The sequence below is a fragment of the Anguilla rostrata genome, chromosome 2 (assembly GCF_018555375.3).
Source record: "Anguilla rostrata isolate EN2019 chromosome 2, ASM1855537v3, whole genome shotgun sequence".
NCBI classification, from domain to species: domain Eukaryota; kingdom Metazoa; phylum Chordata; class Actinopteri; order Anguilliformes; family Anguillidae; genus Anguilla; species Anguilla rostrata.
In genome coordinates this window covers 61,800,917-61,921,237 of record NC_057934.1, presented here as the reverse complement: position 1 = coordinate 61,921,237, position 120,321 = coordinate 61,800,917, and the positions used below count along the sequence as shown (strand labels likewise).

The following is a 120,321-nucleotide window of genomic DNA, read 5'->3' as shown; positions in this document are numbered from 1 at the left end:
AAAAATTTGGAAATCAGGAACCCAAGATGGTGTTTTAAACCACCTAGTGCACATGTAGTGTCCTTTTGGGGCAACATTTGGCATTTTAAATGGTGTTCAATATTTATTAAATAAATTAATTTTACTTGTCTATGTGTTTGACTTATTAAGCTAGTTCAGTGTTTTGTGTTACATGTGTTCCGCTAATTAACTTGCTGTGTTGGCATAGCCTTGTGTTCTGGATACTCCAAGTGACTGATAGAAAAGAAACAGCCACCATGGTCACAGGCATTTCTAATAAGCACAGACCAGATTGGTCCATTTCGTTTGCTATTTAGATTAAGAAACAAACAAAAGCAGCTTCCCTCATTGATTGGGATGTTGCCACAACTCACTTCACAGTAACTCACAAATTTGCTTGTGCGTCAATGTTCATGCATAGTCTTATTTTAATGAATAAAGCCCCATGCTTCATAATCTGAGGATGCGGCTGGTCTCATGTTACCATGAAAATGTATCTCCTTGATTAACAGTACTGTGAGCCACAAAAACATGCGTACGCGCATTATCAAACATCTTCATTTACTGTTACAATTATTCAGCACATCTATTACAATTATGCAACATCGGACTGCGCGTACCTTGATTATAATTGTTATGTTATGAATCTTATTAAAATGGTTATTGACTACTGACATTAAATTTCAGTAGTCAATGACAAATTTCATAGTGCTTGGCTAAATATTTTCTGAATAAATGGGCAAAATCCAAAAACTGTTACAAACATTCCTCTACTTTTTCAGTGTTCCTGGTTCAAACTTTAGTCATTGCCTGACTGGACTATTGAAACTTCCTCTTGGCCTGTAAATTGTGAGTGTTTACTGCTGTGATGCCACTTTTATTTTTAGTACATATTACCATTGACAATTGTTACATGGAATACTGGAACTGGAATAAAAATGCTAACTATGTTAACATTCATTCTGAATTTACTCCATTAGTATTGTTTATGATCTTAACTCCATAGCAAAGCTGGTGGTAACAGTGTTCTGTTTCATACAGCTCCTGGAGGGGGCAGCAGTGCTCCTCATAATGGATATTCTGCCCTTCTGAATTTATCTTATTTTCCTCCTTCCACCAACCTCGAGAGATTTAAACAAATTCAGTGCACAGAATTTCCTATAAATGCCACTGAGAATTCTCCTCCCAACACAGGAGCATCACCTGTAAGACAGAGAGGGAGATCTGTGTGTCACAATGGGAGCTATTGTAGCATTAGCAGTGTTTCTGGGGACTTTATATTGTAAGTGAACAGGCCGAATTCATATTTTAAATTTAACAAACATGATTATGTAACCTTTTCCAAATGTTTTCATTTTAAATTACAACAAAAAGTTTTTTTTTGTTTTGTTTCCATAATTACATTGCTTTTTGATGCATGCAACAATATCTTTTTTTTCTGTCTCCACAGATGGTCACTGTGTTGAACTCACACAACCAGCCTTTATGGTTGTAAAACCAGGACAGTCTCTGACCATCTCCTGTAAAGTCTCTGGGTATTCCCTGACTGATAGCAGCTATGCTACAGTCTGGATCAGACAGCCTGCAGGGAAAGCTCTGGAGTGGGTGGGAGGTTTAGGGGGGGATGGAAGCACTGCTTATAAAGATTCACTAAAGAGCAAGTTCATCATCACCAGAGACACCTCCAGCAGCACAGTGACTTTGCAGGGGAGCAGCCTGCAGACTGGAGACACAGCTGTGTATTACTGTGCCTCAGTGAGAGAGAGTGAGGGGAGAGCTGCACAAAAACCTCTTCCACTTTATCACACAGAGCTACAGCACAGAGCCCTGGAATGAACTCTGCTGCATGAAGTGAAAGTCAGGCTTCCTGTTTTAAATATCTCAGAAATGTTCTGTTCTTTAGGTCTCATTTAGACTATCAGATGGTTAGTAATTCTTGATAATCTTTCAAATACCCTTTTGAGTCACCAGCAAACCAGCAGCCTGTAACCCGCATTTGTGTGCACAATATTCCATATGGATTCTAGTTAGTTAGTTTGTTAATTAGTTAGTTTTGTTTAACAAGTGGATGAATACAAAGTCTTGCATTGTCAAAGATAACACAATAAAGTTAAAAACATATTTACATAGTGGTCCTTTAATGTAAGCAGTAGCAGTGAAGGCAAGATGACTTTACAATTAAATACAGTTAAAAGTTGGATAGCTGCACAACAAACTCATTACACAACAATACTAACAAAATCATATTTACAGTCTATAAACAACTACAAAATAATATAATAAAACAATTAAATTCATTACATTTTTCCAAACCAATTACACTTGCACTTCTCATCAGAAACATGTTTAAAACCCTTTTTTGAAATACATAATGGACAAATATGTTACAAACTTACAAAAGCTTGCCTCAAAGTTAAAGTGAGCTTGTGTGTTTATCATGTAAAGGCTGATTGATTCTGATTTGACACATCACATTATGAAGCTCCATAATAAAAGATCTCTGTGGAACCAATGTGTAGCATTACTGTAAAACTTAATATGAAAACATATCAAATAGACAGTGCCTTGTTGGGTAGTGTGACAAAAATGGAAATGTTTTGCATTGATTATATGAAACTCATGTCATGCTCATGTCTGTTCTGGCATAAAGTTTTTAAAAAGGACAATGATAAATTGCCACATCCATTCAGTCTCATTGCAGTAAATCCTAATATTAATGTCTGCAAAGCAGACTGTAAATTGTTAGGTGGGGTTATATAAATAAAAGTGTTCTGCATTGAATGTAAGAAACCCAGTTTTTCTCTGCAGCTCCTGTGAGTTTCCTGTCCTGTTGCTTCTACACTGTTGTGAGTGTGATCAGCAGTGCCCCTCACTCTGCCTTCCCCTAGAGGAGGGTCCAGTGCACACCTCCCACTGCTTTAAATGGAGCCAGTGTCAGTGTGAGAACCTGTGCAGCAGTCAGTGGGACTCAGTCTGTGCTTTAACTCAGTGCTCTTCCTTCTCTCCTGCAGTCATGAAGCTCCTACCAGCCCTGCTAGTGTTCAGGGTGAGATTGTCCTGACAGAATCTGAAGCAGTGCTAAAGAGACCAGGAGACTCCCACAAACTGACCTGTACAGCCTCTGGGTTCACATTCAGCAGCTACTGGATGGGCTGGATCAGACAGGCTCATGGGAAGGGACTGGAGTGGGTGGCCTGCATCAGTTGTGGTAGTAGCTACATATATCATGCCAAACTCTGTTAAAGGAAGGTTCACCATCTCCAGAGACAACAGCAAGAACCAGCTGTATTTACAGATGAGCAGTCTGACAGCTGAAGACACTGCTGTGTATTACTGTGCCAGACAACCACAGTGAGAGAAGTCAAGCCTGAGCCCTGACAATAACTCTCTACATGAAACTGTCACCACAGCAGACTTCTGGGAATTCATGTTTTTATGACATTCATGACATTATTCATTTCGACATATAATGTACATTTCATTTAATAATTTGTTTTGAACTGAACATCTACTCTATAGAAAATGCACATTCTTCACTGGTTGAAAGAAATTAACACCACAGTGATAACCAGTTCAAGAAAGGACTGGAACAGTGTATGATGTTGTTACATGAGAGAGGTTCCCCAACAGGTCCAATCTAACGTTTCTAGGTGCAACACACTATATTTGTATTTACTCCGAACTAATAACAGCCAAAGAGTTGTCATATGTTTAATCTGTAGTAGCTTAATGAATACCAAATACTTCAGCCCTCAGTCTCCTCATCTTGTGAGCTGAATTATCACGAAAACCCTGAGAATACAAGACTGTGACTGATTTCATAGCTTTGATGAAATTTCCTGTGTAATTTGTGACTGCAATATACATTAAAATATATTAAGGTGTTGTGTTCCTTCTAAAGGTGCAATTAATATTAATTCAGTTATGCATAATAAAACTGTGATCCATTTTTATTATACCTTATTGGTAAATTTTAGAGACATGTAAAGTTAGTTATTTTCATTGAGGTAAAGGAGTACAGTAAGAGTACAGATTTTGTATAGAATACAGTTTAGTACCATTTCTCTTCATGTAAATTAGCACCTTGCTTAGTCCATCCCATTAGCATTATAAATTAGTTTACGCAAACAGCAGTTCCAGATACAATGCTACCTGTTCTTGTCATACCTATAATTCATTAATAAAAAAACACCATATAAACCAATATATTGAGATATACTCCTCGTTTTTCATTGGAGCACAAACATATACAAAGATCTGCTGTCATTTGTTTTCTTTATGGTTACTGTTTGTCACCCAGAAAATAAGACAATACAGCACTCCTGTGTGTTTATATCAATCGAGTTGGAATGTTTTACATTGTGGAGCTATTCAAATCAAAACGTATTGAATATTAATTTGAAATGAACCCATAAGCATTGTTACTGATCTTAAAATCTGGAGCAATGCTGGTGGAAGCAGTCTGCTGTTTTTAATTATCCTCCAGGAGGGGGCAGCAGTGCTCTTTATAAAGAATACTCTGACCCTCTGAATTAATACTCTGACCCTCCAATCCCCAGGGACTTGAACTAATTCAGCGCACAGTATTTCCTATAAAAGCAACTGAGACTCCTTCCAGCACAAGAGCATCACCTGTTAGACAGAGAGAGAGAGACCTGTGTGTGACAATGGGAGTTCTTATAGCATTAGTAGTGTTGCTGGGAACATTATCATGTAAGTGAGCATACTGTATTCATATTTTTATTTTAAATTAAAAATGTACTGTGGTGTTTCCCAAAATGTGGCTTTTGAATAAGATTACATTATCTTTTTTGTTCGTGTTTGCTGCTTGTTTCAATAACTGTACTACCTATTGGTATATCTGACCATCGTTTTTATTTTTCTCTACTCAGATGGTCGCTGTGATGAACTCATACAGCCAGGCTCTATGGTAGTAAAACCAGGAGAGACTTTATCTGTCTCCTGTAAAGTGTCATATTCACTGAGCAGCTATTATACTCACTGGATCCGACAGCCTGCCGGGAAAGCTCTGGAGTGGATTGGAGCTATATGGACGAGTGGCGGCACTGCTTATAAAGATTCACTAAAGAGCAAGTTCACCATCTCCAGAGACACCTCCAGCAGCACAGTGTTTTTGAAAGGGAGCAGCCTGCAGACTGGAGACACAGCTGTGTATTACTGTGCCAGAGACCCACAGTGCAGCAAAGCAACGGCGGACCTGTACAAAAACACATCACACTGAGTGTCAGCACTGAACACACACACACTCTACCTGCATGTAGCACTCACTGCCCTCATATTCACCCTTATATAATTATAGAATTGCTATATAGATATTATAGATAAATAAATTAGTTTTTCTTCTTATGTTCTAAATATTCTTTCTTTTAAAAGAATTAAAAGAGACTTTGATCTGAGGCCTGGATTCCATCACATTTGTCTTTCATTTTGGCTTAAATGTGTGTGTTGTTTATTCTTCTCGTAATGTGTTTGGGTATATTTAGGCAATTGCGGAATGCTACTCACATAGGTCGAAGTTAAGCACAGATGTTTATTGAATCCAGTCCTGGGTCTGATCCAGCAGTTAAAAACCTGGAGATTCTGGATGTGTCAATCCTTCATCATATTGTGACGAGCAATTCACACAATAGTTTGTGAACTGTGCTTTCAGCTCAAAAGTTGTAGCTTCAATTCCCAGCTGGACAAGTCACATTATGGCCTTGAACATGATACTTATTCTTCTTTAACTTAAAGTACAGCTGCATCTTTGGGTTCTATGGAAAACTGTAATTCACACTTACAGTTTTTCTTTAATGGTGCCATTACTCAATAGGTAATAAATCCATTATGTACCTTCTAAAGGTGATGTCTATGCATTATGGTACATAAAGTAAAGTGTGACTCACTTTGTAACACTTTATTTGAAAACTTCAGAGCCATGTAATTAGTTACAGTATTGTCACTGAGAACTTTTTCTCTGTATAATTTCTGAAAATTTAAATGAGTGCATTATCACTGTGCACAAACTAAAGAATATCTAGACACGGCAAACATCCTGAGATCACCTGATATTTTTACCCATGGAAGGCCAAGCATACACAAAAAACTGATGTCATTTAAAATTCCTGAAGTTAATTATTTTACTCATGAGACAATTTACTGAAAATAAGACAACAGTTGATTTTTTTATGCAGCATAGGTGGAATGCATCACGTTGCATGATTCAAATCCCAACTACGTCAATATTAATTCTGAGTTCACGTCATGAGCAATGTTACTGTTCTAAATTCCAGAGGAAACAGTCTTTTTATAATTATAATTATAATTTATAATTTACCTCCAGGCGAGGGCAGCAGAGCTTCGATAATGGATATGCTGACCGTTAGAATTTATTTAGCTTTTCATCCTACCTCCAACCCCTAGAGACTCAAACAAATTCAGTTCACAGTATTTCCCAGTACGGATAATTCTGCTCCCAACACAGGAGCATCACCTGTAAGACAGAGAGGGAGATCTGTGTGTGACAATGGGAGCTATTGCAGCATTAGCAGTGTTGCTGGGAATTGTATGTTGTAAGTGAGCTGCTGTATTTGGTTGGATGAGGGAGAGTGAGGAGAGAGCTGCGCAGAACTCTCCTCCCCTTTATCACACAGAGCTACTGCAGATATTCTTGGATTGAATGAGTGAGTGGGTGAATGGTGGAATGAATTAGTGACTATTAACTAGTAACTGTTTTATAGACAATTCATCCTGATAAAAGCGTATATTCATGGAATAATGCCAGCATCAGTCTTGTGCCTGAAAACTTCTGCCTAATGGGGTTTATGCGATCACGCCCAGAGGGTGGGGGGGATTTGGGGGGTGGTGTTGGCACCCCTCCAGACTGATGGCTCTCGTGGCAACCACATGGTGGTGCCTCTGCCTAGAACTGAGCCTGTGTACACCTGTCTGCAGGTACAACCAGAGTCACCATTTTAGTGTTTGAGCCTTTCATATGCAATCATCCTTTTCCGTGCCTCAGAAAATCAATATACATCTACTCCTCACAGTTCTCAGCTTTCTTCATTTTTGATTGAGCATTTTTTATTTAAAACAATTTTTTATTTTCTGCTACACAGAGTCTGTCCAACAGCTACTGTACCTGTATATACGTAATACTGCAAAGGAGAAAAACAGTGAATTTCTTCAATTTGGCAATGTAAAAAGATAATTATATAATTGTAAAAGATAACAGTATTTGATTTGTTTCTGAGGAAACTGACAATTAAAAATATTTCATCAGGTAAAACCTGAAAATTTCTTGATAAAATATCCAGGAGGGATCAACATATTTCTTAATATTCTACACCTGTGATACCAACGTTCTTCTTGTAGATCCATGGCAGTATCTTTTTTATTTTTTAAGCAACCATGTAACAAAAAAAAATCTAATGTTATAATCCTTTCACAACTATTTTTCAACCAAGTTCTTGTAACCTGTAATTATTTATATTAAGTGTATATTTCTGTAATTATATAAAATATTTGTCTGGCATTATGATACATTTTGTGTGGTTTTTAGATGATGAGGGACTATTCATCTGATCAAATCCCTCAGGTTAAAAGGGTAGTTACTGCACAAAGCTCCTCCCCTTTCAGAAACTTCTGTTTCTCCAGCTTTTAAATCCCCTCTGTCAGCAGTAAGACTCCCAGATACCGAGCTGTCTGCATTCAAACCCTGTCTCACTGTGGTCTGGTCAAGCTCTCCACCATGTGGTCTGTCCTTGCTCTCTTCATACACGCAGCTTTTGTCTGTGAGTACCTGTGGTAGTTCTTCTGAAACAGTAGCCATATTTAAATGAGAAATGTGTGATCGACTCTTTCTCTGCCCTCAACAGGTGTCCAAGGAGACATTGTGCTGAGCCAGCCTGGACAGGAGGTGAAGAGGCCAGGAGAGTCAGTGAAGCTGACCTGCACAGTCTCTGGCTTTAGTCTAGGCGGCTACTGGACTGCTTGGCTCATATCAAGTATTCATGGTCCCTTCAATAATAAGTCGTCCAGGTTCTGAGGCAACAAAGCATCCCCACATCATCACACTACCACAACCACATTTGACTGTTAGAATGATGTTTTAAATTGAACAACTATTGTGACAACTGCTGTAAGATATGCTATAAAAAAAAATGTGATTGATTGATAGTGTAAGGAAAAAAGGACGTCTCTCGAACATGATGAAAAATGTACAAAGTTTATTTCCAATACCAGCAGTGACAAAGCGCACGAATGACACCTTGGATTCAGCAGAGTCCGACTGAACCATGAACCTTTCCAGAGGCTGCTTCTTATTTGTTTTCAAAGCTTTGATCAGGAGTGTTGAATACACATACTAAGACGGATGTAGTCAGTTTTGTAACACCTATCAATTAGGCTGTCCTGTTGTGATTGAATTAGCATGTCTGTTGACTTGGATGGTTCCCAATCTCTCACTCCCGGTCGCTATTTGGAGGACGGAGTGTGACACAGTGGGTAAGGAACTGCGCTTGTAACCAAAAGGTCGCAGGTTCGAATCCCGGGTAAGGACACTGCCGTTGTACCCTTGAGCAAGGTACTTAACCTGCATTGCTTCGGCATATATCCAGCTGTATAAATGGATACAATGTAAAGTGCTAAGTAAAAAAGTTGTGTAAGTCTGCTAAATGCCTGTAATGTAATGCAATGCTATTCTACCATTGTACCAACTGTATTGTGATAATGATAAGATCAAGGGAATGTGTGGCCAGCAGACATATTGGCATCAGAGACAAGTTTCTTACAATAGACTGACTTGTGATGCACTGTGTACTGGGGAGCTCCTGACTCCACTCTCCCACCCTCACCTGCCAGGAAACTCCCTGCATTCACTATGAATAATAATGCAACAATCAGCCATGGAAGAGAGACACACGGCTGTAATGATGGACAATACTTATAACTGCTATATGATCTGAACCCCATCTACAGCTCTGTCTGCTCTATTTAAACAGCATGTGATCTGCCCACCCAGTGAGGAGGAGTTCATGCAAACTCTGAGCTCTTCCTTCTACATTTACCTCTCTGCACTGAGGGAGGAGGGACTGCTGTTGGAGACTGACTGAAGGGCTAGCATATCAACTGTAGAAGTCTCACCATGACTATTATAACCAGCCTGCTTCTGATTACAGTAATCTTTACCAGTATGTTTAAATTTCTTATTCTTATAGTTCTTACTAAAATGTTGATTTGTGAGGTTGTGGATTGTGAGTTCTAAGTCTCTTAATTTCACAAATGTTAAAAGTCAGACACTGACTGTGTCACGGATGGTAGCTAGGACCCAGGCGCAGAGTGGGAAAAAACACGAAACTCAAAAAAGTTGATACAAATAAGACTTTACTAAGAAAAAACAGAACGAACAAAGAGCCATGAGGGGCATATAACAAAAACTAAAAGAATACAAAAAAACAGAACTTCACAAGCACAGAAAACAAGTGGCAGAAGCACAAGCAGGTCAAAAACACAGGCAGGTACGTACTGTCAAAAACAAGCACAAGTCGGAAACAAACACAAGGAACCAGCACCTGAGTCAAGGGAACAAAGAACTTAAATAGACAGGGGGTAACAAGACACAGGTGAACTCAAAAAACAATCAAACCAGAAAAGGAGGGAATAACAAGACACAGGTGGGAACAATGATAGAATAACGAGACAACAATAATACAATTAACAGGGGGAGCAGGACACAAAACAGAAGTGCCGCCACCTGGCGGCCCAACAAGGGAAACACAGACAGGAAAACACAGAACCATGACAGACTGAGTCTGAACCAGCAGTTAAAAAGCCTAGAGAATCCCACACACTGACCTGTACAGCCTCTGGGTTCACATTCAGCAGCTACTGGATGGCCTGGATCAGACAGGCTCCTGGGAAGGGACTGGAGTGGTTGGGATATCGGTATGACAGCTCTAGCGTGCACTACGCCCAGTCTATTCAGGGAAGATTCACCATCTCCAGAGACAACAGCAAGAACCAGCTGTATTTACAGATGAACGGCCTGACAGCTGAAGACACTGCAGTGTATTACTGTGCCTGATACACACAGTGAGAGAGAGTGAGGGGAGAGCCACACAAAAACCTCTTCCCCTTTATCACGCAGTGCTAATGTAAATAACTGGATTTACTGGCCGAATTAAAAAACAATATGTTTTTTAAATGAAAAATAAATATGAAATAATGTTAGTGTTCATAATTTATTGGATACACATGTCTATATCAGAAGGAAAAGAAGCATGTTCCCATAAGCTTTTCATATTGATCATATAACAATGCAATTTTGGTGCAACAAAAGCTGAAAGACCTCCTCCACTCAAAAACGTGTTTTCTTAATGTCAACTCCTTTTGGAAGCATGCCTTTTACTATACTGATAGATTTTTGAGCAGAACTTGTCACCAGATCGCCCTTTTCACATTTTTCCACTGGAGATTTTCATGGGAGCACAAACATTTACAAATATCTGCTGTCATTGTTTTCCCTGAAGTTACCAAGAAAATGAGAAGGGCAGCACTTTTTTGTGTTTTTATCAATCTAGTTGGAATGTTATATATTGTGCAGATATTTAAATCATAATATATTGAACATCCATTCGGTATTAACCCATAAGAAATGTAACAGATCAAAAGTCCGGAGCAATGTTGGTGGAAGCAGTCTTCTGTTTTATTATTCTACTCCAGGAGGGGGCAGCAGTGCTCCTCATAATGAATATTTGTACAGTCTGAATTTATTTTGTTTTTCTTCTTCCTCCAGCTCCTAAAGATTTAAACAAATTGAGTCCACTGTATTTCCTATAAAAGCCACTGAGAATTCTGCTCCCAACACAGGAGCATCACCTGTAAGGCAGAGAGGGAGATCTGTGTGTGACAATGGGAGCTATTGTAGCATTAGCTGTGTTGCTGGGAGCTTTATCATGTAAGTGAACATGCTATATTGCTATTTTAATTGTAATTAAGATTTTTCTGTTAAATCCTGCAAAGATTTACTTCTAGATAAAATAAAATGAGTTGTTTTTGCAGTTAATTGTGTAGTTATTTTGCTTATTGATGTACTCACAAATACCTTTTATTTCCATCTCCACAGATAGTCATTGTGTTGAACTCACACAGCCTGGTTCTATGGTTTTAAAACCAGGAGAGACTTTATCTGTGTCCTGTAAAGTCTCATATTCAGTTACTGATTATCACACACACTGGATCCGACAGCCTGCAGGAAAAACTCTGGAGTGGATTGGAATTATGTGGACGGGTGGTAGCACCGCTTATAAAGATTCACTAAAGAGCAAATTCACCATCACCAGAGATACCTCCAGTAACACAGTGTTTTTACAAGGGAGCAGCCTGCAGACTGGAGACACAGCTGTGTATTACTGTGCGCGAGAGTCACAGTGAGAGAAAATCATGTGGGAGTAATACAAAAACTGCTTCACACTTCAGTTCACGCAGTCAGCAACAGAAACAATATTTTTTACATATGAATTCACTGTATCCAGAAGTTTTAAACTAATATCAACAATTGAAATAAGCAAATTTAGATTCCTGAGAATTGAATATATTTTTTCCACAACAAATATCAATGACATTTTTATAAAGAATACCTGAATGTAGAATAAGCTGAAAAGTGGTCAGAAACTGAACATGAAGAAGGAGAAGTAAAACACCATGGGAAAACATTTCAAAAGAGACAAAACTGGAGAATAAAATACTCCTGGTGAAAATCGCATTTGAGCAGGCATTTAGATGCACATTCATGGGTTATTGGTTGTACCTGAATATGGTTTACATATTGCATAACATTGCAACCGTTTCCTCTGGTAAAATACATTTGGAGTTGTTCCTGTTGGATGTGCTTAGTTCTGGGACATATAAGTTGGAATTGCTGTTATTGGGTCTTCTCTCTGTACCAATCACAATAATCAAAACCTGAGCACAATCACAGGGACACTGTACTGAAGAAGATTCAGTTGTTCTGACAAGATTTTTAATTGACATCGTTGTCACTGTTGTCATTAGTCATTAAACATTCCATGACACCCATCACCATAAGAGTTGGGGGGGGGGGGGAATCAGTTCTTAAGAGAATATGCGTTGACAATAAAAATACTTCTGTTCATCTAAAAAAAAAAAAAAAAATTCTATGGGCCTGAATACTTTCTTAAGGCAGTATATATCTGGAGATCAGGATATTATATGAGCCACTCTTACACACTGAGACAACATTCATTTGTTTAAAGTGTCCTCTGAACAGCATTACAGTAAAGATCACACTGCTGTAGACAAGATGCTTTGGAGCAGCAGGAATGGAGCAGAGCTGCATGGCTACTGAACATAGAACATGGCTCTTTAAATAGTGTAATTTCCCTCTTGACTGTAATGTATATTATGTGGGAAACCATAAACTACAACCTTACAATCTAGCAGTTTTCATATTGTATTTGCAGTCTACAGCTCTGACTGTTCTATTTAAACAGTGTGTGATCTGCCCGCCCAGTGAGGAGGAGTTCATGCAAACTCTGAGCTCTTCCGTCTACATTTACCTCTCTGCACTGAGGGAGGAGGGACTGTTGTTGGAGACTGACTGTAGGACCATCATCACAGACTGCACCCAAAGACTTCCACCATGACTGTTATAACCAGCCTGCTTCTGATTACAGTGTTCTTAAAAAGTATGTTTTAATTTTCCATTTATTGTGTTTTTACTGAAATGTTGATTTTGAGGTTATGGATTTTGTGTTCTAAGTCTTCCTTAATTTCACAGGTATTAAATGTCAGACACTGACTGAGTCTGAACCAGCAGTTAAAAAGCCTGGAGGATCCCACAAACTGACCTGTACAGCCTCTGGGTTCACATTCAGCAGCTACTATATGAGCTGGATCAGACAGGCTCCTGGGAAGGGACTGGAGTGGGTGGCCCGAATTGATAATGGTGGTAGCAGCACATGGTATGCCAACTCTGTTAAGGGAAGATTCACCATCTCTAGAGACAACAGCAAGAACCAGCTGTATTTACAGATGAACGGCCTGACAGCAGAAGACACTGCTGTGTATTACTGTGCCAGAGACCCACAGTGAGAGAGAGTGAGGGGAGAGCCGCACAAAAACCTCTTCCCCTTTATCACACAGAGCTGCAGCACAGAGCCCTGGAATGAACTCTGCTGTGTGAAGTGAAACTCAGGGTTTCTATTTTAAATATCTCTGAAGTGTTCTGTTCTTTATGTCTCATTTATACTATCATATGATTAGTAATTCTTGGTCATTTTTCAAATGCCCTTTTGAGTCACCTGTAATTCAGCAGGCTGTAACCGTGTTCTTTTCTCAGTGTAATTTCAAGGACCTTTACGAGGACATTTAAAACTTCTCGTGAATCCTGCATGAATGTATTATGTACATACATTAATATTACCCCAATGTGAAATTAATACTGATAATTTTATTACGTATAAGCAAATTTCTTTGATCTTATATGTGATAAATTTCTCACATCATATTCTGAAGTCCTGTAATAAAATCGCCCTGTGGAATAAATGTGTAGCTTCATTACACCCTCCCATGTTCAAAAACAAGCGATTCAAAGTGATTTATTTCATGGAGTTTAGACCCAAACCGACTCATGCAAGCACACTGCAGTCCTTTCACTGAACACAAAATGTCCATCTCACAATTATTACTAAAGGATTGACCATGCACAGTATAAATGTCTAATAAGCATAAAATCATGTAAAAGTATCTCTAAAAGCCCCAAAGGTGTTTGTAAAATATACAAAATGCATTCCTTCATTTGCTGGAATTCAACGACCAGTTCACTTAATTTCTGACATTGTGGGTAGAAATTTCGATAAATTATGTTTTTTACTGTTCATTCATTTTTGCTTGTGTCTGTTCCTGCATGGGTTTTTTTTTTTTTTTAATTACGAACCTCTAAGAGGGGCTTTAGAGTACAATCATCAATTGCCACATCCATTCAGTCTCATTGCTGTAAATCCTAGTCTTAATGAAACAGGCAAATTAGACTGTAGATTGTTGAGTAGGGTTATAGACATAAAAGTGTTTTGTATTGAACATAAGAAACACAGTTTTTTTCTGCAGCACCTGTGAGTTTCCTGTCCTGTTGCTTCTACACTGTTGTGAGTGTGATCAGCAGTGCCACTCACTCTGCCCTCCCCTAGAGGAGGGTCCAGTGTAAATCTCCCACTGCTTTAAATGGAGCCAGTGTCAGTGTGAGAACCAGAGCAGCAGTCAGTAGAACTCAGTCTGTGCTTTACCTCAGTGCTTCTCCTTCTCTCCTGCAGTCATGAAGCTCCTACCAGCCCTGCTGCTCACAGCATTCACTCTCTCAGGTCTCTCTCTCTTATTCTCTCTCTCCTCTCTTTCTTTCTATGTGCTTCTTCCATGTATCACATCTGAAATCTGCCTTTTATTTTAATTACAGGTGTTCAGGGTGAGATTGTCCTGACAGAGTCTGAAGCAGTGGTAAAGAGACCAGGAGACTCTCACAAACTGACCTGTACAGCCTCTGGGTTCACATTCAGCAACTACTGGATGGGCTGGATCAGACAGGCTCCTGGGAAGGGACTGGAGTGGATCTCAATCATTGAAAATGACAGTGATAGGAAATTCTACTCTAAGTCTGTTCAGGGAAGATTTACAAATACCAGAGACAACAGCAAGAACCAGCTGTATTTACAGATGAATGGCCTGACAGCTGAAGACATTGCTGTGTATTACTGTGCCAGAAGAGACCCACAGTGGGAGAAGTCAAGCCTGAGCCCTGACAATAACTCTCTGCATGAAACTGTCACCACAGCAGACTACAGGGAATTAATTCTGTTTTTGTTGCTCCTAAAGCTCATTGCAGAGAGTAAAAAATGCCTGAAATTGACAAAGGTGTTGTGTTCCTTCAAAAGGTGAATATAATAATTATTCAGTTATACAAAATATAAAATGTGACACATTTTTCAAATGCTTTATTGAAAAACTTTAGATACGTAAAGTGCTTAGTACAATTTCTGTAAATGTAAACGAGCACACCATCACTGGACACAATTGAAGATTGCAGTTTCAAATGTGCATTTTCCTGGTATGTCTGTAATCTACAAATGGAAGGTTTACCTAAATAGATGTAGTGAGATCACCTCCATCTTACAAGACTTCAAACAAAGGGCTTTATTCCTGTGGGGTAACAGTCCTAGCCCACTACATCACCATGCTGCCCTTATAATGGCGATAACACAGTCAAATCAATGAAGACAGCACTGTAGTGAACTTTAGTGTATTCTTAGCAATCTAGATGGCATGTCTTAAATTGCACAGACATTCAAATCATGACTTCTTGAACATTCATTCAGAATATAATCTGTAAGCGTTCCTACTCATCCACAATTCCAGAGTAATGCTGGCGGAAGCAGCCAGCTGTTTTAATTCCCCTCCAGGAGGGGGCAGCAGTGCTCCTCATGGATATTCAGACTCTCTAAATCTTCCTCCAATCCCTGGAGATTTAAACAAATTCAGCCCACATAATTTACTATAAAACCCACTGACACTTCTCCTCCCAGCACAGGAGCATCACCTGTAAGACAGAGAGGAAGATCTGTGTGTCACAATGAGAGCTCTTATAGCATTAGCAGTGTTGCTGGGAACTTTATCTTGTAACTGAACATGCCGTATGCTGCATAAAAACCTCTTCTTCTTTATCACACAGAGCTACAGCACAGAGCCCTGGAATGAACTCTGCTGTATGAAGTGAAACTCAGGGTTTCTACTGTAAATATCTCTGAAGTGTTCTCTTCTTTAGGTCTCATTTATACTATCATATGATGAATAATTCTTGGTCATCTTTCAAATACCCTTTTGAGTCACCTTTAAACCAGCAGCCTGTAACCGTGTTCTGGCATTCCAATATTCAATATGAATTCTGATCAAGGTGACAACAGAAAAAATGGGCTTTTCTCAGTATCATTTCAAGGACCTTTACAAGGACCTTTAAAACTTCCCGTGAATCCTGCATGAATGTATTATGTACATACATTAATATTTCCCCAATGTGAAATTAATACTGATAATTTTATCACATATAAGCAAATTTCTTTGATCTTATACGTGATAAATTTCTCACATCATATTCTGAAGTCCTGTAATAAAATCGCCCTGTGGAATAAATGTGTAGCTTCATTACATCCTCCCATGTTCTAATCCAAGCGATTCAAAGTGATTTATTTCATGGAGTTTAGACCCAAACCGACTCATGCAAGCACACTGCAGCCCACCCAGTGAGGAGGAGTTCATGCAAACTATGGGCAATTTAGAGTATCCAATCGGCCAACCTGAATGACTTTGGACTGTGGGAGGTACCCGGAGGACACGGGGAGAACATGCAAACTCCACACAGGAAGGCCTAAGCCGAGATTCGAATCCATAACCTCCATGCTGTAAGGCGACGGTGCTACCCACTGCACCACCGTGCCGCCCAGCACTGCTCATAATATGAAAATATTGGTTAAATAAGACTAGCGTTACAAATACAGGGTCCAGCGTTTAACAGTGGATATCAAGCTGCTTTCTGTAGTGTGGTCAGATGCTGTCTGTCTTGGATACTCTCATTAGACCAGAGGAGGATGGGTTTCCCCCTTGAGCCTGGTTCCTTCCAAGTTTTCTTCCCATTTGCCACAGGGAGATTTTCCTTGCTACTGTTGCCTTAGGCTTGCTCCTGTGGGGGTTTAGGCCAGGGTTGTCTGTAAAGCGTATTGTGACAACTGCTGTAAGATATGCTATAAAAAAATGTTTTGATTGATTGATAGACTGACTTGTGATGCACTGCGTACTGGGGAGCTCCTGACTCCACTCTCCCATCCTAACCTGCCAGGAAACTTCACTATCATTCACTATGAATAATAATGCAACAATCAGCCATGGAAGAGAGACACACGGCTGTAATGATGGATAATACTTATAACTGCTATATGATCTGCACCCCATCTACAGCTCTGACTGCTCTATTTAAACAGTGTGTGATCTGCCCACCCAGTGAGGAGGAGTTCATGCAAACTCTGAGCTCTTCATTCTATATTTACCTCTCTGCACTGAGGGAGAAGGGACTGCTGTTGGAGACTGACTGAAGGGCTAGCATATCAACTGTAGAAGTCTTTCACCATGAGTATTATAACCAGCCTGCTTCTGATTACAGTAATCTCTACCAGTATGTTTACATTTCTTATTCTTTTAGTTCTTTCTAAAATGTTTATTTGTGCGGTAGTGGATTGTGAGTTCTAAGTCTTTCTTAATTTCACAGGTGTTAAAAGTCAGACACTGACTGAGTCTGAACCAGCAGTTAAAAAGCCTGGAGAATCCCACACACTGACCTGTACAGCCTCTGGGCTCACATTCAGCGGCTCCTGGATGGCCTGGATCAGGCAGGCTCCTGAGAAGGGACTGGAGTGGTTGGGATATCGGTATGACAGCTCTAGCGTGTACTACGCCCAGTCTATTAAGGGAAGATTCACCATCTCCAGAGACAACAGCAAGAACCAGCTGTATTTACAGATGAATGGCCTGACAGCTGAAGACACTGCAGTGTATTACTGTGTCCGATACACGCAGTGAGAGAGAGTGAGGGGAGAGCTGCACAAAAACCTCTTCCCCATTATCACACAGAGCAATCATATAGAACTGGATTTACTGGCTTATTTAAATTTTTTTTTTAGAACACATTAAAAGAAATATCAAACAATTTTTTGTTTATTGTATGCACATTTATACATCAGTGAGAAATAAATGAAGCATGTACCTGGAATCTTTCCATATTGAACAAATTGCAATGCAATATTGGTTAAAGAAAAACTAAAACTTTCTTTCACTAACATTTTCAATTATGATGTCATTAATTTACATGCAGTCGTGATACGCATCCCCCAGTGGTGTTTTTTATGATTCATAATGACCTGATTTGGTGATACATAATAGAAATTGTGACCCATTTTGTTATGACTTTATGCATATTTCGTATTGGTGTGGGTACCTTTAGGAGAAGAGCAGTCTCTAGTGGAAGAATGGAAGACCTGGCAATCCAAATTACATCATTATGTATTCAATGAGAATATTAAAATATAACCAGATGGCTTTACTGTTACTTTTTAAAACCAGAATAATGTACCCCAAACAGGACAAATAAGCAAGTACTCTTGTTAAATTCAGTTTATTTCTTGTGATCAAAATGGAATGTATTCCAATGCATATAAATCTGTATGGTAACTTCATAAGCCTTATTTCTGAAACAATATAATGCCACCAAAATAAATCACTGATCTAAATTCTCAAGTTATGCTAGTGGAAGCAGTCTGCTGTTTTTGATTTTACAACAGGAGGGGGCAGCAGTGCTCCTCATAATGGACATTCTGTTCTGTTTCTCTCCTTCCTCCAACCCCCGGTACTTTAAACAAATTCAGTCCACAGTATAAAGCCCACTGAGAATTCTCCTCCCAACACAGGAGCATCACCTGTAAGACAGAGAGGGAGATCTGTGCGTCACAATGAGAGTTATTATAGCATTAGCTGTGTTGCTGGGGACTTTATCTCGTAAGAAGGCTATTTTCATAATCTTAATTTATAGAACAATGATTCTGTGACTTTTTCAAATGATTTACTTTCAAATAAGAGAAAATAGGTCAATTATATTGTGTATGTTTCCATAATTATGTTGCTTTTTGATGAATGCAGCAATACCTTTTTATTTCTGTCTCCACAGATGGTCACTGTGTTGAACTCACACAGCCAAGCTCTATGACTGTAAAACCAGGGCAGCCTTTATCTATCTCCTGTAAAGTCTCTGGGTATTCCCTGACTGATAGCAGCTACTGTACGTCCTGGATCCGGCAGCCTGCAGGGAAAGCTCTGGAGTGGATTGGATACATTTGCCCTGATGGAAACACATATTACAAGGATTCATTGAAGGGCAAATTCACCATCTCCAGAGATACCTCCAGCAGTACAGTGAGTTTACAAGCAAACAGCCTGCAGACTGGAGACACAGCTGTGTATTACTGTGCCCGATACACACAGTGCAGCAAAGCTACAGCAGACCTGTACAAAAACATACCCTGATGAGTGTAATGGTAGAGCACAAACATTTAAGAGCTCTCTGAAGTTTGCACCCCACATCAGAATGTGAATTAAAATATTTTCCTCCATTTGTGCTGCAGTGTGCCGATAAAATGTAAATCCCATAATGATTTAGGACCTGTGTTTGTACCTCAAAAGTTGTCGTTTAAATTCCCAGCTGGACAGTATGTATTGTAGCCTTAAATGTGCTTTTCCTATATCGTTTGACTAAAAACCCAGCTGCATCAATGGGCTGTATGTAAATTTATAATTCACATTTACTGTTTCTATTATGAAACCGTGAATGAATAAGTCATGAATTCATTTTGAACATCCAAAATGTGATCTTTTTTTTTGCTTTAGGAAAACCTTATTTTATTATACACAAAATACAAAATTTTAGAGGCATGTAGTTTGTTATTGCCACAGATGTAAAGAAAATCTGCTCCTCAGTACAATTTATGTACATGCAAATGAGCAGATCATCACTGTACTCAACTAAAAGGTCCAGATAAAAACCTTACTGTTCTTGGTATATCTACAGAATATCTGTAGACAACAATATACTGGAATCACAGGATATTAGTCCCCAGAGAAACACAAAGATGCACAAAATGCTCCTCATTGTAGACTCAGTCCTTAGAGAATTTTCTATTAAAATTAATTTACAACGTGAGCTTCACCTTGAAGACAGAGAGGGAGCATCTCACACTGCAGACCTACTAAAAGACAAACTCCGCCCCCTTTTCTGTTTAAATATGAGCACAGCCTCTAAGCCCTGGAGAGGTGAGAAGAGCAGCTCACTGCAGCTCATCTGCAACACAAACCGTGTTCCCTGCATCTCTGCTGAAGGTCCTGGCAGCTGCATCCTGTGAGTTTCTGTTTCTGACCAACTGTGTAAAACCAGAGGAACGCCCAACCAAAAAATAAATTAAAATAACAATAATTATGATTCTGGCTTCTGCCTACTGCCACACAGCCTTGCAATTTTTATATTTTCGGTTGAAATGTCATGAAATTCATTTTTTCTTCTGTCTCAAAGTATCCATTTCAAAATGTTGCTAGATTTCCAACAATTTTATAAGAAACATTCATTTATCAGCAATCAAATAAAATGTATTCTTTCACATTATTTTGTGTGCTATTAAGTAACATTCTCACACATCTCCTGGAATGTTCTGAGATTTTAACAGCATCTGGAGAGTTAGAGCATTTTAATGACAGGAAAATAGATATCAAAACTTGATTTAGATGTGTTGCGTTAGAATTTTAAATGCCTATATTTTACAATATTGCTAATATTTGCACAGGAATGGAACATTTTCTGTAATGAAACATTCAATAAGTAATATTTGTGGAACATTCAGACCAACTAAGCGTTTATATACACACTGTACACTTTATGTAAATAGGAATTCCCATGAGAGGCGGTTATGTAAATCCCATGAGCTCCATGTTCTTTAAAACACAGAAATTACAGTACATATTCAGTGAGGAGCAGCACTGTTCACTTCTTGTCTTTTGTTGCTGTAAATGAAATAAAATGGAGGCCTTAGTATTCATCATAGCTTTGCTGTTTGTGTTTAAATGTAAGGACACAGCTGATTTCATTCCCTCTTTTCTCCTGTCTCACAACACTTGATTGAGTGGTGCTACAGCACTGGCTATAGAACTGTTGTAAAACTGTGTTTTTGTCCCCTTCTGCAGATGCTCATTGTGACATCACACTGACAGAGTCTGCTCCACAGATGAAGAAGCCTGGAGATTCCGTGAGGATCTCCTGCAAAATTACTGGATTCTCACTCAGCAGCTACAATGTGCACTGGGTTCGACAGGCTCCAAACAAAGGGCTGCAATGGGTTGGATACCACAGTGGTTCTTTTGACGATCGTTTCAAAGTTACAGGAGATTCATCCAACAGCATTGCTTACTTAGACATCACCGATCTCCAGTCCTCAGACACAGCTGTGTATTACTGTGCCCGAGAGACACAATGAAAGAGTTTAAGGCCCTGCTGCACAAAAACCCTCCACAGATGATTTAGCAGGCAGTGTGTGACTGGCTGTGCTGTGTGGCCTATAGACATTTTCCGTTATTGTTTTTCTCCTGGATTTCCACCATAAGGCTTCATCACACATTTTTAAACAAAGTTGAAATTAATTTAAGAAAATAAAAAATACATTTAATCCAACTTAATTATATGTGCTCAAGTATTCCTCTATATTAAGTTCCCAGTGGATTCAAAGTGAGCAATAGCTTGAGTAACAAGTGAAAGTTTGTAAAACACAAAGACTGCAGACTTTGGCAAGATTACACAATGGGGATGTAGACGCAGGAGCATGTTTTCTTTGTAATATTTTATGAGATACATGATTTACAAAACAAGCTCCTGAATCAAAACCCTTGAACATAATGCATATACACTTCAACGATATGGCAATAAACAACACAAACTTTTAATTTGTCCTTTATTATTTTCATTTTATAAATGGTAATAACATAATCATTCATTCCACTGAGATTTCTTAAACACATAATCATCCTAATTTGCATAAGCTGGGTTGCAATGTTGGTGCACAGACATGCATATTTAACTAGACAGGCAAGCACACCTTCAGCTAACCTAATCTTGTGAAGCCACAGAAGTAAGCCAGTACTGCACATGTTGAGTGCAAAACACTGGGGCTCCCATTGAAGTGAATGAGGAATGTCAGACTTTTGAAGGCAAAATAAAACTTTCCAGATGATATTTTGAAACTCCATTAATGATCATTACATTTCATATGTAAAGCAGATTTTTTTCAAAAAGCCAATATGTAATAAAACATTTTTCTGGATTTACCAACCATTATTTTCAAACATAATGAAATGTATGATCACAAGAGATTGACTGAAAAGATTACCTTTGGTTGTTATATCACCTTAGTTTTCTACGTTGAATTCAATTCGGCAAGTGAATTGTCATTATTTCCTAGGCTTCACTGCTTGAACCCTCCTAGACTCCAACCCTCACCCGTTCCTATGTACACTCTATGCATTGGTGGAAGCAGTCTGCTTTTTAACATTCTCCTCCAGAAGGGGACAGCAGCACTGATGCTGTCATCCCATCCATTATTAATACAGCTCATCCTGAGCAAGGTCACGGGGGGTGCTGGCTGGTGCCTATCCCAGCATGCATTGGGCAAGAGGCAGGAATACACCCAGGACAGGCTGCCAATCTATCGCAGGGCACACACACACACACCATTCACTCACACACTCATACCTATGGGCAATTTAGAGTGTCCAATCGGCCTACCTGCATGTCTTTGGACTGTGGGAGGAAACCGGAATACCTCGAGGAAACCCACGCGGACACAGGGAGAACATGCAAACTCCACACAGAAAGGCCTAAGCCGAGATTCAAACCCATAACCTTCTTGCTGTAAGGCGACGGTGCTACCCACTGCCCCACCGTGCCACCCAGCACTGCTCATAATATGAAAATTTTGGTTAAATAAGACTAGTGTTACAAATACAGGGTCCAGCGTTTAACAGTGGATATCAAGCTGCTTTCTGTACTGTGGTCAGATGCTGTCTGTCTTGAACACTCTCATTAGACTGACTTGTGTAATGTTGTGGAATGTAATGAAACAAACAAGGAACACAATGACAGGGCATTTACCCGCAGACAGGTGCACACAATGCACTTTGACCACAGTCTTCTTCAGTGGTGCCTGCATGGGCCCAGTGTGGTCTGGGGCATCAGCTCACACAGGTGAACAGGAGAAGGGGGTGACTAGTGCAGATGACTGGATTCAGCAGTGGTGGCCTGTTGCTTGTATCCAGCTGATGGTAAATACAGCAGCATCAGCATTCTGAATGAGCAGGAGGGGCCTGATAGTACCAGCAGGGAGACCCAAGGAGAGAGCAGCATCATCCATTCAGTACAGCACAAGGGCCTGAATAATGAGCTAGGCAGCATATGCAGGAAGCAAAGAACCGATTTTATAGATGTTGGAGATAAAAAAATCAGCAGATCCAAGTGACAGAGTGATATTCTCAGTGAAATACTGAGTTATCTAAGATAATTGGCAGGTTGGAATATATACGCCATTGTGTTACTCCCAGTTTAAGATTTTATTGTTTTTCTTTCTGACTTTATCAACCTTACCTCAATATTCACAGCCATTTTACTCATACAAATATCAAAACACAGATAGACTGATCCACACCATATTTTGGGGGAAGACAAAAGAAGAATCAAATTGTTTTACTAAAGGTGACGGACATATTGTTCATGGGTGGTTTATCTACTGGTTTATCTATAGAATATCTAAATACTACACATATACTGAGATATTTATATATACTTGATATTATTTCTCCTGGAAGCACAAACATACACAAAAATCTGTGATGTACATTTGTTTTTCCTATGATTACTTGTGTAACAAGCATAATGTACTGAAAATAAGACAAGACAGCTCTCAAGTGAATGTTTTTAGCAATCCATATGAATGCATCAAATTGTACAAATATTCAAATCATAACAATGTGAACATTTATTCTGAATTTAATCCTTTAGCATTGTTACTGGTGTAAATTCCAGAGTGATGCCGGTGAAAGAGGCCTGCTGTTTTAAATTCTCCTCCAGGAGGGGGCAGCAGTGGTCCTCATAATGGATATTCTGACTCTGAATTTGTCCTGTTTTTCTCCTTCCTCCAAGATTTAAACAAATTCAGTCCACAGAATTAACTATAAAAACCACTGAGAATACTCCTCCCAACACAAGAGCATCACCTGTTAGACAGAGAGGGAGATCTGTGTGTCACAATGGGAGCAATTATAGCTTTTGCAGTGTTACTGGGAACTTTATTTTGTAAGTATACTGTACATGCTGTATTCATATTTTCAATTCAAAGAAAAATTATTTTTGTTTTCATAATTGTATTACTTTGGATGTTTGTTCAAATATCTTTTCTGTCTCCACAGATGGTCACTGTGTTGAACTCAAACAGCCAGGCTCTATACTTGTAAAACCAGGACAGCCAGTATCTGTCTCCTGTAAAGTCTCTGGGTATTCCCTGACTGATAGCGGCTATGGTATAGCCTGGATTCGACAGCCTGAAGGGGAAGCACTGGAGTGGATTGGAACCATATGGTGGGATGAAGACATACATTTTAAAGATTCTTTGAAGAGCAAGTTCACCATCACCAGAGACACCTCCAGCAGCACAGTGACTTTGCAGGGGAGCAGCCTGCAGACTGGAGACACAGCTGTGTATTACTGTGCCCGATACACACAGTGCAGCAAGCAACACTAGAGCTGTACAAAAACACATCACACTGAGTGTCACCACTGAACACACACACTCTACCTGCATGCATTCAGCAAGTTTTGGTAAGTTTCAAATGTAACTTACCAAACACATTACAGTATGTGAAGAATAAACAAACGCTGGCATTTAAATTGAAAAGAAAGACAAATGTTGATTGAACCCCAAATGCTGATTGAATTGAATGTTTCCCTCTTTGTGCTGATGAAAGAAAGGACATATAAAAGTTGATATCAAAAATAATTTATTTAACGTCTAATTTTATAAATATGTAATGGTGAATATGAGGCCAGTGAGCGCTGCTGCTCACGAGTCAAAGTTAAGCTGTTTATTGAATAAAGGCCTGTGTCTGAACCAGCAGTTAAAACCCTGCAGATTCTGAATCTGTCAGTCACACACTAAAGGCCCTGAACAAAGCTCCTGCTAGGGCTGGTCACCTGCTGCCCCCCCCCCCCCCCCCCACCTCAGTGAAGGCCATATGGTGAAGGAACTGCTTTTTAATTTAAAGAAAATTCAGCTGCAATGGTGGTGGAAGCAGCCTGCTGTTTATAATTCTGCTCCAGGAGGGGGCAACATATTATCAAAATATTGGCACAAAACATGTATTGCAAATACAGGGTCAAGGATTTAACACTGGATATCAGGATGCTTTCCATATTGTGTGATCAAATGCTGTCTGTCTTGGACACTCTCATTAGACTTACTTGTGATGTACTGAGTACTGGAGAGCTACTGAATCCACTCATCCACCCTCACCTACCAGGAAACTCCCTGCATTCACTATGAATAATAATGCAACCATGGAAGAGAGACACACGGCTGTGGATAACACTTATATGTGCTATATGATCTGCACCCCATCTACAGCTCTGACTGCTCTATTTAAACAGCGTGTGATCTACCCACCCAGTGAGGAGGAGTTCATGCAAACTCTGAGCTCTTCCTTCTACCTCTCTGCACTGGAGGGACTGTTGTAGGAGTCTGACTGAAGGGCTATCATCTCAGACTGCAGTCAACAATTTTCATCATGACTGTAATAAACAGCCTGCTTCTGCTTTCAGTATTCTTGACCAGTACATTTCTCATTCACTTAGTTTTTACTGAAAAGTTATGTTGTGAGGTTGTGGTTATGTTGTGCTACAGCACAGAGCCCCGGAATGAAGTCTGATGTATGAAGTGAAACTCAGGGTTACTGTTTTAAATATCACTGAAGTGGTCTGTTCTTTAGGTCTCATTTATACTATCAGATGATTAGTAATTCTTGGTCATTTTTCAAATACCCTTTTGAGTCACCTGCAATTCAGCAGGCTATTACTATGTTCTGTCATTCCAATATTCAATATGAATTCTGTTCAAGGTGACAACAGAGAAAATTGATTTTTCTCAGTGTCATTTCAAGGACCTTTACGAGGACATAAAAAATCTTGCATGAATACGTTATGTACATACACTAATATTACCCCAATGTGAATTAAAGGGACACCTTTTTCACATGGATGCAGATTTATTCTGATTTCTCACATCATATTCTGAATTCCCATAATAAAATCACCCTGTGGAATAAATGTGTTGCTTCATTACATCCTCCATTGTTGGAAAACAAGAAATTCAAAGTGATTTATTTCATGGAGTTTAGACCCAAACCAGCTCATGCAAGCACACTGCAGTCCTTTCACTGAACACAAAATGTCCATCTCACAATTATTACTAAAGGATTGACCATGCATAGTATAAATGACAAATAAGCATTTTTCATAAAATCGTGTAAAAAAAGTCTCTGAATGCACCAAATATATTTGTAAAATACACCAAATGCAGTCCTTCATTTGCTGGAATTCAACCCGCATATCGCTTAATTTCTGACATTGTGGTTTAAAATTTCAATAAATTATACTTTTTACTGTTTATTCATTTATTCTCATGTCTGTTAATGCACAGGATTTTCTTTTTAACTGACAAACCTTGTAGACTGGCTTCACTGTACAATTAGCAATTTCCACATCCATTCAGTCTCATTGCTGTAAATCCTAATGTTAATGACACAGGCAAAGTAGACTGTAAATTGTTGGGTGGGGTTATAGAAATAACAGTGTTCTGCATTGAATGTAAGAAACACAGTTTTTCTCTACAGCACCTGTGAGTTTCCTGTCCTGTTGCTTCTACACTGTTGTGAGTGTGATCAGCAGTGCCCCTCACTCTGCCCTCCCCTAGAGGAGGTCCCAGTGCAAACCTCCCACTGCTTTAAATGGAGCCAGTGTCAGTGTGAGAACCAGAGCATCAGTCAGTGGGCTTTTACTCAGTGCTCCTCCTTCTTTCCTGCAGCCATGAAGCTCCTACCAGCCCTGCTGCTGCTCACAGCACTCACTCTCTCAGGTCTCTCTCTCTTATTGTCTCTCTCCTCTCTTTCTTTCTCTGTGCTTCTTCCGTGTATCATATCTGAAATCTGACTTTTATTTTAATTACAGGTGTTCAGGGTGAGATTGTCCTGACAGAATCTGAAGCAGTGGTAAAGAGACCAGGAGACTCTCACAAACTGACCTGTACAGCTTCTGGGTTCACATTCAGCAGCTATCCAATGACTTGGATCAGACAGGCTCCTGGGAAGGGACTGGAGTGGGTGACCAGCATCAGTAGTGGTGGTGGCAGCAGCACATGGTATGCCACGTCTGTTAAGGGAAGATTCACCATCTCCAGAGACAACAGCAAGAACCAGCTGTATTTACAGATGAACAGCCTGACAGCTGAAGACACTGCTGTGTATTACTGTGCCAGAGACCCACAGTGAGAGAGAGTGAGGGGAGAGCTGCACAAAAACCTATTCCCCTTTATCACACAGAGAAACCATATAGAACTGGATTCACTGGCTGATTTAAATAATACTTTTTTTTTCAAAAACCTTTAAATAAATTTTAATCAATTTTGGTTTATTTTGTACACATTTCTACATCAGCAACTATAAGCTTTTTGTGCTGAACAAATTGTAATGCAATATTGGTTAAACAAAAGCTTAAACTTTCTTTCATTAACAGTTTCAGTTATGATTTAATTAATTAACATGCAGTCATGACCACCCCAGTGGTGTTGGGAAGTCACAGTGAGAGAAGTCAAGCCTGAGCCCTGACAATAACTCTCTACATGAAACTGTCACCACAGAAGACTACAGGGAATTCATTCTGTTTTTGTTACTCCTAAAGCTCATTGCAGAGAGTAAAAAATGCCTGAAAGTTCACGAAGGTGTTGTGTTCCTTCAAAAGGTCAATATAATAATTATTCAGTTATACAAAATATAAAATGTGACACATTTTTCGAATGCTTTATTGAAAAACTTTAGATACGTAAAGTGCTTAGTGCAATTTCTGTAAATGTACATGAGCACACTATCACTGGACACAAATAAAGATTCCAGTTTCAAACGTGCCTTTTCCTGTTATGTCTGTAATCCACAAATGGAATGTTTACCTAAATAGATGTAGTGAGATCACCTCCATTTTACAAGACTTCAAACAAAGAACCTTCTTCCTGTAGGGCAGCAGTCCTAGCCCACTACATCACCATGCTGCCCTTATAATGGCGATAACACAGTCAAATCAATGAAGACAGCACTGTAGTGAACTTTAGTGTATTCTTAGGAATCTAGATGGCATGTCTTAAATTGCACGGACATTCAAATCATGACTTCTTGAACATTCATTCAGAATATAATCTGTAAGCGTGCCTACTCATCCACAATTCCAGAGTAATGCTGGCGGAAGCAGACGGCTGTTTTACTTCCCCTCCAGGAGGGGGCAGCAGTGCTCCTCACAATGAATATTCTGACTCTCTGAATCTTCCTCCAACCCACCGGAGATTTAAACAAATTCAGCCCACATTATTTACTATAAAACCCACTGAGACTTCTGCTCCCAAACCCAGGAGCATCACCTGTAAGGCAAAGAGGGAGATCTGTGTGTCACAATGAGAGCTCTTATAGCATTAGCTGTGTTGCTGGGAGCTTTATCATGTAAGTGAGCATGCTATATTCCTATTTGACTTGTAATTAAGATTTTTCTGTGAAATCCTCCAAAGATTTACTTTTAGATAAAATAAAATGAGTTGTCTATTGGTTTTTGCAGTTAATCGTGTAGTTATTTTGCTTATTGATGTACTCACAAATACCTTTTATTTCCATCTCCACAGATAGTAATTGTGTTGAACTCACACAGCCTGGTTCTATGGTTTTAAAACCAGGAGAGACTTTATCTGTGCCCTGTAAAGTCTCATATTCAGTTACTGGCGATAGCACAGCCTGGATCCGGCATCCTGCAGGGAAAGCTCTGGAGTGGATTAGAGTTATGTGGTATGATGGAATCACTGCTTATAAAGATTCACTAAAGAACAAGTTCACCATCACCAGAGACACCTCCAGTAGCGCAGTGACTTTGCAGGGGAGCAGCCTGCAGATTGGAGACACAGCTGTGTATTACTGTGCCCGGGACCCACAGTGCAACACTAGAGCTGTACAAAAACTGTACATATTCACCATTATCTGAAAAAAGAAAGAAAAATAATAAAAAATGGGAAAAATCTCAGACCTGCAGCAACTGAAGTTTTATTGTTTTTTTAAAGCAAAAAAATGATGTTTGCATATGAAAAGCTCAAATGTAATGAAACAAACACAGAAGTCAATAACTGGGCGTATACCCTATAGACATGTACACACAATGCACTTTGACCCCGGTCTTCTTCAGTGGTGCCTGCATGGGCCCAGTGTGGTCTGGGACATCAGCTCACACAGGTGAACAGGAGGAGGGGGTGACTAGTGTGGATGACTAGATTCAGCAGTGGTGGCCTGTTGCCTGTATGCAGCTGGACGTGTAGAGTGCTGTACTTTACAGTCTGAAGTGTGTTCTATAGCCAGAGGGGGGAGTAGGGGAGAGATGTGACGCTTGTGTGTTTTGGCTGATGGTAAATGCAGCAGGAGCAGCATTCTGAATGAGCAGGAGGGGCCTGATGGTACCTGCAGGGAGACCCAAGGAGGGAGCAGCATCATCCATTCAGTACAGCACAAGGGCCTGAATAATGAGCTGGGCAGCATATGCAGGAAGGAAAGAACCGATTTTACAGATGTTGGAGATAAAAAAATCAGCAGATCCAAGTGACAGAGTGATATTCTCAGTGAGAAACTGTGTTAACCTGGATCATTGGCAGGTTGGAATATATATATATATACGCCATTGTGTTACTCCCAGTTTAAGATTCTATTGTGTTTTTTCTGACTTTATCAACCTTACCTCAATATCCATAGAAATGTTATACTAACAGATAAAATATCAAAACGCAGATAGACTGATCCACACCATATTTAGGGGAAATAAAAAAGAAGAAAAAAATTGTTTTGCTAAAGGTGACAGACATAAGCTCATGGGTGGTTTATCTTCTGAAACATCTATAGAATATCTATATACTACAAATATACTGAGATATTTATATTTGCTTGATTTTATTCCTGATGGAAGCACAGCATATGCAAAAATCTGTCATTTACATTTATTTTCCTGTGGTTACATTTGTAACAGGCATAATGTTTTCCTCCAGGAGGGAGCAGCAGTGCTCGTTATAATGGATATTCTGACCCTCTGAATTTATCTTGTTTTCCTCCTCCCTCCATCCCCCAGAGATTTAAACAAATTCTGTCCACAGTATTTCTTATAAAAGCCTCAGAGAATTATCCTCCCAACACAGGAGCATCACCCGTAAGACAGAGAGGGAGATCTGTGTTTGACAATGGGAGCTATTGTGGCATTTGCTGTGTTGTTGGGTACTTTACCATGTAAGGATGCTGTATTGATATTTTCATTTCACATTGAAGTTATTCTATGCTTTTCCCAAAGTTTGTCTTTTAAATAAGATTGAATCAGTTTCAATATTTATACTGAATATATTTCATTTAAAAAAGGTTAAGTCAACTGTTTATGGTTTCTTTCAATTAATATATTACTTATTGATATACTCACAAAAATCTTTTTTTCTGTCTCCACAGATGGTCACTGTGTTGAACTCACACAGCCAGGATCCATGGTTTTAACACCAGGACAGTCTCTGACCATCTCCTGTAAAGTCTCTGGGTATTCTGTGACTGATAACAGCTATGCTACAGGCTGGATTAGACAGCCTGCAGGGAAAGCTCTGGAGTTCATTGGAGATATACGGGGAGGAGGGGGTTTATATTACAAGGATTCATTAAAGAGCAAGTTCACCATCTCCAGAGACACCTCCAGCAGCACAGTGACTTTGGAGGGGAGCAGCCTGCAGACTGCAGACACAGCTGTGTATTACTGTACCCGATACCCACAGTGCAGCAAAGCAACGCTAGAGCTGTACAAAAACACATCATACTGAGTGTCACCACTAAACACACACACTCTACCTGCATGTAGCCCTCACTGTCCCAATATTTAACATTATATATATATATATATAAAAGACAAATTATCAAAAATGGGCAAAATCCTGTTGCAGCAAAAGGTACAAAGGGTACAAAAACCCACCCTGTTGATTATCACTGCTGACTATGCATTGAGCTCATGAGTGGATAATAACATTAAGATCATTTCTACATAAAGTCAGCAGGAATCTCTGAGTGTACCCTGCTCCTGCTGAATGGCTGAGACTAAGCAGGCTAACCTCCCGGGGTTGATCCTATGACATTTATCTGAAAGAGTAGGGGCTTCCCCAGAGTCCTGGCAACATTCACAAACTGGCTTTCTCGTTGTGGTTGTGTAATTATTCACCAGAACTACACACTGCTGATGTCTACTCCTTCTTAATTAGGTGATTTGAGATCATAACCATGAACGGCACTATAAAAATGCAATCCATAATTCTTATGGTTTTTAATAATAATTAGTGCATATCTACATAGATTTGTACCACTAGTTGGAGAAATCTAGTAAGTTACTGAAAGGTGCAATAATCCCCACAGATCCAATTCAGACTGTACTCCACAGTCTACCTGGTTACATCACCTTGTCTTGATTACACACCTACACCTGAAATCTACTTGTGTGAGCATGTGTATGGGTGTGTGGTTTAAGCGGGGAACAGAACTTGGAAGAAACACAAAGCAGTTCCTCAGAGAATGACGATAGAGTGAGATCTTCTTCTCTGGACTATGTTCTCACAGGAAGAGCTCCTGCACAGGTTCTGGTTGTTTATAAACAGCATGTGATCTGCCCACCCAGTGAGGAGGAGTTCATGCAAACTCTGAGCTCTTCCTTCTACATTTACCTCTCTGCACTGAGGGAGGAAGGACTATTGTTGGAAGCTGACTGAAGGATTGTCATCACAGACTGCAGTGAAAGACATTTACCATGATGACTACAACCAGCCTACTTTTTATTACTGTGTTCTCTACAAGTATGCCTTAATCTGACATCAATTTAATTTGTACTGAAATTGCATTTGTGAGGCTTTGGATGCGAGTTTCAAATTCTTCTTAATTTCACAGGTATTAAGTGTCAGACACTGACTGAGTCTGAACCAGCAGTAAAAAAGCCTGGAGAATCCCACAAACTGCCTGTACAGCCTCTGGGTTCACATTTAGCAGCTACTATAGGCACTGGATCAGACAGGCCCCTGGGAAGGGACTGGAGTGGGTTGCCTACATTGGTACATCTAGTTCACCCATCTACTATTCCAAATCAGTTGAGGGAAGATTTGTTATATCCAGAGATGACTCCAACAGTAAGTTGTAGTAAAACTGTCACCACAGCAGACTTCAGTGAATTAATTCTGTTTGTATTGGCTCTACACCAAAGTAAAGAGAATCTAAGCATTGAAAGTAAACTTTTTGTGTTTTTCTTTGTAAGAAAGAGATGTTATTTATTTTGATAGATAGTGTACATTTCATTCTATCTTTAAAAAAAATAAATAAACATATACTCTATGGATTATGCACATTCTTCACTGGCTTAAGAAATAAACAGCAGTTAAAACTATAGGATAGACATGAGAAAATGTGTCAGAGCACAATAGAAATCAGTGTATAGAAGGGGGGGAGGAGGTGCAGTATTACCTGAACAGATGGGTCTTCAGGTTATGTCTGAAGGTAGAGAGGGACTCTGCTGTCCTGGCTGAGGTGGGCAGGCTGTTCCACCATTGGGGAGGCAGTAGGAAGAAGAGTCAAGGCTGGGAGGAGTGATGACCAGGTCACTGCAGGGAGGGGAGAGCTAGGCGCCCAGAGGCAGCAGAGCATAGAGCACAGGTTGGGGTGCAGGACTTCACCAGGGTCTGAATGTATGGGGTGCAGCTCATTTAGCAGCCTTGCAGCCACCAGGAGCCAGTGAAGGGACTTCAGGTGGGGAGAGGGGGTATGGTAAATTTGGGGAGGTTGAAAACCAGGGGGGTTGTGGTGTTCTGGATGAGCTGAAGGGGCTGGAGAGAGTGCTGTGTAAGCCCAGCCAGGAGGGAGCTGCAGTAGTCCAGTCAGGAGATGACTAGAGCTTGAAGCAGGAGCTGGGCAGCATCTCTGGTGAGGAAGGGTCTGATTCTGCAGTGTTGTAAAGTGCAAACCTGCAGGAGCATGTTATGGCCGTGATGTGGGCTGTATCAGACAGACGACCATCTCAAGTCACACCGAGATTCCTAGCAGTCTGGACAGGAAACACTGAAGTGTTGTTGATGGAGAAGGAGAGGTCCTGAAAAAGGACAGGACTACCTCGGAAAAAAGAGCAGCTTTGTCTGATCAAGGTTTAGATTGAGCTGGTGGGAAGAAAAGCAAAGTAAGCTGCCTTGTTCCTTCTGAAGGTGAGATTACTTATTGCATATGCATTTTCAGTGATATAAGGGAGGACCGTTTAGTACAATTTATTTAAATGTAAATGAGCACATTTACAGTGCGATACAAACAATAGATATTTACAATCGATACAAACATCTTGTAATGTCTGTATTTCATGAATAAAATATAAACAAGTATACTGAGATGAAATGTTTTTTCATGGAAGTGCAATAATACGTAAAACGTCTTTAAAATTTTGCTTTTCCCAGTGCATACATTTATTACAAGGTTAATAACACATTCAAATCCAAGAACTAAAACAGCACTTCAATGAACTTTATTGCATTCTTAGCAATCTCAATGAAATGTATCACTTTGCACAGATATTCAAATCATAACTACGTGAACGTTCATTATGAATTTAATCCATTAGCTTTGTTACTGATATAAATTCCTGAGTAACGCTGCTGGGAGCAGTCTGCTGTTTTAAATTCTCCTCCAGGAGGGGGCAGCAGTGTTCCTCGTAATAGAAATTCTTACACTCTGAATTTATTTTGTTTTTCTCTGTCCTCCATCCCCCTGAGATTTAAACAAATTCAGTCCACAGTATTTCCTATAAAAGTCAGTGAGAATTCTCCTCCCAATTCAGGAGGATCACCTTTCTGACAGAGAAGGAGACCTGTGTGTGACAATGGAAACAATTGTAGCATTAGCAGTGTTGCTGGGAACATTATCATGTAAGTGAGCATACTGTATTCATATTTTTATTTTAAATTAAAAATGTACTGTGGTGCTTCCCAAAATGTGACTTTTGAATAAGATTAAATTTTCTTTTTTGTTCGTGTTTGCTGGTTGTTTCAATAACTATACTACCTATTGGTATATCTGACCATCGTTTTTATTTTTCTCACTCCAGATGGTCACTGTGATGAACTCATAAGCCAGGCTCTATGGTTGTAAACCAGGAGAGTTTATCTGTCTCCTGTAAAGTCTCATATTCACTGAGCAGCTATAGTATCAATGATCCGACAGCCTGCAGGGAAAGCTCTGGAGGGATTGAGCTAATAGGACGGTTGAAGCCTGATTCAAGATTCACTAAAGAGCAAGTTCACCATCTCCAGAGACACCTCCAGCAGCACAGTGACTTTACAAGCAAGCAGCCTGCAGACTGGAGACACAGCTGTGTATTACTGTGCCCGATACCCACAGTGCAGCAAAGCAACGGCGGACCTGTACAAAAACACATCACACTGAGTGTCAGCACTGAACGCACACACTGCATGTAGCACACACTGCCCTCATATCACCCTTAATATAATTATAGAATTGCTATATAGATATACTATAGATAAATACATTAGTTTTTCTTCTTATGTTCTAAATATCCTTTCTTTTAAAATAATTAAAAGAGACTTTGATCTGAGGCCTGGATTCCATCACATTTGTCCTTCATTTTGGCTTAAATGTGTGTGTTGTTTATTCTTCTCGTAATGTGTTTGGGTATATTTAGGTGATTGCGGAATGCTACTCATATAGGTCGAAGTTAAGCAAATGGAAGGCCAAGCATACACAAAAAACTGATGTCATTTAAAGTAAATAAACAAGAACAGTACATTTTGAGAAATTAACTTGATAACCAAGTATAAACATATCCATTCGGGAGTGTAAGTGTTTTTGAGGGTGAAGTTTTTGGTTTCATCCCCTCTGTCTCATTATGGGCCCAAGTGATGCTGTGGTGAACACCTAAATGAAACACAACATATATGCAGTGTTATCAGTGAAAAAAGGAAAACACAGGCACACTGTTAAGACTCATGCAATGCTCATAAAAATGATATATACAGTACTTCACAATGAAAAATTGATCAAAGTAAGTACTGTTTCAATATTCCAGAATGAGTAAAAATGTACTTTACATTTACTGTTTTATTAATACTACTATCAATGGACAGGTAATACATGTATTATGTGCCTCCTGAAGGTAGTGTATTTGCTTTAAAATATATTTATCTACATAAACATAATTTGAAGTGTGACCCATTTTTTGTTATATTTCATGGGAACATTTTAGAGATATTAAAGTTGTTTATTGTCACTGAGGTCATGGAGGACCACTCAGTGTAATTGAGCACATTGTCACTGCACACTAACAAAAGGTCCAGATACAAACCCAGCTGTTCTTGGTATATCTACAGGATATCTATATGTGACAAATATACTGGGATCACCTAATACTTTCTCCAAAGGAATCACAATCACACAAGAAATATGCTATCATTTACGTTTGTTAACAGAATGAGTCACTTAAAATTAGATGACAGCTTTCGAGTATATTTTTAGGAAACTAGATGGAATGTATTACGTTGCACAGATATTCAAAGCGTAACTCCTTCATACAATACCTACATGTATGCATTCAATCAGAATATGGCAAAGCTACAACATCATCTGCCTATTTCAGTTTTTAAAAACTCCACTGATAAAATCTAATTTATATTCTCCCCATTTTCACTGTGGAGCTCATAACCTAGTAATGGACAGTATAAAAAACCATCCATCTGGCATCGATAACTTTACAAATACCAGAATCATAATCTTTGTGGAGTAAGATTAGAATACATTTGGAAGCATCTTGAGGAACTGCTTACCCATAGCTGGTTGTGTGGACAGTTGGTCAGCCATATTGCAATTTGGCACAAAGACATGAATGGGATAGAAGAATGACCAGTCTCTTTGTACACTTTGTATGAAGATAAAAACTAAAAGAGTTAACTGTCACATTGTATATAACCCTTACTCATGTGAAATAATGAGATAACCCATAAGTCCTGCAAAGATACTGTAATTTGCCTAAATTATTAATACATCGTATACCGGTTAAAATGATCAGGAGGTGATGGACAAACAGGCAACCCTTTGTCAAAAGGGGGAGGGGGGGCAGAGAGAGCATGGTATGGACTGGGATGTAAATTAGCTAATTTTACAATTTGTAAATGGACAGGGGTGTAATATGTCTTTAAACAGTAGGTATATAACAGAATTACACCTGCGATTCTGTACCCTGAGTGCTGAAAGAGAACACCAATCATCCATCCATCATTTACCTCCTCCATATTTCACCGGACCTGAAGACCAGGTGAGTAAAACTTTTTCACAATTTAAGTGTTCAGGTGTTAAAATAAATACGTGCTAAAATAAGTGCTGCTGAATGTTTGCCATTTGAATTCTTCATTTTTATTGGCTGAAAGGGCATACTTAAGGGTTTAAAATTGTACCCTGTATCTGTATTGTCAAATAAAATCACCTACATGACACGAATAGTACTTACTGTGTTGGTTTCCTGACTGCTGGTGCAACCCCCAAGTAGTAATGTTTTTTTCTCTTAAGTAGCCAGAAAGCAATCATCTGAAGCACTCTTTAACTTACAGCTGCTACTAGGACAATGGAATTTGTTTATAAGCCACAGATATAGAGGGGAAATAGCACTAACAATATGGACAAAAATGCTACAGTACATCCATCCATTGGTTAGAATTAAGGGAAAAGAATCATTCAGAGGATCGTGAGATTTTCTCCTGCTGTCTTTATAATTTACATTGAATATCTCAGAAATCCTGCAAGTACGGTACTATGACACTCACGAATCAGTGCACTTTCTGTTAAATTGTTTTTTGTGAAATTAAATTGAAAAAAATTCAAATTGTTTTTACAAGATGAAAGCAATCCAATTATGTTCAGTACAACAAATTCTGAACAAATGCAATACGTATTTTAATCAAATAATTTTCTACACGGATGTGCATCAGTGATTTCAGGACTTTGAAGACCATGGAGAAAAGACTTGTTTTGTTCCTCTTCATCAGGTAAGTATCATAATACACATTGTAAGGTTTAAAAAGGACCAAGTTTAAAAGCTGCACATTAGCTCATTCTGCATGAATTAACTTCTAATGAACATTCCAAATTTACAGTTTATATGGCCGTTACAATAGGTGAGCCCCTTTTTGCTGATGTTTGATGTTTGTTTGATGTTCAAACTCTAAATTCCAATGGTAAAACTGATTGCAGTCTTCTTGAGTCCCACCACAGTGCTGAATGAACATGCTAGGGCTACTTTGCACAAATCTGGTGTTTCTCATCTTTTTTAAATTAGACAGGCTTAATGCAAAAGTATCCACAATATGGACAGATGATTCAACAGGCAATAAAGGTTGATCTTAGTTTACCTTTAGTTTCAGAGTTTAGGCCAGCCTAGGCTTCCAATTGGTCAAAATTGCTGTGTACCCTTATTTTGTCAGTCAGATTTTTAGCATGATTAAAATTCTATATCTATTTGTTACTGAAATTGTTCATTCCTTCTAGAAGAACAAATAATTGTGAATATGAACTTAATTTTGGAGACATAGATTCATTCTTTTTTATTTGATTACTTCATAGAGACCAATGAAATGCACTTATCGCAGTTTAACAGAGAAAAGATAACGAGCTGCTCAAATGTTTGAGCTTTTAATGTTTTGTCTTTTATCTGCAGGGATGTGAAGTTTTATGCAAACACACAGTTGTGGGTAAGATTATACACTTTTATCATACCAGTTTTATGAAGGGGAGAGGGACATTGGATAATATTCATAGACTCGTGCATATTGTTAATTTGGCAGACACATTACCTGATGACTGCGCTGTGTTGTCCCTCGATGCTGAGAAGGCGGTTAGAATGGAATTGGATTTGGGCCCAACTTTATCTCAATGATAAAAGCCTTTTATGGTTGTCCCACAGCTGCACGTTTTACTGGAAACTGGCCGTCTTTTCAGTTACTAAGGGGGACTAGACAGGGTTGTCTGGCCTCTCCTCTTTGCTCTGTCCTTGGATCCCTTGGCACCGGCCATTAAGGAAAGTGGCCCAATCTCTCCAGAACATTATATGCAAACGATTGCCTTAAAAAAAAAAAAATTATATATATATATATATACATATAGAAGTCAGCATAGTACCAGATCCCTGTGTAATACCAGGTCCCTGCCTTTGTCTGCTGTCTGCTCAGTGATGATTCAGTCGTGTCCTTAACTTTGAACCAATGTAGAGTTCTCTTCACTGGTTTCACAGCAGCAAAAAAAAAGCCTTCGCGCTTTGGTTCGAGAGTGATCTTCCTATATATACATATATATACATGATCATTATTTATTTCAAAAGAGGGAAAGGAAGGAATTTTTTTGTTAAGATAGTGTTTCAGAGTCTGTTATTGTGTTTAGTACTTTTAATTATGTGTTTACAGAAGTAATTTCAATTGGTATTATGGGGAACTTGGGTATTATTTAGGCTGAACTAGTACATGGAATCATTGTTACTTAAGAAAAAGTTTTGTTGCTTAATGGGATCAAATACACCTATCCTACTCCCCCTCATTTATACATGTAAAATACCTAGACCGACTTAAAAACTGTGTTCTTTCTTTGTTACTCGTCTCTTCTATATGATCTTCCTATAGAATTTTTCCTGTACAGCAGTGTTAATTGTGTTGCGCCAAAGAATTAGTGTGCATATGTGTTCTAATAAAGAATGTTGATCGTAAAAAAACAAACAAAAAAACAAAAACAAAAAGAGAACATAGCCCTCACACATAGCCCTCACACATAGCCTCCCATTGTTAATTATCAAGCCAAACGATAATGCTCTATAAAGCAATGTTTCCCAGGAAAATGAAACAGTACAGTAGAAAACAACAGTGATCTGTAGAACTGAAGCATGCACAATATGTTGGACTACACATCCACAACACTTGTGCCCAGGATACAGTACAGCAGCTCACTTTGTTTCACTCTTTGATTAATAATGGGTGATATTTGCTTTCTTTTTCAGAGTCTTCACACTTCAATGCCATGCACAGAATGAGCTTTCATTTAATGAGCTGGCAGAACTTTATCCAGAATGGAAGAATCCTGATTGGATGAGGCAAGCTAATGAGGACATTTTGCTTTCGGAAGTCACTATCCCTGGTGCCCATGATGCAACAGCTTTACGCGGTGGAAGGTTTGCAGAATGTCAGGCGTGGAGTTTAGAAGACCAGCTTTCAGCAGGGCTGAGATACTTTGATCTCAGAGTAGATGGCTCACTGCAACTGGTTCATGGACCTATAAAAATGAATATGAAGTTGGCTGAGGTGCTTGGCACCATAGTAAAATTTCTGAAGGAGCACAATAAAGAAACTGTTTTACTTAGAGTGAAGCCAGAAAATAAAAAGGTTACTGTATTTGACAAGACTATGGAATTATTAAATCAAAACAGCATAAAGCCATTTGTATACATGTTAGATGGAAGCAGTGACAACAATCCAAAACTTAAAACTGTCCGAGGAAAGATTGTTTTGCTAAAGCTTCCAGGTAAATTTAATTTTGGGATATCCTATTTTTCTACACATAAAAAAATGAACATGTCGTCAGAAATATTAATAAGAAGCTGGCAATAATAGTTGAACATTTGACTACTGCCACTGAACAATGCAAAGAGACTGTAACTTTGACGTACACCAGCGGGACAGGCCTAAGCTTTCTAACTGCAATACCTGCTCTAATCTATAAACGTACTCCAAAAAATGTGGCCAAGCAGATCAACCCTGAGATAGTGATGGATTTAAAGAATTATTTTAGAGACAACTGCCTTGGCATAATCGCTATGGACTTTCCTGGACCCGAACTGATTGCTACAATCATACAATATAACTTCCTTGATGAGAATAATAATAATAATAATAATAATAATAATAATAATAATGATAATAATAATAACAACAACAACAACAACAATAAGAATAATAATAATAATAAAAAACTCAAACAGTAATGATGGAATTCCTGTGACCATGTTCATATAGCAACAACATACTATTTGCACCAGTCATCTTCTACACAGTTCAGCCATTTTAATACCTGGTTCAAACAGTCACTCTGGCAGAGCAAACATAAGAAATCCTGAGTAATACTGTGCTGACATCAATTTTGAAATAATAAAATCCCAAAAGGCTGGATAGACCCACTCTGAATGATTTCCTTTATATTTTTTGTTTAGAGGCAATGGTGTATGGGAGTTGTTGCATATGTATTGTTATAACAAGAAATTAATAAAATGAGTCCACAAAAATAATGAGTCTCTCACTCATTCATCATTTCAGCCGTCACGAGAGAGTGTTTGCGACACAAGTATAAGATAAGATATATATATATTTTTTTTATTATTGAACCCCGTGAGGTAATTGGTCCTCTCCATTTGACCCATCCTAGTTACTTAGGAGCAGCGGGCAGCCACAGTGCAGCGCCCGGGGCCCAACTCCAGTTCTGAGGCCAGTGCCTTGGTCAAGGGCAACTGCAGGAGCGCACCTAACATGCATGTCTTTGAGTGTGGGAGGAAACCGGAGTACCTGGAGTAAACCCACGTGAACACGAGGAGAACATGCAAACTCCACACAGAGACGAACCTCCTTTTTGTGAGGCAACAGTGCTAACCACTAACAGCTAACAGTACTTCAACTCTCAGTCTCCTCATCTTGTGAGCTGAACTCTCTCTGATCTAAATTCCAGAGTGATGCTGGTGGAAGCGGTCTGCAGTTTTTTTCATTCAGCTCCAGGAGGGGGCAGCAGTGCTCCTCATAATGGACATTCTGACTTTCTGAATTTCTTTTGTTTTTCTCCTTCCTCCAACCCCCAGAGATTTAAACAAATTCAGTTGATAGTGTTTACCATAAAAGCCACTGAGAATTCTCCTCCCAACACAGGAGCATCACCTGTTAGACAGAGAGGAAGATCTGTGTGTGACAATGGGAGCTTTTATAGCATTAGCAGTGTTGCTGGGGTCTTTATCTTGTAAGTGAACATGCCATATTCATATTTTTAATTTAAATAAAAATTATTATGTAACATTTTAAAAATGTTTTAATTTTAAATAATGTAAAAAAAGGTCATTTTTTTGTGTGTTTCCATAATTTTATTGCTTTTAGATGTGTGCAGCAATACCTTTTCTATTTATGTCTCCACAGATGGTCACTGTGTTGAACTCACACAGCCAGGCCCTATGGCTGTAAAACCAGGGCAGCCTTTATCTATCTCCTGTAAAGTCTCTGGGTATTCCCTGACTGATATCAGCTATGCTACACACTGGATCAGACAGCCTGCAGGGAAAGCTCTGGAGTGGGTGGGAGGCATATGGTCGGATGGAAGCACTGAAGCACAAGATTCACTAAAGAACAAGTTCACCATCACCAGAGACACCTCCAGCAGCACAGTGACTTTGCAGGGGAGCAGCCTGCAGACTGGAGACACAGCTGTGTATTACTGTGCCCGACAGTCACAGTGAGAGAAAGTAATGTGGGAGTGATACAAAAACTGCTTCAGACTTCAATTCACACAGTCAGCAACAGAAACAGTATTTCTTATATATGAATTCCCTGTATCCAGAAGTTTTAACCTAATATCAACAATTGAAATAAGCAAATTTAGATTCCTAAGAATATATTTTTTTCACAACAAATATCAATGACGTTTTTATAAAGAATACCTGAATGTAGAGTAAGCTGAAAATATGTCAGAAACTGAACATGAAGAAGGAGAAGTAAAACACCATGGGAAAACATTTCAAAAGGGTCAAAACTGGAGAATAAATTACTCCAGGTGAAAATCGCATTTGAGCAGGCATTTAGATGCACATTCATGGGTTATTGGTTGTAGCTGAATATGGTTTACATATCGAATAACATTGCAACAGTTTCCTATGGTAAAATACACTTGGAGATGATTCTGTTGAATGTGCTTAGTTCTGGGAAATATAAGTTGGAATTATTGTTATTGGGTCTTCTCTCTGCACCAATCACAAAAATCTAAACCTGAGCACAATCACAGGGACACTGTACTGAAGAAGATTCAGCTGTTCGGATAGGATTTTAAATTGACATCCTGACTCACTGCTGTCATTAAATATTCCATGACACCCATCACCATAAGAGTTGTTGGGGGGGGCAGGGAGGCTGATCAGAATATACCTGGTGATCAGTATATTATTTGAGCTGCTCTTACACGCTCAGATTACTTTCCTCTGGTTTAAATGGTTCTCTGCGAGCAGCATATTTCAGTTTTTACATTTCCTTTAAAGTATCTGCTGACAAATAACTCATTTTAGACTGAAAATCAGTACTTCTGTTCATCTAAAAAAATATAGTTTCTATGGGACTGAATACCTTCTTTAGGCAGTATATATCTGGATATCAGGATATTATATGAGCCACTCTTACACACTGAGACAACATTCATTTGTTTAAGGTGTCCTCTGAACAGCACTACAGTGAAGATCACACTGCTGCAGACAAGATGCTTTGGAGCAGCAGGAATTAAGCAGAGCTGCATGGCTACTGAACATGGAACATGGCTCTTTAAATAATGCCATTTCCCTCTTGACTGTAATGCATATTATATGGGAAAACATGAACTACAACCTTACAATCTAGCAGTTTTCATATTATATTTGCAGTCTACAGCTCTGACTGCTCTATTTAAACAGTGTGTGATCTGCCCACCCAGTGAGGAGGAGTTCATGCAAACTCTGAGCTCTTCCTTCTACATTTACCTCTCTGCACTGAGGGAGGAGGGACTGTGGTAGGAGACTGACTGTAGGACTATAATCACAGACTGCATTCAAAGACTTTCACGATGACTGTCATAACCAGCCTGCTCCTGATTTCAGTATTCTTTACAAGTATATTTAAATATCTCATTCCCATAGTTTTTACTGAAAGATTATATTGTGAGGTTGTGGATTGTGAGTTCTGAATCTCTCTTAATTTCACAGGTGTTAAAAGTCAGACACTGACTGAGTCTGAACCAGCAGTTAAAAAGCCTGGAGAATCCCACAAACTGACCTGGTTGGGTTGGGATATCAGTATGACAGCTCTAACGTGCACCACGCCCAGTCTATTCAGGGAAGATTCACCATCTCCAGAGACAACAGCAAGAACCAGCTGTATTTACAGATGAACAGGCTGACAGCTGAAGACACTGCTTTGTATTACTGTGCCAGAGACACACAGTGAGAGAGAGTGAGCGGAGAGCCACACAAAAACCTCTTCCCCTTTATCACACAGTGCTAATGTAAATAACTGGATTTACTGGCCGAATTAAAAAACAATACATTTTTTAAATGAAAAATAAATATCAAATAATGTTGGTGTCCATAATTTATTGGATACACATGTCTACATCAGAAGGAAAATAAGCATGTTCCCATAAGCTTTTCATATTGATCAGATAATGATGCAATTTTGGTGCAACAAAAGCTGAAAGACCTCCTCCACTCAAAAACGTGTTTTCTTACTGTCAACTCCTTTTGGAAGCATACCTTTCACTATGCAGATTGATTTTTGAGCAGAACTTGTCACCAGAGCATCTGTTTCACGTTCTTCCATGGAAGGCGAAGAGCATCTACTTACTTCCCTGTAAATTGTGCTGATAGGATTTAAAACTGACATCCCAACTCACTGCTGTCATTAAATATTCCCTGACGCCCATTGCCATAAGTGTAGGTGAGAATCAGGGATGCTGATCAGATTATATGTTTGTTATATGAAGCGCACAATAAAGCCTGTGTGCATCTCAGAATTGCAGACTGTGTGGTTTGTAGGGAGAGGAACATTAAAACCAATCACATTGTTGTTGAGGCAAAAGTGTACAGTAAGATTACAGATTTGTACAGAGTACCATTCAGTAGTATTTCTCTTTATGTAAATTAGCACATCACTTAGTACATCACATTTGCATTTTCAAATAGTTTACGCCAACACTAGTTCCTGATACAATGCTACCGGTTTTAGTCATATCTGTTATTTACTAATAAAAACACAATATAAACAGATATATTGAGATATACACCTGCTTTTTCATGTGAGCACAAACATTTACAAATATCTGCTGTCATTTGTTTTCCCTGAAGTTACCAAGAAAATGAGAAGGGCAGCACTCTTTTGTGTTTTCATCAATCTAGTTGGAATGTTGTACATTGCGCAGATAATCAAATCATAATATCCTGAACATTCACTCGGTATTAACCCATAAGAAATGTTACAGATCAAAAGTCCAGAGCAATGGTGGTGGAAGCAGTCTTCTGTTTTTTTAATCCTATTCCAGGAGGGGGCAGCAGTCCTCCTCATAATGGATATTCATACCCTCTGAATTTATTTTGTTTTTCTTCTTCCTCCAACTCCTAGAGATTTAAACAAATTCAGTCCACTGTATTTCCTATAAAAGCCACTGAGAATTCTCCTCCTAACGCAGTAGCATCACCTGTAAGACAGGGAGGTAGATCTGTGTGTGACAATGGGCGCTATTGTAGTATTAGCTGCGTTGCTGGGAACTTTATCTTGTAAGTGAGCAAGCTCTATACATATTTTGTATTTTAAAATGTAAAAATGATGTGATGTTTTCCAAAGTTTTACTTTAAAATAAGGAGTTTCTTTTTGTTTCCATGAGCATATTGAATACTGAAATATTCACAAATGTTTTTTTTACTTCTGTCTGCACAGATGGTCACTGTGTTGAACTCACACAGCCAGGCTCTATGGCTGTAAAACCAGGAGAGTCTCTGACCATCTCCTGTAAAGTCTCTGGGTATTCCCTGACTGATAGCAGCTACTGTACAAACTGGATCAGACAGCCTGCAGGGAAAGCTCTGGAGTGGGTTGGATATATATGCTCTAGTGGAAGCACTGGATACCAAGATTCTCTGAAGAGCAAATTCATCATCACCAGAGACACCTCCAGCAACACAGTGTTTTTACAAGGGAGCAGCCTGCAGACTGGAGACACAGCTGTGTATTACTGTGCCCGACACACACAGTGCAGTAAAGCCACAGCAGACCTGTACAAAAACCCACCCTGATGAGTGTAGTGGCAGAGCGCAAACGTTTAAGAGCTCTATGAAGTTCATGTCCCAAGTGGTCGGTACATGAATTAAAGTATTGTCTATCGTTTGTGCTATGTTTGCACTGATGAAATGTAAATCCCATAATGGTTTATGACCTGTGTTTGTAACTCAAAATTTGGAAATTGAATTGCCAGTTGGAGAGTATGCATTGTAGATTTGAATATTCTTTTTCTAGATTGTTTGTCTAAAGATCCAGCTGCATAAATGGACTGTATTTAAAAAAATATAATTCACATTGACTGCTTTTATTGTGAAACCATTAATGCCGAGGTAATAAATGCATTATGAACATCCAGAAGGTGAGTGCTTTATGAAAGCCTAATTCCTTTATAAATAAAATAGAATGAAACCCATTTCTGACACACTTTATCGCTACATTTGAGAGGCATGTACTGTAGTTAGTTATTGCCGCTTACATAAAGGAGATCTGCTCCACAGTACAATTTATGTACAGTACATGAAAATGAGTAGCTCATTACTGTACTCAAATAAAAGGACCAGAAACAAACCTTCCCGTTATTGGAATATCTCCAGTTTATCTGTATACAGCAATATACTGAGATCACTTCACATTAGTCCCCAGAGAAGCACAACAAAGCACAAAATCTGCTGTCATATTTGTGTTTCAAGTAGTTAATTATTTTTAACCTGGGTAATATATAGAGAATAAGACAAGACAGCCCTCTAGATGGAATGTATGACATCTTGCAGATATTCATATCATATCTATGTCAACATTCATTCCGAATGTAATCCCTCATCATTTTTACTGGTCTAAATTCCTGACTAATTCCGGTGAGAGCGGTCTCCTATTTTTAATCTCCTCCAGAAGGGGGCAGCAGTGCTCCTTTTTGTAGTTATCCTGCAGTCTCTGACTTTGCCTCCCTGAAGTTGTGTTGTTTTTTGTCTTCTTCTAAGACTGTGCATTACTGAAACATAAGCATTAAACACTTGTTGCAGTAGACAACTCAACCATTATAGGTGAGCTTCATTATTGCCATTATATAAATAGTAATAACATGATCGTTCATTGGAGTGAAATTTAATCAACCCATGAGCATTGTATTTTATCTACATTATTTAGCTATTACAACTATTTAGCTGTAATAGTGTTGGAAGCAGCTTGCTGTTTCTAGTTCAACTCCAGGTGGGGCATCATAACATCAAAATATTGGCATAAGACATGTATTAATAACACAGGGTTTTGGACACTCTCATTAGACTGACTGGTGATGTTCTGAGTACTGGGGAGCTCCTGACTCCACTCTCCCACCCTCACCTGCCAGGAAACTCCCAGCATTCATTATGAATAATAATGCAATAATCAGCCATGGAAGAGAGACACATGGCTGTAATTATGGAGAATACTTATGACTGCTATATGATCTGCACCCCATCTACAGCTCTGTCTGCTCTATTTAAACAGTGTGTGATCTGCCCACCCAGTGAGGAGGAGTTCATGCAAACTCTGAGCTCTTCCTTCTATATTTACCTCTCTGCACTGAGGGAGGAGGGACTGCTGTTGGAGGCTGACTGTAGGACCATCATCACAGACTGCAGTCAACGACTTTCAACATGACTGTTATAACCAGCCTGCTTCTGATTACAGTGTTCTTAAAAAGTAGGTTTGAATCTGTCATACATTTAATATTTACTAAAATTGTATTTGTGAGGTCGTGTGTTCTAAGACTTTTTTTCATTTCACAGGTGTTAAATGTCAGACTCTGACTGAGTCACAACCAGCAGTTAAAAAGCCTGGAGAATCCCACAAACTGACCTGCACAGCCTCTGGGTTCACATTCAGCAGCGATGCAATGAATTGGATCAGACAGGCTCCTGGGAATGGACTGGAGTGGGTTGCCTACATTGGCACATCTAGTTCACCCATCGACTATTCCAAATCAGTTGAGGGAAGATTCATTATATCCAGAGATGACTCCAACAGCAAGCTGTACCTGCAGATGAACAGGCTGACAGCTGAAGACTCTGCTGTGTATTACTGTGCCAGAGACCCACAGTGAGAGAAGTCAAGCCTGAGCCCTGACAATAACTCTCTACATGAAACTGTCACCACAGCAGACTTCAGGGAATTCATGTTTTTAATGCCCCTACAGAGAGTTTGAATATTGAAAGTCAACTTGCTATTTTTATCTCTGTAAGGGAGAGACATTATTTATTTTGATAGTTAATGTACATTTAATTTAATATTTTGTTTTGAACTGAACATTTACTCTATGGATAATGCACACTCTTCACTGACTTAAAGAAATAAACAGCACAGTGATAAACAGTTGAAGAAAGCACTGGAACAGTGTATGATGTTGTTACATGAGAGACGTTCCTCAACAGGTCCAATCTAACATTTCTATGTGCGACATATTATATTTGTATTTACTCCTAACTAATAACAGCCAATGCGCTGTCATATTTGTTTAATCTATAGTAGCTTAATGAATACCAAGTACTTCAGCCCTCAGTCTCCTCATCTTATGAGCTGAACTCTCTCTAAAACATTCACATACAAAGACTGTGACTGATTTCATAGCTTTAATGTCATTTCCTGTGTAATTTGTGTCTGCAGTTTACATTAAATTGTATTAAGCTGTTGTGTTCCTTCTAAAGGTGCGATTAATAGTAATTCAGTTATGCATAATAAATCTGTGATCCGTTTGTATTATACCTTATTGGTAAATTTTAGAGACATGTAAAGTTACTTATTATCATTGAGGTAAAAGAGTACAGTAAGAGTGCAGATTTTGTATAGAGTACAGTTCAGTACCATTTCTCTACATGTAAATTAGCACATAGTCCATCCATCCCATTAGCATTATAAATTAGTTTACGCAAACAGCAGTACCAGATCCAATGCTAGTGTTCTTGTCATACCTGTAATGCATTAATAAAACAAACTACATAAACAGATATATTGAGATATACTCCTCATTTTTCATTGGAGCACAAACATATACAAAGATCTGCTGTCATTTATTTTCCTTGTGGTTACCGTTTGTCACCCAGAAAATAAGATAAGACAGCACTACTGTGTGTTCTTATCAATCGAGTTGGAATGTTTTATATTGCGCAGGTATTCAAATTATAACGTCTTGAATATTAATTCGACATGAACCCATAAGCATTGTTACTGATATTAAATTCTGGAGCAATGCTGGTGGAAACAGTCTGCTGTTTTTAATTATCCTCCAGGAGGGGGCAACAGTGCTCTTCATGAAGGATACTCTGACCCTCCGAATCTTCCTCCAACTCTCTGAGATGTAAACAAATTCAGCCCACATTATTTACTATAAAAACCACTGAGACTTCTCCTCCCAACACAGGAGCATCCCCTGTAAGGCAGAGAGAGAGATCTGTGTCACAATGAGAGTTATTGTAGCATTAGCTGTGTTGCTGGGAGCTTTATCATGTAAGTGAGCATGCTACATTCCTATTTGAATTGTAATTAAGATTCTTCTGGGAAATCCTCCAAAGATTTACTTCTAGATAAAATAAAATGAGTTGTCTATTAGTTTTTGCAGTTAATTGCGTAGTAATAATGCATATTAATGTACTCACAAATACCTTTTATTTCTGTTTCCACAGACATTTGCTGTGTTGAGCCAGGCTCTATGGTTGTAAAACCAGGAGAGACTTTATCTGTCCCCTGTTAAGTCTCATATTCATTTACCACTGATTACATAGCCTGGATCCGACAGCCTGCAGGGAAAGCACTGGAGTGGATTGTATATATAGCATGGGGTGGTAGCACTGCTTATAAAGATTCACTAAAGAGCAAATTCACCATCACCAGAGACACCTCCAGCAGCACAGTGACTTTGCAGGGGAGCAACCAGCAGACTGGAGACACAGCTGTGTATTACTGTGCCCGATACACACAATGCAGCAAAGCCACAGCAGACCTGTACAAAAACCCTGATGAGTGTAGTGGCAAAACACAATCATTTAAGAGCTCTGTGAAGTTAGCACCCCTAGTGATAGAATATGAATTAAAATGTTTTCCATCATTTGTGTACCATTTGTGCTGATGAAATGCAAATCCCATAATGGTTCAGGACCTGTATTTGTAGCTGAAAAGCTGTAGGTTCAGTTCCCAGCAGAAATTTTAGACACATGTAGTTTGTTATTGCCACTGATGTTAACAAGATATGCTCCTCAGTACAATTTATGTATATGTAAATGAGCAGATTATCACTGTACTCAAATAAAAAGTCAAGATATAAACCTTCCTGTTCTTGGTACATCTACAGGATGTCCGTAGACAACAATTAACTGGGATCACTGGATATTAGCTTACAGAGAAACATAAAGATGCACAAAATGCTCCTCATTGTGGATTCAGTCCCCAGAGAATTTCCTATAAAATTCATACACAACGTAAGCTTCACCTTTAAGACAGAGAGGGAGGATCTCACACCGCAGTCCTACTAAAAAAAAGCTCTGCCCCCTTTTCTGTTTAAATATGACCACAGCCTCTAAGCCCTGGACAGGTGAGAAGAGCAGCTCACTGCAGCTCATCTGCAGCACAAACCATGTTCCCTGCATCTCTGCAGAAGGTCCTGGCAGCTGCATCCTGTGTGTTTCTGTTTCTGTCCAACTGCTTAAAACCAGAGGAACGCCCCACCCAAAAATAAATTAAAAGAAGAATTCTGGCTTTGGCCTCTGCCTACTGCCACACAGTCTTAGGGTTTTTTTATTGAAATGTTGTGAAATTCAAAATTTTTCTTTCTTAAAGTGTCCATTCACAGGTTTCGCTCAGTCAGTCTGAATCAGAAGTGAGGGCAACAGTGCGTTGTCTAAAGTTCTAAAAATACACTACCACTGTATCTTCAATTATCAGTAATTACACTGTATATTTTAATGCATCATTAAAAACATGTATTGCATTCATGAGATAGTCCTGAGACAAACAATTATTCAAAATACTATAATATCATTTCAATGATGTGTAATTATATATCAAAACAACATCTGAAACTTCATTTAGCTTCTTCACAATGCTTAAGAATTTTAAAGGAAATCTACCACAAATTCAGGTGAAATAGTGGCAGAAGCAGCCTGCTGTTTCTAATTCTCCTCCAGGAGGGGGCACCCTATTATCAAAATATTAGCACAAAATATGTATTATAAATACAGGGTCAAGAATTTAACACTGGATATCAGGATGCTTTCTATATTGTGTGATCGTATGATGTCTGTCTTGGACACTCGCATTAGATTGACTTGTGATGAACTGAGTACTGGGGAGCTCCTGACTCCACTCTCCCACCCTCATCTGCCAGGAAACTCCCTGCATTCACTATGAATAATAATGCAATAATCAGCCATGGAAGAGAGACCCATGGCTGTAATGATGGACAATACTTATAACTGCTATATGATCTGCACCCCATCTACAGCTGTGTCTGCTCTATTTAAACAGCGTGTGATCTGCCCACCCAGTGAGGAGGAGTTCATGCAAACTCTGAGCTCTTCCTTCTACATTTACCTCTCTGCACTGAGGGACTGTTGTCAGAAACTGACTGAAGGACTATCATCTCATACTGCAGTCCCCGACTTTCATCATGACTGTTATAACCAGCCTGCTTCTGATTTCAGTATTCTTTACCAGTATGTTTAAATTTCTCATTCCTTTAGTTCTTACTAAAATGTTGATTTGTGATGTAGTGGATTGTGAGTTCTAAGTATTTCTCAATTTTACAGGTGTTAAAAGTCAGACACTGACTGAGTCTGAACCCGCAGTCAAAAAGCCTGGAGAATCCCACAAACTGACCTGTACAGCCTCTGGGTTCACATTCAGTGGTTATGGTATGCACTGGATCAGACAGGCTCCTGGGAAGGGGCTGGAGTGGGTTGCTTACATTAGCTATAGCAGTGGCACCATCTACTATTCCCAGTCTGTTCAGGGACGATTCACCGTCTCCAGAGACAACAGCAAGAACCAGCTGTATTTACAGATGAACAGGCTGGCAGCTGAAGACACTGCTGTGTATTACTGTGCCAGAGACCCACAGTGAGAGAGAGTGAGGGGAGAGCCGCACAAAAACCTCTTCCCCTTTATCACACAGTGCTACTGTATAGAACTTGATTTACTGGCCAAATTAAATAATACATTTTTTAAATGAAAAATAAATATCAAATAGTGTTGGTGTCCATAGTTTGTTGGATACACATGTCTACATCAGAAGGAAAAGAAACATGTTCCCATAAGCTTTTCATATTGATCAGATAACAATGCAATTTCTTGTGAAACATAAGCTTAAAAATATCCTCCACTCAAAAATATGATTTCTTACTGTCAACTCCTTTTGGAAGCATGCCTTTCACTATGCAGATTGATTTTTGAGCAGAACGTGTCACCAGAGCGCCGTTTTCACATTATTCTACTAAAGGCGAAGAGCATCTCCTTACTTCCCTAAAAATTGTTTTGATAGGATTTTAAATTGACATTTCGAGTCACTACTGTCATTAACTATTCCCTGACTCCCATTGCCATAAGTGTAGGTGAGAATCAGGGATGCTGATCAGAATATATGTTTGTTATATGAAGTGCACAATAAAGCCTGTGTGCGTCTCAAAATTGCAGTCTGTGTGGTTTGTAGGGAGAGGAACATCAGAACCCATCACGTTGTTGAGGCAAAAGAGTAGAGTAAGAGTGCAGATTTTGTATAGAGTACAGTTTAGTACCATTTCTCTTCATGTAAACTAACACATTGCTTAGTCCATCCCATTAGCATTATAAATGAGTTTACGCAAACAGCAGTTCCTGATACAATGCTACCTGTTCTTGTCATACCTATAATTCATTAATATTAAACACTATATAAACAGATATATTGAGATATAATCCTCGTTTTTCATTGGAGCACAAACATATACAAAGATCTGCTGTCATTTGTTATCCCTGAAGTTATCAAGAAAATGAGAAGAGCAGCTGTGGCAAACAAGCTTGCCACAGGCCACCGAAGTGGCTTTCCAAGGGGCCCTCCAGCACAGAGACACAGGGAGATGATGTTCAAATAGTCCACATTTATATACAATGGTTTGGCAAGATGTTACTGCCAAGGAGCAGCTGTTAAAACACTGTCATGGCAGAGAGGCTCCCCTGTGTGGGTGGGGATGGCAGATTTAACCTGTGCGCACTGATTACCGGACTACGCACAGGTGCAGCCACCCCTGTTCCTGGGTCCAATTAGCCTGGCCAATTATCTAATTAATAACCAATTATCTAACTAGCCAGGTCTAATTAACTTGACCCAGGGCAGGTGTGGCTGCTTAAACCAGCCATCCCCACACCACAGCAGCACTCTTTTGTGTTTTTATCAATCTAGTTGGAATGTTGTACATTGCGCAGATATTCAAATCAAAATATCTTGAACATTCATTCGGTATTAACCCATAAGTAATGTTACAGATCAAAAGTCCAGAGCAATGTTAGTGGAAGCAGTCTTCTGTTTTTTTTATTCTATTCCAGGAGGGGGCAGCAGTCCTCCTCATAATGGATATTCATACTCTCTGAATTTATTTTGTTTTTCTTCTTCCTCCAACCCCTAGAGATTTAAACAAATTCAGTCCACTGTATTTCCTATAAAAGCCACTGAAAATTCTCCTCCCAACACAGAATCATCACCTGTAAGACAGAGAGGGAGATCTGTGTGTGACAATGGGTGCTGGTGGAAGCAGTCTGCTGTTTTTAATCATCCTCCAGGAGGGGGCAGCAGTGCTCTTCATGAAGGATACCCTGACCCTCTGAATTTACTGTTTTTCTCCTTGCTCCCCAGAAGTTTAAACTAACTCAGCGCACAGCGTTTCCTATAAAAGCCACTGAGACTTCTCCTCCCAGCACAGGAGCATCACCTGTTAGACAGAGAGGGAGATCTGTGTGTGACAATCGGAGTTCTTATAGCATTAGCAGTGTTGCTGGGAAATTTATCTCGTAAGTGAACATGCCGTATGCTGCACAAAAACCTCTTCATCTTCATCACACAGAGCTACAGCACAGAGCCCTGGAATGAACTCTGCTGTATGAAGTGAAACTCAGGGTTTCTACTGTAAATATCTCTGAAGTGTTCTCCTCTTTAGGTCTCATTTATACTATCAGATGATGAATAATTTTTGGTCATCTTTCAAATACCCTTTTGAGTCACCTTTAAACCAGCAGGTTGTAACTGTGTTCTGGCATTCCAATATTCAATATGGATTCTGATCAAGGTGACAACAGAAAAAATTGGCTTTTCTCAGTGTCATTTCAAGGACCTTTGCAAGGACATTTAAAACTTCCCGTGAATCCTGCATGAATGTATTATGTACATACATTAATATTTCCCCAATGTGAAATTAATACTGATAATTTTATCACACATTAGCAAATTTCTTTGATCTTATACGTGATAAATTTCTCACATCATATTCTGAAGTCCTGTAATATAATCGCCCTGTGGAATAAATGTGAGGCTTCATTACACCCTCCCATGTTCGAAAACAAGTGATTCAAAGTGATTTATTTCATGGAGTTTAGACCCAAACTGACTCATGCAAGCACACTGCAATCCTTTCACTGAACACAAAATGTCCATCTCACAATTATTACTAAAGGATTGACCATGCACAGTATAAATGTCTAATAAGCATAAAATCATGTAAAATTATCTCTAAAAGCCCCAAAGGTGTTTGTAAAATATACAAAATGCATTCCTTCATTTGCTGGAATTCAACCCACAGTTCACTTAATTTCTTATATTGTGGGTAGAAATTTCGATAAATTATATTTTTTACTGTTCATTCATTTTTGCTTGTGTCTGTTCCTGCATGGGTTTTTAAAAAAATTTTTAATTACGAACCTCTAAGGGAGGCTTTAGAGTACAATCATCAATTGCCACATCCATTCAGTCTCATCGCAGTAAATCCTAATATTAATGAAACAGGCAAAGTAGACTGTAGATTGTTGAGTAGGGTTATAGACATAAAAGTGTTTTGTATTGAACATAAGAAACACAGTCTGTCTCTGCAGCACCTGTGAGTTTCCTGTCCTGTTGCTTCTACACTGTTGTGAGTGTGATCAGCAGTGCTCCTCACTCTGCCATCCCCTAGAGGAGGGTCCAGTGTAAATCTCCCACTGCTATAAATGGAGCCAGTGTCAGTGTGAGAACCAGAGCAGCAGTCAGTGGGACTCAGTCTGTGCTTTAACTCAGTGCTTCTCCTTCTCTCCTGCAGTCATGAAGCTCCTACCAGCCCTGCTGCTGCTCACAGCATTCACTCTCTCAGGTTTCTCTCTCTTATTCTCTCTCCTCTCTTTCTTTCTCTGTGCTTCTTCCATGTATCACATCTGAAATCTGACTTTTATTTTAATTACAGGTGTTCAGGGTGAGATTGTCTTGACAGAATCTGAAGCAGTGGTAAAGAGACCAGGAGAATCTCACAAACTGACCTGTACAGCCTCTGGGTTCACATTCAGCAGCTACTATATGGCCTGGATCAGACAGGCTCCTGGGAAGGGACTGGAGTGGGTGGCCAACATCCGTGGTGATAGTGGCAGCATAAATTATGCCACGTCTGTTAAAGGAAGATTCACCATCTCCAGAGACAACAGCAAGAACCAGCTGTATTTACAGATGAACAGCCTGACAGCTGAAGACACTGCAGTGTATTACTGTGCCAGAGACCCACAGTGAGAGAGAGTGAGGGGAGAGCTGCACAAAAACCTCTTCCCCTTTACCACACAGAGCTACAGCACAGAGCCCTGGAATGAACTCTGCTGTATGAAGTGTAACTCAGGGTTTCTATTTTAAATAACTCTGAAGTGTTCTGTTCTTTAGGTCTCATTTATACTATCACATGATTAGTAAGTCTTGGTCAACTTTCATCTTTCACAGTGTTTCTGTTTTAAACATCTGACTGCTGATAATTCTAGACCATCAACCCTCTTTAAGTCACCTGCAAACCAGCACACTGTAAACCTTTTCTGTCTCTACAATATTGGATACAGATTCCAATCAAAATGAGAAGTCCAAGTAAATTTAAATTCAAAAAAATGTTTACATTTACAAAAACCTCACAAGGATATTTTTAAATTCACACAAATAGTGCATAAATTGCACTGGAAAAGTGTTTTTTGTTGTTACACGAGAGACATTCCTCAAAAGGTCCAATTTGCCATATCGATGTTTGACACTTTATATTTACATTCACTCGAAAAGAAAAGCAGCAACACTTCCATTAAATTTGTCTAAACTGCATTAGCATGATGAATATACTTCAGCCCTCAGTTTCCTCATCTTGTATGCTGAACTCTCTCTAAAACCTTGATAGTGCAAAGACTGTGACTGATGTCATGCCACTACTTGTGCAGTTTGTAACTGTAAATAACATATTGTGTTGCTTTTAAATTTCTATTAGTTACCCACTCAGTTGCAGAAAATGTAAGAAGTGCTATAATACTTTTTAGGTAAACCGTAGAGACATCTAACGTTATTCATTGTCATTGAAGTAAAAGAAGACCACTAGGTATAATACCTACATTCATAAATGAGCACATTATCACTGTACGCTAAAAGAGGTCCAGATACAAACGCGCCTGTTCTAGGTGTATCTGTAATCAATGATGAGCGCAGACATGATGAGATATACTGACATCACCTGCTTTTTCACAGCTGTAAATTGTGTTAGTTTTTATTCTATAGCTACATTATGAGGATAATAACACAGTAAAATCCAAGAAGTAAATGAGTGCTCTAATCAGATTTAGTGCACTTTTACCAATATTTATGGAATGTGTCACATTGCAAAAATATTCAAATCATAACTACAGGAGCATTCGGAACATAACCTATAAGAATTGTAACAGTATCCACCGTCCATAATAGTGCTGGTGTGAATAGCCTGCTGTATTTTATTCTCCTCCAGGAGGGGGCAGCAGTGCTCCTTAGAATTTATTTTGTTTATCGTCTCCCTCCAGCCCCCAGAGATTTAAACAAATTTAGTCCACAGTGTTTACCATAAAAGCCACTGAGAATTCTCCTCCCAACACAGGAGCATCACCTGTAATACAGAGAGAGAGATCTGTAAGTCACAATGGGAGCTATTGTAGCATTAGCTGTGTTGCTGGGAGCTTTATCATGTAAGTGAGCACGCTATATTCCTATTTGAATTGTAATTAAGATTTTTCTGTGAAATCCTCCAAAGATTTACTTTTAGATAAAATAAAATGAGTTGTCTATTATTTTTTGCAATTGGTTGTGTAGTTATTTTGCTTATTGATGTACTCACAAATATCTTTCATTTCCATCTCCACAGACGTTCGCTGTGTTGAACTCACACAGCCAGGCTCTATGGCTGTAAAACCAGAACAGTCTCTGACCATCTCCTGTAAACTCTCTGGGTATTCTGTGACTGATCGCAGCTATGCTACAGGCTGGATTAGACAGCCTGCAGGGAAAGCTCTGGAATGGATCGGGCGATATTGGGTGGGTGGGGGAACTAACCAATATGCTTATAAAGATTCCCTGAAAAGCAAGTTCACCATCTCTATAGACACGTCCAGTAACACCGTATCTTTACGAGGGAGCAGCCTGCAGACTGGAGACACAGCTGTGTATTACTGTGCCCGAGACCCACAGTGCAGCAAAGCAACGCTAGAGCTGTACAAAAACACATCACACTGAGTGTCACCACTGAACACACACACTCTACCTGCATGTAGCGCTCACTGGCCTCATATTCGCCATTACATGTTGATATAATTTTAAGTCTAATATATTAGTTTTGATTTCAACTTTTAAAAAATTGTTTTTTCATCAGCATTAAAAGGGAGACATTGAAGTGAGACTGCGATTCTGTCAAAATGTATCCTTCATCCTACTTTATTCTTCACATACTGTAAACAGAAGAGAAGGACAATAAAAAGAAGCTGTATTTTAAATAAATACAAATATTCATAACTTGGCTACTGCTGTCCCACTCCTGTCTGAAGGGAAAGTTTGGAAATCCAGTTTGAGCTGGTTCTATACCTGTGAAGATCTTTATAAACAGTGTGTGATCTGCCCACCCAGTGAGGAGTTCATGCAAACTCTGAGCTCTTCCTTCTACATTTACCTCTCTGCACTGAGAGAGGAGGGACTGTTATTGGAGACTGACTGTAGGACGATCATTACTGACTCCAAAGACGTTAACCATGACTGCTATAACCTGCCTGCTTCTGACTACAGTGTTGTTTACAAGTGAGTTTTAACCAGTCATTCATGTAATGTAAGCAAAATTTGTATTTGTAAGTTGTGGAGTTTTTAAGTCTTTCTTAATTTCACAGGTGTTAAATGTCAGACACTGACTGAGTCTGAACCAGCTGTTAAAAAGCCTGGAGAATCCCACAAACTGCCCTGTACAGCCTCTGGGCTCACATTCAGCAGCTACTGTAGGCACTGGATCAGGCCCCTGGGAAGGGACCGGAGTGGGTTGCCTACATTGGTACATCTAGTTCACCCATCTACTATTCCAGATCAGTTGAGGGAAGATTTGTTATATCCAGAGATGACTCCACCATTAAGTTGTACTAAAACTGTCACCACAGCAGACTTCAGTGAATTCATTCTGTTTGTATTGTCTCTACACCAAAGTAAAGAGAATCTAAGCATTGAAAGTAAACTTGTTGTGTTTTTCTTTGTAAGAAAGAGATGTTATTTATTTTGATAGATAATGTACATTTCATTCTACATATACTCTATGGATTATGCACATTCTTCACTGGCTTAAGAAATAAACAGCAAATGTGTCAGAGCGCAATAGAAATCAGTGTATAGAAGGGGGAAGGTGCAGTATTACCTGAACAGATGGGTCTTCAGGTTATGTCTGAAGGTAGAGAGGGACTCTGCTATCCTGGCTGAGGTGGGCAGGCTGTTCCAACATTGGGGAGGCAGTAGGAAGAAGAGTCGAGGCTGGGAGGAGTGATGACCAGGTCACTGCAGGGAGAGGAGAGCTAGGCGCCCAGAGGCAGCAGAGCATAGAGCACAGGTTGGGCTGCAGGACTTCACCAGGGTCTGAATGTATGGGGTGCAGCTCATTTAGCAGCCTTGCAGCCACCAGGAGCCAGTGAAGGGAGTTCAGGTGGGGGGAGGGGGTATGGTAAATTTGGGGAGGTTGAAAACCAGGGGGGTTGTGGTGTTCTGGATGAGCTGAAGGGGCTGGAGAGAGTGCTGTGTAAGCCCAGCCAGGAGGGAGCTGCAGTAGTCCAGTCAGGAGATGACTAGAGCTTGAAGCAGGAGCTGGGCAGCATCTCTGGTGAGGAAGGGTCTGATTCTGCAGTGTTGTAAAGTGCAAACCTGCAGGAGCATGTTATGGCCGTGATGTGGGTCGTGTAATACTGCTGACTGTTTCAAGTCACACTGAGAGTCCTAGCAGTCTGGGCAGCAATCACTAATGGAGAAGGAGAGGTCCTGCAGAGGACATGATTTTTCAGTAGAAAAGAGCAGCTCTGTCTGGTCAAGGTTTAGATTGAGCTTTTGCGCAGAAAAGCAAAGTAAGTTGCTATGTGCGAAAGATGTATTAACTTTTAAAATATTTATGTCAGTAAGGTGTGGGACGACTGATCAGCACAATTTCTTTAAATGTAAATGGACATAATATCAATCTAACATCAATCTGCCGGTGTGTGGTATATCTGTTATCCATGAATAAAGACCATATACCCTATATTAACAGGCATAATGAGATCACATATTTTTCACAATAGCACAATCATCCACAAAACAATCTGTGGTCGTGTATATTTGGTTGTACCTGTAGATTTATTATGAGCGTAATTACACACTCAAATCCAAGACATAAAACAGGACACTAATGAACATCATTGTACTTTTAGCATTCAAAATGGAATGTATATAATTGCACTTATATTCAAATCATAATTGCATGAATATTCATTCTGAATTTTTAGCTTCAGCATTGTTACTGATGTAATATCCAGAGTTACGCAGGTGGAAGCAAACTACTGTTTTTAATTCTGCTCCAGGAGGGGGCAGCAGTGCTCTGATAATGGATATACGGACCCTCACAACTCATTGTTTTATTTCCATCCTCCAACACCCAGAGATTTAAATAAATTTAGGTCATAGTCCTTCCTATAAAAGCCACTGAGAATTCTCTTCCCAACACAGGAGCATCACCTGTAAGACAGAGAGGGAGATCTGTGTGTGACAATGGGAGCTATTGTAGTATTAGCAGTGTTGCTGGGGACTTTATCTTGTAAGTAAACATTCTGTATACATATTTCTAATTTAAAAATTATTCTGTGACATTTTTCTAATGCTTTACTTCATAAAAATATGAAATAGCTGGTTTATTTTTGTTTGTTTAGAAAATTATATTGTTTTTTGATGGATACACAAATATATTTTTTATTTCTGTCTCCACAGATGGTTTCTGTGTCGAACTCACACAGCCAGGCTCTATGGCTGTAAAACCAGGAGAGCCTTTATCTGTCTCCTGTAAAGTCTCATATTCACTGGGCAGCTATGGTACAGCCTGGATCCGACAGCCTGCAGGGAAAGCTCTGGAGTGGATTGGAGTTATGTCAGGTGGAAGCACTGCTTATAAAGATTCACTAAAGCACAAGTTCACCATCTCCAGAGACACCTCCAGTAACACAGTGCTTTTACAAGGAAGCAGCCTGCAGACTGGAGACACAGCTGTGTATTACTGTGCCCGGGACCCACAGTGCAGCAAAGCAACAATAGACCTGTACAAAAACACATCACACTGAGTGTCACCACTGAACACACACACTCTACCTGCATGTAGCACTCACTGTCCCCATATTCACCATTATCTGAAAAAAGAAAGAAAAATAATAAAAAATGGGCAAAACCTCAGACCTGCAGCAACTGAAGTTTTATTGTTTATTAAAGCACAAAAATGATGTTTGCATATGAAAAGCTCAAATTTAAAGAAACAAACATAGAATACAATAACTGGGCGTATACCCTATAGACATGGACACGCAATGCACTTTGACCCCGGTCTTCTTCAGTGGTGCCTGCATGGGCCCAGTGTGGTTTGGGGCATCAGCTCACACAGGTGAACAGGAGGAGGGGGTGACTAGTGTGGATGACTAGATTCAGCAGTGGTGGCCTGTTGCCTGTATGCAGCTGGATGTGTAGAGTGCTGTACTTTACAGTCTGAAGTGTGTTCTATAGCCAGAGGGGGGAGTAGGGGAGAGATGTGGCGCTTGTGTATTTTGGCTGATGGTAAATGCAGCAGCAGCAGCATTCTAAATGAGCAGGAGGGGCCTGATGGTACCTGCAGGGAGACCCAAGGAGAGAGCAGCATCATCCATTAAGGACACCATAAGGGCCTGAATAATGAGCTGGGCAGCATATGCAGGAAGGATAGGATCGATTTTACAGATGTTAGAGATAAAAAAAATCAGCAGATCCAAGTAACAGAGTGATATTCTCAGTGAGAAACTGTGTTAACCTGGATCATTGGCAGTGTTGAATATATATATATATATATGGCGTTCTGTTACTCCCAGTTTAAGATTGTATTGTCTTTTTTCTGACTTTATGAACCTTACCTCAATATCCATAGCAATTTTATACTTACAGATAAAATATCAAAACGCAGATAGACTGATCCACACCATATTTGGGGAAAAGAAAAAAGAAGAAAAAAATTGTTTTGCTAAAGGTGACAGACATAAGCTCACGGGTGGTTTATCTACTGAAATATCTATAGAATATCAATATACTACAAATATACTTGGATATTTATATATGCTTGATTTTATTCCCCATGGAAGCACAGCATATGCAAATCTGTCATTTCCATTTGTTATTCCTGTGGTTACATTTGTAACAGGCATAATGTTTTCCTCCAGGAGGGGGCAGCAGTGCTCGTCATAATGGATATTCTGACACTCTGAATTTATCTTGTTTTCCTCCTTCCTCCAACCCCCGGAGATTTAAACAAATTATGTGCACAGTATTTACTATAAAAACCACTGAGAATTATCCTTCTAACACAGGAGCATCACCTGTAATACAGAGAGGGAGATCTGTGTGTGACAATGGGAGCTATTGTAGCATTAGCTGTGTTGCTGGGAGCTTTATCATGTAAGTGAGCACGCTATATTCCTATTTGAATTGTAATTAAGATTTTTCTGTTAAATCCTGCAAAGATTTACTTGTAGATAAAATAAAATGAGTTGTCTATTAGTTTTTGCAGTTAATTGTGTAGTTATTTTGCTTATTAATGTACTCACAAATACCTTTTATTGCTGTCTCCACAGATGGTCGCTGTGTTGATCTCACACAGCCAGCCTCAATGGTTATAAAACCAGGAGAGACTTTATCTGTGCCCTGTAAAGTCTCATATTCAGTTAGTGGTGATCACACAGCCTGGATCCGACAGCCTGCAGGGAAAGCACTGGAGTGGATTGGAGTTATATATTCTTTTGATAGCACTGCTTACAAAGATTCACTAAAGAACAAGTTCACCATCTCCAGAGACACCTCCAGTAACACAGTGTTTTTACAAGGGAGCAGCCTGCAGACTGGAGACACAGCTGTGTATTACTGTGCCCGACAACCACAGTGCTGCAAAGCCACGGCAGACCTGTACAAAAACCCACCCTGATGAGTGTAGTGGCAGAACACAAACATTTAAAAGCTCTGTGAAGTTTGCACCCCACATGATCAGAATGTGAATTAAAATATTTTCCTCCATTTGTGCTGCAGTGTGCCGATAAAATGTAAATCCCATAATGGTTTAGGACCTGTGTTTGTAACTCAAAAGTTGTAGTTTAAATTCCCAGCTGGAGAGTATGCATTGTAGCTCTGAAAATGCTTTTCCTAGATTGTTTGACTAAATATACAGCTGCATCAATGGACTGTATGTAAATTTATAATTTTCATTTACTGTTTCTATTATGAAACGTGAATGAATAAGTCATAAATCCATTTTGAACATCTAAAAGGTGATCTTTTTTTCTTTAGGAAAACCTTATTTTATTGTACACAAAATACGAAATTTTAGAGGCATGTAGGTTGTTATTGCCACTGATGTAAAGAAAATCTGCTCCTCAGTCCAATTTATGTACATGCAAATGAGCAGATCATCACTGTACTCAACTAAATGGTCCAGATACAAATCTTCCTGTTCTTGGTATACAGAATATCTGACAACAATATACTGGGATCACGGGATATTAGTCCCCAGAGAAACACAAAGACACACAAAACGCTTCTCATTGTGGATTCAGTCCCCAGAGAATTTCCTATAAAATTCATATACAACATAAGCTTGACCTTTAAGACAGAGAGGGAGCATCTCACACCACAGTCCTACTAAAACCAGCTCCGCCCTTTTTTCTGTTTAAATATGAGCACAGCCTCTATGCCCTGGAGAGGTGAGAAGAGCAGCTCACTGCTGCTCATCTGCAACACAAACCATGTTCCCTGCATCTCTGCAGACGGTCCTGGCAGCTGCATCCTGTGAGTTTCTGTTTCTGTCCAACTGCTTAAAACCAGAGGAACGCCCCACCCAAAAATAAATTAAAAGAAGAATTCTGGCTTTGGCCTCTGCCTACTGCCACACAGTCTTAGGGTTTTTTTATTGAAATGTTGTGAAATTCAAAATTTTTCTTTCTTAAAGTGTCCATTCACAGGTTTCGCTCAGTCAGTCTGAATCAGAAGTGAGGGCAACAGTGCGTTGTCTAAAGTTCTAAAAATACACTACCACTGTATCTTCAATTATCAGTAATTACACTGTATATTTTAATGCATCATTAAAAACATGTATTGCATTCATGAGATAGTCCTGAGACAAACAATTATTCAAAATACTATAATATCATTTCAATGATGTGTAATTATATATCAAAACAACATCTGAAACTTCATTTAGCTTCTTCACAATGCTTAAGAATTTTAAAGGAAATCTACCACAAATTCAGGTGAAATAGTGGCAGAAGCAGCCTGCTGTTTCTAATTCTCCTCCAGGAGGGGGCACCATATTATAAAAATATTGGCACAAAATATGTATTATAAATACAGGGTCAAGAATTTAACACTGGATATCAGGATGCTTTCTATATATGTGATCGTATGATGTCTGTCTTGGACACTCGCATTAGATTGACTTGTGATGAACTGAGTACTGGGGAGCTCCTGACTCCACTCTCCCGCCCTCACCTGCCAGGAAACTCCCTGCATTCATTATGAATAATAATGCAACAATCCGCCATGGAAGAGAGACACACGGCTGTAATGATGAATAATACTTATAACTGCTATATGATCTGCACCCCATCTACAGCTCTGTCTGCTCTATTTAAACAGCATGTGATCTGCCCACCCAGTGAGGAGGAGTTCATGCAAACTCTGAGCTCTTCCTTCTACATTTACCTCTCTGCACTGAGGGACTGTTGTCAGGAACTGACTGAAGGACTATCATCTCATACTGCAGTCCCCGACTTTCATCATGACTGTTATAACCAGCCTACTTCTGATTTCAGTATTCTTTACCAGTATGTTTAAATTTCTCATTAATTTTGTTCTTACTAAAATGTTGATTTGTGATGTAGTGGATTGTGAGTTCTAAGTATTTCTCAATTTTACAGGTGTTAAAAGTCAGACACTGACTGAGTCTGAACCCGCAGTCAAAAAGCCTGGAGAATCCCACAAACTGACCTGTACAGCCTCTGGGTTCACATTCAGTGACTACAGCATGCACTGGATCAGACAGGCTCCTGGGAAGGGGCTGGAGTGGGTTGCTTACATTAGCTATAGCAGTGGCACCATCTACTATTCCCAATCTGTTCAGGGACGATTCACCGTCACCAGAGACAACAGCAAGAACCAGCTGTATTTACAGATGAACAGGCTGGCAGCTGAAGACAGCTGCTGCTGTGTATTACTGTGCCAGACACCCACAGTGAGAGAGAGTGAGGGGAGAGCCGCACAAAAACCTCTTCCCCTTTATCACACAGTACTACTGTAAATAACTGGATTTACTGGCCAAATTAAATAATACATTTTTTAAATGAAAAATAAATATCAAATAATGTTGGTGTCCATAGTTTGTTGGATACACATGTCTATATCAGAAGGAAAAGAAGCATGTTCCCATAAGCTTTTCATATTGATCAGATAACAATGCAATTTTTTGTGAAACATAAGGTTAAAAATCTCCTCCACTCAAAAATATGATTTCTTAATGTCAACTCCTTTTGGAAGCATGCCTTTCACTATGCAGATTGATTTTTGAGCAGAACTTGTCACCAGAGCGCCGTTTTCACATTATTCTACTAAAGGCGAAGAGCATCTCCTTACTTCCCTAAAAATTGTTTTGATAGGATTTTAAATTGACATTTCGAGTCACTACTGTCATTAACTATTCCCTGACTCCCATTGCCATAAGTGTAGGTGAGAATCAGGGATGCTGATCAGAATATATATTTGTTATATGAAGCGCACAATAAAGCCTGTGTGCGTCTCAGAATTGCAGTCTTTGTGGTTTGTAGGGAGAGGAACATCAGAACCCATTACATTGTTGTTGAGGCAAAGGAGTAGAGTAAGATTACAGATTTGTACAGAGTACCATTCAGTAGTATTTCTCTTCATGTAAATTAGCACATCACTTAGAATATCACATTTGCATTTTCAATTAGTTTACGCCAACACTAGTTCCTGACACAATGCTACCAGTTCTAGTCATATCTGTAATTTACTAATAAAAACACAATATTAACAGATATATTGAGATATACACCTGTTTTTTCACGGGAGCACAAACATTTACAAATATCTGCTGTCATTGTTTTCCCTGATGTAACCAAGAAAATGAGAAGGGCAGCACTCTTTTGTGTTTTTATCAATCCAGTTGAAATGTTGTACATTGCGCAGATATTCAAATCATAATATCTTGAACATTCATTCGGTATTAACCCATAAGTAATGTTACAGATCAAAAGTCCAGAGCAATGTTGGTGGAAGCAGTCTTCTGTTTTTTTATTCTATTCCAGGAGGGGGCAGCAGTCCTCCTCATAATGGATATTCATACCTTCTGAATTTATTTTGTTTTTCTTCTTCCTCCTACCCCTAGAGAATTAAACAAATTGAGTCCACTGTATTTCTTATAAAAGCCACTCAGAATTCTCCTCCTAACACAGGAGCATCACCTGTAAGACAGAGAGGGAGATCTGTGTGTGACAATGGGAGCTATTGTAGCATTAGCAGTGTTGCTGGGAACTTTTCCATGTAAGTGAAGAAGTTAATATTGCTGTTAATAATACTGCTTCAATGCTGTTGTGTTGTTCTTTGGAGCAGCTGTCATAAAGTAGATTATAAGTAATTTCTGTGTGCAGTATGAGCTTCTCATTTGCAATATTGTCATCTTTTCACAGACAGTCACTGTGTTGAACTCACCCAGCCAGATTATTTGTATGTGAAACCAGGGCAGTCTCTGACCATCTCCTGTAAAGTCTCTGGGTATTCCCTGACTGATAGCAGCTATGGTACACACTGGATTCGACAGCCTGCAGGGAAAGTTCTGGAGTGGATTGGACGATATTGGAAGAATGACGCTAACACTGCTTATAAAGATTCACTAAAGAACAAGTTCACCATCTCTGTAGACACGTCCAGCAGCACAATTACTTTGCAGGGGAGCAGCCTGCAGACTGGAGAAACAGCTGTGTATTACTGTGCCCGAGACTCACAGTGAGAGAAAGTCATTTGATAGCAAAACAAAAAGCCTTTCACACTTCATTTGAGTGAGTCAATTCATTGAAATGGGAGAACCAGTCTTCAGTCTTAAATATTCTCCCTCATAATTTGTACCTTTCCTGGCTATTCTTAATTTACCATATATATATATTTAGACATACATACTGTTTAAACTCCTAAGTCTCCTGTAAGGATATAACAGACTTCACTTTCAAAAAAATTTGATTTAGCTTTGAGCTCATCTGATTTTTTCTCCATGGAAGCGGAGGCATACACAAAAATCTGCTGTCATTTAAATTTTGCCTGTAGTTAAATTTGTTAGACAGAATTCAAGTGTATTTCTAGCAATATTTTCTAGAATGTATTGCATTGCACAGATATTCACATCATAACTAAATAAACAATAATTGCATCCATGAGCACTTTTTCTGATCTAAATTCCGGAGTAATGCAGGTTTAAAAAGCCTCCTGCATTTAATTCTACACCAGGAGGGGGCAGCAGTGCTCCTCATAATGGATATTCTGACCCTCTGAATTAACACAGGAGCATTACCTGTAGGACAAAGAGGGGAACTGTAATCTCTTGGAAGCACGAACACCAGCAGACCCGTAGATGAGACCCTGAGAAACCATTTCATAAAGGGACAGAAGAGCAGTCTTCAACTGTCAGTTTTGAGCTTTTCAGTAAATGTAGTTAAAATGCCAGATTGTGATATAAATAAGAGTAAGTAAACATGTGAAAAAATAAAAGTAGAAGTTTCCAGTGAATTTAGTAACAGTTATAGCCCACCAGCATGGTTCCACACCCACCTCCTAAAACATACCTCTGAGTGCAGGGGGCTCAGACCCCAGTTCTGGAGGTCTGCAGTCTCTGGTGTGTTTTGAGAAGTCCTTTCAATCAGCCAAGTCAAGTCAAGTTTATTTAAAGCGCAATATCACAAAGGTTGGGAAAGAAGTGCAAGGGTAATTTCAGGCATAAAGTTCTATTGCACTGGAGGCTGAGAACTCTATCCTGCGGTGTCCTGTGTTAACTCTACTGCTCTGGCACGGGGGGTCAGAGTTTACTTTGTTGATTGAACTCTTCTTTGAACGTGACTCTTCTGTTATGTTTTGACCGTTTCCCCATGCATTGGCTCAACTGATTTGATTCCAGTTTTGCACTCAAACTCTAACTAATAAATTCTATACTGGCCTCATTAGTCACATTAGTCACAGTCACATGGCGCAGTTTCGTTTACAACTGCGCTTGTAAACGAAAGGTCGCAGGTTCGATTCCCGGGTAAGGACACTGCCGTTGTACCCTTGAGCAAGGTACTTAACCTGCATTGCTTCAGTATATATCCAGCTGTATAAATGGATACAATGTAAAGTGCTATGTAAAAAGTTGTGTAAGTCGCTCTGGATAAGAGCGTCTGCTAAATGCCTGTAATGTAATGTAACATTCCTCTATTCAGCATTGGCTCCTGTGGCATGGCACCCCAATGTGGTGGCTTTTCTTCCACTGATTCACCTCCCGTAGCCTGCACTGCCTCCACAGGTATGACTCTTCCAGTCTGCACTGACTCCCTGGGGGTGACATCTCAATGTGTGGAAACAGGAAGAGCTGTATGCAAATCTGGCCTGTGTGTCACCGTCTATAACAGACCGTTCCTGTGAGAGCAGAGAGACAGTGATGCGCGCCAGTCAAAGTCGTCCTCACTGCAACTGCACTGCAAATATGATCCGTCTGCTCCTTCCCCTCTTGGCCTTTCTGCCATGTAAGTGGTTGATGACTTCAGTCTGGGATCTTCACGTCGCCACTGTTATGTCGTTTATGTCAAATATGTTCCATTTAGAATGGACTAAACTAGATACGTCACCCAGTAATGACGGCATGATAGTAATGACTATCAGTTTGCGATAACGCGGATTAACCCACATTTTAATCCTGCCTTTAATCTCCTGTTTTAGGTCTGGACGCCATCACTTTGACCTCCTCCCCCGCTCAGGCTAAGTCACCTGGAGGGTCCGTGAAGGTGTCCTGTCAGGTTTCTGGGTACGCCTTGACAGATTACGGCACGAGCTGGATTCGGAAGCGTCCGGGGAAAGCCATGGAGTGGATGGGAATCATCTGGGGAGGCGGAAGCATCGACTCTCCCGCGCCGTTCAAGAGCCGGTTCACCATCTCCAGAGACAGCAGCAACGTGCTGTACTTGGATATCAGCAGCCTGCAGACTGAGGACACAGCCGTGTATTACTGCGCTCGACTCAAACAGTGAAGCAGGGCGGTGCCGCGTCTGTGCATAAACCCACAGGCTGCCTCAGAGACAAACGGCCTCGTGCTCCCCTCCAGATCAGTGAGAGAATCCTAATGCTGGGCCAGCTGCATTTTATTAAGACTCCTGAAGGGGTACAGGTACAGCATCGTTGCTACATAAAAAGGCGATAGAAATATTTATATACTGTGATTCACACAAATCCATAATCTCCAGTTTTTATCTCTCTCCCTTCCCCACATTCTTTCCTATGGTACAGAGCCACAGACACATATTCAGCTTGTATTTTTACATTTTCACTTGAGTCTTCCCTGTAGTTTTTTTTTTTTTTTTTTTGCTTTATTCAGAATTTAGATTTTTGTTTCTTTTATGTCTCGTTTTATTGCAAATAAATGTGTTTCAAAATTGAATTTCAGGTGGGTGTTGAGCATGGGAATAAAATAAATAATTAATTGATCATTTTTATTAAAACAAATTCAAAATGTTTTAGAGCGAACAAGCACTGAAAAGAAACAGAGATGAGTTTTGCAGTTTAAAAATGGAAGTTTTGTTCCCTATCAAACTCCTGTGGACATATACATGAATGTAATGTGATGTAATGTGGTTTGCATAGCTGCAGAATATATGAAGACTTTGTTCATTTTTCCTTTTCTGTCCTGAACTGATGAAGGACATTTAACAAGTAATGAATGAATGAATGAATGAATGAATTTATTTGATGATTAAAAAGCACATGTAACACTGCACTGCAGTCATTACATACACTAAAATCACAGAGGATGAAAACACAATAAAGCCAGAAGGCTTATTTCCATTGTGGTCCTCTAGTGTAACACTTAACACTCTACAAGATAAAAGCAAGACAACAACAAGACAGCAAGCGATGACAATACAATCAATATATAAATAACAGGCTCATGCTTTCTTGGTCATAAAAGTTAAAATTGAATATTCTACATGGTACTTTGTAACCATTTCTTTAAGGCCACTTAAACGTGCTCCGTGAAACACTCAGTTTCAGGTTTGTGGGCAGATTATTCCACTATACTGCTGCACAGCAGAGAAATGTGTTTTTGCCCATTAGGCTATTGAATTGAAAAGGTATGAAGTCTGTCGAGCTACCTCTTGTAAAGTAGCTATGAGTGTCTCTTAGTAGTAGGACAGGTCTAAGAATGTGTGTGTTCTCCAAACAAGGAGAAAAGAAAATAGTCAGGGTTAGAAAGGACCCGATGGACCCTGTGTGATCCCAGCATCTCACACCACAGTCCTACTAAAACCAGCTCCGCCCCCTTTTCTGTTTTAATATGAGCACAGCCTCTAAGCCCTGGAGAGGTGAGAAGAGCAGCTCACTGCAGCTCATCTGCAACACAAACCATGTCCCCTGCATCTCTCCTGAAGGTCCTGGCAGCTGCATCCTGTGAGTTTCTGTTTCTGTCCAACTGTGTAAAACCAGAGGAACGCCCCACCCAAAAATACATCATAATAACAGTAATTATTATTCTGGCTTCTGACTACTGCCGCACAGCCTTGCAATTTTTATATTTTTGGTTGAAATGTCATGAAATTCATTTTTTTTTCTGTCTCAAAGTGTCCATTTCAAAATTTTGCTAGATTTCCAACAATTTTATAAGAAACATTCATTTTTCAGCAATCAAATAAAATGTATTCTTTCACATTATTTTGTGTGGTATTAAGTAACATTCTCACACATCTGCTGGAATGTTCTGAGATTTGAACAGAATCTGGAGAGTTAGAGCATTTTAATGACGGGAAAATAGCTATCAATACTTGATTTAGATGTGTTGCGTTAGAATTTTAAATGCCTATATTTTACAATATTGCCAATATTTGCACAGGAATGGAACATTTTCTGTAATGAAACATTCAATAAGTAATATTTGTGGAACATTCAGACCAACTAAGCGTTTATATACACACTGTACACTTTATGTAAATAGCATTTCCCATGAGAGGCGGTTATGTAAATCCCATGAGCCCCATGTTCTTTAAAACACAGAAGTTACAGCACATATTCAGTGAGGAGCAGCACTATTCACTTCTTGTCTTTCGTTGCTGTAAATGAAATAAAATGGAGGCCTTAGTATTCATCATAGCTTTGCTGTTTGCATTTAAATGTAAGGACACAGCTGATTTCATTCCCTCTTTTCTCCTGTCTCACAACACTTGATTGAGTGGTACTACAGCACTGGCTATAGAACTGTTGTAAAACTGTGTTTTTGTCCCCTTCTGCAGATGCTCATTGTGACATCACACTGACAGAGTCTGCTCCACAGATGAAGAAGCCTGGAGATTCCGTGAGGCTCTCCTGCAAAATTACTGGATTCTCAATCAGCAGCGACAGTGTGCACTGGGTTCGACAGGCTCCAAACAAAGGGCTGCAATGGGTTGGATACTTCGGTGGTTCTTCTGACGATCGTTTCAAAGTAACAGAAGATTCATCCAACAGCATTGCTTACTTAGACATCACCGATCTCAAGTCCTCAGACACAGCTGTGTATTACTGTGCCCGACAGCCACAGTGAGAGAGTTTAAGGCCCTGCTGTACAAAAACCCTCCACAGATGATTTAGGAAGTGTGTGACTGGCTGTGCTGTGTGGCCTAAAGACATTATCTGTTATTGTTTTTCTCCTGGATTTGCACCATAAGGCTTCATCACACATTTTTAAACAAAGTTGAAATGAATTTAAGAAAATAACAAATACATTTAATCCAATTTAATTATATGTATTCAATTATTCCTCTATTTTAAGCTCCCAGTGGATTCAAAGTGAGCAATAATTTGAGTAACAAGTGAAAGTTTGTCAAACACAAAGATTGCAAATCTTTGACATGATTACACAATGGGGATATACATGTAGGAGAATGTTTTCTTTGTAATATTTCATGGGATATATGATGTACAAAACAAGCTCCTGAATCAAAACCCTTGAACATAATACATATACACTTCAACGTTATGGCAATAAACAACACAAACTTTCAATTACTCCTTTATTATTCTCATTATATAAATGGTAATAACATAATCATTAATTCCACTGAAATTTCTTAAACACATAATAATCCTAATTTGCATAAACTGGGCTGCAATGTTGGTGCACAGACATGCATATTTAACTAGACAGACAAGCACACCTTCAGCTAACCTAATCTTGTGAAGCCCCAGAAGTAAGCCAGTACTGCACATGTTGAGTGCAAAACACTGGTGCTCCCATTGAAGTGAATGAGGAATATCAGACTTTTGAAGGCAAAATAAAACTTTCCAGATTATATTTTGAAACTCCGTTAATGATCATTACATTTCATATGTAGTTTTTTTATGTAGCAGGTTTTTTTTTAAAATGCAATATGTAATAAAACATATGGATTTACTAACCATTGTTTTCAAACATAATGAAATGTATGATCACAAGAGTTTGACTGAAGAGATTACCTTGGTTGTTAAATCACCATAGTTTTCTACATTAAATTCAATTTGGCAAGTGAATTGCCATTACTTCTTAGGCTTCACTGCTTGGACCCTCCTAGACTCCAACCCTCACTCGTTCCTATGTACACTCTATGCATTGGTGGAAGCAGTCTGCTTTTTAACATTCTCCTGCAGAAGGGGGCAGCAGCACTAATCATCCCATCCATTATCTATACCCGCTTATCCTGAGCAGGGTCACGGGGGGTGCTGGCTGGTGCCTATCCCAGCATGCAATGGGAAAGAGGCAGGAATACACCCAGGACAGGCTACCAATCTATCGCAGGGCACACACACACCATTCACTCACACACTCATCCCTATGGGCAATTTAGAGTCTCCAAACGGCCTACCTGCATGTCTTTGGACTGTGGGAGGAAACCGGAGCAGCTGGAGGAAACCCACGCGGACACAGGGAGAACATACAAACTCCACACAGAAAGGCTTAAGCTGAGATTCATTACCTTCTTGCTGTAAGGCGACGGTGCTACCCACTGCCCCACCGTGCCGCCCAGCACTGCTCATAATATGAAAATATTGGTTAAATAAGACTAGTGTTACAAATACAGGGTCCAGCGTTTAACAGTGGATATCAAGAGGCTTTCTGTACTGTGGTCAGATGCTGTCTGTCTTGGACACTCTCATTAGACTGACTGGTGATGTACTGAGTACTGGGAAGCTCCTGACTCCACTCTCCCACCCTCACCTGCCAGGAAACTTCCTGCATTCACTATGAATAATAATGCAACAATCAGCCATGGAAGAGAGACACACGGCTGTAATGATGCATAATACTTATAACTGCTATATGATCTGCACCCCATCTACAGCTCTGACTGCTCTATTTAAACAGCGTGTGATCTGCACACCCAGTGAGGAGGAGTTCATGCAAACTCTGAGCTCTTCCTTCTACATTTACCCCTCTGCACTGAGGGAGGAGGAACTGTTGTTGGAGACTGACTGAAGGGCTAGCATATCAACTGTAGAAGTCTTTCACCATGAGTATTATAACCAGTCTGTTTCTGATTACAGTAATCTTTACCAGTAGGTTTAAATTTCTTATTCTTTTAGTTCTTACTTAAATGTTGATTTGTGAGGTTGTCAATAGTGAGTTCTAAGTCTTTCTTAATTTCACAGGTGTTAAAAGTCAGACACTGACTGAGTCTGAACCAGCTGTTAAAAAGCCTGGAGAATCCCACAAACTGACCTGTACAGCCTCTGGGTTCACATTCAGCAGCTACAGCATGCACTGGATCAGACAGGCTCCTGGGAAAGGACTGGAGTGGGTTGCCTACATCCGTGGTGATAGTAGCAGCATAAATTATGCCACGTCTGTTAAAGGAAGATTCACGATCTCCAGAGACAACAGCAAGAACCAGCTGTATTTACAGATGAACAGGCTGACAGTTGAAGACACTGCTGTGTATTACTGTGCCAGAGACCCACAGTGAGAGAGAGTGAGGGGAGAGCTGCACAAAAACCTCTTCCCCTTATCACACAGAGCTACAGCACAGAGCCCTGGAATGAATTCTGTTGTATGAAGTGAAACTCAGGGTTTCTACTCTAAATATCTCTGAAGTGTTCTCTTCTTTAGGTCTCATTTATACTATCATATGATGAATAATTCTTGGTCATCTTTCAAATACCCTTTTGAGTCACCTTTAAACCAGCAGCCTGTAACCGTGTTCTGGCATTCCAATATTCAATATGAATTCTGATCAAGGTGACAACAGAAAAAATGGGCTTTTCTCAGTATCATTTCAAGGACCTTTACAAGGACCTTTAAAACTTCCCGTGAATCCTGCATGAATGTATTATGTACATACATTAATATTTCCCCAATGTGAAATTAATACTGATAATTTTATCACATATAAGCAAATTTCTTTGATCTTATACGTGATAAATTTCTCACATCATATTCTGAAGTCCTGTAATATAATCGCCCTGTGGAATAAATGTGTAGCTTCATTACATCCTCCCATGTTCTAATCCAAGCGATTCAAAGTGATTTATTTCATGGAGTTTAGACCCAAACCGACTCATGCAAGCACACTGCAGCCCACCCAGTGAGGAGGAGTTCATGCAAACTATGGGCAATTTAGAGTATCCAATCGGCCAACCTGAATGACTTTGGACTGTGGGAGGTACCCGGAGGAAACCCATGTGGACACGGGGAGAACATGCAAACTCCACACAGGAAGGCCTAAGCCGAGATTCGAATCCATAACCTCCATGCTGTAAGGCGACGGTGCTACCCACTGCACCACCGTGCCGCCCAGCACTGCTCATAATATGAAAATATTGGTTAAATAAGACTAGCGTTACAAATACAGGGTCCAGCGTTTAACAGTGGATATCAAGCTGCTTTCTGTAGTGTGGTCAGATGCTGTCTGTCTTGAATACTCTCATTAGACCAGAGGAGGATGGGTTTCCCCCGTGAGCCTGGTTCCTTCCAAGTTTTCTTCCCATTTGCCACAGGGAGATTTTCCTTGCTACTGTTGCCTTAGGCTTGCTCCTGTGGGGGTTTAGGCCAGGGTTGTCTGTAAAGCGTATTGTGACAACTGCTGTAAGATAAGCTATAAAAAATTTTTTTGATTGATTGATAGACTGACTTGTGATGCACTGCGTACTGGGGAGCTCCTGACTCCACTCTCCCACCCTCACCTGCCAAGAAACTTCACTATCATTCACTATGAATAATAATGCAACAATCAGCCATGGAAGAGAGACACACGGCTGTAATGATGGATAATACTTATAACTGCTATATGATCTGCACCCCATCTACAGCTCTGACTGCTCTATTTAAACAGTGTGTGATCTGCCCACCCAGTGAGGAGGAGTTCATGCAAACTCTGAGCTCTTCCTTCTATATTTACCTCTCTGCACTGAGGGAGAAGGGACTGCTGTTGGAGACTGACTGAAGGGCTAGCATATCAACTGTAGAAGTCTTTCACCATGAGTATTATAACCAGCCTGCTTCTGATTACAGTAATCTCTACCAGTATGTTTAAATTTCTTATTCTTTTAGTTCTTTCTAAAATGTTTATTTGTGCGGTAGTGGATTGTGAGTTCTAAGTCTTTCTTAATTTCACAGGTGTTAAAAGTCAGACACTGACTGAGTCTGAACCAGCAGTTAAAAAGCCTGGAGAATCCCACACACTGACCTGTACAGCCTCTGGGCTCACATTCAGCGGCTACTGGATGGCCTGGATCAGGCAGGCTCCTGGGAAGGGACTGGAGTGGTTGGGATATCGGTATGACAGCTCTAGCGTGTACTACGCCCAGTCTATTAAGGGAAGATTCACCATCTCCAGAGACAACAGCAAGAACCAGCTGTATTTACAGATGAATGGCCTGACAGCTGAAGACACTGCAGTGTATTACTGTGCCCGATACACACAGTGAGAGAGAGTGAGGGGAGAGCTGCACAAAAACCTCTTCGCCATTATCACACAGAGCAATCATATAGAACTGGATTTACTGGCTTATTTAAATATTTTTTTTTTAGAACACATTAAAAGAAATATCAAACAATTTTTCGTTTATTGTATGCACATTTATACATCAGTGAGAAATAAATGAAGCATGTACCTGGAATCTTTCCATATTGAGCAAATTGCAATGCAATATTGGTTAAAGAAAAACTAAAACTTTCTTTCATTAACATTTTCAATTATGATGTCATTAATTTACATGCAGTCGTGAGACACATCCCCCAGTGGTGTTTTTTTATGATTCATAAAGACCTGATTTGGTGATACATAATAGAAATTGTGACCCATTTTGTTATGGCTTTATGCATATTTCGTATTGGTGTGGGTACCTTTAGGAGAAGAGCAGTCTCTAGTGGAAGAAAGGAAGACCTGGCAATCCAAATTACATCATTATGTATTCAATGAGAATATTAAAATATAACCAGATGGCTTTACTGTTTACTGTTTACTTTTTTAAACCAGAATAATGTACCCCAAACAGGACAAATAAGCAAGTACTCTTGTTAAATTCAGTTTATTTCTTGTGATTTAAATGGAATGTATTCCAATGCGTATAAATCTGTATGGTAACTTCATGGTAAGCCTTATTTCTGAAACAATATAATGCCACCAAAATAAATCACTGATCTAAATTCTCAAGTTATGCTAGTGGAAGCAGTCTGCTATTTTTGATTTTACAACAGGAGGGGGCAGCAGTGCTCCTCATAATGGACATTCTGTTCTGTTTCTCTCCTTCCTCCAACCTCCAGTGATTTAAACAAATTCAGTCCACAGTATAAAGCCCACTGAGAATTCTCCTCCCAACTCTGGAGCATCACCTGTAAGACAGAGAGGGAGATCTGTGTGTGACAATGAGAGTTATTATAGCATTAGCTGTGTTGCTGGGGACTTTATCTCGTAAGAATGCTATTTTCATAATCTTAATTTATAGAACAATGATTCTGTGACATTTTTCAAATGATTTACTTTCAAATAAGAGCAAATAGGTCAATTATATTGTGTATGTTTCCATAATTATGTTGCTTTTTGATGAATGCAGCAATACCTTTTTATTTCTGTCTCCACAGATGGTCACTGTGTTGAACTCACACAGCCAGGCTCTATGGCTGTAAATCCAGGAGAGTCTCTGACCATCTCCTGTAAAGTCTCTGGGTATTCCCTGACTGATAGCAGTTACTGTACAAACTGGATCTGGCAGCCTGCAGGGAAAGCTCTGGAGTGGGTTGGATATATATGTTCTAGCGGGGGCACTGGATACCAAGATTCACTAAAGAGCAAATTCATCATCACCAGAGACACTTCCAGCAGCACAGTGACTTTGCAGGGGAGCAGCCTGCAGACTGGAGACACAGCTGTGTATTACTGTGCCCGATACACACAGTGCAGTAAAGCCACAGCAGACCCGTACAAAAACCCACCCTGATGAGTGTAGTGGCAGAACACAATCATTAAAGAGCTCTGTGAAGTTCATGCCCCAAGTGGTCGGTACATGAATTAAAGTATTGTCTATCGTTTGTGCTATGTTTGCACTGATGAAATGTAAATCCCATAATGGTTTATGACCTGTGTTTGTAACTCAAAATTTGTAAATTGAATTGCTAGTTGGAGAGTATGCATTGTAGATTTGAATATTCTTTTTCTAGATTGTTTGTCTAAAGATCCAGCTACATAAATGGACTGTATTTAAAAAAATATATAATTCACATTGTCTGCTTTTATTGTGAAACCATTAATGCAGAGGTAATAAATGCATTATGAACATCCAGAAGGTGAATGCTTTATGAAAGCCTAATTCCTTTATAAATGAAATAGAATGAAACCCATTTCTGACACACTTTATCGCTACATTTGAGAGGCATGTACTGTAGTTAGTTATTGCCGCTTACATAAAGGCGATCTGCTCCACAGTACAATTTATGTACAGTACATGCAAATGAGTAGCTCATCACTGTACTCAAATAAAAGGACCAGAAACAAACCTTCCCGTTATTGGAAAATCTACAGTTTATCTGTATACAGCAATATACTGAGATCACTTCACATTAGTCCCCAGAGAAGCACAACAAAGCACAAAATCTGTTGTCATATTTGTGTTTCAAGTAGTTAATTTTTTTTTTACCTGGGTAATACATAGAAGATAAGGCAAGACAGCCCTCTAGATGGAATGTATGACATCTTGCAGATATTCAGATCATATCATGTCATGTCAACATTCATTTGGACTGTAATCCCTCATAATTTTTACTGGTCTAAATTCCTGACTAATTCTGGTGAGAGCGGTCTCCTATTTTTAATTCTCCTCCAGGAGGGGGCAGCAGTGCTCCTTTTTGTAGTTATCCTGCAGTCTCTGACTTTGCCTCATTGAATTTGTGTTGTTTTTGTCTTCCTCCAAGACCGTGCATTTCCTGGAACTTAAGCATTAAACACTTGTTGCAGTAGACAACTCAACCGTTGTAGGTGAACTTCATTATTGCCAGTATTTTTATAGTAATAACATGATCGTTCATTAGAGTGAAATTTAATCAACCCATGAGCATTGTATTTTGTCTACAAAAAATTAAACTGTAATAGTGGTGGAAGCAGCCTGCTGTTTCTAGTTCAACTCCAGGTGGGGCATCATAACATCAAAATATTGGCATAAGACATGTATTAAAAATACAGGGTCAAGGATTTAACACTGGATATCAGGATTCTCTCTGTATTCATATGCTGTGTGTCTTGGACACTCTCATTAGACTGACTGGTGATGTACTGAGTACTGGGGAGCTCCTGACTCCACTCTCCCACCCTCACCTGCCAGGATACTCCCTGCATTCACTATAAATAATAATGCAATAATCAGCCATTGAAGAGAGACACATGGCTGTAATGATGAATAATACTTATAACTGCTATATGATCTGCACCCCATCTACAGCTCTGTCTGCTCTATTTAAACAGCATGTGATCTGCCCACCCAGTGAGGAGGAGTTCATGCAAACTCTGAGTCTTCCTTCTACATTTACCTCTCTGCACTGAGGGAGGAGGAACTGTTGTAGGAGACTGACTGTAGGGCTAGCATATCAACTGTAGAAGTCTTTCACCATGAGTATCATAACCAGCCTGCTTCTGGTTACAGTCTTCTTAACAAGTAGGTTTGAATCTGTCATACATTTAATATTTACTAAAATTGTATTATGATGTTATGTGTTCTAAGACGTTTTTGTTTTTTCATTTCACAGGTGTTCAATGTCAGACACTGACTGAGTCTGAACCAGCAGTTAAAAAGCCTGGAGAATCCCACAAACTGACCTGTACAGCCTCTGGGTTCACATTCAGCAGCTATCCAATGAATTGGATCAGACAGGCTCCTGGGAAGGGACTGGAGTGGGTTGCCTTTATTCACACACAGAGTTCACACATCTACTATTCCAAATCAGTTGAGGGAAGATTTATTATATCCAGAGATGACTCCAACAGTAAGCTGTACCTGCAGATGAACAGGCTGACAGCTGAAGACACTGCTGTGTATTACTGTGCCAGACACCCACAGTGAGAGAAGTCAAGCCTGAGCCCTGACAATAACTCTCTACATGAAACTGTCACCACAGCAGACTACAGGGAATTCATGTTTTTATTGAACCTATGGCAAAGTACAGAGAGTCTGAATATTGAAAGTCAACTTGTATTTTTGTTTCTGTAAGGGAGAGACATTATTTATTTCGATATATAATGTACATTTCATTTAATAATTTGTTTTGAACTGAACATCTACTCTATAGAAAATGCACATTCTTCACTGGTTGAAAGAAATTAACACCACAGTGATAACCAGTTCAAGAAAGCACTGGAACAGTGCATGATGTTGTTACATGAGAGACGTTCCTCAACAGGTCCAATCTAACATTTCTATATATATGCAACACACTATATTTGTATTTACTCCTAACTAATAACAGCTAGAGTGCTGTCATATTTGTTTAATCTGTAGTAGCTTAATGAATACCAAGTACTTTAGCCCACAGTCTCCTCATCTTGTGAGATGAATTATCACGAAAACCCTGAGAATACAAGACTGTGACTGATTTCATAGCTTTGATGTCATTTCCTGTGTAATTTGTGACTGCAATATACATTAAAATATATTAAGGTGTTGTGTTCCTTCTAAAGGTACAATTCATATTAATTCAGTTATGCATAATAAAACTGTGATCCATTTTTATTATACCTTATTGGTAAATTTTAGAGACATGTAAAGTTACTTATTTTCATTGAGGTAAAGGAGTACAGTAAGAGTACAGATTTTGTATAGAATACAGTTTAGTACCATTTCTCTTCATGTAAATTAGCTCCTTGCTTAATCCATCCCATTAGCATTATAAATTAGTTTACGCAAACAGCAGTTCCAGATACAATGCTACCTGTTCTTGTCATACATGTAATTCATTAATAAAAAACACCATATAAACCGATATATTGAGATATACTCCTCGTTTTTCATTGGAGCACAAACATATACAAAGATCTGCTGTCATTTGTTTTCCTTACGGTTACTGTTTGTCACCCAGAAAATAAGACAATACAGCACTCCTGTGTGTTTATATCAATCGAGTTGGAATGTTCTACATTGTGGAGCTATTCAAATCAAAACGTATTGAATATTAATTTGAAATGAACCCATAAGCATTGTTACTGATCTTAAAATCCGGAGCAATGCTGGTGGAAGCAGTCTGCTGTTTTTAATTATCCTCCAGGAGGGGGAAGCAGTGCTCTTTATAAAGAATACTCTGACTCTCTGAATTTATTGTTTTTCTCCTTCCTCCAATCCCCAGAGATTTGAACTAATTCAGCGCACAGTATTTCCTATAAAAGCAACTGAGACTTCTCCTTCCAGCACAAGAGCATCACCTGTTAGACAGAGAGAGAGAGACCTGTGTGTGACAATGGGAGTTCTTATAGCATTAGCAGTGTTGCTGGGAACATTATCATGTAAGTGAGCATACTGTATTCATATTTTTATTTTAAATTAAAAATGTACTGTGGTGTTTCCCAAAATGTGGCTTTTGAATTACATTATCTTTTTTGTTCGTGTTTGCTGTTTGTTTCAATAACTGTACTACCTATTGGTATATCTGACCATCGTTTTTATTTTTCTCTACTCAGATGGTCGCTGTGATGAACTCATACAGCCAGGCTCTATGGTTGTAAAACCAGGAGAGACTTTATCTGTCTCCTGTAAAGTGTCATATTCACTGGGCAGCTATAATACTCACTGGATCCGACAGCCTGCAGGGAAAGCTCTGGAGTGGATTGGATATATAGGGACGGGTGGAAGCACTGCTTATAAAGATTCACTAAAGAACAAGTTCACCATCACCAGAGACACCTCCAGCAGCACAGTGTTTTTGAAAGGGAGCAGCCTGCAGACTGGAGACACAGCTGTGTATTACTGTGCCCGAGAGTCACAGTGCAGCAAAGCAACGGCGGACCTGTACAAAAACACATCACACTGAGTGTCAGCACTGAACACACACACTCTGCCTGCATGTAGTGCTCACTGCCCTCATATTCACCCTTATATAATTATAGAATTGCTATATAGATATATTATAGATAAATAAATTAGTTTTTCTTCTTATGTTCTAAATATTCTTTCTTTTAAAAGAATTAAAAGAGACTTTGATCTGAGGCCTGGATTCCATCACATTTGTCTTTCATTTTGGCTTAAATGTGTTTGTTGTTTATTCTTCTCGTAATGTGTTTGGGTATATTTAGGCAATTGCGGAATGCTACTCACATAGGTCGAAGTTACGCACAGATGTTTATTGAATCCAGTCCTGTGTCTGATCCAGCAGTTAAAAACCTGGAGATTCTGGATGTGTCAATACTTCATCATATTGTGACGAGCAATTCACACAATAGTTTGTGAACTGTGCTTGTAGCTCAAAAGTTGTAGCTTCAATTCCCAGCTGGACAAGTCACATTATGGCCTTGAACATGATACTTATTCTTCTTTAACTTAAAGTACAGCTGCATCTTTGGGTTCTATGGAAAACTGTAATTCACACTTACAGTTTTTCTTTAATGATGCCATTACTCAATAGGTAATAAATCCATTATGTACCTTCTAAAGGTGATGTCTATGCATTATGGTACATAAAGTAAAGTGTGACTCACTTTGTAACACTTTATTTGAAAACTTCAGAGCCATGTAATTAGTTACAGTATTGTCACTGAGATCTTTTTCTCTGTGTAATTTCTGAAAATGTAAATGAGTGCATTATCACTGTGCACAAACTAAAGAATATCTAGACACGGCAAACATCCTGAGATCACCTGATATTTTTACCCATGGAAGGCCAAGCATACACAAAAAACTGATGTCATTTAAAATTCCTGCAGTTAATTATTTTACTCATGAGACAATTTACTGAAAATAAGACAACAGTTGATTTTTTTATGCAGCATAGGTGGAATGCAACACGTTGCATTCCACGTCTTCACCATGTGGTCTGTCCTTGCTCTCTTCATACATGCAGCTTTTGTCTGTGAGTACCTGTGGTAGTTCTTCTGAAATAGCAGCCATGTTTAAATGAAAAATGTGTGATCGACTCTTTCTCTGCCCTCAACAGGTGTCCAAGGAGACATTGTGCTGAGCCAGCCTGGACAGGAAGTGAAGAGGCCAGGAGAGTCAGTGAAGCTGACCTGCACAATCTCTGGCTTTAGTCTAGGAGGCTACTGGACTGCTTGGCTTCGACAGAAAGCTGAGAAGAGTCCAGAGTGGCTCGGTGAGATTAACGGGGACGGTGGGACGATAAACTACCTGAGCTCCATCAGGGGAAGACTCACCATCAGTAAAGACAATGGCAAAAACACTCTGCATATGGAGCTGAAGAGCCTGAGGACGGAGGACACAGCTGTGTATTACTGTGCCAGATACACACAGTGAGGGAGAGTGAGGGGAGAGCTGCATAACAGCCTCCCCCTCCCTCTGAGTCACAGGAATGAGAGCTAAGCAGCTGCACTCATTTTTTATATAAGAATATAAAAACACAATACGCGTGAATCATTGAGGATGACTTGCCATCGCCTGAAGACTGTACAACTCAGCAATGAGAATTTGAGGGTGAAACCTGAATTTCTAGGCCAAGCAATTTTAACCCCCTGTATTTTGGATGCTCCTGGCCACTTGCCTCCTTCTCCCCCTCATTGTAACTGCCCTCATCGTTCAGGCCCTCAGGTTCAACATCGAAGTCCTTACATCCCACATCGAGGAAGTCGATGCCGACGTCCGCAGCAAAGTCGATTTCAAACTCCTCCGTTGCTGAATCTTTCCTGCTTACCACTTCTTTTTCTCTGCTCAAGAGACCTATCCTCTTTTCATTTTTCATCATTTATCCTACATCTACGATGCCACGTTCAGACAATCTATATCTCCGTGGTGAAGTTCAGTTAACCATCCACCCCACAGCCCACACGGCCAGCAACTGTCCCAGATAGGGGCTTTCTGATTTGTTATCTATTTAGGTTCAGCTCCAAATGTTGGACCCCCTCATACCTTGAAATTGAGAAAAAATCCAATACCAGTTTCATATTAATTTTATCATCTTTCAGGCTTTTAATATGTTCTGTGTCAGCATTGCAGATTAATTCTGATGAAAACAAGATGAACCTGTGGCTCTCCAGGACCAGGGCTGACCCCGTCTTATTTACGGTTATCATTTCAGGTGAATGCATGGATACCTCACTGGAATAGAGGGTTGGCTCATCTTTCTCAGTGCTACCCACTGCACCACCGTGCCGCCCAGCACTGCTCATAATATGAAAATATTGGTTAAATAAGACTAGTGTTACAAATACAGGGTCCAACAGTGGATATCAAGCTGCTTTCTGTAGTGTGGTCAGATGCTGTCTGTCTTGGACACTCTCATTAGACCAGGGGAGGATGGGTTTCCCCCTTGAGCCTGGTTCCTTCCGAGGTTTCTTCCCATCTGCCACAGGGAGATTTTCCTCGCTACTGTTGCCTTAGGCTTGCTCCTGTGGGGGTTTAGGCCAGGGTCTGTAAAGCGTATTGTGACAACTGCTGTCAGACATGCTATAAAAACATTTTTTGATTGATTGATAGACTGACTTGTGATGCACTGCGTACTGGGGAGCTCCTGACTCCACTCTCCCACCCTCACCTGCCAGGAAACTCCCAGCATTCACTATGAATAATAATGCAACAATCAGCCATGGGAGAGAGACACATGGCTGTAATGATGGATAATACTTATAACTGCTATATGATCTGCACCCCATCTACAGCTCTGACTGCTCTATTTAAACAGCATGTGATCTGCCCACCCAGTGAGGAGGAGTTCATGCAAACTCTGAGCTCTTCCTTCTACATTTACCTCTCTGCACTGAGGGAGGAGGAACTGTTGTTGGAGACTGACTGAAGGGCTAGCATATCAACTGTAGAAGTCTTTCACCATGAGTATTATAACCAGCCTGTTTCTGATTACAGTAATCTTTACCAGTAGGTTTAAATGTCTTATTCTTTTAGTTCTTACTAAAATGTTGATTTGTGAGGTTGTCAATAGTGAGTTCTAAGTCTTTCTTAATTTCACAGGTGTTAAAAGTCAGACACTGACTGAGTCTGAACCAGCTGTTAAAAAGCCTGGAGAATCCCACACACTGACCTGTACAGCCTCTGGGTTCACATTCAGCAGCTACTGGATGGCCTGGATCAGACAAGCTCCTGGGAAGGGACTGGAGTGGGTGGCCAGCATCAGTGGTGTTAGTAGCTACATATATTATGCCACGTCTGTTAAAGGAAGATTCACCATCTCCAGAGACAACAGCAAGAACCAGCTGTATTTACAGATGAACGGCCTGACAGCTGAAGACACTGCTGTGTATTACTGTGCCAGAGACCCACAGTGAGAGAGAGTGAGCGGAGAGCTGCACAAAAACCTCTTCAGCATTGGTTAAACAAAAGCTTTCTTTCATTAACAGTTTAAGTTATGATGTCATTAATAAACATGCAGTCATGATATGAACCCACAGTGATGTTCTTTATGATTCATAAAGAGCTTATTTGCTTATGCACAATATAAACTGTGACCCGTATTGTTATGGGTTTATGCATATTTGTTATTGATGTGGGTACCTTTAGGAGAAGAGCAGTCTCCAGTGGAAGAAAAGAGGACCTGCCAATCAAATTCATGTCATTATACATTCAATGAGAAAACTAAAATATAAACAGATTCACTGATGTCTGTTTAAAAAAAAAAAAAAAAAAAAGAAACCCAAACCTACACAAAAATGTGCTGGCTTTACTGTTACTTTGTTAACCATGATAATATACCCCAAACAGGACAAAGAAGCAAGTACTCTTGATAACTTCCATTTATTTCTTAAGATATAACTGGAATGTATTCAAGTGTTTAAAACTATATGGTAACTTCATGAGCCTTATTTCTGAAATAATATAATGCATCAAAATTACTGTTACAGATCTAAATTCTCGAGTTATGCTGGTGGAAGCAGTCTGCTGTTTTTAGTTTTCCACCAGGAGGGGGCAGCAGTGCTCCTTATAAAGGATATTCTGACCCCCCTTATCTTGTTTTTCTTCTTTCTCCAACCCCCAGTTCTTCAGTCTGCAATATATTTTTAAAAAAGCCACTGAGAATTATCTACTCAGCACAGGAGCATCACCTACTTGACAGAGAGGGAGATCTGTGCATGACAATAGCTTTAGCAATGCTGTTGGGAACTTTCTTGCAAGTGAGCATACTGTATTCATATTTTAATTTAAATTACAATTGTCCAAAGTTTTACTTTTAAATATAATTGAATTAGCTATTTATTAGTGCGTACATGTTAGGTTTAGCTAAAGTAACGTTAGGCGATAAAGCTGTGCTTAAAAATGTTGTGCCGTTCCGCAGGTGGTACGGGAGGACATTTTAAAGCGCAGCTTAATCGCCTAACGTTACTTTAGCGCACCCTAACATGTTCGCGTTTCGCCTGCTTTAGCGTGGAGCCTATTTTTCACGCGTGAGGTGCGCGGTTCTCAGCAAAAATAGACAGTGAAAAGAGCTGTTGATAGTCATATTGACATCATACAAGCAACATTACATAACTGACACCTTTCACTATAGTTTCAATGTCTAGGCTATATCTGAATATGTCACAGACATTTAAAAAATATACATTTTATATTATTTTATTTTTTACAATTGAGCACACACTTCTTTACCCTTTTCTGTCTAAACTAAATATGAATTAAATTTATAATGAAATGAAATCAAACATTCTATTATTGATGGCCATATTGAAGGCAAACTCAATGTAGAAAGATAGGGCTGGCAGTAGCAGCGCCGCAGCAGAAACGCTGGCGGTGTGGACACGCACATGCATGCGAGCCGCAGCAGTTCGGCGAGGTAAGCGGTGTAGACCAGGCGTAAGGCGGTATCCAGCCTCCAGTGAAAATATTTCCCTGGCTATATCAGTCAGAATTCAAGTTGCGCCGTGGATCTGGACGGTTTCGTGCTTGTTCTCCTTCCTCCAACCTCACAGATTTTTAAACAAATTTGGGCCACAGTATATAAAGCCCCTTTCACACAGCTAATACCGCATCTGAGCCGCCTCTGATACAGTAACAGGTTCCCTTTCCCACAGAATTTGGTATTTTATTTTTGCGGTATTTTAAAAGCCGTCGCAACGTGTTCACACAGAGATAAGTGCGGTATCGAAGCCGTCTCAAAAACTCCTTTTTTCTTCTGTGTGAAAGGGGTATAAAAGACACTGAGAATTCTCCTCCCAACACAAGAGCATCACCTGTAAGAGAGGGAGATCTGTGTGTGAAAATGGGAGCGATTGTAGCATTAGCAGTGTTGCTGGGAACTTTATCTTGTAAGTGAGCATGCTGCATTCATATTTTTATTTTAAATGAAAATGATGACTTTCTTTTAAATTAGTTTCTTTAAAATTAAAAAGATTAAATCAGTTTTAAGTGTTTGCAGTTCGTTTCCATAATTACACTAATTATCAATGTACTCACAAATATCTTTTTTTATTTCTGTCTCCACAGATGGTCCGTGTGTTGAGCCCACAGAGGCAGGCTCTACGGTTTTAACACCAGGTAAGTTGTTTCTATCTGTGAAGCGTCTTTCAAAGGACATTAAAAGAACACAGAGAAACCTTTGGGCTAAACATCACTGTATCGTGATAGAAATGCCCAACGTCTTTGAGAGCCGCACTCCGGTCACAAGACCGGGCTCGCAGTCGCAGAACCCGCATACAACCGCAACAGAACAGATATACTGTGCGTTTGAAATGAAGTATCTAGTTCTGCTGGAGGCAGAACACGGGATATCTCTTTAAAATATTTGTCTGAGTAATTCTAAACCAGAATATTGCTCTTCACTATATCAAACTTTTAAATGCATGAGACTAAGGCAATGATATTTGCTCCTAGTAGTGTCAAGGTTCCAGCTCTCTCTCTTAACACCCCTGAAGGTGATGCTATTGAGTTTGTTGATGCTTATCAATATCTTGGTATTTGGTTGGACAAAAGCTTTAACTTTAAAAAGCGCATTGAAAGTCTTGCTAGGAAGCTTAAGTTTACATTGGGCTTTTTATGCAGGTTAAAGTCATGTTTTTGTATATCTTCACATAAACGGCTGGTTGCAGGTTTATTCCTGCCTCAACTAGATTACGGTGACATCATTTACCACTTTGCTTGTCCATCAACTTTGTCCAAACTCCACCCTCTTTATCATGCTGCCCTCAGATGTATTACAAATGCAGGCTTTAAGACACATCATTGTACCTTATATAACTTGGTAAATTGGACATCCCTTGGAATACGTAGGATGAAACACTGGCATATATTCATCTAGAAGGCCATTCTTAGAAAGTTACCTATATATATAAGTTCAAAGTTTTTACCCACACAAAATACACAATTTAAGATCTAATATTGGACTGCATTTCAAGGTACCTAATGTGCGGACAGAAGCCGGCAAGAGGAGTCTGTTTTATTATGGCCCCTGGTCTTGGAATGAGCTGCAGGTTAAGCTCAAGCTTGGCACACTCATTTCCTTGGCTGCCTATAAAAAAGAACTCAGAAATCTTAACTGTTAATTGCACTTGTTTTAATACTTAATCCGTCATGTCATGCTGGTTACATGTATGTATTTCTGTCATTCTGTTTGTGTATGTATTTTTGCATGACCCCTAATAGTTGTGTCTGCTTTGTACTGTATTGTATTTTATTTTAATGTGCTGTATCTCCTTGTAATATCTTTTAACTGAGCTGCCCTCTTGGCCAGGTCTCCCTTGTTATAGAGATTCTGTCTCAATGGGACTCTACTGGTAAAATAAAGGTTAAAAAAAAAAAAAAACCGCCGTGTTGTCAAAATTGTATGAAGGCAATTGTTTAGGTCATTAATACAGGCTACATTCCTTTACTTTTCCTACTATAGGCCTACTTTACATATAAAGACTGATACGTTGCTGATGTTGTTTGCTGTTAGTTTCGTTTACAAACTGTAGGGAAATCAGCATTGCACAGGTTGGCTACTTTTCAACACGCTAGTAGACAATAGTAAGCAACACCGTGCGCAATATTAACGCCACGCTGTAAATAAAACAGTTGAACTGTGTGTTGATAATGTCTATCATTACGACATTTCAGGCTTTAAAAAGTCTTATTTGCATTATCGGTGAAAACATTAATAAACAAGACTCCCAATGTGCCTTGTAGCCCATGTTATTTGAAAGTTCATTGAAAAAGTTATTTGAGCCTGAGCCTTTAACTGGTGTCTGAATTAACTAGGCTTGTGTTGGTGATTCAGTTTATATATAGCTAGCATTAGGTTTACCATTAGATTTATTTATTTATTTATTTATTTATTTATTTATTTATTTATTAGGTCCACACTTGGCTACTAGGAAAGCTTACGCGATTTGTTGCTTACAGTGTGTTTTTAAAAGTGGACATTGAACCTCAAACTGAGATTCATGATGCTCTAATAGGCCCATGTTAATTAATTACCCTAAATAAAGAAAACGCTTAATACAAGTTAATACAAATCTGTCAAATGTCAGTTCATCGATTATGGACACCAACTGCCTTGTACCCAGCAGTGCAGATCAGTGGGTCTGAATCCTACACAAGCGTCAGTCATCTCAGTGTAAATGCGGCACATTGGGATGCTAAGAAGACCTACAGTTGTTCCGTGACCCATTCGTCACTGCCCGGGGAAAAAACGCCAGTTTCCTGAAACCAGGTATCGACAGCAGGTGTACCGGGTATAGAGATATTAAATGTTTCTATATTGTGGTAGCCTAATATCACAATATGAAATCTGTCATATGCTCGCCTCAACAACAATCACTTTTAATGTCTCAATGACGTATAAATGTGAATAATCGGCTATTCTTGGGCTGGTCTGTCAAATGGTTTCATCTGAACCCTGCCGGTTCATTGACTATGGACACCAAATGCCTAGTTTATTACATTTTCATAGAGTAAGTGAGTGTGTTGCATAATATAATGCATTATACTTTATAACATTTGTGTAGTAGGCTATGACTTTGTTCAGTAACCAGTCCTCTTGATCACAACAGACAGCTTGAGATAGGTAGGCTAACTCTTTTCTGTTACCTATTGCAATAATGGCAGCAGTGACATCAGTTCTCAAGTGCTAGTTTTCATTTTTCAGTGTATCCTTCAAATAGGTATATATTTGAATCTGCAATTTGCAGTTTACTTATTTGAGCCGAATTCGGGTTCAGTCAGTGATCCTACATTTTCTACTTTTTGTCGTTCAGCTATGCCCAAGCCACCAACGGTGAGCCTGCTGCCGGTACCTAGTGGCGCCAGTCCCCCAGACGCCCTGATCTGTGTCATACGGGACTTCTACCCCAAGAGCCTGACTGTGACCTGGAGTGTAAATGGTAAAAACCTGACAGGATCAGCCAGCACCTGGCAAGCAGAGAAGCAAGCCTCAGGACTGTTCTCAGCCAGCAGCATTAGCCGCGTTTCCACCGCAGGAACTATACCCCGGAACTAGGAACCTTTGGAGGAACTCAGTGCGTTTCCACCGCAGGAACTAGGGTCTAAATTTAGTTCTGGGGGCTTTGTTTTACCCCCCAAAAGGTTCCTGCTCGGGGGGTAGTACTTTCCGAAAGTACAGGAACCTTTTGGGGGGAGCTTGCAGCGCTGAACATTTCTGATTGGTCGAGTACTCGTAGCATTTTTTGTGTGTCTATTTTCAGGCGCCATGTTTAAAAGTATGCAGGCGCAACCCGATTTATTTTCATAATAACTTCAAATCAAACTTGTATGTTATGCGGCGCAGTAGCCTACTTTTGGTTATAGCCTGCCAACGTCTTGGAATTATAATGTGTGCTCTTCTGTTCTTTTCTTGCTTTAGTATTCGTTTTATAAAATGCTAAGTATTCATGCTGGGACAGCATATTACGTAGGCTACCAAAACATTCAAACGGATTAATTCGGTTGCTGAATATTTTCTTCCGGATTTTATTTGTTAGCCCGTTGTAATTGACTCAAAACGTTTGATACAGTTATGTGAGGTATGCGGTAGTTCTGCGTAATTCACATTGGTGATACAGTAAAAGCAAACTGGAAATCACCTTCCGCACTTTTTGTCATGGTAAAATAACAGGTTAATTCTAGTAATCGTACCTTTAGCTTTTTCAGACTGCCGTAATTTTACTCTGCCATTCTTCAATTCCACAAAAAGACCAGGAATACTATGGACTAATTTATGGTGCATGGTTCGCATCTGGAGGGCACACTTCGCTGCTCGGCTAGCAGTAACTTCGAAGGAAAACGAACGGTGGCTGTACCACTACTAATTTAAATCTTCACGCAAGTCCGAGTTTTCGTTCTATTCTTGTCATTTTGCGATTAGCCTATATAGAATTGACGATGAGAAAGTAATCAAACAGCAAATCGTTTACAACGTGTGCATGTTTTCTGCTGTTGTTGCCAGTTATATTGGAAATGTGAATGCATTCTGTCGCTTCGGATGTCAAGACATGAAAGCGAATGTTCGCATAAAAACATAATGAATGTGTTTGAGAGGATATATAAAACAGTTACAATCTGACTATTGGTCTGTTATATCCTATTTGTTGCATAACGGTCCAAGTTCAACTACCAACGACAGTTTTGCTTGACAACGGTAAAATATGCCCAAACGGCTGCAGAAGAATATTTCAATTCCATGTGATTAAATCGATAAAAATCAATAAATACAAAAGTAACCATATATAGTCATTGTTGGTAACCCCTTGTATTTAAGTGGAATACACCCCTCCGGGCTGTCCCGGTTATTAGAAAATAATGTAGGCTACTTCGGTGGTAGTATGGGGTTACAGAAGAAATCATATGACAGATGGACCGACGACAACTTCGCTTTTTTATACGTCAGTGGGCTAATTTGCCTAATCTTCGCGGGACTTTAGACCCCGGTGGAAACGCAGACAACCATTGGCTGAAGGAACCTTTTAGTTCCTGGTAAAGTAGTTCCTGGGACTGAAAGTTCCGGGTAATTTTGGTGGAAACGCGGCTATTGTGAATGTGGACCGCACCAAATGGGACAGGAATGAAGAGTACACATGTGAAGTACTGCACCAGGAGGAATCCATCGAGCAGAAAATTTCCAGAGGTGAGAACTCACACAGTATACTGACACTGGCATTCAACACTGCACATTGACACTGGTATTCCACACTGTATATTAACACTGGCATTACATACTGTACACTTATGCTGATACTCTACAATGTATGTTAACACTGACATTCAACAATGTACACTTCTTGAACTTGAAATTATATGATAATTAAGGCAAATTTCTGACAGCAGGAAGATGTTTATTGAAAACTAAATCATGCTGCATACCCAGATAAAAGAACACATTCACTTGAATGGAAAATTATATTGTTGACAGGATAAAAAGCCTGGTTAATTTAGAGGCATACAACAAAGTTTTAGCATTTGGAATGTACCTTATCCAGTACACAGATTTTAATATTTCAGTGATAGATTGGATGGATGGTTCTGGATTTTATGATTTTGTATTCAGAGAGCATAGAGTTTGATATGGATAGTAACTGGATAGGACGGAGTGTGGCACAGTGGGTAAGGAGCTGCGCTTGTAACCGAAAGGTCGCAGGTTCGATTCCCGGGTAGGACACTGCCGTTGTACCCTTGAGCAAGGTACTTAACCTGCATTGCTTCAGTATATATCCAGCTGTATAAATGGATACAATGTAAAGTGCTATGTAAAAAGTTGTGTAAGTTGCTCTGGATAAGAGCGTCTGCTAAATGCCTGTAATGTAATGTAATGTAATGTAACTGAGCCAGCCTTAGCTTGCTGTTTACCCATGAGATCAGAGTGCCCTGCAAACATTGACGGCAGCTCTCTCTTTCCCTGCCAATCAAACAGACCCACCCTGTCTGGAAGTGACCCTGAATCCCCCAAAGGTGAGAGAATTGTTTGTAAATAACCGGGCTGTGCTGGACTGTGTTATCACTGGGGGAGAGAGGTGGAGAGCAGTGGAGGGAGCCAGCGTTACCTGGACACCGAGTGGAACAGGCACCTCGATCAAAGAGAGTGAGATCACTCAACACGGACATGTGTTCAGGAAGACCAGCACTCTGACTCTGGGACAGGAACGCTGGTTCACCGAGCAAAATGTTCAGTGCTCTGTCCAACAGAAGAACAGCGAAAAGCCGGCCATCAAAAAATCTTTCAGCCGGAACAACACCGGTATGTTTCATACAAGATAAAACAATCTGGAACACCTGTGGCAAACAATGTCACTTTAATTTTTTTCAAATGACACTGTTCAGTACTGCTATTGTTTAAAATAATATGGGATTAAATACAGAGAATAATAAGTTCCCTATAAAATATGCTACAGACAGAGAATGTAATCAGATTGTTGCGATTGTGAACGTTCAGTGTAAATCTTGGTTTTGTAACTGTGTTTTACAGGGTTAAAAGCTCCCAAGGTGGTTATAAACACACCCTCAGAAGAGGACAGTGAGTTTGTCTCCCTGGTCTGTGTAGTGACAGGCTTCTCTCCCCGGGACGTGTTCGTCATGTGGACAGTGGATGGATCCTATGAAGAGGGCATCACCAGTGAGCCTGTGGAGAGCAAAACTGGCACCTTCTCAGTCACAAGTCTTTTCGAAATCCCGACAACGAAGTGGAAGTCCCAGTCCAAAGTCACCTGCTATGTGAAGCACGCTTCTATGGCCGATGGAGCAGCACCTCTCACAAAATCTGTGTCCAGTGCAACTGGTAATTCCACTGAATGCGACTAAATCTCCACACGTACAGTGCTCTCGGTGAAAAAATCCCACAACGACTGCACACTGGCCTCATGCACACAGTCTAATATTCAGTAATTACAGTGGTGCTACAGCCCTGTATACACAGCATAACAAAGTGCTGGGACATCAGTGGTTAGCACCATTTTGTACCGTGATGTGATTGGTCACTATTGTCTGTAGGATTGCCAGGTGGTGGATATCTGTGGTTCTTGTTCACCTGGGGTAACTGACACCCTCCATTACCTGATGTTTCCTGTCATGTGTGGTAGCTTCTCTCAGTCTGTTTGTTCATTTTGTTTGTTTGTTTTGCTTGTATCCCCTTTAGCTGTTGCACGTGCAGCAATTACACTTCCTGAGGTCCACACAACACATAAAAAACATGACATAGTACAGGACAGTAATTGACAAAAATAGAACAGTAACAAAATACGATATTTGAAAAGATTTTAAATAATTGTGTTTGTGTGTCATTGATTCTTATTATGTAAAAACGTGCATGGCTTTTTGTACTGTTCTGTCGTGTGCAATTTGTTTGACCCTGTTCCTGTTGTTTGTTGCTGTAGATGTTCTTGTAGTCACTGTCTTGGTCAGTGTGTGCTCATAGTAAAATTACTTGCAGGAAGGGTGTACATAAATAAATATTAGTGCATATGAGTATTGTTGGGCATACCTCACTTAAGAATCAGGACCATGGGCTCTTGGTACCTGCATAAGAACCTGCTTATGACAGGTGCTATCTGGACTGCATGTGAGAAAGAAAATAGATTAGCACTGGGTCCTGTCTTAGGTTTAGCTTTAGAAGATTGTACTATTCTACCAAGGAACATCATCAAGCTAAACTACCGACAAGCAGCACAAACTCATCTCAGTGTAATACTGGTCTTGTTCACCCTTGTCTTGACAATGGGAGGTTCTCATGCAGGACAGGTAATCTTCCTGAAATTATGCAGCTATATAGCTGTCCCTGCCACAAATATCCAATCATATTCTAACTGATTACAAATGAAGTCACAGCTCATTATATATCATTTAAAAGAGTGAGCATTTGTGAAACTTGAGAATACATTAGATTGGCACAGATGTACAGTGCTACACATGGAAGATGTGATGAAAGTTTATTCTCTGAATGTATTGATAATTATATGTCAAAAGTGTGTTATACAAAAGGTGTTTTCTTGAGCTGAATCCACTCCACTTCACTCCACTGTGCCTGTGTTTAGATCTGTTTCATTACCAAATAAATGAAAATGTCAGTATAAAATCTGGTCCATGCCGGTGTTGACTGTGGACATCAGACCCACAGAGCAGCACATAATTGGCTGCAGTTTAGTCCAAGGAGGAAAGGTTTTAGTTGGCAGTCCTGTACTCAACCCACTAAGCAAAAAAGAAGCACAGCTCTGGTGGGACCCGTCTGCAAATTTCTCCGCTACATCCATGACTGGAACTCCAGCGCTGCTACCGTTGGAGCGCATCCTCCATTTCACACTGCATTATATTAAATAAGTACAGTGTTTTTGGTTTTTATTGGTTTTGAGGTTTTACCTCTTACACTAAATGAGTCCATTTTAAATTGTGTATATTTCACATCATATCTCTCAAGAAGTTAGTGAATATTTTCATAAGCTCTAAAAGATTAAAGAGAAGCATTGGTCCCTAAAAATCTCTCAGTGTCTGAAATGCTGTTTCTGACGTGTAGAGCTGGCCTGAGTGCAGTGTACAGGGCAGCAGAGGGAGGTGTGCTCTGTATATTTAACCAGACTCAGAGTGAAAGCTGCATATCAGAGTTTAGCAGAGCTAAGGCTTCACAGTCAAACCTCAACACTCTCATCATATTGCGTGTCACTCTCAGCTAACATGTGGTATTTGTGTAAAATGCATGAAATGTAATGAAAAAAACATAAATAAATGTCCAGTCATAAAAAAATGTAAACATGTTTTTTATTTATTAATAATTTGTCTACCTGACACAGCTTACTGAAATTCACCCATCTGCCATATGGGTTTTCCCATTTTATCATCAAGAATGTAACTTTTTAAACAGTATAAATAATACTCAATTTGAATATTATTCTTATTAATTATTATAATTTAAATGTATTTAGCTGATAAGGAATATACCTTAATGGCAGTTTAAATCCTGTTATAAATCTTATAATATCTTATAAAAGTTGTATCATTGTATTGATACAGGTTCCCAAATGCCATTCTCTGCTAGCTTATCTATTACTTTGATTTTTATTTAGAGTACATGATAATTTGTTACATCCAGGGTAAAACACTAAAATCTACCAAAAATGTAATGTAATGATTTTCCCATTTACCATGATATAAAAAAATTCTAAATGACGTATGTATGTATCATTATGGTTACATACATAAGTCATTTAGAATTTTTTATGTCATGGTAAATGGGAAAATCATCAACATTTTCATCCAGAACATTTTTAATACTGCAGAAGTATCTTACTGCATCAAATGTGAGGTTAAGAATACAGAATCAGAGACATTTTGTATGTCCCTTTTGGGTTAACAGAACAAACATCAGAAAATCACAAAATACAGTGAAGTGTTTTAAAATGGTGTCCTCAGTGTGAATTGATTAAATATATTTCATATATTTGTTTTACTGAAATGATGAATTGAAGTTAACCTTTGCATATGCCTGAGAATGGCCAGACACAGATGTACATGCTGAATACTGCAGCAACAGTGACATGGTATGAGCACTGTATGTAAAAAAGGTCACTTATTTAACTTTCGAGTAAATCCCTGAATTATTTTACTCTTTCAGTTGTTCCAAAATAGCCATGTGTGAAAACGGTTTCCTCCTCAGTCTCGGTTTCAGTCTCTGTGCTGTCCCCGGTCTCCACACCTGCAGCTTTTGAAACTGCCCCCCAAACTGCCATTTCATTTCACACACTTCCTCAAAAGAGAAACAGACTTCTGGCCTAACATGGTAGCAGTGTAGTAAAGCTCAAGGTAACTGGACATACAGGTTTTATTGATAATGACTAATGTTCAGCTTGGCGATGTGGAGTTGTCACGACCTGGCTCAAGGGCCATGACAAAAAGGGAGACGCACACTGACGCATTTAAAAAGCAAGTTCACATTTATTCTAACTAACCTAATTATACCCAAAAAATGACAAACATGCCGTGTGAAAGTCAGCATTATCAGTAGCGTAGGTGAGTGGCTGTATGAAAGGTATGCTGAAGCAATGTTGTGTAGTGTAAAACCAAAAACACAACCAACACCAAAATACAAACCAAACAGTAGGGAGAGAGCTCTCCCTCAAACTGGAGACAGGCATCTTAAACTCTCTGGGAGCCCTGAACACAGGTGCTCCCAATTGCACCAACGACCCTCTGCTCTGCCCCTCAGGCACCTGTGAACAATATCACAACGAGCAGCAGAGTCTTCAGGGCAACAGTTCATAGATTTTCACTGGGAAAAAGTGTTCAGGGCCGTATTGATGTGAAGTGATCAAGGTGGCAGCGTGACGCTGTTTTTAAGTGTTCAGGGCAGTTGATGGAATTATTGTTCGGGGAACTAGATGAAAGCAGAAGTGTTCAGGTCAGCAGTGTGCAGGTTGGAGTATGAAGTCATGTTCTAGGTATTGTAGTAGGGAGTAGCATTAGGTCATGGCAACAATGTAAAGTGGTGTTCATGGCTGCCACGAATGTTGAGTCTGGGTAGTAGTGCTCAAGAGAGAAGTTTTGCTGTGAAGTGTCAGGGTAGAAACATATTTCAGTGCAATAGCGATCATGGCTGAGTGAGTTAGTGCTTACAGTACTGGAGCTCAATTCAGAGTGATGTTGTGTGTGTGATAATGCTGTCAGGGCGGTGGAATAAAGTCCTGAGCAGAGGTCCTTGCAATAGACTGGATCTATTGCAATTTGTGCGGTTGATTGAACAATAAAAACACAAAAATTGATATGTTAATTTCTGGTGGTTGTCTTCGAGCACAAAGCCCTTGGGTACTGGTGGAGGTTGTTCTGCTTGAAACCTTTCTCCTGCCTCAGCAACTGCATCCGGCTCTGACAGTTGCATTCTTCTGTGTGTGTGTTGTGTTTCTGCGTGCACAGTGTAAATTTCATTGTGTGGGTTTTACTGATGAGGCATAGTGTTTCTGCTTGAGAAACAACATGGGTGAAAATACTCACTTCTAGAACTGAGGTGTCTGTTGTGTGTGTTGTAGCTTGTGTACGAGTGAGTTTGGGCGTTTCCATGTTAACGTTATTCTGCTTCACTGTGGGATGTTTGTTCAACATCACATAGCAGAAAAACATGCTCCTCTTTTGTAAAATGACTTAAAGCTGTTGTGCTTTATTCACACAGAGAACCTGCAGTTTCCTCAAAGGGCAGCAGGAAGAGTAAATAATAACTTATGAAAATGCACCCCATAAAAATCTGTCTGTGTACAGCAGCTCATTCCTCTGTTTCTCTATGGGGATCCTGTAAGAGCCCAAACCACAGACCACCAGCCCCAGGAAGGGAAATTCATCTGCTTTATTTCTCATTTATTACCATCCATCAAAGATATGAGACATTAGCATTTTCACACATATTGTCTTTGCGTCATATTTCATTACAACAGAAAGCTAAATAACTTATCTTTCTTATTTTCTTCAAAGATATGAGACATTAGCATTTTCACACAGTTAATCATATCTCATACAGTACAATACAATAGATATTGACAATACAATACTAAGCTAAATAGCCATGTCTGTGTCATTTACCCTGTCCACAAAGCACAATCTTAACACCATTTCTCAAATGACATATTCCCCAAAACCGACAGTTTACTTCACAGCATCTTCACAAATAAGAAATAGTTGTAACTTGCTGAAGCTTTTAAAAATATATTTTGTCATTTTCATTTTATGTCGTATTACACTGAAAATCAGTATAAACAGGAAGTCTATATTGGTTTTTGAATATTTATGTAAAGAAATTAAATTTTGACAAATTCCATTGTAAATTACAGAATATTTAGTTATCTATCATTAAAACAGAAAAATAATTCTTCATTTCAGTCAAAAACGTGACTGATATAACATGCAAATTATCACGTTTCACCTAATTTGCTTACCTTCATAGCAAAAAATCTAAAGTCATAATACAAAAATACTTTGTATTTTACTTTATATTCAATTGGTAAAATTTTGTTCTGGACTAAAGCATTTCTTTACCTATTCACCAGTGGCACCTCCCCTTAAATGCTGTATAACTTTGTGACTTGTCATATTTGAAATAATTTATTCAAATTAGATCCACAACAGAAATGAGCGGCACATTAAATGGGCGGAGACTCAGATGAATATTCAGTTTTTTAAAGCCTGGTGGTTGGCTTGTCATATTTACTCACAGGGTTGGAATATCTTTTTAACGTACTGGTTAAATCAAAGCTCCCTCATCATTTTACAGACACCTTCTCTATATCTGAGCACTTCCACATATTACATTGCATGTTTTATATGGACTGAGGTATTGGCATGTTTAGGAAAAGACCCACAGGTGTAAACAATCATTTGCATTCACATGAGGTGGAATCATAAAAATCTGTCTGCACAGCTGTGTCAGCAATAATATCAAAGAACATACAGCATGAGAAGTTTTGTAGTCCTCCCTTCCTCCCTGGATTTACTGGATTAAAACATTTTAATGATCCCTTTATAAAGAGCAGCTTCCATGTTCCTGTGCTTCATTCCTGCTCCTCTAAAGCATGATGTCTGAACTGAGTCTCACTGCTCAGCCTCACTCTGGTCACACATCAGTATATTACTAATGTGAAGGACATGAGATCAAGTGGATCATGCAGCTGACCATTAAAAAGTGACGGTCTCACATTAAAGCCAATCTGTACAGTCCTTAGTTTATAGAAGTTATGCTTTCAACATGTGTAAATATATGACATGTACAATTACAATGTGCATTTAAACAAAATATTTTCAGTTGTCTTGATTAGGGGGTGGGGGACCTGACCGCTGAATAAAATGTATTATTTTACTTGTTTTACTTTTGATAAAATAAAAACATGGTAGAAATGACATGGCATAAAACAGGAATAAATTAATATTGAATAAGATGGCACACTTTTTCCATGCCAGAATTCCCTGTGACCTTTCCAGGAAATACTGTTGACTCAATTTGTGTAGTAGAAAATAAAATGTTGAATTCAGATGGTCAGAATATCCATTATGTCGAGCACTGCTGCCCCCTTGTGGAAGACAATTCAAAGTTGCAGAGAATTAATACTGCTTCCATAGACATTACTCCACACTCTTAATCAATAAAGACTGATGGATATATTGAGTTTAATCAGAAGTCATTTAAAGTGGTTATAGTTTAATTATGTATTTAATAGGAATGGCAGCTCTATATGCAGTGTGTTGTGTGTGGCCTCATAAATCTCACACTAGGCAGTAGCCAGTGAGATTAAAGCCAGAGACTGTGCAGGTCAGCTTCACTGACTCTCCTGGCCTCTTCACTTCCTGTCCAGGCTGGCTCAGCACAATGTCTCCTTGAACACCTGTTGAGGGCAGAGATCCCCACCGAAATTTTGAAACATTTTATTGAACTTTTCAAATATGACCTGATGTAATATTTGTTTTTGTGAATTTCCTCAAAAACAAAACAAACCATGCCACCCCTTTACTATTATATTATTATATTTTGACATTACATAATTGAAGAAATCTGCAGTGTACCTCTGCAGTATTATTTACTATACAGGCACAGTAGCTGCTGGCAAGACTCTGCGTTGCAGAAAATAAAAAGCTGTTATTTCAAATAATGATGCACAAAAAAAAAACAATAAAAAAAGAAGAGGGAAACAGCTCAGAACTGTGATGAGTAAATTTATATTGATTTTCTGAGGCATGGAAATTGCTGATTGCATATGAAAGTCGCAAACACAGAAATGGTGACTCTGGTTGTACCTGCAGACAGGTGTACACAGGCTCGGTTCTAGGTAGAGGCACCACACGTGGTCACCATGGGAGATTTAATTTACAATCAAATCAAATCAGACATCAATCAATCAATCAATCAATATTTGTATAGCGTATTTTACAGCAGTTGTCATAATACGCTTTACAGACAACCCTGGCCTAAACCCACACAGGAGCAAGCCTAAGGCAACAGTGGCAAGGAAAACCTCCCTGTGGCAGATGGGAAGAAACCTCAGAAGGAACCAGGCTCAAGGGGAATCCCGTCCTCCTCTGGTCGGCTCAGGGTGCCGTCTGGTGACCAACATGTCAGTCATTTTAAAATAGGCACCTGTCTTTGAAATGTTAGTATGATTTTCAAAGACAGGTGTATCATAGCAGGAATTGGATGCTAAGTGACCAAAAAAACACAATGGCCCCTCTGTATAAATATAACAGCAGTTACATTTATGCCACCGCTACATGTTTACAGAATGCCATTTAAAGTGAAAGCAAGAGGGATGGTACCCTGGGAGGTCATGGAGAGAAATTTGGAAATCAGGAACCCAAGATGGTGTTTTAAACCACCTACTGCACATGTAGTGTCCTTTTGGGGCAACATCTAGCATTTTAAATGGTGTTCAATATTTATTAAATAAATTAATTTTACTCATCTACATGTTTGACTTATTAAGCTAGTTCAGTGTTTTGTGTTACATGTGTTCAGCTAATTAACTTGCTGTGTTGGCATAGCCTCATGTTCTGGATACTATATGTGACTGATAGAAAAGAAACGGCCACCATGGTCACAGGCATTTCTAATAAGCACAGATCAGATTGGTCCATTTCATTTGCTATTTAGATGTTAAGAAACAAACAAAAGCAGCTTTCCTCATTGATTGGGATGTTACCACAACTCACTTCACAGTAACTCACAAAGTTGCTTGTGTGTCAATGTTCATGCATAGTCTTTTTTAATGAATAAAGCACCATGCTTCATAATCTGAGGATGCGGCTGGTTTCATGTTACCATTGGAAATGTGTCTCCTTGATTAACAGCACTGTGCCACCTCCTCCACCCCAGTCTTCCTTCACTGCAGATGACTTTGCAGCATTCTTTGACGAAAAGATTGCAGACATCCGCAGCTCCTTTGCGCCCTCTGCGCCCTCTGCGCCCTCTGCGCCCTTCGCGCCCTCCGCCCCGTTTCTCCACATTTTCTCTCCTCTCAGACTCTGAAGTTTCCCAGCTTCTGCTCACCCACTGCCCTACCACCTGCACCCTCGACCCTATCCCCTCATCTCTCCTCCAGGCAATCACACTTGACATCCTCCCTTTTGTCACCTCCCTTGTGAACTCCTCGCTATCTTCTGGAGGTTTCCCCTCATCCTTCAAGAGGGCCCACATCACACCACTGCTGAAGAAACCCACACTAGATCCTTCAGTCATTCAGAACTACCGCCCGGTATCTCTCCTCCCTTTCCTATCCAAAACACTTGAACGTGCCGCATCTAACCAACTCTCTGCTTTCTTCTCTCACAACAACCTGCTTGATCCCCACCAGTCTGGCTTCAGGCCTGGCCACTCGACCGAGACTGCACTTCTCTCGGTCAGTGAGTCACTACATGCCGCACGAGCAGCCTCCCTCTCCTCTGTCCTGATTCTTCTAGACCTCTCCGCTGCATTTGACACTGTGGAGCACTCTATCCTACTGTCCTCCCTGGCAGCAACAGGGATCTGCGGCACAGTCCTTGACTGGATTGAGTCTTACCTCTCTGACCGTTCCTTCCAGGTTGCCTGGGTGGGTAAGGTATCACCACCCCGTCCCCTTGCCACCGGAGTTCCCCAGGGCTCAGTCCTCGGTCCCCTTCTCTTCCCCTTGTACACCAGATCCCCTGTAATATCTGCCCATGGCTTGTCCTATCACTCTTATGCCGACGGCAACTCTTTCTCTCCTTCTCCCCAATGGACACAAAGGTCCCTGCCTGCATCTCCGCTTGCCTGAGGGACATACAGAGCTGGATGGACAATCACCACCTGAAGCTCAACCCGGGAAAGACGGAGCTAATCTTTATTCCTGCTCTATCCTCTCGCCTCCTCGACTTTTCCATTTCCCTAGGGGACACCTTAGTGACATCATCACCCTGTGCCAAGAATCTCAGAGTGGTGATGGACAACAGGCTGTCCCTCTCCAAGAATATCGCAGCAGTAAGCCGGGCATGCAGATTTTTCCTATATAACATCTGCAGAATCCGCCTCTTTCTCACCACCTACTCAACCCAGCTCCTGGTCCAAGCAATGGTTCTATCCCGCCTGGACTACTGCAACTCTCTTCTGGCTGGACTACCGGCATCTGCCACCAGACCCCTGCAACTCATTCAGAATGCTGCGGCTCGTCTGCTCTTCAACCTCCCCAGACACTCCTACGTCACTCCCCTGCTCACTACCCTCCACTGGCTGCCTGTTATAGCTTGCATCAAATTTAAAACATTGGTCCTAGCATACCAGGCAGTCAAGGGATCAGCCCCAGCATACCTCCACAAGATATTCAAACCCTACATGCCAGCCAGATCCCTCCGTTCTGCTACCTCAGGACGCCTAGCACCTCCCTCTCTTCGCACCTGCACTTCCTGAACACGTCTCCTGTCTGTTCTGGCCCCACGATGGTGGAATGACCTCCCTGTGGAGGTCAGAACAGCTGAGACACTGACCCATTTCAAACGACGACTGAAGACTCACCTCTTCAGGCTGCACCTCTCCCCATCCCTCCCTACCCCCCTGTAAATGACTGTAAGCTTAGGGTTGTAACTAGGCAGCTGTTTCGTAGGTGACTTAGGTGCATTAACTGTCTTAACTACTGCTTGTATTTTTTCCATAGACTGCGTTGTTGCCGTTCTCATTGTTAGTGTTAATCAGTTTAACCTTCAGGGTCCAAGTTGAACTATGCGGTTGTTCCGTGCACTTGGACCGGTACTTCTCTCTAGGGGTTTCCTCATACTTGTTCCTGGTTATGGTTATACACTTTGTTGTACGTCGCTCTGGATAAGAGCGTCTGCCAAATGCCAGTAATGTAATGTAATGTAATGCACAGAATTTCCTATAAATGCCACTGAGAATTCTTCTCCCAACACAGGTGCTCCTGTGTTGGGAGAAGAATTCTCCCAACACAGGAGCTGATCACCTGTAGGTATGCTGATCACCTGTAAGACAGAGAGGGAGATCTATGTGTCACGATGGGAGCTATTGTAGCATTAGAAGTGTTTCTGGGGACTTTATATTGTAAGTGAACAGGCTGAATTCATATTTTTAATTGAAAAAACATGATTATGTAACATTTCCCAAATGTTTTCATTTTAAATTACATCAAAACGTTTTTTTTCTGTTTTGTTTCCATAATGACATTGCTTTTTGATGCATGCAACAATATCTTTTTTTTCTGTCTCCACAGATGGTCACTGTGTTGAACTCACACAGCCAGGCTTTATGGTTGTAAAACCAGGACAGTCTCTGACCATCTCCTGTAAAGTCTCTGGGTATTCCCTGACTGATGGCAACTACGCTACACACTGGAGCCGCCAGCCTGCAGGGAAAGCTCTGGAGTGGGTGGGAGGTATAGGGTCGGGTGGAAGCACTGCTTATAAAGATTCACTAAAGAACATTACATTACATTACAGGCATTTAGCAGACGCTCTTATCCAGAGCGACTTACACAACTTTTTTACATTGTATCCATTTATACAGCTGGATATATACTGAAGCAATTTCGGTTAAGTACCTTGCTCAAGGGTAGGTTCCTACCCGGGAATCGAACCTGCGACCTTTCGGTTACAAGTCCAGTTCCTTACCCACTATGCTACACTCCGCCCAAGTTCACCATCACCAGAGACACCTCCAGCAGCACAGTGACTTTGCAGGGGAGCAGCCTGCAGACTGGAGACACAGCTGTGTATTACTGTGCCCGATACACACAGTGCAGCAAAGCATACCCTCATGAGTGTAATGGCAGAGCACAAGCATTTAAGAGCTCTGGGAAGTTTGCACCCTATGTTTTCAGATGGTTAAGGACCTGTGTTTGTAACTCATACGTTGTATTTTAAATTCCCAGCTGGAGAGTATGCATTGTGGCCTTGAAAAATCTTTTCCTAGACTGTTTAACTAAAAATCCCGCTGCATCAATGGATTGTATGTAAATTTATAATTCTCTTTTACTGTTTCTATTATGAAACCGTGAATGAACAGTAAAATGCATTATGACATTACATTACAGGCATTTAGCAGACACTCTTATCCAGAGCGACTTACACAACTTTTACATAGCATTTTACATTGTATCCATTTATACAGCTGGATATATACTGAAGCTATTCCGGTGAAGTACCTTGCTCAAGGGTACAACGGCAGTGTCCTTACCCGGGAATCAAACCTGCGACCTTTCGGTTACAAGCCCAGTTCCTTACCCACTGTGCTACACTCCGAGAACAACCAAATGGAGATGTTTATGCTTTATAAAAGCCTTATTTCTTCATGAATAAAACAGAATGCAACTCATTTCTGACACAGTTTATTACTACATTTTAGAGGCATGTAGTTAGTTATTGCCACTGGTGTACTGTAAAGGGAATCTGCTCGTCTGCACAATTTATGTACGTGGAAATGAGCAGATCTTCACAGGACTAAAAAAAAAAACAAAAAAAAACGTCCACATACAAATCTTACTGTTCTTGGTATATCTACAGAATATCTGTATACAGCAATATACTGAGATCACTGGATATGTATCACACAGAAGCACAAAAATACACAAGACCTACAGTCATTCACATTTGTTTTTCCAGTAGTTACATTTTTTCCCTGGATAATATGCAGAAATTAAGACAAAGACAGCCCTCTGGATGGAATGTTTCTCATTTTGCAGATATTTATATAATAACTATGTGAACATCCATTCTGAACTAATTCTATTCAAATTGTTACTGACCTCAACTTTGCTTAGCTATGCGGGTGGAGGCAGTCTGCTGTTTTAAATTCTCCTCCAGGAGGGGGCAGCAGTGCCCCAAGAATGGGTACTCCGACCATATATAATTATCTTCATCTTCAGGTTTTCTTAAACCCCCTGACATTTAAACAAATTAGACCCACACAATTTCCTATAAAAGCCACTAAGAATTCTCCACCCAACACAGGAGCATCACCTGTAAGACAGAGAGGGAGATCTGTGTATCACAATGGGAGCTATTATAACATTCATAGTGTTGCTGGGAACTTTATATTGTAAGTGTGGATACTGTATTCATTTATTATCTTTCAAAACAATATTATTCAATATTTACATTTCCTTCCACTCATTTTATTTTTCAGTAAATTTAACTAGTAGATTGTGCATTAACTATTTTCTTTGATAACTGCACTAACCTTTGCATAATTATCTTTCCCTTTAATCTCTCATACAGATGGTCACTGTGTTGAACTCACCCAGCCTGGATCTATGGTTTTAACACCAGGGCAGTCTCTGACCATCTCTTGTAAAGTCTCTGGGTATTCCCTGACTGATGGCAGCTACTGTACAGACTGGATCCGACAGCCTGCAGGAAAAGCTCTGGAGTGGGTTGGAGAAGTCTGTGGCAGTGGGAACACCTATTACAAAGATTCACTAAAGAACAAGTTCACTGTGTCCAGAGACACCTCCAGCAGCACAGTGTCTTTGAAAGGGAGCAGCCTGCAGACTGGAGACACAGCTGTGTATTACTGTGCCCGATACACACAGTGAGAGAAAGTCATGTGGGAGTAGTACAAAAACTGCTTCACACTTCAGTTCACACAGTCAGCAACACAAACAGTATTTCTTACATATATATTCCCTGTATCCACAAGTCTTAACCTAATGTCAACAAGTGAAATAAGCAAATTTAGATTTCTGAGGATTGAATATATTTTTCCACAACAAATATCAATGACATTTTTATAAAGAATACCTGAACGTAGAATAAGCTGAAAAGTGGTCAGAAACTGAACATGGAGAAGGAAAAGTAAAACACTATGGGAAAACATTTCAAAAGGGACAAAACTGGAGAATAAATTACTCCAGGTGAAAATCACATTTGAGCAGGCATTTAAATGCATATTCATGGGTTATTGGTTGTAGCTGAATATGGTTTACATATTGATTAACATTGCAACAGTTTCTTATGGTAAAATACATTTGGAGATGATTCTGTTGAATGTGCTTAGTTCTGGGACATATAAGTTGGAATTGCTGTTATTGGGTCTTCTCTCTGTACCAATCACAATAATCAAAACCTGAGCACAATCACAGGGACACTGTACTGAAGAAGATTCAGCTGTTCTGACAGGATTTTAAACTGACATCCTGATTCGCTGTTGTCATTAACTATTCCATGACGCCCATCACCATAAAAGTTGGGGGGGGTTGGGGGGGGGCTACTGAACATGGACTGTAATGCATATTATGTGGGGAAAATGTAAACTACAACCTTACAATCTAGCCGTTGTCATATTGCATTTGCAATCTACAGCTCTGACTATTTAAACAGTGTGTGATCTGCCCACCCAGTGAGGAGGAGTTCATGCAAACTCTGATCTCTTCCTTCTACATTTACCTCTCTGCACTGAGGGAGGAGGGACTGCTGTTGGAGGCTGACTGTAGGATTTTCATCACAGACCACAGTCAAAGACTTTCACTATGACTGTTATAACCAGCCTGCTTCTGATTACAGTGTTCTTAACAAGTAGGTTTGAATCTGTCATACATTTAATATTTACTAAAATTTTATTAATGGAATTGTGAATTGTGAGATCTAAGTATTTTTTGTTTCACAGGTGTTAAATGTCAAACACTGACTGAGTCTGAACCAGCAGTTAAAAAGCCTGGAGAATCCCACAAACTGACCTGCACAGCCTCTGGGCTCACATTCAGCAGCTACTATATGAACTTGATCAGAAAGGCTCCTGGGAAGGGACTGGAGTGGTTAGCCGAGATCAGGCCTGATAGCAGTGCCACATGGTATGCCAATTCTGTTCAGGGAAGATTCACCATCTCCAGAGACAACAGCAAGAACCAGCTGTATTTACAGATGGACAGGCTGGCAGCTGAAGACACTGCTGTGTATTACTGTGCCAGAGACACACAGTGAGAGAGAGTGAGGGGAGAGCCGCACAAAAACCTCTTCCCCTTTATCACACAGCGCTGCAGCACAGAGCCCTGGGATGAACTCTGCTGTGTGAAGTCAAACTCTGTGTTTCTGTTTTAAACATCTGACTGCTGATAATTCTAGACCATCAACCCTCTTTAAGTCACCTGCAAACCAACACACTGTAAACCTTTTCTGTCTCTACAATATTGGATACAGATTCCGATCAAAATGAGAAGTCCAAGAAAATTTAAATTCAAAAACATGTTTAAATGTACAAGAACTTCACAAGGATATTTTTTAAATTCCCATACATCGTGCATAAATTGCACTGGAAAAGTGTTTTATGTTTTTACACGAGAGACGTTCCTCAAAAGGTCCAATTTGCCATATCGATGTTTGACACATTATATTTACATTTACTCTAAAAGAGAAACAGCAACACTGCCATTATATTTGTCTAAACTGCATTAGCATGATGAATATACTTCAGCCCTCAGTTTCCTCATCTTGTATGCTGAACTCTCTCTAAAACCTTGATAGTGCAAAGACTGTGACTGATGTCATACCACTACTTGTGCAGTTAGTTTGTAACTGTAAATACACATATTGTGTTGCTTTGTAATTTCTATTAGATACCCACTCAGCTGCAGAAAATGTAAGAAGCGCTGTAATACTTTTTAGGTAAAGCATAGAGACATCTAAAGTTATTCATGAGGTAAAAGAAGACCACTAGGTATCACATCTACATTCATAAATGAGCACATTATCACTGTACGCTAAAAGAGGTCCAGATACAAACGCGCCTGTTCTAGGTGTATCTGTATGAGCTCAGACATGATGAGATATACTGACATCACCTTCTTTTTCACAGCTGTCAATTGCATTAGTGTTTTATCTGTATGTACATTATGAGGATAATACAGTAAAATCCAAGAAGTAAATGAGTGCTCTAATCAGCTTTAGAGCATATTTTTTGCAATCTTTATAGAATGTCTCACATTGCAAAAATATTCAAATCATAACTACAGGAGCATTAATTCTGAACTTAACCTATAAGAATTCTAACAGTGTCCACTGTCCATAGTAATGCTGGTGTGAACTGCCTGCTGTGTTTTATTCTCCTCCAGGAGGGGGCAGCAGTGCTCCTCATAATGGAAATTCTGACCATCTGAATTTATTTTGTTTTTCTCTTTCCTCCAACCCCCTGAGATTTAAACAAATTCAGTGCATAGTATTTCCTATAAAAGTCACTGAGAATTACCCTCCCAACTGAGGAGAATCACCTTCTTGACAGCGAAGGAGACCTGTGCCTGACAATGGAAACAATTGTAGCATTAGCAGTGTTGCTGGGAACGTTATCTTGTAAGTGAGCATGCTGTATTCATATTTTTATTTTAAATTAAAAATATTTTGAGGTGTTTTCCAAAATGTGACTTTTGAATAAGATTAAATTAGCTTTTTTGTTCATGTTTGCTGCTTGTTTCAACAACTATACTACCTATTGGTATATCTGACTATTGTTTTTATTTCTGTCTCCACAGATGGTCGCTGTGTTGAACTCACTCAGCCAGGCTCTATGGTAGTAAAACCAGGAGAGACTTTATCTGTTTCCTGTAAAGTGTCATATTCACTGAGCAGCTATGCTACACACTGGATCCGACAGCCTACAGGGAAAGCTCTGGAGTGGATTGGATATATAGGGACGGGTGGCGGTACTGGTTATAAAGATTCACTAAAGAACAAGTTCACCATCACCAGAGACACCTCCAGTAACACAGTGACTTTACAAGCAAGCAGCCTGCAGACTGGAGACACAGCTGTGTATTACTGTGCCCGATACCCACAGTGCAGCAAAGCAACACTAGAGCTGTACAAAAACACATCACACTGAGTGTCACCACTGAACACACACACACTCTACCTGCATGTAGTGCTCACTGGCCTCATATCCACCATTATATAATTATAGAATTGTAAGATAAATAAATTAGTTTTTTATGTTCAAAATATCCTTTTTTCACAATAATTAAAAGAGAGACATAGATTGCAGAATGCTGCTCACATGAGTCAAAGTTAAGGACAAATGTTTATTGAATCCCAGCCTGTCTGTGAACCAGCAGTTAAAACCCTGCAGATTCTGAATCTGTCAGTCACACAATAATGGTCCTGAACAAAGCTCCTGCTGGGGCTGGTCACCTGCTGTGCTGTCTCCACCCCCCCACCACCTCACCACCTCAATTAAGTTCACTCTCCTAGAAGCACATGAGGGATGCGACAGCATTACATTAAACACATGTATTGCATTCATGGGGTATTCCTGAGAAAAACAATTATTCAAAATACTGCAATATCATTTCAAAGATGTGAAATAATGTATCAATACAACATCTGAAACTTGATTTAGCTTCTTCAGAATGTTTACAGGAAATCTACAGCATATTCAGCTGCAATCATCATCATCATCGGCAGTCACTTGGTAAATGGAAATGGTAAATGGACTGCATTTATATAGCGCTTTTATCCAAAGTGCTTTACAATTGATGCCTCTCATTCACCAGAGCAGTTAGGAGTTAGGTGTCTTGCTCAAGGACACTTCGACATGCCCAGGGCGGGGTTTGAACCGGCAACCCTCCGACTGCCAGACAATCGGTCTTACCTCCTGAGCTATGTCGCCCCGCGACACTTGAGGCGAGTATGACTGCCCTCTCCCTTGGGTCGTCTACTTGTGGGTCTTCAGATGGCTGTAGAGGCCGATCCGCGATCCACATACTTTGGTGCAGTGTGGGCAGGGGAGAGTGGTGGTGGTTGGTGGTGTTGAGCCTTTTTCTCTCTCTCCTTGTGGTGCTGTCGCTTTGCCTCTGCGGCACGGCGGAGTTCCATTTCATGGCGTGTAGCTCCTTCCTGCACGAATGTCTTCCAGGAGCGCCTGTCCAGTGCAATGTGCTCCCTGTTGCTTGTTGTGATGTGGAATTTCTTTAGACTGATTCTAATTCACCTCCAGGAGGGGGCATAATATTATAAAAAAGATTGGCACAAGACTTGTATTACAAATACAGGGTCAAGGATGTAACCCTGGATATCAGGATGCTTTCTACATGGTGTGGTCATGTGCTGTCACTCTCATTAGACTGACTGGTGATATACTGAGTACTGGGGAGCTCCTGACTCCACTCTCCCACCCACACCTGCCAGGAAACTCCCTGCATTCACTATGAATAATAATGCAACAATCAGCCATGGAAGAGAAACACACGGCTGTAATGATGAATAATACTTATAACTGCTATATTATCTGCACTCCATCTGCATCTCTAACTGCTCTATTTAAACAGAGTGTGATCAGCCCACCCAGTGAGGAGGAGTTCATGCAAACTCTGAACTCTTCCTTCTACATTTACCTCTCTGCACTGAGGGAGGAGGGACTGTTGTTGGAGACTGACTGAAGGGCTAGCATATCAACTGCAGAAGTCTTTCACCATGACTATTATAACCAGCCTGCTTCTGATTACAGTGTTCTTCACAAGTATGTTCAAATCTTTCATTCATTAACAATATTTACTAAAATTGTATTTGTCAGGTTGTGTGTTATGAAGTTCAAAGTCTTTATTAATTTCACAGGTGTTAAATGTCAGACTCTGACTGAGTCTGAACCAGCAGTTAAAAAGCCTGGAGAATCCCACACACTGACCTGTACAGCCTCTGGGTTCACATTCAGCAGCTACTATATGCACTGGATCAGACAGGCTCCTGGGAAGGGACTGGAGTGGGTTGCCTACATTGGCACATCTAGTTCACCCATCGACTATTCCAAATCAGTTGAGGGAAGATTCATTATATCCAGAGATGACTCCAACAGTAAGCTGTACCTGCAGATGAACAGGCTGACAGTTGAAGACACTGCTGTGTATTACTGTGCCAGAGACACACAGTGAGAGAAGTCAAACCTGAGCCCTGACAATAACTCTCTACATGAAACTGTTACCACAGCAGACTTCAGGGAATTCATGTTTTTATTGCCCCTACAGCAAAGTTCAGAGAGTCTGAATATTGAAAGTCAACTTGCTATTTTTGTCTCTGTAAGGGAGAGACATCATTTATTTTGATAGTTAATGTACATTTCATTTAATATTTTGTTTTGAACTGAACATCTACTCTATGCACACTCTTCACTGGCTTAATGAAATAAACAGAACAGTGATAAACAGTTCAAGAAAGCACTGGAACAGTGTATGATGTTGTTACATGAGAGATGTTCCTCAACAGGTCCAATCTAACATTTCTATGTGCAACACACTATATTTGTATTTACTCCTAACTAATAACAGCCAAAGAGCTGTGATATTTGTTTAATCTGTAGTAGCTTAATGAATACTTCAGCCCTCAGTCTCCTCATCTTATGAGCTCAACTCTCTCTAAAACATTCACATACAAAGACTGTGACTGATTTCATAGCTTTAATGTCATTTCCTGTGTAATTTGTGACTGCAGTTTACATTAAATTGTATTAAGGTGTTGTGTTCCTTCTAAAGGTGCAATTAATATTAATTCAGTTATGCATAATAAAACTGTGATCCATTTTAATTATACCTTATTGGTAAATTTTAGAGGCATGTAAAGTTACTTATTATCGTTGAGGTAAAAGAGTACAGTAAAAGTGCAGATTTTATATAGAGTACAGTTTAGTACCATTTCTCTTCATGTAAATTAGCACATTGCTTAGTCCATCCCATTAACATTATAAATTAGTTTACACAAACAGCAGTTCCGAATACAATGCTACCTGTTCTTGTCATACCTGTAATTCATTAATAAAAAACACTATATAAACAAATATATTGAGATATACTCCTTGTTTTTCATTGGAGCACAAACATATACAAAGATCTGCTGTCATTTGTTTTCCTTGTGGTTACCGTTTGTCACCCAGAAAATAAGATAAGACAGCACTCCTGTGTGTTCTTATCAATCGAAGTTGAATGTTTTACATTGTGCAACTATTCAATCATTATGTATTGAATATTAATTTGAAATGAACCCATAAGCATTGTTACTGATCTTAAAATCCAGAGCAATGCTGGTGGAAGCAGTGTGCTGTTTTAAATTAGCCTCCAGGAGGGGGCAGCAGTGCTCTTCATGAAGGATACCCTGACCCTTTGAATTTATTGTTTTTCTCCTTCCTCCAATCCCCAGAGATTTAAACTAATTCAGTGCACAGTATTTCCTATAAAAGCAACTGAGACTTCTCCTTCCAGCACAAGAGCATCACCTGTTAGACAAAGAGGGAGATCTGTGTGTGACAATGGGAGTTCTTATAGCATTAGCAGTGTTGCTGGGAACTTTATCTTGTAAGTGAACATGCCATATTCATATTTTTATTTAAAAATTAAAAATATTCTGCAGTGTTTTCCAAAGTTTTTCTTTTGAATGACATTAAATTAGCTGTTCTGTTAGTGCTTCTTGCTTGTTTCAATGATTATATTACTTACAGATGTACTTACTAGTCCAATTATGTATTTTTTTTCTGTCTCCACAGATGGTCACTGTGTTGAACTCACACAGCCAGGATCCATGGTTTTAACACCAGGGCAGTCTCTGACCATCTCCTGTAAAGTCTCTGGGTATTCCCTGACTGATAGCAGCTACTGTACGTCCTGGATCAGACAGCCTGCAGGGAAAGCTCTGGAGTGGGTTGGATATATATGCTCTAGTGGGGGCACTACTTTTAAAGATTCACTAAAGAACAAGTTCATCATCACCAGAGACACCTCCAGCAGCACAGTGACTTTGCAGGGGAGCAGCCTGCAGACTGGAGACACAGCTGTGTATTACTGTGCGCGAGAGTCACAGTGAGAGAAAGTCATGTGGGAGTGATACAAAAACTGCTCACACAGTCAGAAACATAAACAGTATTTCTTACATATAAATTCCCTGTAGTCAAAAGTATTACTGTACTGGACACTGTACTGAATCAGATTCAGCTGTTTGGATAGGGTTTCAAATTGACATCCTGAATCACTGTTTCCATTAAATATTCCATGACACCCATCACCACAAGAGTTGGTGGGGGGGGGGGGGGGGGGCAGGGAGGCTCATCAGAATATACCTGGTGATCAGTATATTATTTGAGCTGCTCTTACACGCTCAGATTACATTCCTCTGGTTTAAATGGTTCTCTGCAAGCAGCATATTTCAGTTTTTACATTTCCTTCGAAGTATCTGCTGACAAATAACTCATTTTAGACTGAAAATCATGGAACATGGCTCTTTAAATAATATCATTTCCCTCGAAGGGAGCAAAGAAGGGTGCCTCAGTGTAATAAGTATAAAACTGGGCTCACTTCAATGCAGTTCATGGCACTCTCGTTGCAGGAAGGAATGAGTTTTAATGAAGCCTTTATTCAATTGGCATGAGGAATTTTCAAAAACCAATCTAACGCCACGCGTTTTGGCCAGTTGAAGACACTGCTGTGTATTACTGTGCCAGAAGAGACCCATAGTGAGAGAGAGTGAGCGGAGAACTGCACAAAAACCTCTTCAGCATTGGTTAAACAAAAGCTTTCTTTCATTAACAGTTTAAGTTATGATGTCATTAATAAACATGCAGTCATGATATGAACCCACAGTGATGTTCTTTATGATTCATAAAGAGCTTATTTGCTTATGCACAATATAACCTGTGACCCGAATTGTTATGGGTTTATGCATATTTGTTATTGATGTGGGTGCCTTCAGGAGAAGCGCAGTCTCTAGTGGAAGAAAAGAGGACCTGCCAATCAAATATAAATCATTATATATTCAATGAGAAAACTCAAATATAAACAGATTTACTGAGGCCTGTTTTCTTTTTAAATTAAAACCCTACCTACACAAAAATGTGCTCTTTTTTTTCATTTGGCTTTACTGTTACTTTTTAAACCAGGATAATTTACCCCAAATAGGAAAAATAAGCAAGCACTCATGTTAACTTCCATTTATATCTTGAGATATTACTGGAATGTATTCAAGTGTGCGTACAACTATGTGGTAACTGTGAGCCTTATTTCTGAAACAATATAATGCATCTAAAAGTACTGTTATCGACCAGCAGGGGACAGCAGATCTTCTCATAATGGATATTCTGACCCTCTGAATTTATCTTGTTTTTCTTCTTCATCCAACCACCAGTGATTTAAACAAATTCAGTCCGCAATATATCCTATAAAAGCCACTGAGAATTCTCCTCCCAACACTTGAGCATCACCTGTAAGACAGAGAGGGAGATCTGTGTGTCACAATGAGAGTTATTGTAGCATTAGCTGTGTTGCTGGGAGCCTTATCATGTAAGTGAGAATGCTATATTCCGATTTGAATTGCAATTAAGATTTTTCTGTGATATCTTCCAAAGATTTAGTTTTAGATAAAACAAAATGAGTAGTCTATTAGTTTTTGCAGTTTGTTTACATAGTTATTTTGCTTAGTGATGTACTCACAAATACCTTTTATTGCTGTCTCCACAGACGTTCGCTGTGTTGAACTCACACAGCCAGGCTCAATGATTATAAAACCAGGAGAGACTTTATCTGTCCCCTGTAAAGTCTCATATTCAGTTAGCAGTGATTACACAGCCTGGATCCGACAGCCTGCAGGGAAAGCACTGGAGTGGATTGGATATATAGCACCGGGTGGTGGCACTGCTTATAAAGATTCACTAAAGAGCAAGTTCACCATCACCAGAGACACCTCCAGTAACACAGTGTTTTTAGGAGGGAACAGCCTGCAGACTGGAGACACAGCTGTGTATTACTGTGCCCGATACACACAGTGCAGCAAAGCCACAGCAGACCTGTACAAAAACCCACCCTCATGAGTGTAGTGGCAGAACACAAACATTTAAGAGCTCTGTAAAATTTGCACCCCTAGTGATCAGAATGTGAATTAAAATATTTTCCTCCATTTGTGCTGCAGTGTGCCTATAAAATTTAAATCCCATAATGGTTTAGGACCTGTGTTTGCAACTCAAAAGTTGTAGTTTAAATTCCCAGCTGGAGAGTATGCATTGTAGTTTTGAAAATGCTTTTCCTAGATTTTTTGACAAAAACTCCAGCTGCATCAATGGCCTGTATGTAAATTTATAATTCTCATTTACTGTTTCTATTATGAAACCGTGAATGAATAAGTCATAAATCCATTTTGAACATGCAAAAGGTGATCTTTTGTTGGTTTAGGAAAACCTTATTTTATTATACTCAAAATACAAAATTTTAGAGGCATGTAGTTTGTTATTGCCTCTGATGTAAAGTAAATCTGCTCCTCAGTACAATTTATGTACATGCAAATGAGCAGATCATCACTGTACTCAACTAAAAGGTCCAGATACAAACCTTCCTGTTCATGCTATATTTACAGAATATATGTAGACAATAATATACTGGGATCACAGGATATTAGTCCCCAGAGAAACACAAAGATGCACAAATGCTCCTCATTGTGGGTTCAGTCCACAATATTTCCTATAAAATTCATTTACAACGTGAGCATCATTGGTATAACAGAGAGGAAGCATCTCATACTGCAGTTCTACTCAAAACCAGCTCCGCCCCCTTTTCTGTTTAAATATGAGCACAGCCTCTAAGCCCTGGAGAGGTGAGAAGGGCAGCTCACTGCAGCTCATCTGCAACACAAACCATGTTCCCTGCATCTCTGCTGAAGGTCCTGGCAGCTGCATCCTGTGAGTTTCTGTTTCTGACCAACTGTGTAAAACGCCCCACCCAAAAATACATTAAAATAACAGTAATTATTATTTTGGCTTCTGCCTACTGCCGCACAGCCGTGCAATTTTTATATTTTTGGTTGAAATGTCATAAAATTCTTTTTTTTTTTCTGTCTCAAAGTGTCCATTTCAAAATTTCGCTAGATTTCCAACAATTTTATAAGAAACATTCATTTTTCAGCAATCAAATAAAATGTATTCTTTCACATTAATTTGTGTGGTATTAAGTAACATTCTCACACATCTGCTGGAATGTTCTGAGATTTGAACAGCATCTGGAGAGTTAGAGCATTTTAATGAAAGGAAAATAGCTATCAAAACTTGATTTAGATGTGTTACATTAGAATTTTAATTTCATATATTTTACAATATTGCTAATATTTGCACAGGAATGGAACATTTTCTGTAATGAAACATTCAATAAGTAATATTTGTAGAACATTCAGACCAACTAAGCATTTATATACACACGGTACACTTTATGTAAATAACATTTCCCATGAGAGGCGGTTATGTAAATCTCATGTTCTTTAAAACACAGAAACTACAGAACATATTCAGTGACGAGGAGCACTATTCACTTCTTGTCTTTTGTTGCTGTAAATGAAATAAAATGGAGGCCTTAGTATTCATCATAGCTTTGCTGTTTGCATTTAAATGTAAGGACACAGCTGATTTCATTCCCTCTTTTCTCCTGTCTCACAACACTTGATTGAGTGGTGCTACAGCACTGGCTATAGAACTGTTGTAAAACTGTGTTTTTGTCCCCTTCTGCAGATGCTCATTGTGACATCACACTGACAGAGTCTGCTCCACAGATGAAGAAGCCTGGAGATTCCGTGAGGCTCTCCTGCAAAATTACTGGATTCTCACTCAGCAGCGACAGTGTGCACTGGGTTCGACAGGCTCCAAACAAAGGGCTGCAATGGGTCGGATATTACCGCGGTTCTTCTGACGATCGTTTCAAAGTTACAGAAGATTCATCCAACAGCATTGCTTACTTAGACATCACCGATCTCCAGTCCTCAGACACAGCTGTGTATTACTGTGCCCGAGAGACACAGTGAAAGAGTTTAAGGGCCAGCTGTACAAAAACCCTCCACAGACCATTTAGCAGGCAATGTGTGACTGGCTGTGCTGTGTGGCCTAAAGACATTATCTGTTATTGTTTTTCTCCTGGATTTCCACCATAAGGCTTCATCACACATTTTTAAACAAAGTTGAAATTAATTTAAGAAAATAAAAAATACATTTAATCCAACTTAATTATATGTGTTAAATTATTCCTCTATATTAAGCTCGCAGTGGATTCAAAGTGAACAATAGCTTGAGTAACAAGCGAAAGTTTGTAAAACACAAAAACTGCAGACTTTGGCATGATTACACAATGGGGATATAGACGCAGGAGCATGTTTTCTTTATAATATTTTATGGGATATATGATTTACAAAACAAGCTCCTGAATCAAAACCCTTGAACATAATGCATATACACTTCAACATTATGGCAATAAACAACACAAACTTTTAATTAGTCCTTTATTATTTTCATTTTATAAATGGTAATAACATAATCATTCATTCCACTGAGATTTCTTAAACACATAATCATCCTAATTTGCATAAGCTGGGTTGCAATGTTGGTGCACAGACATGCATATTTAACTAGACAGGCAAGCACACCTTCAGCTAACCTAATCTTGTGACGCCCCAGAAGTAAGCCAGTACTGCACATGTTGAGTGCAAAACACTGGGGCTCCCATTGAAGTGAATGAGGAATATCAGACTTTTGAAGGCAAAATAAAACTTTCCAGATGATATTTTGAAACTCCATTAATGATCATTACATTTCATATGTAAAGCAGATTTTTTTCAAAAAGCCAATATGTAATAAAACATTTTTCTGGATTTACCAACCATTGTTTTCAAACATAATGAAATGTATGATCACAAGAGTTTGACTGAAGAGATTACCTTTGGTTGTTAAATCACCTTAGTTTTCTACGTTGAATTAAATTCGGCAAGTGAATTGCCATTACTTCCTAGGCTTCACTGCTTGAACCCTCCTAGACTCCAACCCTCACCCGTTCCTATGTACACTCTATGCATTGGTGGAAGCAGTCTGCTTTTTAACATTCTCCTCCAGAAGGGGGCAGCAGCACTGGTCATCCTATCCATTATCTATACCCTCTTATCCTGAGCAGGGTCACGGGGGTGCTGGCTGGTGCCTATCCCAGCATGCAATGGGCAAGAGGCAGGAATACACCCAGGACAGGCTGCCAATTTATCGCAGGGCACACACACACACCATTCACTCACACACTCATACTTATGGGCAATTTAGAGTCTCCAATCGGCCTACCTGCATATCTTTGGACTGTGGGAGGAAACCGGAGTACCTGGAGGAAACCCACATGGACACAGGGAGAACATGCAAACTCCACACAGAAAGGCCTAAGCCGAGATTCGAACCCATAACCTTCTTGCTGTAAGTCGCCGGTACTACCCACTGCACCACCATGCCACTCAGCACTGCTCATAATATGAAAATATTGGTTAAATAAGAATAGTGTTACAAATACAGGGTCCAGGGTTTAACAGTGGATTTCCAGCTGCTTTCTGTAATGTGGTCAGATGCTGTCTCTCTGGGACACTCTCATTAGGCCCGGTCCACACCTCTTACCTCGCCTGTGCGTGACGGTCGCGGAACCTCTTGCTTTTCATTTCGGCGCCCATGTTAGCAGGTTAGAGCAGCCACACAGCCTGCGTGAGACGCGCGTCTGAGGCGCGGCTCGAGCCTCGCTGCTGCGGCGCGTCATCTGGAGTTTCGGCGTGGAGCCTATTTTTCTTCCGTGAGGTGCGCGGTTCTCAGCTAAAATAGAAAAAAGTGAAAGAGCTGTTGATAGTCATATTGACATCATACCAGCAACATTGCATAACTGACACCTTTCACTATAGTTTCAATGTCTAGGCTATATCTGAATATGTCACAGACATGAAAAAATGTGAAGAGGGATTGCTGTATATTTTTTAAATATAATTGAGCACACGCTTCTTAACCCTTTCCTGTCTAAACTAAATATAAATTAAATTTATAATGAAATGAAATCAAACATTCTCTTATTGATGGCCATTATCAAGGGCAAACTCAATGTAGAAAGATAGGGCTGGCAGTAGCAGCGCCGCAGCAGCAATACTGGTGTTATGGACACACACATGCATGTGAGCCGCTGCAGTTCGGCGAGGTAGCCGTCACACACAGGCGAGGTAAGCAGTGTGGACCAGGCGTTAGACTGACTGGTGATGTACTGAGTACTGGGGAGCTCCTGACTCCACTCTCCCACCCTCACCTGCCAGGAAACTCCCTGCATTCATTATGAATAATAATGCAATAATCAGCCATGGAAGAGAGACACATGGCTGTAATGATGGATAATACTTATAACTGCTATATGATCTGCATCCCATCTACAGCTCTGACTGCTCTATTTAAACAGCATGTGATCTGCCCACCCAGTGAGGAGGAGTTCATGCAAACTCTGAGCTCTTCCTTCTACATTTACCTCTCTGCACTGAGGGAGGAGGAACTGTTGTTGGAGACTGACTGAAGGGCTAGCATATCAACTGTAGAAGTCTTTCACCATGAGTATTATAACCAGTCTGTTTCTGATTACCGTAATCTTTACCAGTAGGTTTAAATTTCTTATTCTTTTAGTTCTTTCTAAAATGTTGATTTGTGCGGTAGTGGATTGTGAGTTCTAAGTCTTTCTTAATTTCACAGGTGTTAAAAGTCAGACACTGACTGAGTCTGAACCAGCAGTTAAAAAGCCTGGAGAATCCTACACACTGACCTGTACAGCCTCTGGGCTCACATTCAGCGGCTACTGGATGGCCTGGATCAGGCAGGCTCCTGGGAAAGGACTGGAGTGGTTGGGATATCGGTATGACAGCTCTAGCGTGTACTACGCCCAGTCTATTCAGGGAAGATTCACCATCTCCAGAGACAACAGCAAGAACCAGCTGTATTTACAGATGAACGGCCTGACAGCTGAAGACACTGCTGTGTATTACTGTGCCCGATACACACAGTGAGAGAGAGTGAGGGGAGAGCTGCACAAAAACCTCTTCCCCATTATCACACAGAGCAATCATATATAACTGGATTTACTGGCTTATTTAAATATTTTTTTAAAAAAACATTAAAAGAAATATCAAACAATTTTTCGTTTATTGTATGCACATTTATACATCAGTAAGAAATAAATTAAGCATGTACCTGGAATCTTTCCAAGTTGAACAAATTGCAATGCAATATTGGTTAAAGAAAAACTAAAACTTTCTTTCATTAACATTTTCAATTATGATGTCATTAATTTACATGCAGTCGTGAGACACATCCCCCAGTGGTGTTTTTTTATGATTCATAAAGACCTGATTTGGTGATACATAATAGAAATTGTGACCCATTTTGTTATGGCTTTATGCATATTTCGTATTGGTGTGGGTACCTTTAGGAGAAGAGCAGTCTCTAGAGGAAGAAAGGAAGACCTGGCAATCCAAATTACATCATTATGTATTCAATGAGAATATTAAAATATAACCAGATGGCTTTACTGTTTACTGTTTACTTTTTTAAACCAGAATAATGTACCCCAAACAGGACAAATAAGCAAGTACTCTTGTTAAATTCAGTTTATTTCTTGTGATCTAAATGGAATGTATTCCAATGCGTATAAATCTGTATGGTAACTTCATAAGCCTTATTTCTGAAACAATATAATGCCACCAAAATAAATCACTGATCTAAATTCTCAAGTTATGCTAGTGGAAGCAGTCTGCTATTTTTGATTTTACAACAGGAGGGGGCAGCAGTGCTCCTCATAATGGACATTCTGTTCTGTTTCTCTCCTTCCTCCAACCTCCGTGATTTAAACAAATTCAGCCACAGTATAAAGCCCCCTGGAATTTCCTCCAAAATCTGGAGCATCACCCGTAAGACAGAGAGGGGATCTTGTG

General features: G+C 39.7%; 5 long non-coding RNA genes, 1 pseudogene and 2 gene segments (V, D, J or C); 7 read left to right on the top strand and 1 right to left on the bottom strand.

Moving 5' to 3' along the window:
* The first annotated feature begins 1,104 nt into the window (after positions 1–1,104).
* On the top strand, positions 1,105–1,480 carry LOC135248743 (uncharacterized). Its single transcript, XR_010328485.1, has 2 exons — positions 1,105–1,282; positions 1,451–1,480. It is a non-coding gene; the product is annotated as an uncharacterized LOC135248743 (long non-coding RNA).
* An 18,893-nt stretch (positions 1,481–20,373) lies between these two features.
* Positions 20,374–21,322, top strand: LOC135248744 (uncharacterized). The gene is made up of 2 exons (XR_010328486.1): positions 20,374–20,720; positions 20,839–21,322. It is a non-coding gene; the product is annotated as an uncharacterized LOC135248744 (long non-coding RNA).
* A 14,889-nt stretch (positions 21,323–36,211) lies between these two features.
* LOC135248738 (1-phosphatidylinositol phosphodiesterase-like) lies at positions 36,212–40,331 on the top strand (annotated as a pseudogene).
* A 3,562-nt stretch (positions 40,332–43,893) lies between these two features.
* On the top strand, positions 43,894–45,134 carry LOC135248740 (uncharacterized). Its single transcript, XR_010328482.1, has 2 exons — positions 43,894–44,602; positions 44,763–45,134. It is a non-coding gene; the product is annotated as an uncharacterized LOC135248740 (long non-coding RNA).
* Positions 45,135–67,329: 22,195 nt separating this feature from the next.
* LOC135248734 (Ig heavy chain V region 914-like) lies at positions 67,330–68,554 on the top strand. The segment is given in 3 exon segments: positions 67,330–67,426; positions 67,533–67,646; positions 67,840–68,554. Coding segments are annotated over 3 exon segments (489 nt in total).
* A 13,026-nt stretch (positions 68,555–81,580) lies between these two features.
* LOC135248737 (Ig heavy chain V region 6.96-like) lies at positions 81,581–82,098 on the top strand. The segment is given in 2 exon segments: positions 81,581–81,658; positions 81,743–82,098. Coding segments are annotated over 2 exon segments (390 nt in total).
* A 26,071-nt stretch (positions 82,099–108,169) lies between these two features.
* LOC135248752 (uncharacterized) lies at positions 108,170–112,400 on the bottom strand. Its single transcript, XR_010328503.1, has 2 exons — positions 112,323–112,400; positions 108,170–108,321 (listed from the first exon to the last, which is right to left on the bottom strand). It is a non-coding gene; the product is annotated as an uncharacterized LOC135248752 (long non-coding RNA).
* A 3,453-nt stretch (positions 112,401–115,853) lies between these two features.
* LOC135248741 (uncharacterized) lies at positions 115,854–117,126 on the top strand. The gene is made up of 2 exons (XR_010328483.1): positions 115,854–115,965; positions 116,084–117,126. It is a non-coding gene; the product is annotated as an uncharacterized LOC135248741 (long non-coding RNA).
* The last annotated feature ends 3,195 nt before the right edge of the window (positions 117,127–120,321 follow it).